Raw genomic sequence first — 117,750 nt, forward strand, 5'->3', positions numbered from 1 at the left:
TCAATCATATGACCCACTGAAGAGATGAGTCTTCAGTAAAGACTTAAAGGTTGAGACCGAGTCTGCGTCTCTCACATGGGTAGGCAGACTATTCCATAAAAATGGAGCTCTATAAGAGAAAGACCTGCCTCCAGCTGTTTGCTTAGAAATTCTAGGGACAATTAGGCGGCCTGCATCTTGTGACCATAGCGTATGTGTAGGTACAGTGCCTTGCGAAAGTATTCGGCCCCCTTGAACTTTGCGACCTTTTGCCACATTTCAGGCTTCAAACATAAAGATATAAAACTGTATTTTTTTGTGAAGAATCAACAACAAGTGGCACACAATCATGAAGTGGAACGACATTTATTGGATATTTCAAACTTTTTTAACAAATCAAAAACTGAAAAATTGGGCGTGCAAAATTATTCAGCCCCCTTAAGTTAATACTTTGTAGCGCCACCTTTTGCTGCGATTACAGCTGTAAGTCGCTTGGGGTATGTCTCTATCAGTTTTGCACATCGAGAGACTGAAATCTTTTCCCATTCCTCCTTGCAAAACAGCTCGAGCTCAGTGAGGTTGGATGGAGAGCATTTGTGAACAGCAGTTTTCAGTTCTTCCCACAGATTCTCGATTGGATTCAGGTCTGGACTTTGACTTGGCCATTCTAACACCTGGATATGTTTATTTTTGAACCATTCCATTGTAGATTTTGCTTTATGTTTTGGATCATTGTCTTGTTGGAAGACAAATCTCCGTCCCAGTCTCAGGTCTTTTGCAGACTCCGGTTTTTTCAGATCAGGTTTTCTTCCAGAATGGTCCTGTATTTGGCTCCATCCATCTTCCCATCAATTTTAACCATCTTCCCTGTCCCTGCTGAAGAAAAGCAGGCCCAAACCATGATGCTGCCACCACCATGTTTGACAGTGGGTATGGTGTGTTCAGGGTGATGAGCTGTGTTGCTTTTACGCCAATCCTCGCCTGAAATGTGGCAAAAGGTCGCAAAGTTCAAGGGGGCCGAATACTTTCGCAAGGCACTGTATGTACGGCAGGACCAAATCAGAGTTAGGAGCAAGCCCATGTAATGCTTTGTAGGTTAGTAGTAAAACCTTCAAATCAGCCCTTGCCATAAAGCTATCCCAACAGCAGAGCTTTCTTTTCAGCACCATGGAGTGAATCCTTACCACTGCTACACCACTGCTACACCAGCTTCACTTAATTCCCTTCAAAAAACATATCTGATATGGCTGACTTGCTTAAACAAATATGGTTTCTACTGACAATTGAGATGTACAAACTATGGCATAAGGGGACGACGAGGGGATAAGAGGCCATCCGTGATTTCAATTAAGACATTAATGAGCGAGCTAAAATGGACGTAGTCAATATAACTATTTGTTCAGCACTTTTGAAATGTACAGTGACGGAATGCAGAACATGGGCTGTTCTTACAGTGTACTCCCTGTACACCAAATCAGAAACGTGGGATAAATAAATAGGGTATATAAGCAGACACTGAAAGCTCTTACAATATTCGATGATTCCATTTCTCTAAATCAGAACAGTAGGCTAAGTTCTGAGGGGGAAAGGGACCAAATTATTAGGGTGAGGCACATGGGCTACTACCAGTTTACTGCACAACATACACTTAGTATTGCTTTCTTAGCTACATTATACATAAATCCCTGGATGCAGCAGCATACAAGATGTTTTTGGACTCCCCGTTGTTGTGCTGTGCTCACATGAACAGGAAGGTTGCGTGGTGGTCCTTGTGGGCAAATTTTGTCATCAAACTTTGTCATCAAAGTCTGGCATTCTCTGGGTGTATTGTGCTTTCAAGACAACTGGGATCTCTAGAAAGAGGCCCGAGTTACGACTTGGAATTCCGAGTTGGATGGCTAATCAAATGTATTTTCACAGCTCCCAGTTGTCTTGAAGTCACTGAAATCGGAGATTTCCCAGTTCCAAGTGTCCAGCTGTATTGAACACGGCAGAACTCATGCTGGATTGACAGCACAGCCAATGTATTCGACCTTCTCTGACCCATGGTGTTGAATATTTATCCTTTTAAGCTTGGAAAAGAGACCCTTAAACCCAGACTTGGACCACACACCCTCTCCACTGAATGGCAGGCTAGTGGTTGCTTTGCAACGCTTGCATTTAGCCACTGATTCCTTCCAAACCATTCATTGTTGAATTTGCGATTTCCAACTGGTTGTGTAATGTTTATGTCCAATGGCCGATGAGCACTGATACGTTCTACCTATTATTTCTTCATATGACAATTATTGAAAAGGATTTGCCAGTAGATTGTCGACGTGATTCAGGACGATGACTGCTTGTCTAGCTTGCTAGCTAAGATTGGAAAGTATGATGTTGACATGATCAGTCCAATCAAAGCTACAGTAGATATAACCTGATTTGATGTCATTTTATCTGTGGCCAACTGTATGGCAGCACCCAAGGGGCTTGAATTATTTTATTTTTTTGCTGAACAGGTGGGGCTCTGAATGACGGGTCGCCACTGCTGCTGTCTCTGTACTACAGTAACCCAGAGCTGAACATTTCACTAGATGGATTAATCCTCACAAATCTAACTAGAGACTTAGCCGTCTGACTAAACCATCAATATCATTAGTATTGGCTATTTTCAGAGCGTCGATAGAGGCTATCAACAATAACTGTAGAATGTGTTAATTCTAACAGCACTCATGACATTATGATTACAATGTTCTGTTGAGTGACTCAGTTGAGCGTGCGGATGGAACACAAGGTTAAGTTCAACAATCCAGTTTGGATTCATGTAATTAGAATGAAAGCATTTGGCAAACTCTCAGAGAGACTCTAAACAACATTATTGAAGAGAGAACACTGAGACACATTTTCAGTACTCAAAACAACCCTCCAACAAAGGCTCTTAATATTCTTGATTTACACTTGTAGATAAAATGTGGATAAGTTTACTGTACACTTTACAAGGAGTATGCATGCTCTCTTGTTGCCTGCAGGTCACACCAGACCATCACTTTGTTCTAGATCGTCACCCTCACCACAACAACATCATCATTGGAGCAGGATTCTCAGGTATTTTACAGGAGTCCCTGTGTATTCACCTCTCACAGTACTGTGTTCTCAAATCTCTCTACAATATCTATCTGCACATTCCAGCATTGAGGAACCATATCCCTAAAACCTACAGCCAAATGGCAACTTGTGTAAGTTTCTGCCAGCCCCTCAGTTGAAAGCCAGGTTTGTAGCCTTTTGATATTGACAGAGTGTTCTATTCTAGACTGGAAGACCATTCACTCAGACCAGGAGAGACTTCCCAGAATGATTTCTGTCTGTTCAGCGGCTTCTGCTAAAGGATTCTGCAAACTTGTAATTCATTTCTGCTCTTTAACAGTTTATAGCCATGACCCGTACAACTTGGGGGGTTAGGAACTCCACCAAGCTCTGCCACAGCCCTGGCATGGTGCCAAAGCTATTCATCTTGCGGTGCATTGTCTTGCATGTAACGACACAACTGGAAAAACAGTCTGCTACTCTTAGCGTGCTCTATTGTTCTTCCAGCCTCCTCATATTCCTGGGGTTTATGGTTTATTACAAGCGTTCTATTGCTTTAATAAGGCATTAAGAGCAATGGACGGGGTCACCATGTATCACTATTAATTTGTTTGATGCTCTTATACCACCCACATATTGTTTACTGCGTTCACAGTGTAATACTCTCATATTGCACTTAAACCACTTATATTGTGCTCATCTAAATGGCTTACATGCTAGGTTCAGGTCTAATTAATCTGATTTGAATCTTTCTACCACTCTGTCATTTGAAAATATGAAATATATTATACTGGAATGCAATGGTAAATCATAAAGATATAGTAGCGCCAAATTTCAGGAAGGAATTTTCTGAACCTCGACTCATAATTATTGGGTAGTGCTACCTTTTGTCTACCCAAATAGTAATCAAGCAGACAGAATCAGACAAAAGAGATTCTGCTGGCCCTATTGTGTCTCCTCTCTCATTCTCTCTCCTTCCCCTCCATCCCTCCCTCCCCATCTCTTTGTGACACTGTATGCCTGTCGCGGCCAGGACCTGCTCCCCCAGGTCTACCATTGACCTCCTCTCACCTCAATAAGATTAATGTATTTTGGGCAGGCAGCACAATCACCCTTTGAGTGATCCGCTCATCCCTCACCTTCGAAAAGCCTCCTTCCTCTCATCTGCTTGAACAGCTATTCTTAGAGAAAAGTGTGAGATGGAAAAAAGTGAGAAGTGCTATTACCTGATTATAGTAATTCAAGGTCTACCACATAATGCTCTCATTCTGTAGACCCTTTTGTTCGTAAATTACATACTCTACGTTTTACCCAGATTTATCTTTAGACATTGTATTATATGCACATATTTTAGACTGACATAAGGTCACTGAGCACTTTCTTTTCCCAGGTCATGGTTTCAAGTTTGGTCCAGTCATTGAGAAGGTGCTGTGTGAGCTGAGCCTTGGACAGATGCCCTCCTATGACGTCTCCCCATTCAAAATCCAGCAGTTCCAGTCCAACCCCAAATCCTCTTTATAGACCTAGTCACAAAGTAAACAACTGGAATCAGAAGCAAGTAATTGATCCACTTTGGTTCATCTCAGTACAGACTGATTGACAAGGTCCAATGTGAACATTGTTATGAATGTGAAGTATCCAAGTGCGTATGATGCCAATACCACCTCTCTTTGTGAATGTTGCACATACCATAGACTTCTGTATGATTTACAAACAAGGCAGCTACTCATTGACTTCATCAGAGCTGGATTATAAATCAAGATAATAATTCATGTAGATGATGAAGACTGAAACCTGTGTTGTTTATCTATAGGTTTTCGATCCCTGCCTGGGCACTCACTTTGATTTTCACCCCAGTGTTTCTCTCTGTAATGACAATCCCCCTCATAAAGCAAACACATTGTTAAAACGCCATCAGCTGTGGAGACATTAGTCTTTCTGCCGTGGAAGCTAACAGCTAACCCAGTAATGTTCCACAGTACCTGTTCCCTCTGTAAACATTTTCATCACTAATCAGCAAGTCACACAATGACCACAGTTCATCAGCTTCAATGGGGAAATTATACAGTGATCACCAGGATATTTATTCACAGTGCTGGAAATGAATGTATTGATTGAGCTAGACAATGGCCACATTAAAAGGCCATTACATCAGCAGCACAGGGCTAAATCCATGCCTCTCCCTAAGCAGCAGCAGAGGCTGCATGAGCTGGGGCTGGGCCAGAGGCGGAGTGGTGCTTCATGCTGAGTAACCAGGGGAATAGAGCACGTCAGAGGAGAGAAGAAGGCTAGAATTACATTACATTACACCACATGAGACATTCTCCAGACAAATTAATTTGTCAGGGGTGACTTCATCACTTGGGCCATTTTTACACCTCCTATATTCTGCTGTGTTACATTTTTACAGTTAGATTTTTTATTTTGGAACAGTTGGATCTCTGCAATGTGCCTTGTATTAAAATAGCATTTTGAAATTGAGGTTAGTATATAGGGTCATTTTTGTGTGTCAGTTGAAACAGGCAACACATTCAGAATAGCACCTGCAACACATTTCAAACGGTGGTCTAAGGTTCAGCATGAAATGAAAAGCATTTTCATGCTCATTTTTCTAATTCCACCATTGTTTATCTAGCTGCACTCCTGTCCTCCATTCAAACCGAATTTGACAAAGTGAGATTCATGGCTGCTTTTAGGGAAACAGAAATGAAACGTTTATTGGTTTCTTTCCAGCTTTTCAACGCCGTATTCCATGGTGGCCTAGATTACTTTTGATTTATACAGCAGAAAAGTTGGAAATTAAAACACAGGCATAGTAAATGCACTGTGTCAACAGGTAACTATGACAACACATTATTTTAAGGTAGAGAGGGCTGGTGGCTTACGCTAATGGAGGGGAAGTATTGAGAGAGAAAGAACAGTGTGTATATCATTTTGAAGGGGGTGGGGGCTCACATTGGTGCCAAAATTCTACTCTATTGACATTCACTTCTTTAGCTTCTGATTCATTTTTTTTTTAGATGGAGTTGAAGATCACAGACCTGGTCAGTGGGGGACAAAATGCATGAGCTAAATTAATAAGTCTAAAGGCAAACAATATTTCCCTTCAGCATCAGTTAAATGAAAAAGCTATGAAAATACTGTATCACAGAACGTGTTACTGCATCTGAAAGTTTGTGCATCATAGCTTTTAAAAGGAAAGTCTATGATGCACCAATGCCCTTGAATGTACTTAGTCAGATACAGCGCATTCGGAGAGCATTTTGTTACATTACAGCCTTATTCTAAAATGGATTAAATAAAACATCTTCAATCTAGACAAAATACCACATAATGACAGAGAAAACAGGTTTTTGGACATTTTAGCACACTTATTTTAAAAAACTGATACCTTACTAACATAAGTATTTAGACCCTTTGTACTAGACTACAAATTGAGCTCAGGTGCATCCAGTTTCCACTGATCATCCTTGAGATGTTTCTACCACCTGTGGTCAATTCAATTGAATGGACATGATTTGGAAAGGCACACACCTGTCTATATAAGGACCCACAGTTGACAATGCATGTCAGAGCAAGAACCAAGTCATGAGGTCGAAGGAATTGTCCGTAGAGCTCCGAGAAAGGATTGTGTCGGGGCACAGATCTCGGGAAGGGTACCAAAACATTTTTGCAGAATTTAAGGTCCCCAAGAACACAGTGGGTGCCATCATTCTTAAATGGAAGAAGTTTGTAACCACCAAGACTCTTCCTAGAGCTGGCACCCAGCCAAAAGGAGCAATCGGGGGAAAAGGTCTTTGGTCAGGGAGGTGACAAAGAACCAAATGGTCACTCTGAGAGAGCTCCAGAGTTCCTCTGTGGAGATGGGAGAACCTTCCAGAAGGACAACCATCTCTGCAGCGCTCCACCAATCAGGCATTTATAGTAGAGGGGCCAGACAGAAACCACTCTTCAGTAAAAGGAAAATGACAGCCCGATTGGAATTTGCCAAAAGGCATCTAAAGGACTCTGAGACAATGAGAAATAAGATTCTCTGGTCTGATGAAACCAAGATTGAACTCTTTGGCCTGAATGCCAAGCGTCACGTCTGGAGGAAACATGGCACCATCCCTACGGTGAAGCATGGTGGTGGCAGCATGCTGTGGGGATGTTTTTCAGCGGCAGTGACTGGGAGACTAGTCAGGATCGAGGCAAACATGAATGGAGCAAAGTACAGAGAGATCATTGATGAAAACCTACTCCAGAGCACTCAGGACCTCAGACTGGGATGATGGTTCACCTTCCAACAGGACAACGACACTAAGCACACAGCCAAGACAACTCAGGAGTGGCTTCAGGACAAGTCTCTGAATTACCTTGAGTGGTCCAGCCAAAGCCCAGACTTGAACCTGATCGAACATCTCTGTAGAGACCTGAAAATAGCTGTGCAGTGACGCTCCCCATCCAACCTGACAGAGCTTGAGAGGATCTGCAGAGAAGAATGGGAGAAACTCCCCAAATACAGATGTGCCAAGCTTGTAGCGTTATACCCAAGAAGACTAGAGGCTGTAATTGCTTCCAAAGCTGCTTCAACAAAGTAAAGGGTCTGAATACTTATGTATGTAAATGTGATTTTTCAGTTTTTTATTTTTAATACATTTATTTGCAGAAATTTCTAAAAACCTGTTTTTGCTTTGTCATTATGGGGTATTGTGTGTAGATTGAGGGGGGGAAACTTTTATCCATTTCAGAATAAGGCTGTAACGTAACAATGTGGACAAAGTGAAGGGGTCTGAATATTTTCCGAATACACTGTAAATATGGATCTAACACCAAATCAAAGTTTAAAAAGAAAAGTATTCATCCTTATGAATGTTGCGAATAGGGAGACCAACAGGGCAGGCGAGCATAGAAACCAGCAGCAATATTTAGAATTGTAATGAGCTTGGTGCTTTTGGGAAGCTGTGAAAGTGTCAAACGATTTTTCTCCAGCTTCCCACTGTCAGAGGCCCATGTGGGAGGGTTCTCTCTCACTCTCTCCAATCCCTAAGACGGAGCAAGCTGCTCTGGGAAACATCCTGGGACCTCATCACAGAGGCACAGCACTTCCACTTTGGCAGGGACACAGAGCATGGCAGGAGTGTTTTGGCCACCTGCATGCTAGTAGTTGAAGATGGAAGAAGAGAACTCCAGTGCTGAATTTGGTTGGAGTCATAAAAGCTTTTGCTTTTTTCCACTCCAAAATGTTTCAGTAATTCTGTTTCTGGCTCACAGTCAGCTTTAATATGGCTGTGTGGTAAGAAAACATGAAATCAAATATTTCTCCTCCACGATATCATTGAATCCCTTTCATGCTAAGTTCCACACACAGAGGGAAAACGGTTGTATTGTTCCTCAGGCCCTGTAAAGACCTATGCAAAATGTAAATATTGTTTGAGCTTACCTCTGAGCCCTCTGACAAAGACCCACTACTGTGCAGTGTTCATTAGAGTGGAATTGACATGTGCAAACAAAGAAAAGCGCCCAAAGCAGCACCCTCCGCTGACTCTTTTCTTCTCAGAGTTGCAAATGAATGCAGCTTCCTCACCTGGTCCCTGCAGGCGGTATCCTAGCGCCTCCAATCATCCTGTTATTGACAGAAGGCTGCCTGTGGAAAACTGTACGCACTAACCACAGAGGATGAGGCCTGAGTTAAGAAACATCCCTTCCTCTGCCTGCCTGTACCCCGACAGGCCGTATTGCCTGAGAGAGGGGGCTCCATCCAAGGGCAAAATGTGGAAATGTCCCCTGATCAAATGGAATGCAACACGTCAACACCTGCTGGGTGAGAAACTAATCCCCTATCATTCAGTGGCATCACACTTTAGAATGAATGAACCCAATCTCCTGGGTGAACTTGGACAGCATAGTCTAGACAGCAGAGCCAACAGCAGTGTCAAATGCAAGGTCACTGAATACTTCAAGTGTGGCCCTAGTAACATGGTGTGGCAGCATATCGACTCATTGCAGTAGAGAGCTACGGGGGGCCACGACAGCGAGTGAAACTCGAATGACAGTTGTTGTAGAACTAAGGATTACTCACCCCGTACTGGAGGAATACTTTTTCTGTAACGAGACGGACGAGAAGGATTTACTTCAGACACCCGACAAGGCCCTCATCCCCATCATTCGCAGGAGAAAGAGATGGAGGTATGGAAGACGAAGGTCCGGGTGCCTTGTAAGGATCTGTTGCCGAGAGGGTAATCCACCTTTACCGTCGGTCCTATTAGCCAACGTACGATCAATCGATAATAAAATAGACTAACTATGATAATGTATATCCTACCAATGGGACATTAAAAACTGTAATATCTTGTGTTTCACATTTCGTGGCTGAACGACGACATTAATAACATACAGCTGGCATGTTTTAAGCTTTTTTGGCAGGATAGAACAGCGGCCTCTGGTAAGACAAGGAGTGGCATTCTATGTATTTTGTAAACAACAGCTGGTGCACGAAATATAAGGAAGTCTCAAGGTTTTGCTCACCTGAGGTAGATTATCTCAAGATAAGCTGTAGACCACACTATTTACCAAGAGAGTTTTCATCTGTATTTTTCGTAGCCGTCTATTTACCACCACAAACCGATGCTGTCACTAAGACCGCAGTCAACCAGCTGTATAAGGCCATAAGAAAACAGGAAAATGCTCATCCAGCAGCGCTCCTAGTGGCTGGGGACTTTAATGCAGGGAAACTTAAATCCATTTTACTTCATTTTTACCAGCATGTTAAATGTGCAAAAAAAACTCTAAACCACCTTTACTCCACACACAGAGATGCAGACAAAGCTCTCCCTCGCCCTCCATTTGGCAAATCTGACCATAACTCTATCCTCCTGATTCCTGCTTACAAGCAAAATCTAAAGGAGGAAGCACAGGGGACCCGGTCAATAAGAAAGTGGTCAGATGAAGCAGATGCTAAACTATAGGACTGTTTTGCTAGCACAGATTGGAATATGTTCTGGGATTCTTCCAAAGGCATTGAGGAGTACACCACATCACTGGCTTCATCAATAAGTGCCTCAACGACGTCGTCCCCACAGTGAACTTTACATACATACCCCAACCAGAAGCCATGGATTACAGGCAACTTATCTCACTGAGCTAAAGGGTAGAGCTTCTGCCTTCAAGGAGCGGGACTCTAACCCAGAATCTTATAAGAAATCACACTTTGCCCTCCGACGATCCATCAAACAGGCAAAGCATCAATACAGGCCTAAGATTGAATCGTACTACACTGGCTCAGACGCTCGTTGGATGTGGCAGGGCTTGCAACCTATTACAGACTACAAAGGGAAGCACAGCTGCGAGCTGCCCAGTGACACGAGCCTACCAGACGAGCTAAATTACTTCTATGCTCACTTCAAGGTAAGTAACACTGAAGCATGCATGAGAGCATCAGCAGTTCCGGATGACTGTGTGGTCCCGCTCTCCGTAGCCGATGTAAGACCTTTAAACAGGTCAACATTCACAAGGCCGCAGGGCCAGACAGATTACCAGGACGTGTACTCCGAGCATGCACTGACCATCTGGCAAGTGTCACCACTGACACTTCAACAACACATCTGCCACGCTGATCCTCAACACGGAGGCCCCTCAGGAGTGTTTGATCAGTCCCTCCTGTACTCCCTGTTCACTCATGACTGCATAGCCAGGCACGACTCCAACACCATCATCAAGTTTGCCAATGACACAAGAGTGGTAGGCCTGATCACCAACAATGATGAGACAGCCTATAGGGAGGTCAGAGACCTGAACAGCTAATCAGAGTTACCCAGAACCTTCTTTTACGCTGCTGCTACTCTCTGTTCATTATCTATGCATAGTCACTTTAACTCTACCTATGTGTACATATTGCACATTGACTCTGCACCAGTACCCCCTGTATATAGCCTCGCTATTGTTATTTTACTGCTGCTGTTTAATTATTTACTTTTATTTTCTATTTTTTACTTAACACTTTTTTTCTTAACTTCTTAAAGCATTGTTGGTTAAGGGCTTGTAAGCATTTCTACACCTGTTGTATTTGGCGAATGTGACAAATAAAATATGATTTGGTAAACAACTAAAGAGCTCAGCTAAAAGCGCTGCCTGCCTTTGTTAGGCTGACCCCCCACCCCCCTCCACCGGGTTGTGTAACAACGTTACTGCCGAAGAGGTGAAACCAGGAGAATTTAATCTGCCACTCAGTGGAAAGGATTTAAGTAAAGACAGACACACATCCACTCAGACTCACACTAGTCAGATTATGGGGACATCTCCCCTTCATAGGGTGCAGCACAGAACGGTTCGAGGAATAGAGGATTCCAGATTGGGTTGATGGGGGAATTCTAGATACTAAACAGGGGATTCGTTTGAACATCGAAGTTAGTCTGAATGTCAACAAATGTACTGCGCTATACTCATTAGTTACTTAGCATCTATGTAAGCCTCACTTCTCTAGCACAATGCCTGATTGTCAAGTTTGTCTCTTATTGATTGCTTTTGTTGATGGAAATGTACCACGTTTAGGCCTAGATTCAATCAGATCGTTAACCGGCGAAAGCCGACACCCACATAGCTAATGTTTTGGTGGCGTCGGAGGTTTAACTGCTTTGGAGCTGTCAAATGGGTGAGCAGCCACACCCGTCCCACTAACATTAGAAGTTCAGAACGTGTGTAGGCTTTCTAGAAATAATGACACTGACGCGGTTCTGATTTAATAGAGCCCTTATAGCTTAATGTAAGATGATCTAGTTGCATAGTAGTGAGTGTGAGCAGTGTTCATACATTTGTCTGGTGTCTGGTTGTAATTATTAATTTCAATTGTGTTTGTTTTCCCTCTCCTCTACAGGGGGAAGACGGATGGTGTGATCAAGTGATGCACTTGAGGAGATGAGGAAAAACACTTCAGTCAAGCACATCAGTAAAATGTTCCTGCCGTTTTCAATAAATAACTCTCCTTATTTCCATCCAAACATTTCCGTATGATGACTAATTCAGCTCCAAACTATAACCGTATTACCATTCCACCACGCAATAAGACACAATGTTACTGTAAACAAACCCCTGCATTTATTTACATTAAAATGAATGCCAACAAAAAAGCATTCCTATCACAAGTGGTCAATTGTTCAATATCATGAAAATAAACAAACCTGTTTGAAAAGCTATGATGAATATACAATCCATTTCAAATGTGTTATATATTAATATTTTGGAAAGCCAACAATGTCTATTCAGATGCAAAAACAAACATTTGACATACATCTTTTTATTTGACAAACCCCAACTCAGAAGCATTGACAAAGTGTCCAGTGTTCCGTATTATATTCGTACCTAATGCATTAAAAAAAACTAGAAGTGTGAAAACAAGAAAATATCTGCAAATAGTCTGTCCCACACACATGAACAGACAGAAGCAACGGAAACATGGACACACACACAGATATACACTTGTGTACATACGCAAACACCCTTCACCACACTATTCTACATAGAGATACAACATTTGCATATTTATTCATAAATTAATAAGGTCACGTTAATCTAAAGGATATCATTGTCACTCAGTAAGGCCAAATACAGATACAGTGTATCCTACATGAGCAAATTCTTCCAGGGATCTCAGAGGATTTTATACTGAACAAAAATATAAAATGCAACATGCAACAATTTCAAAGATTTTACTGAGTTACAGTTCATATAAGGAAATCAGTCAATTGAAATAAGTTGTCCCTCACATGACTGGCAGGGGCGCAGCCGTGGGTGGGCCTATGAGAGATTGGCCCACCCACTGGGGAGCAAGGCACTGCCAATTAGAATGATTTTTTCTACACAAAAGTTTTTTTTTTACAGACAGGAATACTCCTCAGCTGTCCGGGTGGCTGGTCTCAGACGATCCAGCAGGTGAAGAAGCCAGATGTGGAGGTCCTGGGCTGGCGTGGCTACATGTGGTCTGTTGGACATACTGCCAAATTCTCTAAAACAACATTGGAGGCATCTTATGGTAGAGAAATTAAGTTCTCTGACAACAGCTTTGGTGGATATTCCTGCAGTCAGCATGCCAATTGCACACTCCCTCAGAACTTTGTGTTGTGCACATTTTAGAGCCTTTTATATTGCGCAGCACAAGGTGCACCTGTGTAATGATCATGCTGTTTAATCAGCCTCTTGATATGCCACATCTGTCAGGTGGATGGATTCTCTTGGCAGAGGAGAAATGCTCACTAACAGGGATGTGAGAAAATTTTTTTGGGAGAAATCTCAAGATTTGAGAGAAATAAGCTTTCTGTGGATTTGGTAAAATTCTGGGATATTTTATTTCAGTTCATGAAATCATGATACCAACACTTCACATGTTGCGTTTATATTTTCGTTCATTATAACTTTTGTCACATACATGTTTTTCCCCATAAGGGAGGTGGGCTTATAGCACTTAGGCCATTTGACAAAAAAATAAAAAAAATAATAAGAATTCTTATTATTTTTTATATCCAGCGCATGTGTATCTTGAAAGATGAAGATCCCTAGAAAGCCCCCCGTCACAACAGATAGTAAATATATTCCCTTTGAAAACCGACAGGCATGACACGAGGAGACAAAAGCATGGCAGAGCTTTAAACGAGCAAGACCAAAAACCATTCCAGCATGAACTACTGTATGCAAATGTAGCAGATCCAATCCTTTTCCCTCAAAGCAGCTCCCCCTCCCATTCAATAAGAACCATACTTTCCAACATTGATAGAAAAACAAAACAGTCTTGAAACAAGATAAGTCTTTCTTCTAGTTACTGATATTGGCTAAATATTGTTTGAAACGCATGACCAGAGACAGTCCAAACACATGTAGAGGAGACATTGGCATTTCTAAGTGCTAAGGAGGATAAGCTGGACTGTCAGGCATATGGGCCTGCAGTGAGAGGTCACATTGTAAGGGAGACTTAAACCGATCCTGCTACAGTCATTTGAATAAACCACAAGCTCTCCAGTCCTCAAACAACAGATGACAGCAGGAGCATAAGTTAGCCTATGAAAAGCAGTTCTCTTAAATAAGCCAGTGGTAATAAGCTCTACAGATATATCTTAAAATATGCCATTGGTGCTAAGCTCTATACTTATATTGATTCAAAGCTGCAGAGCTGAGGTGGCCACTATGCTGTAAGATTCTATGATGGAATTTGACTTTTCCAAATCACCCTGTAAAGAATTCTTCAAAGCTCTTAGTAGCAACAGAAAATGGCTATATGCCACATTCCATTTAGATGGAACCACGGTGAGTTCCACAGTATGTGCACTCTGACCTTCCCCTGTTCTTGCATCTGGTTCTAGCTAGCATTGCTCACCGATGTTCAAATGAGGATGGTATGGGGAGGTGTATTTTGATTAAATAAAGCATTATCTCTGTCTCTGGTGTGTTCGTGTAGGATGGTGGTGGTAGTGAGAGATGTGACAGTCTCTGTTACGCTGTGGACTCTGCCAGCTTGCTATTCACTGTCACTTTCCTTCAGGGAGTGTCTGCTCGAACGCCTCTCCTCTTTGTCCTCTTCACTGAGGTGTCTCCGGTACAGAGGAGGGCTGTGGGAGGAGAGAGGAGAAGAGAGAGTATTTTATATAGGAGAAACGCTGCTGAATTGAACCCTGCCTGAAAACAATGGGTGCTTGAGATTTGCAGAGGTCACAGGTCACATATCAAGCCTACTGACTCCATCTTCCTCCGCGGGTCAGGGACATGGTCAGCAGTATAAGCTGCTTGAATAGAAACGCAGCACATTACCCCTTTCAAAGTAACAATCAATGCTGGAGCAAAGATCATGCATGGCTGCCAATAGCCAAACAAACCAAAACACTGATACAATACTAGATCCACAACACTAGTTTCATGCACAAAAAAACAGTAAAGGTTTTCAAAGTCAGAATGTGGACCTGTGTTTTTTCTAACTCAGTTTTGTCCAGTGTTATATTCATTTCTCTTGAAGCTTTCATAATCGCCATATGGTGAGATGGAAGGACAGGCTGAAAATAGAAAAGGTCCAAGGTAGGACAGTTTAGCATTCTGGTTTACGCTTTCATTACCCTTCGGGGGCTAACACAGAGCTTCGAAGTTGATGAAACAAGGACAAAGCAGTGGTACAGTGACTATACACTACATGACCAAAAGTATGTGGACACCTGCTCATCAAACATCTCATTCCAAAATCATGGCCATTAATATGGAGTTGGTCCCCCTCTACTCTTTTGGGAAGCCTTTCCACTAGATGTTGGAACATTGCTGCAGGGACTTGCTTCAATTCAGCCACAATGGCATTAGGTGTTCAATGGGGTTCAGGTTAGAGCTCTGTGCAGGCCACAATGATCTCGACAAACCATTTCTGTGTGGACCTTGCTTTGCACACGGGGGCATTGTGATGCTAGACAATTTCGCTTCACAATAACAGCACTTACAGTTGACCGGGGCAGCTCTAGCAGGGGCAGACATTTCAGGAACTGACTTGTTGGAAAGGTGGCATGCTATGACGGTGCCATGTTGAAAGTCACTGAACTCTTCTGTACGGGCCATTCTACTGCCAATGTTTGTCTATATAGATTGGATGGCTGTGTGCTCGATTTTATACACCAGTAGCCAAATCCACTCGTTTGAAGGGGTGTCCATCTACTTTTGGCCATGTAGTGTGGCACGCAGACTCTGCAGGAAAGCTGAGTAACACCACCTCTTCAGACCAAGTGACTCTGCCCACTTGTTCCTATTATTATTGTCATGCTGTTGAAGTAACGGACCTACCGTATGTAAACGGTTCCCCTCAATCCAGCATATTAAATACATGGTGGATATATGCTAATGCAGTAATCAGTGTTCATGTTCAATCAGGTCTACAGTTATGTCTTGTTGAGGCCCGGAGGGAGCACATTTAAAGTGGCCATGCTTCCTCACCATGCTTCCTCACCATCACCAAGCACCATGTTCAGGGAAGAAATCTCTATTGTCCCTTTGCACTCGTAAAATTGAAGAGTTAGGCACAGATAAACGCCTAAATTGGAACGCAGTGGCCATACAGTGACATGCTATACTGTACCTGACGTCAAAGCTCTGGCTCTTCGCATGACAGCCATTTGAAACTTGAGCACCTCGCGCAAAAAGATGTTGTCCCCATCCCTCCTGCCAATTTGGCGACATTTTGGGGGGGCACATGTTTTGTTGTCGGGAGTGCGGGAAATGCTATAAATTAAGATGGCTATGTGTTTTGAAAGTTGAGAAGTTGTGGATTATAATAAATACCGCTTTGATGTCATAAAAGCAAGCGCAACACCGGTGAAGCAACATCCGAAAGCTCAAGTCATACGCAGTGTCAACGTTTATGATCACTATGTTTGATGTACAGTTACAAGATGACATGGCATCCTAACCCTGGGTTGTTCTGAACAGAAAGAGCCCGTTTGTCTATTGTGAAGAACATTTGCAGCAGCACACGCACTATCATCGTTTTGCCTGAATTGCACTGTGAAAGCCTAACTCTGTAATCTCATATTTTATAACTTACCTAGTCATTTTTGGCAATAGAACAGACTTTCAAAAACTGCCCACCTGACCTAGATTGTGATTTTTGGTTTGCATAAACAACAGTAACTGTGTAATTGCGGGATGCAGGGCTGTGTTCCAAACAAAACAACTACAAGTGTCCTTGCCCTAGTTCCTCAACGGCACAGCTAGGAGAGCTCAAAAAACACCTTATAGTTGAAGACTCTTTTTTTGAGTCATAAAAGTGCATTGAAATTGCTTAGGAACTGTGCACACTTTGGAGACCAGATAGTCCTCTCAAACCCTTGTCTTTGTTTTTTGTCTTCTGTCGCATCTACCTCACATTTTCCAGGAATATTCTTATCATGTTCATAATGTATCTAGACCATCTTCAGATTTCTTTACCAACAAATGCAGCAAAAAAGTACAGTCAATGTAAAACATAAAATCAACAGTGTAATATTTGGATTCAGTCTTGTGTCAGATGAACTGTTGTTTCCTCGCCTTTGGTCTAATCATTTCCCCTTTCAACTGTTCCTTTCAAATGTTACCCTTTTCATGCATATGCTGGCGCCACAACGCATGTTTCATCTAGCAAAGGTCATGAGTCATCACTACAATTGAGAAAGAAAGGCATTGTGGTTTTTCACATCAACCCGGATACACATCGATTGGAGGAACACTGATGGCATAAACTTGTGTTTATGTCAAATGAATAAGTAGGTAAAGAAATCAGATACACGTGTTGATGGTAATAATGCTACAAAATAAGTTTGTGGTCATACGCACATCCTTAAAAAAAACCATAGGTGCTGGGCTAATAAAGAATAATAGTATAGAACACCACTTGATTGACAAGGTTCCATCCGAAATGGATCTTCGTCAGGTCAAACACACTGAGTGCTCATAATAAATATTTACAAAATGACGAAGTGGGTAACCTGGAAGGCAAGACAAATCAAAGTTAAGTGACATACTCAGGCAAGAAATGGTCTGACATCAAACTCTTGATTCAGACCTCTAGGAGACATGGTACACAAACAGTGAATCCAATTACAATTCTCTTCTCGATAATAGATTATCAGTATCTCCGCTCCACCTGGGAGTCATGACATGTTCGATGCCGATGTATCTCAGAGCGAATGTTGTGACGATATTTATTTTGTTCTGGAACCATTCCATGCACCCATCTCATTGTTATTTAATTATTAGAGATATACAACCGTTTGTTGCACCCACCATGTGTCATGTCAGGTGAAATGTGGATGTTTTGGGATGTGAACACTCAGTGTGTTTGACCTGACGAAAATCCATTTCGGATGGAAACCTTGTCAATAAAGTGGTGAATTGGGAGCTTTAACAGTGTGCGGGCCTTCTTGTTCTATACTATAAAGTCAACATGCTTGGTTAGTCACACCGTGCTTTCACTCCATTCCCAGGCATCACCTACTGCTGGCCAGGGGCTTTAGTCACTATCAGGCTTGTAGAGATATTTCATCACCATGCTGTCCATCTTCTTCTTCTTTTTCTTCTCATCCTTCTTACTTGGGGGTCTCTGCTCAGCGGCATCTTCCTCATCTGAGGCAGGGCGGGCTGGACCTCTCTTCACACTGTTGGAGCTGCGGTAGGAGACGGTGGAGGCCGAGCTGGAGGAAGAGGAGGACTCCGAAGAGGAAGATTCAGACTCGCTCTCTTTCTTCCTGGAGCCCTTCCTGGACTTCTTTCCCTTCTTCTTGGAGCTCTTCCTGCTGTGGCGGTCATCGGAGTCTGAGGAGCTGTCTGAGGAGCTCTTCTTCTTGGCCTTGCCTCTGCGGGAGCTGGAGCTGCTGGTGCTGTGGGAGCTGAAGCTGCTGGAGGACCTGGTGCTGTAGTCCACTGCCGAGCCAGACGCTGAGCGACGCACGCTGGATGCACTACGGCCCAGACCCTCGTCATCCCCCTTCACACTGTTCCGGTCATCCTCATCTTTATTTACCTCATTCTCTTCCTCGTCGTCAGACTCGTCCAGTTTGCTGCGTTTGAACTTGATGGGCTTGAAGCTGAGGACCTCGTTGATCGCCTTCTCCAGGTCAGGGTCAAGGTAGTTGCGGTGGGTGACAGCCTTAATGTCAGAGGTGTCTGGGGGGTTGTCGTCAGAGGAGCGAGGCTGGGCCGGGGTGGAGAAGCTGCGGCCTAGGGAGTGGGGGCTGTAGGCAGAGGTTCCCTGACTGAAGGCCATGCTCAGAGCATCATCATCGTCGTCCATGCGCAGGCCGAACTCACTGAGCCGGCTGCTGCGGGCCACAGATATACGGGAGTCAGCCTTGCTCACGCTGCCTGGGCTGCGACCCCCAGTGCGCCTGCTCATGCTGGGGCTGACCGAGGTCCCGTATGAATCGCTACGTCCATCATCCTTCCAGGAGGTGCTACGTCGCAGGCCACGAGGGCTGGTACGACTAACACTGGTGATGCTGCTAATGGTGGACATATTGTCATCATCCATGTTTGGCATGGCTCTACGGCTGGACCTGCTAGGGGCCAGGGAGGACACCATGGAGTCCTTGTCAAAGTCAGGGCTGTGTGGGGCCCAGCGGCGCTCCAGACCCTTCCGGGCCCTGCTGGTGGCCTCAGAGTAGGCCTGGGAGATGACCGAACCACGGTCATCATCATCTTGTGACTTCTTCCTGTCATCCTGGTCTGTAGACTTAGACTTGGCCTTGCGTAGGGAGGAGCGGTCCGGGGTGTCGGACTGTTCCTTTAGCGTACTGAAGAGGGAGCTCTCGTCCCCCTGGCCTCCAATGGAGTCTTTCAGGTTGGAACGCTTCCTGTAGCTAAGGGAACTCATCACAGACACCGATCTGCTGTCTACTTCTTTGCCTTCCTTGCTACCTTCTGTAATCTCCTTAACCTCTTTGCCTTCCTTGGCATCTACATTCACTGCATATCTGAGATGCCGTGAAGAGGAGGGTGTAGGAACAAGAACACCATGGAAACACCATCAACAGAGACACAGAGAAACATAGAGAGAGAAAATATGAGAATTTACAGACAATGAAATTATGAAATTAAAAGTTCAGAAGGATGAAATACATATGATTGAATCCCTGAAGTGTAGAATGCTTGTCAACATTCCCCAAATATTCCAGCAGCATCTAACTGAAGTTCCTGATGACACTTTGTCCTCTGAAGTGAGTGTAATAAGGAAAGTTAAGTTGTGAGTCGATCTGCTAAAGCTCGTCAAAAAGAGCAGGTATATATTTGGGGCTATCCTGTGCTGTCTGCCAGGGGGGAGGAAATGCATTCATCTCAGGCAGAGCAGAGAGAGGGGCCATTTAGCAGGTTTGCCAGCTGGCCTTGGGCCACTTCAATAAATCTGACAGGCAGCACAGCGCCCGTATCCCTCTTCCCGCTGCTGTGCCGCCTGCTGTCATTAGAGGGATGACAGGAAGGCAGAGAGAAATGACACCTAATCTCATGAAATTCTCACCCTTCCATTCCACCCTGCCTCAGCTAATCCTGGGCTCTTTAGCTCTCAGCAGGGTAAACTCATATAGAAATGGGATGGGATTGAGGAAGCCATCACTGCTTTATCAGGGCCCAGCCAGAAGGAAGGGGGATGATAACATAATGAGGAGGCTGCCGACTGAGGAGGCTGATAGACAGACAGACAAGTCAAGACAAGACTGACCTGGAGTTCTTCAGACTGCCCTCGTCTGACAGAGTCTTGGTGGAGCCCTTATTCTTGGACAGCCAGGACTTGACCCCGTCCACACGGTCCTCCACCTCTGAGTCCGTGTCCGACTCGTCACCACTGTGAGGAAGACAGGAGAGCAAACAGTGTTGTTATGTTGCTGTTGGTGTTGGCAGGAGGCAGAGCTGTTTAAAAAGAGTCATCTGGGAGGGTTAGCGAGGATCCACCATAGAGGAAACCTGTTGGTTTGGACAGGAAGTACAACACAGACAAATCCTATGTTTTGAATGTCATAAAGATAACAGCTTTCTGATTTAGTTAGTCAGACAGCATCTGTATTCCATTCATTGTGACAGTAACCTGGGGTTGAGCAATGCAAAGGCAGACAGTCACAACAAGCTTTAGGGAGACAACAGCAGTCTGTTAACGTAGAGCGATGACAGACTTAGAATTTTGCACCCAGTCGCAAACTAGTTTACCAGTCAAAATCTAGTTTGGACTCTGCTACTTCCTGAATATTGATACAAAAAAATATCAGCCACAAAGCTAAAGTTGGCCAAAGTAAGTTTGATGAAAAACCAAGAAGCCTCGTTTGAAAGAAAAAAAATATTAGATATTGTTGCATCCATAAATATGAATGTGTATTGTCCTGAGTGCTTTCTCTTCCCCTGTTAAATGTATAATCGCTTATGATGGGGGCGGTCGAGTGAAACGAGTCATGGTGCCTCCGAGCACAGCGGAATGCAAATGAATGGAGCTCATGAAGGCGTAATTAACTCTGTGGCCATAGCGAGACTTTTAGGATGTCTGTGGCGAGTGGCTGAGCGCGGCCTGTTGATGTAGATTGTTATTGGGGCTGAGCCGATGAGATGGCCCTCTAGCCCTGGCCTTGACAATAACAAGCAGTAAACAGATACTGGAGGGAACCCGAGGAGAAATGATATTAGATCACGCTTGGGAAAGGTCGGCGGGAGCATTTCCATCCTGATTCATCTGTTCCTCAATCCTGCAGAGGTGATGCTTCTCTGACACTCTATTATGCATCTGTTGCTTGATGGACGGGGGAGGTAGGAGAGGGGGAGAGGGGGGGGGAGTGAGGGGAGCGGGGGACGGACAGGGGAGTAGGAGAGGTGAGGGGAGAGGGGAGTAGGGGAGTGGTGAGGGGGGGAGAGGGGGACGGACAGGGGAGTAGGAGAGGGGGATGAGGGAGAGAGGGGAGGGGAGTAGGAGTGGTGAGGGGGGAGAGGGGGACGGACAGGGGAGTAGGAGAGGTGAGGGGAGAGGGGGAGGTGAGGGGAGGGGAGAGGGGGGAACGGACAGGGGAGTAGGAGAGGGGGACGGACAGGGGAGTGAGGGGAGAGGGGGGGACGGACAGGGGAGTAGGAGTGGTGAGGGGAGAGGGGGAGGGACAGGGGGGAGTAGGAGAGGTGAGGGGAGAGGGGGAGGGACAGGGGAGTAGGGGAGTGGTGAGGGGAGAGGGGGGGGACGGACAGGGGAGTAGGAGAGGTGAGGGAGAGGGGGACGGACAGGGGAGTATGAGAGGTGAGGGGAGAGGGGGAGGGACAGGGGAGTAGGAGTGGTGAGGGGAGAGGGGGGGGGGACGGACAGGGGAGTAGGAGAGGTGAGGGGAGAGGGGGGGACGGACAGGGGAGTATGAGAGGTGAGGGTAGAGGGGGGTGAGGGACAGGGGAGTAGGAGTGGTGAGGGGAGAGGGGGACGGACAGGGGAGTAGGAGAGGTGAGAGGAGAGGGGGCCACCCACAGGGGCTAAAGTCTTAGGTAATGGACAAACGTGTCTGGGAACAATTAAGCCTAGCAGTGTTCATTCGTTTCTAGTACCAGAATGAACTATACATGAACATTGACAGAAAAGAGCAACAATTTGGATCATAACCAACAACATTCAGTCTCTGCATCAATCCAAACAACAATTCCAGCGTCTGTTGTGACGTGACATCAATTGAAATGGCACTATTTTGAGACGAGTGATAAACACCAAAAGCAAAGGACAGGTTTTCTTTCTTCTTTGACCAGCTTATCTGGCAAGGCTGTGGGACAGGATGCAAAGTGCTTATCATGAGCCAACATAGTGCATCTTATTCAAAGAGGTCTCAGATGATGGCTTTCTTTAATGGTATAGACCGCTGGGCTGCATCGCCCTGCTCACATTTACATGCCTGCTATTAAAGCCTCCCACTGCAGAGAGCAATACAGTGGTATATCATACATTCAAGTCTCCATGAACAAAGTGTTTGTGTTGCCTCCCCTCTCTGCATGTGCAGAACCACAGTTCCATTTACCTGCATAGAGACAGAGATGTGCTCTCAGAATGGATGGAGGCATACAGTACACAGCGGCAGGAAGTAGGGGTGCTGAGGGTGCTGCAACACCCCCTGATAAACCCCCAAAAAAGTGGCCGTCTGGACATGGACATTTGCTACCTTACTAGACCCAGTCATTTAGGGTCTCTCTCATTTTCAATGTATCAAACAAAGCTTTCTGGGGAAAGATAGTTTACGGACTGTCTCCCACATGCAAGGCAAAACTAATCTCTTTTTCCCACAGACCGAAACACACAAATACCTGCACTGGAGCAGCTGTGGGACAGAGGCGCCTTGTAATCGAGTGCTTTGCAAATCGTGTCACACACAATTTATGTCTTTGGCCTCACACCACTGGCTAAGCAGCGCTGAGGCTCCAGGGAGCAAACAAGCACAGAGAATTTAGAGCCCGACATTAATCGCTTATGACAATCGGCCTCCACTGGTTGTATATCTCTGTCCCACATACCTACAGTACATCCTCATGAAGCTCCATAGGGATGGTTCCTGTCTACAGTACATCCTCATGAAGCTCCATAGGGATGGTTCCTGTCTACAGTACATCCTCATGAAGCTCCATAGGGATGGTTCCTGTCTACAGTACATCCTCATGAAGCTCCATGGGGATGGTTCCTGTCTACAGTACATCCTCATGAAGCTCCATAGGGATGGTTCCTGTCTACAGTACATCCTCATGAAGCTCCATAGGGATGGTTCCTGTCTACAGTACATCCTCATGAAGCTCCATAGGGATGGTTCCTGTCTACAGTACATCCTCATGAAGCTCCATAGGGATGGTTCCTGTCTACAGTACATCCTCATGAAGCTCCATAGGGATGGTTCCTGTCTACAGTACCTCCTCATGAAGCTCCATAGGGATGGTTCCTGTCTACAGTACATCCTCATGAAGCTCTATAGGGATGGTTCCTGTCTACAGTAGATCCTCATGAAGCTCCATAGGGATGGTTCCTGTCTACAGTATTCTACACTTGCATCCTCTTGGTCCCAGCATTTCCTATCATGGTCAAACTGTTCACGGATTACGGCAGAGACAGGTCCATTAAATCCATGTTATTTGAGCAGTGTGCTGCAGTACACTGTGTACACACAGACTCACATACTCTACGGTCTTCAAAGGCCTGTACTGTTCAGGATATGTTTGTGTGATCTTCTTATGGCCATGAAAGGGTACACTGGATAAAGAACTGCCTGAAAATGAAGAGTGCACTGGAAAGGTTGACAACCTTCCTTCCCTCTTAATGTTTCAAAGTACATCTCAGATAACCTGGAAAGAGACGTCCAAAGGTTTCATACCGATTCATTATTCTTTATCCCCTTCACACGCACACATAAACATTCCTACCATTGTCACCTTTTATTGGTGCAATTAGTCAAATCCAGATCAAAAATAAGTCCTAATCCTGCAGAACATTCCCTTCACAATTCGATGGCAAATCAATTCTTCCATTAATGTTTAGCTCGCTGGTATTACATACAGATCAAAAGGGAGAACAAATTTGCTCCTAAGTAACCATGGTGATTCACTTTCTTTTCTCTTGAGCACAGCTAAGTGAGGAATCCACAAGCTTGATGCTGATGTACAGACAGACACCGTGCACTGTGCTGAATCACATGAGCTCGCCTGTCTGATGGCAAATGAATGAATAACAATGAGAGAAATTGACTCACAGGGCAGCGAAGCGTTCTCTCTTGGAACAAGCAATTAGAGGTTAATACTGACACAAATAAAACATGCTGCGAAAATGAACTGCAGACACTAACTACAAATCACATACAAAGCACCCTCTTTCATTCAAAATTGTGACGCACGTTTGCATTCTTCCATCAAGACATGACGAGCTACACTGGAATTGGAATGTTAACTTTAATTATGGGGCTTTAGAATAAAGGATTTTATGTCCGAGTCCAAAGTGATTAAGACAGCACGGTGACTTGAGTAGAGCAAGCTAGGCGCTGCGAAACAAGCAGCTCAGCCAACCACACTCTACAGAGAGCAAACCTACCTACCATCACAGACAGATGGAAACAAGTAAACAAAGACTCAACCTTTTGTTATTAATAGGTTATACTGTATAGAAATCTACCAATGCTCTTGAACACAGTGAAATGAGTTAGTGGGTCCTCAAAAGCATGAATGTAAAATAGCATGAAGGTCCATGGTTGTTGCCTAAAATGGGACAATGGTTCATGATATTTCATTGGAGAGTGATGCAGTATCGACAGGTGTTCCATGACCGTGTTTAATTAAAAAATAAAAGAAAATAGATAGCATTTTTTTTCTCACAGCGGTGAGCATCCCTCAAACAGTAGGTTTGTAGAGATGCTAATCTTAAAGTAGTTTGAACTAAGTTCCTTCTGCTCAAAATATCATCATTAAAACAGCAGAAGGGCAACGTCTCCCTAATACAGCATCATTCTCTCGTGGGACGAGGATTTTAAAACCTTGAAAGCAAACAATAATGGGAAGAGAAAGGATACATTGTCTGTTCTTACGTTTTGTTCTTTCGTCTCTGATACTTTGTCACCATGTCTTGTAAACTGGGCGATGAAGTGGGAGAGGAAACCAAAGAGAAAGAGAAAAAGAGAGGAACAGAAAAGGAGAAACACAGTTAACAGTTTGAGACCAACCCAACCGGGGATGTAGTGTGCCCCAGGATAGATAGAGCTTCATTGTGTGTGAAAAGAAGACAAGGCGGCTCAAAATAATTTGCTGCAGGAAATCTAATGAACATCTCTCCATACTGCCCGGTTTTGGGCAGTGATTCAGAATACCAGCTCACTCATCCTCTCTCGGACCTCATTGTTTAAAAGGGAGTCTAAACTCACTCTCAGAGGCCTTGTAATGGCAACAGTGGGCCTCAGAGGTAGTGTAACCCTGAACATGCCAATAAAAGAGACCTCAGCAGGCAGCTAAACAAGAGGACAAACCAACAAAGAATCAGGAAATGGGATTAAAGCAGGACAGACATTAAATAACAGGCAGTTGTTTTCTGTCAACTTTAGTACAACTTTATTACAAAGAGAATCTGTCCTCCGACTGAAGAAGAGAGGGGGGCACCTACTTGTTCACGAGGTCATCGTCGCCGTCACTGTCGACCATCTCATCCTCTATGGCGGCCTGCAAGTCTCCAATCCTCTTGAAGGCCAGCTTGAGGTCTGCCTGCAGACTCTGATTGGCTGCCTCCAGACTCTCTATGTCCATTTCCTGATGGATCATGATGCAGAGTAAGTGACTGTCACCCCAAACCCCTGTAAACCAAGACATCCCCACCCTAAATGAGGATATTAGCCCTGTATGACCTAACAAGGAGAGTCCAGTCCAAATGTCAGTACTCTGCTGACTGGGCCCTCTTCCTTACCAGCTCGTGCTTCTTGCGGCTGGCCTCGGCCTCCTTCTTGGACAGCTCAGCCATCTCCTCTTTGATGTCCCTCATCTGTCTCTGTATGCGTTTGTTCTGCTCCTTCTCCCTGTTCTCTCCATTACCGCGGTGGTCTCTCTCCTCCGTCATCTTCTCCAGGTTCTCCTTCAGACGACCTGTAAGGCTCTGGGGATGAGGAGATGGAACTGGGTCAGAACCGCATAGAACACAGCTGAGACATCCAGCATAGGTGCCTGAGCAGTGAGCACATTTCACTTTGAGGTTTTTGGTGTGGTTAATGTAGTTGGAGAAGGGTCAAATTGAGGTCACTAAGAATTTCCAATTGAGCTCAGGTGTGCAGAAATCACAGCTGGCCAGAGAAAGATAGTATGGCTGTCGTAAAATATATTTCCCTCACAGCATTTGTTCAATGACCCAAAATGTGGCCTCACAGCTTGCCCTCTACCTCCCACATACAAGCGCCTCTCTCTTGCTCTCACACACACACACTCCCTCCCCTCCCTCCCACTCTCTCCCCCTCCCTCCCCCTTCCTCCCCTCCCACTCTCTCCCCCTCCCACTCACTCACTCCCTCCTTTTTCCCCTCCCTCCTTCTCTCCCTCACACTTTCCCCCTCCCCTCCTTCTCTCCCTCACACTTTCCCCCTTTCTCCCCTCCCTCCCTCCCTCCCCCTCTCCTTCTTCCCCCTCCCCCTCCCTCCCTCCCTCCCACTCACTCACTCACTCACTCACTCACTCCCTCACTCACTCACTCCCTCCCACTATCTCCCCCTCTCACTCTTTCTCCCCTTCCCTCCCTCCCACTCTCTCCCCCTCCCACTCTCTCCCCCTCCCACTCACTCACTCCCTCCTTTTTCCCCTCCCTCCTTCTCTCCCTCACACTTTCCCCCTCTTTCTCCCTTTCTCCCCTCCCTCCCTCCTCCTCTCCTTCTTCCCCTCCCACCCACTCATTCACTCCCTCCTTCACTCACTCCCTCCTTCTCCCCCTCCCTCCCTCCCACTCACTCCCCCTCTTTCTCCCCTTCCCTCCCTCCCTCTCCCACCCTCTCCCTCCCTCTCCCTCCCTCCCTCTTCCCCTCCCTCCCTCTCCAGTCTCACCTCCAGGCGTTTGATCTGGGTCCTCTCGTACTCCAGCTTGGTCTCGAGCTCACGGATCTTGGCCTCCTGCCTGCTGACCAGGGACTTCTCCACCATGGACTGCTCCTGGAACTCCAGCTGGCTCTGCAGGGACTGCAACTGGAGGGGGGCAACACACACAGTGACATACTGAAGTAAAATATATCACTAGCCACTTTAAACAATGCTACCTAATATAATGTTTACATACCCTACATTATTCATCTCATATGTATACGTATATACTGTACTCTATATCATCTACTGCATCCTTATGTAATTACATGTATCACTAGCCACTTTAACTATGCCACTTTGTTTACATACTCATCGCATATGTATATACTGTACTCGATACCATCTACTGTATCTTGCCTATGCTGCTCTGTACCATCACTCATTCATATATCTCTATGTACATATTTTTATCCCCTTACACTGTGCATAAGACAGTAGTTTTGGAATTGTTAGTTAGATTACTTGTTGGTTATTACTGCATTGTCGGAACTAGAAGCACAAGCATTTCGCTACACTCGCATTAACATCTGCTAACCATGTGTATGTGACAAATACATTTGATTTGATTTGATTTGAAGTACTGATTACACAACACTGAACACCTCCACTCTGCCCTATGCAACCCTCCCTCTACTTCTTCTATAATCAATACTAGGCCTGCATTCAACAGATATGTGTTTATGCCCAAAATAAATACATTCACCCCTTCCCTTCATCTTCATTGTGAATAGCATCCCCCCTGGCTGAAATGTTGGGAATCTAGCCAGCATTTTTGTTGCCTCTAATGCTAGTATTATCTGATGTGAATAGCCAATAAGCCGAGGATAGGATAACCCCAGTAGCCTCTACAGACCTAAATAACGATCACAGATCCCACTGCACAGCTTTGTGGAGGGGAATAAGATCAATGCTTTGCAAACTTGTTTCGTCTTAAGACTTTTCTCATATCTGATAAGAGGATGAAAGACATACACTAACTAAAAGTACCCAAAATGCACCAGGGCTCCTAATGAGGAGCTTTGCATCTGAGAGAAGGAGGATTTAGAGCTGGCCTTTCATGTCATTAAAGAACACAGTGTTCCTCTCATTGTGGATCTGTTAATCACTGCAGGGCTACAGGATTTAGATAGATACAATAGATAGCCATCTATCGCTGCCTTTGGTGGCAGCTCTTAAAACTACCTTATAGCAAGCAGAGTGAGGGGTAAGATCAGGCTGTAAGCAGACAGACAGAGCTCTAATCCTCTCCAGGTGAAGGTGATGGTGTAGGTGTAGGACAACCTGTATGATTGTGCTGAGGGCATGATGTCCTCTGAGTGGCTGGTGAATGTGTGAGTAGATGGGGATGGGTGGGGGGCAGGCAGGGGGATTGGGGCTCCCATGGCAGGCAGCCATGGCAGTGTGTAGTTACCTTGTCCTGGATCTCCTGCTTCTCCTTCATGGCTTCCTCCAGCTGGGCCTGCAGGTCACTGATCTGGGCCAGGTCTCTGGCAGACTGTCACATCACAAACACACAGAGATAGTTACAGTAATTGAAGAGTTTACTTCCAAAACACTATATCCACAAATTTTTTACATTTGTGTTTTTTTCATCAGCAATTATTGGTTATGCGTACCTTCAGGTGTGTGTAAAATATTACTGTTGTCACATTTTTAATTCCTACATTTGAGATGTGTCTGAAATGTTCTATTTATTTTTTGCAAAATGCTATATATACAAACATACAGACACATCGTTTATCTCAAATGGAAATGTTCATATTTTTTACCATTGTATTTGTCATTTAGCAGACACTCTTATCCAGAGAGACTTACAGGGGGTTCATTGCTCAAGGGCACAAACAGATGTTTCACCTACTTGGCCCAGGGATTTGCCCAACGCTCTTAGTCGCGAGGCTACCTGCTGCTCGCATATTTTACTGTGATATGTGGTCGTTTCACCTAGCCATCTTCATTTTAAGATGAATACCCTTACTGTAAGTCACTCTGAATAAGAGCAAAAATGTCAAATGTAAATGTTTTACATACAGATTTCATATTACTGCATTGAGTTATTTAAAAAAAATAAAAAATATGGATGTCACGTATAATAATCAGCTGTGTAGCTGAGAGGGATGTACAGTATGTGTCATAGTTATAGTGCAGGTCTACAGACCAGAAGCTGTGTAGCTGAGAGGGATGTACAGTATGTGTCATAGTTATAGTGCAGGTCTACAGACCAGAAGCTGTGTAGCTGAGAGGGATGTACAGTATGTGTCATAGTTATAGTGCAGGTCTACAGACCAGAAGCTGTGTAGCTGAGAGGGATGTACAGTATGTGTCATAGTTATAGTGCAGGTCTACAAACCAGAAGCTGTGTAGCTGAGAGGGATGTACAGTATGTGTCATAGTTATAGTGCAGGTCTACAGACCAGAAGCTGTGTAGCTGAGAGGGATGTACAGCATGTGTCATAGTTATAGTGCAGGTCTACAGACCAGATGCTGTGTAGCCTAGAGGGATGTACAGTATGTGTCATAGTTATAGTGCAGGTCTACAGACCAGAAGCTGTGTAGCTGAGAGGGATGTACAGTATGTGTCATAGCTTTAGTGCAGGTCTATAGACCAGAAGCTGTTCAGGGGCAGGGTTTACCTGGGAGACGGCAGCCTTGTGTTTCTTCATCAGCTCGTTCATGTCCTCCTGGTCCTCCTCCATACGAGACTGCAGGTCGTTCTTCTCCCTTTGCAGGCGGGACACCTGCTCCTCAAGCTGAGAGAGAGGAAGAGGGGAAGAAAGAGAAAGACAAACTTTAACAGCTGAGCTGTTTTTCAACCAGAGCCAGTGAACGTAATCAATGGTCAACAGCTGGCCAGTCATCTAATGGATATCTACCTGAGGCCTGACCCTGGTAGTGGATTAGTGTGATTTACTATAATCACACCTGATTGGGTCATTTAGGCCTGCAGACAGACCTTTGTGGCCAATGCACCATGTATTAGCTTGGAACTAGTGTCCTAAGGCAGATCGATCATCAGATCTACTCTGGAGGGAAAGACACCCAGCCTCTTAGTATGCCATCCCAAACTGGAGACATTTAAAATACCTTTCATAGCCATAAACACACCAATTAGCAGCTCTACAGGGTCACTCTCTGTCCTCTCTCTGTCCCCAGAGGACCAGAAGTGTCACTCTCTTCCCGCAATTTCCTCTAAAACACAGAAAGCACTCTCATGGGAAGTCATTATGGAATGCATTAATGAGGACATAAAAAACATCAACAATGCTAATCAAACCATTAGCACATAATCGAGAAATGGGCCATTTCCAGAAAAAATTAAAATGTCAATGATGATGGGGGGGGATTTGTGCATATTCGTGACAGTGTTTTAACACACACTAAAATAGTCTACCCTGTGTGAAAGGGAGAGTAAAAGAAACGACAGGCTCTCCTACTGTTTTTAATAACACTGTTTGGTTTTGTTGTGTAAAAAATGTAGAAAAGCGCTGTAATTACACAAATACGGAATGATTTCCTTAACAAAAAAATGTGTCGATTGTGTATCACTACAATAAACAGGGTCATCAAGCATGCAATCTCATTAGAATATACCAATCTGCATTTCTGTTCAATTAAATTAAAATTGCATGGACAGAAATGGTTCCTGTCACATAAACACGGAGTATAAAAACATTAAGAACACCTGCTCTTTCCATGACAGACTGACCAGGTGAAATCTTCACTCTTGCGCAGACATTTAGAAACGAAACATGACATTTAGAAAAATATGCCACGGGAGTTTTTTGAGCGAGAATAAAGACGACTTCAAGTAGTAAGACATGTATAAAAGCAACAGATACCATTAAAAAGAAGGGGATAGAAGCGTCTTATATGGTGAGCTACCGAGTGGCTTGGACAGGCAAGCCCCATACTATTGTGGAGGACTTAATTCTCCCTGCTGCCGTGGACATGCCTGGGACAATGCTGGGGGAAAAGGCCCAAAAAACGTTAGCAAACAACACTGTTCACGACATGGCAGGAGATGTTTTGAAACAATTACTGCTTCGCATACAAGCCAGTGAATTATATGCGTTACAGCTGGATGTGTCAACAGACGTGGAGGGCCTGGCACAGCTCCTGGTATATGTCTGTTACAGCTGGATGAGTCAACAGACGTGGAGGGCCTGGCACAGCTCCTGGTATATGTCTGTTACAGCTGGATGAGTCAACAGGCCTGGCACAGCTCCTGGTATATGTGTGTTACAGCTGGATGAGTCAACAGACGTGGAGGGCCTGGCACAACTCCTGGTATATGTCTGTTACAGCTGGATGAGTCAACAGATGTGGTGGGCCTGGCACAGCTCCTGGTATATGTGTGTTACAGCTGGATGAGTCAACAGACGTGGAGGGCCTGGCACAACTCCTGGTATATGTCTGTTACAGCTGGATGAGTCAACAGACGTGGAGGGCCTGGCACAACTCCTGGTATATGTCTGTTACAGCTGGATGAGTCAACAGACGTGGAGGGCCTGGCACAGCTCCTGGTATATGTGTGTTACAGCTGGATGAGTCAACAGACGTGGAGGGCCTGGCACAACTCCTGGTATATGTCTGTTACAGCTGGATGAGTCAACAGACGTGGAGGGCCTGGCACAACTCCTGGTATATGTCTGTTACAGCTGGATGAGTCAACAGACGTGGAGGGCCTGGCACAACTCCTGGTATATGTCTGTTACAGCTGGATGAGTCAACAGACGTGGAGGGCCTGGCACAGCTCCTGGTATATGTCTGTTACAGCTGGATGAGTCAACAGACGTGGAGGGCCTGGCACAGCTCCTGGTATATGTCTGTTACAGCTGGATGAGTCAACAGACGTGGGGGGCCTCTGGGTGATGTTTTTCACTTGTCTGACCGCTGCATGATGACGAGTTTCTCACACCACTGGTCTATCTGGGTGATGTTTCTCACTTGTCTGACCGCTGCATGATGACGGGTTTCTCACACCACTGGTCTATCTGGGTGATGTTTCTCACTTGTCTGACCGCTGCATGATGACGGGTTTCTCACACCACTGGTCTATCTGGGTGATGTTTTTTCTCACCTGAATAATGTTCATCAAGTATTATAGGGACTCTCCACAACTATATTCAATGTGCAGGACAAAAATGAGGCCATGATTAAGAGGTTGGAGCTCTTTTCTGTCTGCATTAACAAGGACAACACACAGGACTTTCCATCATTGTATGATTTTTTGTGTGCAAATGAACTCAGGCTTAAGGACAATATAGCAAAGCACCCTAGTGAGCTGGGTGCGCAATTACACAGACACTTTCCCGAAAAACGGATGACACAAACAACTGGATTCGTTATCCATTTCATACCCTGCCTCCAGTCCATTTATCGATATCTGAACAAGAGAGTCTCATCGAAATTGCAACAAGCGGCTCTGTGAAAATTGAAATGAATCAGAAGCCACTGCCGGATTTCTGGATTGGGCTGCGCTCAGAGTATTATGCCTTGGCAAATCGTGCTGTTAAGACACTGATAACCTTTGCAACCACGTACCTATGTGAGAGTGGATTCTCGGCCCTCACTAACATGAAAACTAAATACAGGCACAGACTGTGTGTGGGAAATGATTTAAGACTGAGACTCTCTCCATTACAACCCTACATTGCAGAGTTATGTGCATCATTTCAAGCACACCCTTCTCATTAACCTGTGGTGAGTTATTCACCATTTGTGATGAACAAATAAAAGGTTTTATATGTAAGATGGCTAAATAAAGAACAAAATTATTAATTATTATTATATTATAATTTTTGTCCTGGTCCTGCTCTTTGTCACTTCCCACAAGCCGGATTGTGACAAAAACTAACTCATATTCTTATGTTTAATAAATGTATTGTATAGTGTGCATGTGGCAGGCTTACAATGATAGAAAAAAATAAACATTTGAGAGTGCGCTGACCCAGGTCTAGAGGGGGTATATGCAGCTGGAGGTTGAATGTTCGAAGGGGTACGGGACTAAAAAAGGTTTGGGAACCACTGGTATAGATGAAGGGGAGGAGACAGGTTAAAGAAGGATGTTTAAGCCTCGAGACAACTGAGACACACACAAAAGTACAGACACACATTGTGATATTGAACATTTTGTGTTGTGGATATGTGGTGGTCTAGGGATGTTATATGATGTGCTGTTATCGTTAGCTCATTCAGTACGAACATAGTTCCCTGTTTTAACTGTTGTTTTATATGCAATGTGGGTGCTTTGGTGTGTTTGGACCCCAGGAAGAGTAGCTGCTGCCTTGGCAGGAACTAATGGGTATCCATAATAAATACAAATACTTGGATTGTGTATGTGTGCCATTCAGAGGGTGAATGGGCAAGACAAAAGTGCCTTTGAACAGATTATAGTAGTAGATGCCAGGCAAACCGGTTTGTGTCAAACTGCAACGCTGCTGGGTTTTTCATGCTCAACAGTTTTCCGTGTGTATCAAGAATGATCAACCACTCCAAAAGACATCCAGACAACATGACACAACTGTAGGAAGCATTGGAGTCAACATAGGCCAGCATCCTTTGACACCTTGTAGAGTCCATGCCCCAACTAATTGAGGCTGTCCTGAGGGCAAAATGGGGGGGGTGCAACTCAATATTAGGAAAGTGTTCCTAATGTTTGGCATACTCAGTGTATGTTTTACCTAGATAAATGGCTATCTTGACTGATTTAACGAGGCTGTAAGCCCTTTTAAAATTATATTGAAATAGAGCACAGGATGTGGACGTACTCCGTACTCTGTGTGCAGTTCACACTAGGCAGCTATAATGGTAGGGAATCCTCTCATATTGAGACGGGACAGCTGAGGGAGCTCTCACTCACCGACATCTTGACTTTGACCACGTCCTCCATCTGGATGTGCAGGTCCTCGATCTCTATCTCCATGCCCTTACGAGACTTCACCGCCGCCGCACACGTGAACTCTGACTCCTCCAGCTGTGAATGGATATATAACAGGAGGAGGAAGCGGAGGTGGAGGAAGAGAGGGGAAGAGAGGATTAGAAGGTCAAGGTCCGGGAAAATAAGAAATCTTCAGAAATCACTAAATGTAACACCCTGTCCTTGATCGGAAGAGCAAGTGCAATACATTTTTGACAGGACCATTTGTAGTAGAAGAGCTGAGAATGTCACTGAAGCACCTGATTGACCTGATGTTAATAAGACGGGCCATGTCGTGTAATGCAGGGTGGTGTACCTGGTTTTTGAGCTGGGCGGTCTCTCTCTTGCTGGGGGCGTTGTTCTTCATGTGGTCCAGCATGATCTGGGCGTCAGCCAGCAGCACTTTGGTGCGTTTCAGGTCCTTCCTCAGCCTCTTCTCTGTCTCCACATCCCTGCAGCCCACCTAGAGATGAACATGCAAACAGTCTCTGGGTCATTCCACCAATTCGGTAGAACTGACTTCTATTTTACAGGCCGACTACACCGCTCGCGTCGCGTGTGTTGCAAAATACATTTTGAAATCTATGCACCCACACTGCTCTCGTGCACCAACGAGCGTCTGCATTGCCAAGGGCTAAATAGAATTCAGTTCTATTTGTGACGCAGATCGCGCTACAAGTCCTGCCTCTCCCATCTCCTCATTGGTTTATAGAAGAAGATACCCACATGCCATCTCCTCATTGGTTATACCCACGTGGGTGACTGAAAGACGAACGAGGTCGGTGGCGGTAATGCACCTAATTTATGAAAGCTGCCAATCGCAATATAAAGTCAAGAGAAGAAAAAGCCTGGAAGGAGAGATGGCTAGAAACGATTCGGTTGACTGTTTTATGTGTGGATTAATTGGCGGAGTAGAGGACCTTGTGCATTTCAGATAAAAAACTCAATGTTTATATCCCAGGAAAAAATAGCTAGCAACAGCAAGCTTATTAAATAGGACAAATTAGCTAGCAAGTGCAAGCTAACTAGCTAATTTGCCATACATGTTTAATGCTTTTCGACCTGTCCCCAAATTAATATAATTGGTTCAGAGTTTGTTTTGACATTTTAACCTGCGTGTCGTGATTGCGTTTGATGTGGGGGAACAAAATACATTTAAGCATGATGGCGCACGCGTGCAGCTGGTTTAGGTTCCGTGTTAGCCCTTGGCAATGCAGAAGCTCGTTGGCGTGTGCATGCAGTGTGGGTGCAATAATTGAACAATATAGATTTCTACATTTATTTTGCAAAGCGACGTGAGCAGTGTAGACAGCCTGTCAGAGTGATTTAAAAATGTACATTTAATTATTTTATTTATTTAACTAGGAAATTCAGTTAAGAACAAATTCTTATTTACAATGACGGGGTGATGAGCACACACACATCAGTAACAGTGTGATGGAGTACCTGGTCCTGGGCAGACAGCAGTTTGGTCTCCAGCTCTCTCCTCTCACGCAGGACTTTCTGCTTGTCATCATACTCCTCCTCCAGCTGTACCTCCATCTGCTTCAGCTGTAGAATGGACATACAGACAGAGACAGCCAGGAGGAAGATAAGTAGACTCCGTAAACTTGGTCTCTGTGGATGGTTTGTCCTCTGACAAATCAACTGTAAATTTCTGTGTTCCTCAAGGCTCCGTTTTAGGACTGCTATTTTTTTTCACTATATATTTTACCTCTTGGGGATGTCATTCGGAAACATAATGTTAACTTTCACTGCTATGCGGACGACACACAACTGTACATTTCAATGGAACATGGTGAAGCCCCAAAATTGCCCTCCCTGGAAGCCTGTGTTTCAGACATGAAAGTGCATGGCAGCAAATGTTCTACTTTTAAACTCAGACAAAACAGAGATGCTAGTTCTAAACACGGCTGCTAGAACCTTGACTAGAACCAAAAAATTTGATCATATTACTCCAGTGCTAGCCTCTCTACACTGGCTTCCTGTTAAGGCAAGGGCTGATTTCAAGGTTTTACGGCTAACCTACAAAGCATTACATGGGCTTGCTCCTACCTATCTCTCAGATTTGTTCCTACCGTACATACCTACACGTACGCTACGGTCACAAGACGCAGGCCTCCTTACTGTCCCTAGAATTTCTAAGCAAACAGCTGGAGGCAGGGCTTTCTCCTATAGAGCTCCATTTTTATGGAATAGTCTGCTTATCCATGTGAGAGACGCAGACTTGGTCTTTATTGAAGACTCATCTCTTCAGTAGGTCATATGATTGAGTGTAGTCTGGCCCAGGAGTGTGAAGGTGAACGGAAAGGCACTGGAGCAACGAACCGCCCTTGCTGTCTCTGGCTCGCCGGTTCCCCTCTCCCCAGTGGGATTCTCTGCCTCTAACCCTATTAGAGGGGCTGAGTCACTGGCTAACTGATGCTCTTCCATGCCATCTCTAGGATGGGTGCGTCACTTGAGTGGGTTGAGTCTCTGACGTGGTCTTCCTGTCCGGGTTTGCGCCATCCCCTTGGGTTGTGCCGTGGGGTTATCTTTGTGAGCTATACTCGGCCTTGTCTCAGGATGGTAAGTTGGTGGTTGAATATATCCCTCTAGTGGTGTGGGGGCTGTGCTTTGGCAAAGTGGGTGGGGTTATGTCCTGCCTGTTTGGCCCTGTCCGGGTGTATCGTCGGACAGGGCCACAGTGTCTCCCGACCCCTCCTGTCTAAGCCTCCAGTATTTATTCTGCAATAGTTTGTGTGTCGGGGGGCTAGGGTCAGTCTGTTATATCTGGAGTATTTATCCTGTCTATCCGGTGTCCTGTGTTAATTGAAGCATTTTCTCTCTCTCTCTCTCTCTCTTGCTGTCCCCAGTCCACCTGGTCGTGCTGCTGCTCCAGTTTCAACTGTTCTGCCTGTGGCTATGGAACCCTGACCAGTTCACCGGACGTGCTACCTGTTCCAGACCTGCTGTTTTCAACTCTCTAGAGACAGCAGGAGCAGTAGAGATACTCTGAATTATCGGCTATGAAAAGCCAACTGACATTTACTCCTGAGGTGCTGACCTGTTGCACCCTCGACAACCACTGTGATTATTATTATTTGACCCTGCTGTTCATCTATAAACATTTGAACATCTTGGCCATGTTCTGTTATAATTTCCACCCGGCACAGCCAGAATAGGACTGGCCACCCCTCAGAGGGATCAATGTCATACTCTATGCGGCACTAAATGCCTGACTGTCAATGTGAAATTACTGTGGGTAAAAATGAATAAAGAATTATACAAGTACGTAATCAAAACATTCCAAATGACGACAAATCACGTCAACAGTCATTTCCAGATATGGTTGCCATGACTTGTTGCTATTGGGGAAATTAAGGCAGTCAAGATAGGAATTCAGAGTGCAGCGTAATTTGACACTATTGCCTACACTTTATTGTATGTGTTAGTTTAAGTGCCTGTCAGAGCTGTTGTATACTTGACATGGGTCGGCATGTTGTTTTGCTAAAGTAGGGAGGTTATGCATAGCTGATAAAACACAAATAGGACTGCTGTGGAAAATACAGTCGTGTGCTGAGTGTGAGCAGGCCTCCATACCTTCTTACTGCAGGACTGCCTGATCTCCTCCACCTCCTCATCTTTGCTCTCAATGTCTTTGGAGTGGGTCTGCCGCAGACTCACCATCTCCATCTCCAGACGCAGCTTAGCCTGAAGGACACACACAAATAGAATGTTATAGACCGGCAACTCCTATAAGGGCTCTGTATTGTTCCCCTCTTCACCTCCTCTCTTCCTCCACTACCTGCTCCAGCATCTGGATGGTCCCGGCCTGCTCGTCCAGCTCCTCTTCCTGGTCTTTGACCTTGGCCTCCAGGTCGCGGAGGGTCTTCTTGGTCTTGGACAGCGACGCCTCGTCCTTGGACTCCTGGGAGGACAGGTCCTGTAGCTCCGCATCCAGCTGCTCCACCTTCAGCTGGACGGCACACAGCTCCATGTCTTTGTCCTGCAGACAGGCAAGCAGGTAGGCAGGGGGCAGTAAAAAGACAGAGATACTCAGAGGACTCCTGGACCAGGCCAGACATACAGAGGACATGGAGAACATGGTCTTCCCAGGGGCAACGATAACATTATGATCTATCATCCTTGTCCAGCTGGTACCTGCAGCTGCTGGCGCAGACTGAACAGCTCCCCAGTCATCATGTCTCTCTCCCGGCACAGCTTCTCTCTCAGGTTCTTCTCCCTCAGCACCTCGTCCTGGGCCTGGTTCTGCTCCAAGTCAAACCTACAACACACAACACTCATGTTACACTACTGGCAGGCCGTCATACAGCCTCAAGACCTCTCCTAAGATCAAATATTTAACCAGGGCCATTCGTTGAGTTAAATCATTTACAACTGAATTCATTGCAATAAAAAACTCTTTCACTTCCTCTCATCCCACTGAGGACTATAGCTAGCAGTATAGCTTCCATTTTAACCTCATTATCAGCACTCACCTTTAAATGTTATGAGTGGCCTGTTAATTTACAATAGCATAATGTTCTATTCAATAGTCTGGGCCAGCTATACTTAGGAGTGTTCAGCTGAATTGTGAAGTGTTCTGAACTGTCAGGTCTCTTAATTCTCTTTTTCTTCTCTAAGAGGAGCCGTCCTCGGCTTTGCACAGCTGAAAATGATTACTCCCACAGAGCATCTTCAATTAGCCCCAGGGGAGAGATCACATTCTGTCACAGCACAAACCTCTCAAGTTCTAAAAGTCTGACTCATTCCCTTGGCTAATGCAATTCCACAGATTACAGCCAGTCTCTATTCTCTGTTCAAATGAAGAAATGTGTAGTAGTATCCTAGGTAGGTCACCTGGTGAGAGTGAGGACATTTCAGTAGACAAAGAAACAGGTTCATCACTTCTCCCTCTTTGGATGGTGTGTCATCTAGTGCTATATGTGACCGTCTCTTATATCTATAGTCAGTGTTAAATAACCAGAGCTGGTGAATGAAGGCTTTACCATTGTGTATTAGTGTGCGTGCGTGTACATACTTCCTCTGTTTCTTCTCCAGGTCGTGGTTGCGGCTCTGCTGGCCCTCCAGGTGCAGCTTGGTGTCCTGCAGCTCAGCTGTCAATCTGCTACACTTCTTCTTCAGCTGCTGCACAGAGCGCTGCACCTCATCACTGTCCGCCTGCAAGTCAGTCAGCTACACACACACCCACACAGTATGAGTACTCTACTATCATACAGTATGAGATATCACTACAGTACACCAGGGAACAATATGGAATTAAGCATTAGTGTAAGACCAGGGCTGTACCCTTCTCTCCAGGTGTCTTTTATTCTGCTGCTCCGTCTCCAGCTTGTCTTCAAACTCCTGCTGAAGTCTCTTCTTGGTGAACTCAGTCTCCCGGATGGCTCGGTCGTACTTCAGCCGCCACTCTCCCCCTGTGAGACAGACCAAGGACAGTACATACGGTCAGGGAGTGACGGAAACAGACCATGGGACATTTGGAGTGACCAATCCTTTAATGCTAGATTGGCTGACTGAACGAGGATGGAGGCTCAATGTGACTGAGCAGGTGGATGCTGCTGAGGATCATTAGGTTAGAGACGATTTTCTGTGTCTCACATTCAAGCGTTGGCAACAACAGACACGGAAACATCTACTAAACATTTCATCACAACTTGATAATACAAAGAAAAACCTTCAAGAAACTCAAGGGAACAAGAGTTTCCCTCAAGATATCGTCTCTACTGAGGGAAGATGACACTGAAAGTTCATCAACTACAAGGAGATTAATGTAAAAATGGACTTGACACCATTGAAAACACAGAGTATGGAATCTGTAAGGGTTTATGGTGGAAGGTCAGAACCTAACAGCATAGCTACAGTTGTAAATGTGCATTTATTATTATTATTATTATTATTATTATTATTAATAATAATAATAATAATAATAATAATAATAATAATAATAATATTATAATATCATTCACTTCTCTTTTTTTGGCCTATACTGTTAGAGCTCGGAGAATACGAATTTCACTGTGATTACATCTGTGACCCTGTGCACGTGACTAATAAACTAATCTAATCGATCTAATCTAGAGCTTTAACTTGGCCCAGAGCTGTGGCTGTCAGAGACTATCTACACCAAAGCAGCAGAGACTAGAGGCGGGTCCAGGTTCATTTCTCAGACTTATCGTTTGAGAGGCTGTCCATTCCCCCTTCACACAGGAACACTGGGGCTTTCCATTACGAACAGACATTTGCATATATATAGTATAATGACAGCTTCCAGGGGCCACCGGCTCTGATCCACAAGATTATTTTCTCATTTATCTGAAACCTCCCCACTCTGGCTTTATGGAGGCCGGGTATTCGAGCTCCTTGACTCACGGGCACAGAGAGACTCAAGGACAATACACTCACAGCATGACACCTCAGTCATTGCAGAAGATCAGAGGAGAGAGAGGACTCAGACCTGACAATGGGCATCTTAATTCCACACCTGTAGGTCAATTCATGGGCCAGTTATATTATAATGCAACTATTGACCCAATTTCCTACTGTATGGAGTCTATTGTACTAAGGATGAGTCACACAATACCCTCATATTACCAGTTTGGAACTATTAAAGAAGCACTATGCAGAAATCGCACCAGGTTGCAAAAATTCTAATAGTTTGCCTAATTTCAGTTTATTTGACAAAACAAACAAGTATAGTGTAGAGATTCATTGAACCATCTAAACTGCTGTGAAATATAGTTTCCATAACCACAAATATTGTACGAAACTTAAGGAAAAGCATAGAAATAGTGCACATAGAACAGATCTACCGCTTCTTAGGCTTGCTTTCAAATGAGAATGATAGATCTATAATGAGCATTTCTAGTGAATTTGGTCGGGTCGCCCAAAAAGTTACATATTGCAGCTTTACATACCATTGGCCCCTTTCTAAGCTGTGTTTGTTAGCCTCTGAAAAACAAAGGTGATCATAATACAACTTACAACCCACTCTTCCGATGTCATTTATGAGTAACCTCTTATACCAGTAGTCTTATACCAGTAGACAGTGCTATGAGTGGGTTGAGAGCTTCAAGTTCTTTGGCGTCCACGTCACTAAGGACTTAAACATGGTCCACACACACCCACACAGTCGTGAAGAGGGCAAGACAGCGCCTCTTCCCCCTCAGGAGGCTGAAAAGATTTGGCATGGGTCCTCAAAAAGTTCTACAGCTGCACCATCAAGAGGATCTTGACTGGCTGCATCATCGCTTGGTATGATAATGCACTGCCCTCGACCACAAAGTGCTACAGAGGGTGGTGCAGACAGCCCAGTACATCACTGGGGCCGAACTCCCTGCCATCCAGGACCTCTATATCAGGCTGTGTCTGAGTTCACTCTGTTATTGTCCAGCTAACGGTACCGCAGCATCGGCTCTAAGACCAACAGGCTCTGAGACCACTTCTACCCCCAAGCCATAAGACTGCTAAATAGTTCATTAAATGGTTACACCTCTTATTATTATCTATCCTGATGCCTAGTCACTTTACCCTGCCTTCATGTACATATCTACCTTAAGTACCTCGTACCACTGCACATTGATCTGGTACTGGTATTCCCTGTATATACAGTAGCTCCATTCTCGTGCATTTTATCAAGTATCAAGCCCCCTTTTTTCCAATTTTCACCTAAAATGACATAGCCAAATCTAACTGCCTGTAGCTCAGGACCTGAAGCATTCATATGCATATTCTTGATACCATTTGAAAGGAAACACTTTGAAGTTTGTGGAAATGTGAAATTAATGTAGGATAATGTAACACATTAGATCTGGTATAAGATAGCACAAAGAAAAAAAACATGCATTTTTTGTATTTTCTTTGGACCATCATCTTTGAAATGCAAGAGAAAGGCCATCATGTATTAATCCAGCCCAGGTGCAATTGAGATTTTGGCCACTGGATGGCAGCAGTGTATGTGCAAAGCTTTAGACTGATCCAATGAACCATTGCATTTATGTTAAAAAATGTCAAGCGAGACTGCCCAAATGTGTCTACTTGGTTTATTAATAGATTTTCAAGTTCAGAACTGTGCACTCTCCTCAAACAATAACATGGTATTCTTTCACTGTAATAGCTACTGTAAATTGGACAGTGCAGTTAGATTAACAAGAACGTTTTCTGCCAATATCAGATATGTCTATGTCCTGGAAAATGTCCTTGTTACTTACTTATGTTACTTGTGCTAATCACATTAGCCTACGTTAGCTCAACCGTCCCACAGGGGACCCACCGATCCTGTAGAGGTTTTAAAGTCTACACCCGTTGTATTCGGCAAAGGACAAATACAATTTCATTCGATTTTTTATATTTATAATGGCGTTCATTCACTCAGCCATAATGACAACAGAATAGTCATTCAATGGGTTTTTGTGGATAAGAGACTTTTGGCAGCAGAATAACTCACCTGCATCATCATCGTCGTCGTCCATGTCCCCGTTGAGCTCTGCCGTTCTGATGAGACGAGCCTCCATCACCTCCATCTCCATACACTCCATCTGCTTCTTCATCAAGTCAAACTTAGCCTGAGGTAGACAGAGGTAGACAGAAAATGGAATATTCCCCCCTACTAAATGTTACGTTCGTGCTCCATCTTCTCTGTCCTGTTATTTAGGCTCACAACATTAGTGTAAGTACAGACACTCAAGAGTGAGTGAGTCTGTCTGTACCTGTAGGTCCTTCATGTCTTTCTCCAGTCTCAGTCTCTCAGACGTCTCTGTCTCCAGCAGCTGGGAGGCCGACTCTCCAGTGTTCCTCTCATCCGCAAGCTCCGCTGACAACTCTGTGATCTGGAGGAACACACACACAGTATTTAATGTCTATGCCCCATGGCCTGGCCTATCTTCGGTCACAGTGCACTAAAAACACACCCTCAAAAGGCTACCTATGAAGCCCGAGAGTCATATCCTCAGCCTACTTTTCTTATCACAGACAGAGTCAAACATTGAACAAAGGTGGACTGTTTGAGTTGATAACCTGACACAGCTTCTGGTGAATGAAGACAGTATGACTGAGTTATACTACTCCTGCAGCAAACGCTGTCTCCCAGAATGCAGTGCATAGAAGAAAGGCCCCAGGAGACTCACCCTGCTCTCCAGTCGATCACTGTTCAGTCTCAGTTCGTTCCTCTCTTTCTCAGTCTTCTCCAGCTTGCCCTTCAGATGCTGGATCTCCTCCTGGAAGAGAACATACAGTACAAGCACAAATATAAGAACAGGAAAGAGACAGTAGAAAATAGCTACAGCAGAGGTAGCCATGTTGGAATCCTGTGCAACACTATGGAGATATTCACCACTCCCACCTGACATCATATAGCAACTCTGGAGACTTGACTCATGGTCGTGGGTGTGCAATCACACATTTCCAAGTATGAAAACCCTTACTTTAGTCATGTGGAGCAGATTTGCAGTGGGTGAGGTTGGATGGCTAAACAGGCTTAGAGTTAGAAAGCGAGACAGAGATACTCACATCTTTTCCTCGAATCTGCTCCTCTGTGAGCTGCACCTCGATGAGCGGCCGTACGGTGGTGAACAGCTTCCACCAGGGCCAGCCCTTCACTCCCTTGTTCTTCTTGATGTTCTTCTGGATGCAGCGGATGGCCAGGTCGTGGGTCTGCTCAGCACACAGAGAAAGAGAGTGGGTGCGACGCTACTGGACTGTACTGTATGGGTCTGAGAGAGTGTGAATGCAGAGGAGAGAGTGGAGGCATAGTGCGGTACAGTGCAGAGGAGGTACAGTACAACAGAGCTAGCCCTACTACAGAAATAGAGTACGCAGAGCCACTCAACGCACTAACTATAGAGAATGAATATCTCATCAGATTAGTATTATCAGCCTAAACGTCACTGTGATTTACTCTTTGCTATTGAATAACGTGCCGTTTTTGATCTTGAGAAACCCTAGCCCTAGTCTCCATGTTATTGACATACAGGATGGCTGGACATGTACACATCCAATAGTGTTGCAGCATCGGCAAACCAGCCAGGCCTCATCAGTCAAGCCTTCTCTGGAGAGTTGCTGCAGGCCATTTTCCAATGCTGGAAGCTCTTTTGATGAATTAAATCAAACATCAATACATCTTGGAAGCCGATTCCAAGTGTTACACGATTTCCATGCAGCTTGTGCATGAGCATTTGTAGTGGCGGCAGATTATGGCAAAACCCAATTAGACAACACAATATTCCCAGCGTCAAGTAGATTCCGCCCCGAAGTCAGCCTCTATGGCCAATTAGGATTTGTTACGCCATGAAAGCCGTAACACAGTGCTACATTCAGCAAATCTCAGACAGACATATTCAACAGGACTCATTTGTGATGTTTAGACCTTAATGAATGAGGCAAACAGAAGAGAAATAAACAAAGGGCTATTCATATTGAGAGGGTGTCTGTCTGTCTACTGTATGTCAGTCTGTTGAGAGGATGTGAATCGTGGGCCAAGATTCTGACATAATCATCTACACTCTTAGAAAAAACGGTGTTATCTAGGGAACCGCCGAAGAACCCTTTTGGAACCCTTTTTTTAAGAGTGTAGGGCTAGGTAGGAGTGGATGTCATTGCCTGGGTAATAGCTTTGGTTCGGTGTGTCTCTCTCCTACCTGTGCGTGAATGTGTGTGTGGCCTGCATGCATGTGTGTGTGTGCGTGCGCTGTGTTTGTGAAGACTGAGCTCTACTTGACGGTGCAGGAGAAGCACCCGCCCACACCACCTGCTTCCACTCAGCAGCGCACTCCCTGACTTAAAACAAGCGCTTAATTAGGAAGCCCATCGGCTGCTCTGTTCAATTCCCCCCGGCTCCCAGAGGTATACATGAGGAAAGAAAACACACAGAGGAAGACTGGGCTGTGTTTCAAAAGAAAACATCCTGTCTTCCGTATGCCCTCCCTCCACTACTGTATGAGAGAGAGCGAGAGAGAGAGAGGAGATAGACACAGGCACACTTTCAAAAGGGAAATTGTTGCTTCTCGAAAGGGAGATATATATTCCTGATGAAGTCATGCTGGGACAACTTCAAAAAGCTCTGGAAACCATGATAAATCAATCAAAAGTTACAGGACATTCTATGACACAGCCAGCCGCTTATCAAGCACCATGGGCTTTTCGTATGTTTGTCGCTGCCATAGAACACATTCCTAACACTCTCAGAGTGTATTTCCATCTAACCACGGCACATCTGTTGAGAACGGATACATCATACAGTGACATTATGGAAGCCTAATCAAATTTCATGAACGGGGAAGACGGAGTGAGAGCCCTAGTGGGTTTCATTATACAATCATTATTATAAGACAGGCCTCTGGATAGAGACACACTCCGTTAATCTTCCTGCTAGAGAGGGAGGAAGGAAAGAGGGAGGAGGGAACTCGATTCGCACAGTAATATACCACTTCACCGCATTCCTCCAATTACAATTTTCTATTTCTTGGGCTGGTGCATTTGGAATAACTACTTTTTTACCAACTGCATATATTTGTTAAATGTTATATATTTTCAGAGCAGACAGAGAAACGCACATGGCCTGGTCTATCATCATTACTATACTGACTAAACCAGACAGACTCAAGAGGTTTGCAATGAAAAACTCATTGTTTTATAGTTAATCTAGGGCGGCTAAGGTTTTGTGGTTTTTATCTGGTTAGGAGTGGTTGTTTCATATCAGTGTATGGAAACGGTTGTTTCTGTTCCAGTAGAAAAAGTATAAAGAGTTATTTGAGTAATTCTTGGTTTGGTGGTTCAATGTTCGCTGGAAATAATATCCGGTTTTTGACCTGATTGAACATTATATTAACATCATATTCATCAAGTCATGACTTCATATGTTTATGACTTTATATGACATTACAAACACATGATCTAAAAAGTTCATATAATGTTAAATCAAGTCAAAAACCTGATATTATTTCCAGCGAACAATGAACCACCAAACCAAGAATTACACAGACTTAGACTTCTATTTTTCTACTGGAACAGAAACAACCGTTTCCATACACTGATATGAAACAACCACTCCTAACCAGATAAAAACCACAGAACCTTAGCTGTCACCCATAATTGAGTACTACATCTTACCTCACAAAAACCTGAACTTCAGTTCAGAGGCAAAGATTTTACAATAAAAAAATCAATTGAATCTTATCTTTCTATTAAAGATAAACGTACGGGAAGAAACAGAGGAGAAAGCATTCAGAAAAAAATAGGCGACCCGAATAATGGATTTAGTAATGGTACAGTTAGCCTTCACACTGCTCCTCAGTGGTGATTTCCTGCCCTTTCCAGTGGATTATAAAGTGCTCCTCACCCTCAGTCTCTGAACGATGGCCTTTGAACTTAATAAGAGAAAACCTTGGCCTTTCCCGGGTTCCTATTTCCACCACATGCCCATTACTCAAAAGCTGCTTATTTTGTCGTGAGGGCAAAACGAGAAGCACAAATCTTTAATAGAAGCAGAGATAACAAAAATGTATTAAGGCTAAAAACTTCAGCTTTTTGCTCAACTAGCTAAAAAATGATTCCCATAGGCCACCTTGGGAAGATACTGCAGCGTATGTCCATTTCTCAGAAAGCTTAAAGACACATGGATGCTTCCTGGAAACAAAGAGAGTACAAAGACATGGCTAAAATGTAGGTAGTGTACAGCATGTGTGGAGGTGAAGGAAAGTTCCAGCCAGTGAGTGTAGTGATGTCCTGTGGGTGGTGGTGAACCATCCAATGAGTGTAGTGATGTCCTGTGGGTGGTGGTGAACCAGCCAGTGAGTGTAGTGATGTCCTGTGGGTGGTGGTGAACCAGCCAGTGAGTGTAGTGATGTCCTGTGGGTGGTGGTGAACCAGCCAGTGAGTGTAGTGATGTCCTGTGGGTGGTGGTGAACCAGCCAGTGAGTGTAGTGATGTCCTGTGGGTGGTGGTGAACCAGCCAGTGAGTGTAGTGATGTCCTGTGGGTGGTGGTGAACCAGCCAGTGAGTGTTGTGATGTCCTGTGGGTGGTGGTGAACCAGCCAGTGAGTGTAGTGATGTCCTGTGGGTGGTGGTGAACCAGCCAGTGAGTGTAGTGATGTCCTGTGGGTGGTGGTGAACCATCCAATGAGTGTAGTGATGTCCTGTGGGTGGTGGTGAACCAGCCAGTGAGTGTTGTGATGTCCTGTGGGTGGTGGTGAACCAGCCAGTGAGTGTAGTGATGTCCTGTGGGTGGTGGTGAACCAGCCAGTGAGTGTAGTGATGTCCTGTGGGTGGTGGTGAACCAGCCAGTGAGTGTAGTGATGTCCTGTGGGTGGTGGTGAACCAGCCAGTGAGTGTAGTGATGTCCTGTGGGTGGTGGTGAACCAGCCAGTGAGTGTAGTGATGTCCTGTGGGTGGTGGTGAACCAGCCAGTGAGTGTAGTGATGTCCTGTGGGTGGTGGTGAACCAGCCAGTGAGTGTAGTGATGTCCTGTGGGTGGTGGTGAACCAGCCAGTGAGTGTAGTGATGTCCTGTGGGTGGTGGTGAACCAGCCAGTGAGTGTAGTGATGTCCTGTGGGTGGTGGTGAACCAGCCAGTGAGTGTAGTGATGTCCTGTGGGTGGTGGTGAACCAGCCAGTGAGTGTAGTGATGTCCTGTGGGTGGTGGTGAACCAGCCAGTGAGTGTAGTGATGTCCTGTGGGTGGTGGTGAACCAGCCAGTGAGTGTAGTGATGTCCTGTGGGTGGTGGTGAACCAGCCAGTGAGTGTAGTGATGTCCTGTGGGTGGTTGTGTACCAGCCAGTGAGTGTAGTGATGTCCTGTGGGTGGTGGTGAACCAGCCAGTGAGTGTAGTGATGTCCTGTGGGTGGTTGTGTACCAGCCAGTGAACTCAGTTCTAGCCAGGCCAGATGAAGGCAGCCTGCTCACTCAGAGCGTAATCACACAGGGAAGGAGAGGAGTGCTGGATTTCATACATCAACTGCAAAAATGCTATCAGCGCCAGAGAGATGGCCCCATATCATGTGGAGAGAGATTAATGGAGGGACAAGGAGATAGAGCTGAGGAGAAGGAGATGCTGGCATGTATAATAGGGCTGCTTTTAAAAAGAGCTGATCAATGAGAGTGTGATTAAGGGGGACATGTCACCCCCCTGTCCCTGGTGCAGATAGTGACAGGGTGATTCAGGTGGGATGGGGGTGGGGTTAGGCCAATAGATTTACAGCAGAGCTAGCTGTAGTCCTATGGAGGAGCAAACAACCTTTAAAATGGGACCAGGAAACAGGCTCCTTCACTCCAGACCCCGAGGCAACCACATCTCTCTATTTTAGATCACATGAAAGTTGTATTCTCTGTCTCTAAATCAATAGTAAAATATTGTTCTGTAGAGTTTACTGTAGAGCTTGCCGTAGTCTAAAAGAATACTTCAGGAACAGGGGGAATATCCAGTAGGAAGACTGAACTGTTCTCTACAACAAAAAACTATCAATGTAAATCATGGAAAATAAATCCTGGATTTCAAACTATAAAACAGATTCTGATCATATTGCACAGTCACAGTCATAGCCTTGACATCCAAAGTACATCTTTGTCTCCTTCCCTGCTTCCATCTTTAAATCCTGCCTTTCTTCTGATGAAGTGAAGCCGTGGTGGAGTCATGCCTACCTTCCTCTTCTTGAAGGCCTGTCTGGCCAGGTACCCACTGCAGGCTGCTTGGAACAGGGTGATGTTGCGTCTGGTCTGCTCATCCCTCTGCTCCTCCAGTTTAGCCAAGGTCCCCGCTCTGAAGAACAACTGGGGAGGAAAGTACACACCTTTTAGTTCATCATCAAGAAAAATAGATATAGTCACGTTTGTTCAAGTCTGGAGCTGATTTAAATAAAACAAAATGGTCACATAATTGACTTGAAATGGACTTTAAGAGAGTATGCCTTTTTAGCACCTATTACACAAATATATTACATTACCAAGAAAGAGGTAGATCCATCCACTGTAGTCTAAAGACAACGGCCCTTTAATCCAAGAAGATTGGGTAATAAAGTAATTGAGCGTGTTTGAGTGGTAAGGTGAAAGCAACCGACTGTAGACGTAGGTCGAGGAGGGAAGTTGGGGAGGTATATCTTTGACAGCCGAAAGTCTGAAACTAAAAGGTGTTTATGAAAGTTTTTATTTATAATGTTGAAATATACATGTCTCCAACTCCCATAACACACACTCACAAACTGAAATCATATGTGTGTAGGCTACATTGTACAATCAGTCAGTGAGAGAGCCTCAAATATCACATTCATTTGTATCACTCCACCATATAAATTAATCGCACAAAAGCTCCTGTTTCAGTCATTCTTCCCCATAATGCAACAGACTTTGAAAGGCGCTGAAAAACGATGGTCACCGACTTAACAAAAGTGATCCGCTGGAACGCGCCCGTTATCTCTGCCAGAGAGTGTCAGCATTGTGTCCTCATTGGCCGGGTCAAAGATGAAACAGAGTTAAAGGGCCAGTAGAAGTGCCGTCACATGACAATCTCCTATCATTCACATACGCTCTGAGAGATATCATCAGGCCAGGGTCAGGCACAGTGTGAAGACTGGTGGCAGTCAGTCAGCTTAAAGGCGAAGGATGGATGGGGATGGGAGAGTTGACAGGCTCCAGTGCTTTATAAAAGATCAAACCTCTCTGGCATACATGAAAGAACCAGTAGGTGGAACAGGCAAACACTTTTTTTTATTTTACCTTTATTACTTAAGCAGGATATACTGTATTACCAATACGAAGAGGAGGGGTTCAGAAAACACACTGTACAGCAATGTTTAGAGGTTTAATGTCATGAATTTGGCTTCAAAATAAAACAGTAAAGTCATGTTTGTCATATGCATTTTGTCCTTAATGTAACTCTACATCAGAAAACCACAAGTTAGGAGATCTCTGGGTGTCGGCGTCATATTATGATCAGAATGGGTCAATCAAAGCGGACATGAGACGTGACTTCCTGTTGTGGCAGTGTTTACCACAGTGAGAGTTGTGTGGTGGACCCAGTGTCAGGAGAAGATTTGGTGCTGCTGTTAATTGGCATTCTGCTGAGGCAACGGCTGTTGCTAGGACACAGTTGGAATGCTTTGTGAACCACCATCTTGGTGCTAATCTACTCCAAAGGCCATTTCAATCTCCAAACCCCGAAGGCAACAACAGCTGTCTCCCAAAAAATTACCATTTTTAATTACAATACTTTCTTGTTGACTATGGGCCACTTCTCAGCTGATGGGATTAAACAGAAGTGTGCCAAGCAGTGTTTACTGTGATTAGTCTACAAGTGCCAGGGCGAAAGACAACATCGAAGACCATCACCTGCCAGAAATTACTCTATAACGACATGCATACAAAGGAGACATGATTGTGCGTCTCACGGTGAGGCTGGAAGGCAGGCATGCCTCTCAGACCCATCCTCCCCAGCCAAGAGACTTTCAGGACAGGCAACACTTGTCAGACAGTTCACCCAGAGTCACAAACACATCCCCGCGAACAACAAACATTCCCACAACATTAGAGTCTCATTAGGTCATTAAATAACGTTTTCATAGGAATGTTCATGTGATGTTCAAGGAACGTTTCCAAGCGACCATTCCCTTAATGTCCAATAAAACTTGCCCAGAACTTAAGATAATGTTCTAGACAGGTTTCATGGGAATGTTGCAAGAACATTCATGTGTCCAGTTTTCTGAGAGTTAGGAAATTATTCCATAAACCTCATACCAAACATACACAGAACACGGTTGCCATGTTCTCAGAACAAAACATATTAATATTCTAAACATGTTTTTATGGGAACGTTGCAAGAACATTCATTTTTTCCGCACCTCCTGTCATTACAGGCTGCATCACATTCGGCAGTGAATGGGAGTCCCATAGGGCGGCGCCTAATTGGCCCAGCATCGTCCGGGTTTGGCTGTCTTTGTAAATAAGAATTTGTTCTTAACTGACTTGCCTAGTTAAATAAAAGTTCAATCAAATTATGCCATCCATGAGTGACGTGCGCAGGTAGCCTACATTAAGTAATAGTTTGACAATCAGTTAACATCATAACTAGTTGTGTTTATGCCACATTAAAAAGGGAGGCTAATACATTTTAAGTTAAAAGACATTTTTACTATTAGGTCCATAGAGATCCTATTAAATTAATATGGATACTGTATGTAATTACTGTATATGATCAAATAGATATGTGCATGCACATATGGGAGGTCTCATATACAGAAATCCCTTAATTTGCTGAAATAAGTCAATCAAATCAATGATGAGAGACTAGTCAGAATAACTGATACCTGACATGGACATGGTGGCAGTGCAGGAAGATCGGAGTACAACGTCCCATGCAATGTACCATGAACCAAGAGGTTGTGAGTTCAAATCCCAGGAGAGGACATGTTGAATAATAATTGCTCTATAAATGAACATGCACAAATATAATCGTGTCAAATATGTAAGTTGAAAGCACTCTGTTAAAAGCACTGTGTGTGTGAGTTTCCCTTACCTTGCCAAACAAAGAGATGAATGGATGAGTGGTTCACCAATCAGGGCTTTGATTGGCTTGGCAAAAGTAACAAGACGGGATGTAAAATGACTTTTTTTTTGTCTTTTTCTTTTTTACACAAAAAATGATTATTTCAGCAAATGAAGGGCTGTGTGTGCCTGTACTTATCTATTTGATCATATACAGTAATTACATACAGTATCCATATTAATTTAATAGGATCTCTGGACCTAATAGTAAAGATGTATTTTAACTTAAAATGTATTAGCTTCCCCTTTTTAATGTGGCATAAACACAACTAGTTATGATGTTAACTGATTGTCAAACTTACTTAATGTAGGCTACCTGCGCACGTTACTCATGGAAGGCAGAAAAAGAGCTGTGAATGGATCAGTGGTTCACCAATCAGGGCCTTGATGGGCTTGGCAACAGTTACAAGGTGTAATGTGTAATAAAAACACATTTTTCGAAGAACATGGCAACCATGTTCTGTGTATGTTTGGTAGAACGTTGATGTAATATTCTTCAAAGCCTCAGAAAACTGGACACGCGTGTTCTTGCAACGTCCCATAAAACACATCTAGAACATTAACATTGTAACCATGTTCTTAGTTAGATAAGTTCTGTTTGACATTAAGGGAATGTTCTCCTAACACAAACACATGCTAAAAACGTTCTCAGAACGTTTTTTGCTAACAAAGATAGAATGTTCCCATATAACTAATGGAAAACTAGACCCCCAAACATTAGGGGGAAATTACGGGTAAAATTATGAAAACGTTCTCTCTCAGAATTGTTACTGGGATTCCTCAAGGAAAAGCAAGTGGAAGGAGGAATCTTTAGCTACAAGTTGAAGAAACCTACTGTATGCATGGGACAACATCTGTTTTCTGGGTTTCTATAACCCATTTTCACTCAATATAATATGAACAGAGGTAGTTTAACCAGTGACTAATTCAAAGCGTGAAGTGTTTTAATGTTGTGGTAGTATTGGTACTCACCCTACTCAGTCCCATGTGATAGCTGCTCTTCTCCAGGTCCAGGGACTCCAGCAGCTCCTCTACCGCCTTGAAACGCACACAAACACACAGATCATTCCCTGCCCCTCTACCCCCGGATTATCCCTCGACAGCAGTCCCGCCAAGCTGCCAACTGACACAATCCCAGCATCCCAACAACCACTCCTCTAATCAGACAGATTGACAGAATCCTGATCTGTCGTCCTTTCACATTCTACCTCACACATCCGGCCCGATTCCCACCCTCTCCTCTTCTATTCTCAAGGACAAAGAGCATGTGCAGGGAGAGAGGCAAAAACTGACCAGACAGCTCGTCCTCCAGAATCCACCTTCTCCAAGCTTGTTCCTCCTGGCCCCGTGGTGGTCTCGGCCCCATAGCAGCCTTGAACACATACAGCCTCTGCAGAGGGGCACCACCTGCAGCTCTCCCTCTCTGTGTTACGGTCGGTCTCTGTGTGTCTCTCTACCGTCCCTTTCCCTGGGTGGTGTGGACAGGTCCACTTGAGCCCCCAGCCTGAAAGGCCCCATCTAGATTACACTGTGAGAGGAGCTGCAGTCCCGAGCACTGAGGGCCTTTTGTCTGACGCCGTTTCCACAGAAACCCCGCTACGAGACACTGACTGCTTTTCTCTCTCTGTACCACCTTCGCTCAGTCTCTCACACTCTTCTGTAAAGAGTAGCTTTTGTGTTCTTTTCCCCACCATTTCACTTCAGCCTGGCTCCTCTTTCAGGGGACCAATACACAATTGACCCTCATTGATAGTTAACCTCAGAGTGGAACCCTCATTAGCAATCCTCCCTTCACAGGTTGGGTCACACTAAAATACTTTTAGGCCCTCTCACCATTTACATTGCAGTGGAGAGTTCCTACCCTAAGAAAATCATTAGGGTAAAACCACCAGGCAGACAGCCTCCAGGGTAGACAATATATTTCACAAAGTTGATAAGTTCAGCCCTAAACCCCAGTGCAATTAGAAGGCCTTTCCTTCCTGTCTCTGCTTCTGCTATGTTGATTAGGTCATCACAATGGCTCTGATTAACGGAGGTTTATTCCTCTGTCAGTGGGCTACTGACAGCCAGGAAGGAGACGGCCTCTTCAGATTATTAATGTAACACTACAGACCTCAGCTATGCTCCACACACACACACACACACACACACACACACACACACACACACAGAAAAATAGACTGACCCTCTTCTCATCCTTCACTATGTAGTTGCGGCCAAGTTTCTTGGTCAGGTGGGGTGCCAGCACATCGAAGCGGCGGCGGAATTCTGAGAAGACCATGTGATCAGGGTATCCTGTAAAGACAACGACATGGGGGCAAGGTTACGGAGCTACACTTTTTACAGAACTATTTATTCTAACCACATAGTCCACGTGACATACAGTAGAGCAGTGTTGGTCGTTTGGTTTGTTTGTGAAGGAAACCAGACTCCAGTCTAGGCAGGTCAGACCCTTCAGGACCTTCCTCATCTAACAACCACAGCCTCTAGCTCCGTCAGCCTTCTCACCTTGTCTGTAGATTCTGAGGGCGTCCAGCAGCTTGGAGCCGCGGAGCTGGGACCGGAGCAGGGCCACATCCAGCTGCATCAGGCCAGAGTCTCCACTTTCCCCCTGGGCCTCCAACTCCCCTCTGCCTGCCCGCAGGGCATCAGCATTGGGCAGCAAGCAGTGGACAAAGTGAACCCTGGACCTCCTTACCGTGTCCAGCAGAGCGTCCTGAAGGAGAGAAGGGTTAGCTGGGACTCAAATGATAACAGTGATAGAGGGCTAGAGGATAGAGCTAGGCCTCACCGTGCACTGAGAGAGTAGCCCAATTTAATCACAGACCAAACCTCTTTAATCATATGCAAAGGCGCCACACAGTGGCTCTCACACATTTCATACATTAAGCAATCTTAGGAAATAATCAGCTTGAGTTGTAATAAATGGTATAGTTAAGAAATGTACTCTGGACCAGGAAATCTAATGCCTAGACCCTGCACTGGGACGGCTTCTAGCTCCTACCCTTTAAAGCTGTTATAACACAGCAAAAACATAGGAAGATAGATTATACATTTAGCAGACGCTCTTATCTAGAGTGACTTTCAGGAGCAATTAGGACTAAGTGACTTAATCAAGGGTACATAGGCAGATGTTTCACCTAGTTGCCTTGGGGATTCGAACCAACGTTATTAACCACTAGGCTACCTGCCGCCCCAAACACTGTGTGAACACCTCTCTCAGAGGGAGGGCATACATTAGGCGATGCTAATTAAAAGACTCCATTTACTAAATCAGCTCGTGTATAGGATTTAAATGAGGGGCTTGTGGCCCAACACCATGTGGATATACACATAATGAAACATGAACAGAAGTGAAAATCTAATAAGTTATTTGGGGCCCTCTCGATCTCTCTCCCTCTCACAGTCCCTCGACTAGACCTGGCCCCTGCAGATGGCCCCTGGCCTCTCACCACTTGTAGTTTGATCTGGATGCAGAGGGACTTCTTCTTGACGGCTGCCACCCCAGTGGTGAAGGTCTTCCTCATGCTGGTGGCACGCCGCAAGGTCAGCTGGGAAACGCCCTCGAGGCCAGCAATGGAGCCTGACAGGATGGTGGCCCCACCGCCTCGACTCATAAACAGACCGCTGATGTTCTTCCTAGAGAGGAGAGCGACAAATTCAACACGGTCAGAAATGTCTATTGCAAGTGTTGCTAATCAAGCTAAAACATTATGTGGGACGGGTGTTACTTTTGGGAGTCCTGTAGGAGACTCCCTGCGTTGGTCGAGACAGGGTTCTGTTTAGCATGGCTCAGCCAACCACGGGCATCATACTCCACCCAGTCTGTACCATGGCTGTGGCCCAGCAGGAAGTGATGTAGTCTCTCACTCTTCAACAGCAAGGTGTGACCTGACCAGTAGAGAGGATAAAGGAGTTGATAACAATTATGTATGCCAATGTTTGCGTGTCTGGATGTCTACAGTATGTGTGGTAATGAACATTATGTGAAAAAGAAGAAAAACAAATCATTGTCACCTTTGAGCAGACAATATATTTTCTATAAACCTGTATTTTTTGTGTTTTTTTAGAATATGGCAGTTTAGAAAACAGAGAATTCTTTGAACATAAACACTGTTTGCTGCTAGTTTTCTCCCCATCGTTTTACAGTGAAGAATAATAGAAACAGAGTGGCAAATTGCATACCACAACATATCTGGGTGATTAGTGCAGTTCTGTTAAAGTAATCTTTCAACTCTGCCACTGCATAGGTAGCTGGACTGCCAGTCTGTTAATGCTCTCTTCCCAACTCCTTATGGGATTGCCATGCAATTGTTTGGCTTGACAATCACAACGCAGGAGGCAAAAGCACAAACTGATCTGGGACCAGGCTAGTGTATTGGTGGGTTCAATGTAAAACTGACTTTACCTGATGATGCAATTCTGAATCATAAAAATCATCCAAAGGACAGTTGGTAGAATGCTTGAATGTAGATTGTCTGGTTGATAAGAGTGACAGTGTTGATTTGAAACCCATTTTATTGCTTTGCCATGGTGATTCTATTCATCAGAACGCAATTACATTTGAAAATGATGATATCAAAATGTTAACAATGATATCAACCAATGCTGATTTAGAAAATCCATTTTGGTGGCAACAACCTCAAAACTAGACGTGCAACTTGTTTCTGCTATCCAAGATTTTCAATTGTTAAATCGGTAGAGCATGACACTTGTAATGCCAGGGTAGTAGGTTCCATTTCCGGGACCAGCCATACATAAAATGTACTCACGCATGACTGTATGTCGCTTTGGATAAAAGCATTTGCTAAATGGCATATCATTTTACAAAATGAGCTCTACACCCAGCAATTTAACCAGTCTGTACCATGGATGGCACAGGAGCATCGATATCTTCCTATCAAATAGTTTTTTTCTTATCAGTATTTGGTTAATTGCTTATTTTTGTGTATTATCGACATTCTATACTGAACAAAAAAAAACAACATGCAACAATTTTACTGAGTTACAGTTCATAAGGAAATCAGTCAATTGAAATTAATAAATTAGGCCTATCTATGGATTTCATATGACTAAGCAGGGGCGCAGCCATGGGTGGGCCTGGGAGGACATGGGCCCACCCACTGGGGAGCCAGGCCCAGCCAATCAAAATTATTTTTTTGACACAAAAGGGCTTTATTACAGACAGAAATACTCAGTATTTCATCAGCTGTCCGGGTGGCTGGTCTCAGACGATCCTGCAGGTGAAGAAGCCGGATGTGGAGATCCTGGGCTGGCGGGGTTACACATGGTCTGCGATTGTGAGGCCAGTACTGCCAAATTCTCTAAAACGACTTTGGAGGCGGCTTATGGTAGAGAAATTAACATTTAATTATCTGGCAACAGCTCTGGTGGACATTCCTGCAGTCAGCATGCCAATTGCACAGTCCCTCAAAACTTGAGATCTGTGGCATTGTGGTGTGTGACTAAACTGCACATTTTAGAGTGGCCTTCTATTGTCCCCAGCACAAGATGCACCTGTGTAATGATCATGCTGTTTAATCAGCTCCTTGATATGCCACACCTGTCAGGTGGATGGATTATCTTGGCAGAGGAGAAATGCTCACTAACAGGGATGTAAACAAATTTAGAGAAATACGCTTTTTGTGAATTTGGAACAGTTCTGGGATCTTTTATTTCAGCTCATGAAACTAACACTTTATATGCTGCGTTTACATTTTTGTTCAGTGTATGTTTAGAATGCACTTAGGTACATATAGAACTGGTTTTATGAGTGAATTTCTCAGATATCTGGCATTGTGAGTGCGACTGGAAGTCCCAGTCCCTAAATATGACCAGCTTCCGCTTCCTCAACCAGCACTGGCCTGAACAGGAGAAACGCAGGCTGTTCCACAAGCACATGGCGGTGAGGTGCAAGGTTGAATTTTACAGTAAAGCGAGGAGGGAGTTCTATGATCAGCGTGTGACCTCAGGCAACAAGTTGCTGTTTTCTGATGAAGAGAGAAACTGGAAGCCATTCCAGGGGTGCTAGTTGGCCGCAGAGATGGGCTTCCTGTGAATCTCTGCCCCTCTGTTGAATTACTATTGATTTATTTTGGAGAAGTAGTATTAAGACAAGATTGGATAATATAAAACGAGATTGGTAGGCATAGAAGGTGTGATAAGTGTAGGTTAGTGTCTATTTTAATCTAAATAAATATTCAGTCAAAATAAATCATATTTGAAGTATAACAATAGTGCTGGATTTTTTTGTGAGGCGTGTGTGTCTCTGTACCTTTGCTCTCGCCCTCGGCAGGGCCGTAGTAGCTGAAGAGACGTCCCAGTAGAGTATCCTCAGAACCCCCAGGCTGCAGAGCCTCCTCCTCCATCAGCCACAACAGGCCCCGCGCCTCATCAGTCCTCAGCGTCCGCACCTGGCACACCCACAGGTCAGACTCGCTTCCAACCCCTCACCTCACTGAATAGATAACATCTACTGTACTCTGACACATTTTCAGTCCTTCAGATGGTTGTAGAATCAACAGTCTCACCAAAATACACACAAACAGACTAACTGGGCATCCGTTTGCTTTTCAGCCTACACATACTGACTCACTTTAGCAAACACACCCAGCCAGCCAACCAGCCCACTCCTACTCAAACTCCAAGGCCTGAAGCGAAGTCAGCTCTGATCATCTAACCATCTACTTTGTGGGAATCATTCCGTAAGCCTGAGGAAATTTCATCAACATTTGTGGTAAGGCTTTCACCTGGAATACCACAACATCTCCCAACTCTCCAGACTATGTTCACAACAAACACTGACACAAAATAGTGTAAAGGAGTCAGCTGATCATATTTAGCACCAAAATACCCCGCTGACAATACAGTGAAACACTGCTTTCAGATTAAATGCTTTTTATTAAATAACAACCACAAAAAAATACAACCGTTTTTTTTCAATAAGCAATTGCAGTCGGGTTTTTTTTAAGATCCAGACGGCAGAGAGGGACAGGCCATTAGCCATGGCTCTCGTTAGGCCTAATATCAGAGTAATAGCTCAGAGAGCACTGGAGCATTCAGGAAGCCTGCTCTAAACAGGCCACTTCAGAAATTACCACAAGAATGCAGGCCGCAATTGAGCTTTTTGGTATAATTGAACTCTAACCCCTTTTTCTCTTCAAATGGCTCTTTCTGAATTCAAGAATATACAGTATATACCCACCTACTGGTATAATCTGAAGAAAATGCTTTTTATCAGTGTTAGCACATTGTTATTATCAATAGAGAAGGATAACTACTGTAGTAGTGTTGAGTGCAATGACCTTTTAGACCTAGAAAAAGCTCAGCAAAGCCATATAAAAGCTCTCTGTTAGACATACAAGTACACAGTAAAACCTGTTCCTGGGCCTCGCTAAAAGCCTTCACAGCAAGCAAACAGACCCCAGTGAACCCATGGGTACTGAGTCTTTTATGTCAGGGGACAACATTTGAAGTGTCAGTGTAAATCCAACTGTCAGCTTTCATCCTAGTGTCTCGACATCAACAGAGAGTGATCTCTAAGAGCGTGGGCTGTGCTGTCCCATTCTTTTGTTTTTGTCAGCCTTCAAAGGCTTTGGCCTTCTGCAGCCATCTGCTATACCCTGGTTCAGTGCTTTTGATGACAGCTCCAGCAGGGCCAGGACCCCTTAAAAGGTAGAGCACTCAAACCAACTTATTACACCGCCGACCATGACACTCTCAACACCTTGTCATTTTGGTTTCCATGGCACACACACTGGAGGAGAAGCAAAACACAGATTTTGTTTTCTTCCACCTGAGTGGGTTTTCTAGTCTTTGTTTACTGGATGAAATGTCTGCCTTTTCCTTCAACCCTCTCCCTGTTGATTCCTCTACAGAAGCATTCGTATATTATGCTCACTGAAAATGTTTACAATAAACAGAAAACTCTCAAATCTGCAAAAATGCATACAACTGACTCATTGTGAGTCACAAAGGACTCATGAATGTAATTATATGTGCATAGCAGTGCACGGTACAAACGGTGTGGGCAGCGAGAGAGGCAGGGTGTCAGGACTACAAAACAAAGTGGCAAGAGCTTCAGAAGGGAGTTTAGATAATGATGCTCTGGAATGTGCCATTACTAAAAGAGAAAATCGCACAGAAAGGTGGAGACAGAGAGTACTGCTGTACAGCGTGACACTGCCATGGCCGTAAACTCTGTAACCAGGTAAACTCATGTGAATATAGGTATTAAAAGGAGTGTCCTTACCAGTGCTTGACTTGACGCTTGGTCTACTGCAGCTACAGACAGAGAGGTGTTAGGTTCCATGTCATCTAATGGAAGCTCTATGTTCTCCTAGAGGGGTGATGGGGGGGGGGATTAGTAACCAATGACAACGATATAAGTTATAAGTCTGAAGACAGGGCGCCAAGTTTGAAGTTTTCTACTATAGGGATTAGTTCATCATCACCTACAGTATAGACATAATAACATAATAAATAGTAATACAATGTTGGAAACTGCTTATAAACTGCTGTTAAATGGCTACAGGCTATGAAAGTGAAAGCATTGTGTTTTTTACAATGGGAGTGATTAGACATACATTGGTTAGGACAGAGTGTTGGCAGGGATATTTCCACCCTATTATGATGGGTGTATAGTCTAGTATTCTGCAATGAGAAGAGAGGGAGTTAGAGAGTGGGGAGTTATTCATCCTCGTCGAGCGAGCAGCTCCACTGCTGTGCAGCTCAGCCCAGTTCACACAGCCAGTGATGAGTGACCTCGCTTTGGGCTCGGCAGGGGAGGAGAAATGGCAATCATATGGCCATTATATAGGCTCACTGTGTGACACTATTAATGAGAGGGAGGAAACCATGAGCTCTATGTAGCTCTAACTTGCCATGGCTTACAGGCAGGAATAGTGCAGATTTTCTGTCCTGAGGTATGGATTCTATGAGAGTATGTATATTTGAATCCTTAAAGCAGGGTTCCACAACTGGCGGCCCGCGGTTCGGATTTGCCCCCCAAGTTCTCTGAGAAAAAAAAAACTCTCATATTTGTTTTATTGCTGGACATAAAGGACTGGAAAAACACTAGCAAATCAACTACAAATAATGAACTTATTTGTAAAATATATGTTCCAAAGTATTCCCACGCATAATAGAGAGATATACAGTACAAACATAAGCAAGGTTTGAAATGATTACGTTTTAATCAAACACTAAATCTGTTTGGGCTACTTGTAGTCAATTTGCAGTATACACATGTTTTGTAATTATGCTCCGCCCCCTGACCATCCACATCTTAATCTAGTTGATGATCCCTGCCTTAAAGTTTGAATCAGCAGCTGCTACATCAGGGTTTCCTAAACTCGGTCCTGGAGACCCCAAGGGAAACACGTCTTGTTTTTTCACCTAACACTACACAGCTGATTCCTATAAATCAACTAATCGTCAAGCTTTCATTATTTGAATCAGTTGTGTCAGGCTAGGCCAATAACCAAAACGTGCACCCCTTAGGGTCCCCAGGAGTTCAATTTTCTTACTTATTTATTTATGATATGCACCCAATGATTTATGTAGCACATAACTTATAAATACCTCATGAGCTTAGTTCAACTGTTGTACCCCATCAGAACCCAAAATATAAGCTTGTTATACTCCAAGGTTTGTAAATGTAAACAAACACTATATAGCCTCAAAACATGGTTAAAACATCATGAATGGTCTGTCCTTGCATACATAGCTCTGTCTATGAATTTGAGAGTGGTTACATTTCTCCAGTCCCATCCCTCAGCTTTTTACCGAAACAGGGGCGGGGACAATGCTTTGTTATTGTTTTGACTGCTGATTGACGCTTTAAAGTGTGTGTGTGTTAGTGTATGTGTTTTAGTGTGTGTGTATGTATGTTAGTGCATGTGTTTTACTGTGTGTGTGTGTTAGTGTATGTGTTTTAGTCTGTGTGTATGTTAGTGTCTGTATGTTAGGGTGTGCGTCAGTGTATGTGTTTTAGTGTGTGTGTATGTATGTTAGTGCATGTGTTTTAGTGTGTGTGTGTATGTTAGTGTGTGTGTATGTTAGTGTGTGTATATGTGTGTGTTAGTGTGTGTGTGTGTTAGTGTGTGTGAGTGTGTGTGTTAGTGTTTTTGTGCATTAGTGTGTGTGCACGCATGTTAGTGGATGTGTGATGATGTGTGTATGTGCGATGTGCATATTAATATACCTCTTTGTATCTCTCTAGCTCCTGTACAAAGGTGCGCTGATAGAACAGTGTCTGCAGGCGCTCCTGGGTGTAGTTATGGCAGAGCTCTTCAAAGGTGGCTCCGCGCTCCCGCTTGGCCAGGCGAGGGTTCTGAAAGCCCGGGGTGTCCACGATGAGCAGGGAGCACAGAGAGTGCTGGCTGGACTTTAGAGCCCTGACACACACACACACACACACACACACACACACACACACACACACACGAAGACAACCAACAACAACAAAAAATCAGCAAGACAACCAGTACAAGGCAGCAGACTCTAAACAGAGAGGCCAGCTGTAGTGGTGTCTGTGCGTCATCTCCCTCAATCTCTGGAAAAGTAGTGACTAACCTGTTGATGAGGGAGACGAGGAGGGTGAAGAGCTCCGAGTACAGCCCAGATGCCATGGCTTCTAAACACTCCATGGCTGTGGTCTTGGAACCTGGTGGTAGAACAGGTGAGAAGAGAAACAAATTTACAGCAATATGCCTGTCATCAGATCAGACCGCATACATCACAGCAGAGGCACGGAATACTCTGCTCAATCCAGTAAGTGTTTGATTTGAAAATGGGAGAACTGCAGGGAACCAGCTAAGCCTAGTGCTATTGCCCTTCAATCTCAGAGATGGTGTGAGAGGAAGACAGGTGAATCACAACCATGTCTTATATGTGACAGCGTGGGAGGGAGGGCAAGGTGGGAAGGAGGGCAAGGTAAAATAAAGGCTAACTGTCAATTTTTACTGTGATACGGTTCTGCCTATATGTCCTTCGAACTGTGCACGTCAACCTCTGATAAAACTCCCAGAGGTACTGTACATGTTGAAAAAAAATCAATGGAATGCAATTATCATTTCAAGGGCAATGCATGGAGGACTTCTAAAATTGTCCTGATATATTTTTGTTATACCTACCTATCAATAACCACTCTGTTTCTGTGGTAGTCATTACTAAGATAAGCTTTAACGTTCAGAGACGTGTGTCATCTCCTCTAGGTGATGAGCTGGTGTGCGTGCATAGTCCCAGGTGTACCTGAGGCTTCTCCTGCTGCATCGTCTGTCCCCTGGCGTATAGAGCTGGCTCTGGGCAGGGTACCTTTGGCCTGGTGCTTGAAGATGGAGGAGGAGAGCTCTTCCAGGGTGCAGCCCAGCAGGTAGGCAGCCTTCTGCGCCCACTCGTGACGTGCAAACTGCTTCCTACCGGCTGAGACGCACAAAAATAGCACCATTATCCCCTCTGCCAACAACCATACAGCTTCTATCCACAACAGGAGACTACAGTTACTGGAATAGGAGGTGTATGTATGGGGTTGATCGACCGTGCCCCAGGCTAACACCGCTGCGATGGTATAAAAGCTAATAATAATCCCCTCATCAGGACAGTGAAATGTAGCCTACAAAGGACATGCACGGTACTGGGCATCCAAATGGTACAAACCCAACATTTTCTCATTTGTCCAAAGTCCCATTAGCTAAAAGCCTTTTTGCTGCTACTTTTTCCAAAAATGTTATTTCTCTCACAGCTACAAGTCCTTCATCCACAGTACATGATTACAGGGACTATCATTCCAAAGTACAATGACTTTTGTATTAACACGAGCCTCGGTCTGCAAACCAAGATTGACTTTAATCTGGTGGATGGGTGATGTGAGTGGATAGGAGTGGCTTTTCATTTCAGTGTGTTATTGGAGAGGAACCCTCCTCAGACACTTAAGAGGGTGACTGACTAGGGAACATAGAACAGTTGGGCTTCTGACTGAGGCATGCTGTAATCTCCCTGTCTCATCGGCCTATGAGAGCGGCACATGCCGCTGCGCTGTGACAAACAAGAGAGTTGTGAAGACGATCAAAGTGAAACACTGAGAACTTCATTAAAATGCTAATGACACCATGTCTGCTCACAGTGATAAAAGCACAGAGGCAGGACATAACAATATGGAGAGGGGTGTGTTTACCTTTCTCTTCGTCTGCGATGCAAGGGGAGCGGCATGCAACATGCAAGTAAGAACAGGTAGTTAAAACAGTTAGTACAGAAGTCCTGTATACAGTGGATGAGCAGACAAACTGTGATCTGATAAGTTGATCTGATAAGCCTTCTCTCACACAAACACAACCATACACGCACGGCACTGACACACAACCGAGGTGCGGGGGGGGAGAACGAGCATGCAGGTTCTGACTAACACGCGGCATTCAGGAGCTTTATCGAAAAACCTCTCCTGAGAGTTGAGGAATGAAACAGCCCGCACTTGTCAGCACACCCAATCAACCTCCCATTCATTGTCAGATCTACTGGAAGGAGGTGCATAAAGTCATGCAATTCTTTAGTGTATCGACACTGCAACTCACGAATAAAGGCCTAGAGTGCCCTCTGGTGTTACCTAGTCAAACTGCACTGCTTATCATTCGGATGTGTTTCTGCAAACCTGCAAGGAACTCACCCGTTTCTAAACTCTCTATAATACTACTAAGATGGTTTAATATTACAAGAGGGCAACAAGTGGTAACTGATTTCCACCAAGTGGCAAACAACTAATTTTTGTGTCAATTATCTGACAGATTGTAACCCAACAAAATGTGTATATTTAGATTGTAGTTGATCAATTAACCCTTCAGAGGAAGAGAGGAAAAGGAGATCAACACAGTAGAAGACACAGAAACACACAAAAGGGTGTTTGTTCGGGTTCATTACCAATTTCCTCGATGACTGACACTGCAGAGAAGGCAACGATAGACAATGTGAATAAACATTCCAACTGCACTCACACCCGTTTTCATTACTACAGTGTAAACAATCTGTCTTGTTCTGGGCTGTCAGGTAAATAGCAATCAAACATACTGGGTTGTTCCCTGCTGAGGTACAGCAGCAAGCAGACACTGGGAACAAGGCAAGGCATTTAGACAGCTTAAGGCTGATGTTGGGCTGGGACTTTGTCGCCTCGTAAGCTGGAATACTTAAAACTCGTCAGTTGTTGCACGACTGTCTCAAACTGACATCAACCAGTTTGGTTCTGTGTTGCGCACGGCTGAACGGTAAAGGAATGCAATTAACATCTCCCCTGCAGACAGTAAGATTTGGCATTATTGACAGGGCCTCTAGACTTCACAACTGTCTTTGTCACAAATGTTCTCTGCCCGAGAAGCTCCTTGAAACAAACAAATAAAGGCCCTGGATAGATGGCAGCTGTAGCATCATGAATTATGTTATTTTGGAATAGACCCAATATCTCTTTGCTTGACATTACTCTTGCAACTACACTATGTACATTCATAATATTTAGTTGAATCTGTCATTGTTAGTAGTAAAGTATCTGTAATTTAAATACAGAACGCAGCTGCATTAACACTATAAGCCTCTGAATTAACATCTGACATAGTGACTGAGTGGGCTCCTGGTGTGTACTGTACTGTAATTCTTACCCTTGGTGGCCCCTGCAGCTCCTAGATGATAGATGGCCCCCAGGACCAGCCAGAAGGCCCTCTGCTCCTCCCCACTGATCCCCAGGACCTTCATAGCTGCCTGCAGCTTGGTGAACTGCTGGGAGGCCCGCTGCTTGTCTTCAGACTGGGCAAGCACAGGGGGATGGGGGGAGAAACAACAGGAATCTATATGGACCGTCTTTATTATAAAAACCATAGTGTGAATCTATTCACTCAAAACCAAATAAAACATCGCTGACAAAGGTATTTGGGGCCCTGGCAAGAGTTACCTTGGGTTGAGGTATGATTCCGAAGGCGCTGTTTTCAGCAAAGTGGTTAAAGTGCAGCTCAGTCCTGGAATGGCAATCAAACAAGCTGTCAGTCAGTCAGTCACCATGACAAGACTAGACCTGACAGAGTATATATCTACTCAGAGTTTCTGACCAATGGACACTCACCAGTAAATAAAGGACAGAGAGAGAGGAGAGAGAAAGAGAGAGAGAAAGAGAGAAAGGAGAGAGAAAGAGAGAGAGAAAGAGAGAGAGGAGAGAGAAAGAGAGAGAGGAGAGAGAAAGAGAGAGAGGAGAGAGAAAGAGAGAGAGGAGAGAGAAAGAGAGAGAAAGAGAGAGAGGAGAGAGAAAGAGAGAGAAAGAGAGAATAGGTAAAGGTTCACTCTACACAGAGGTCTGAGGAAGATGACAGCTTACTTTAGAGAACTGTCGGCTCCAGCCATCATGTAGTAGAAGACATTGAAGGTGGACTCTCCCTCTGGCCGCCTGGTCACCCTTAGCTTCTCCAGCAGCATGGTCTGAATGGAGGCCGAGGCCACCTGTCCAGCCTGGTCAAAGTCCAGGGAGACGATGTGGGAAAAGCGACTGGCATTCCCGTTCATGGAGGTGGAGCTGTTCCCAAAGGCCTCCAGGATGGTATAGACCGCCTGCCACTTCTCCGCTGGGAGACACACAGAAACAAGCCAAATAGTACATACATACATGCGACATGTTGCAAGTAAATATCAGACATACAGTGAACTGTGAAAAGAAGAAGAAAAACAAGTTGTTCCCTAAACTGTGTTCTAACTTACTGCATGTTCTTTCCCCTCGAAACCTACCAGAGAAGGTCTTGCCAGTGCTGCCGGCGATGGTGACCAGGTACTGGACCAGGTGTTGACAGTTGATAGTCTTGCCGCTGCCGCTCTTGCCCAGCAGCACAATGGACTGATCCTGACGCGTGGTCAACAGGTTCCTATAGGCTGACTGGGCAACACCATAGATGTGAGGTGCCGTGTCCTCCCTCCTGCACCCCTTAAACATGTGCATCACCTGGGGGGGAGGGGGAGAGATGTCATTCTCACCATATAAAGCCCCACAAATTAAACAAATCCAGTCCTACTTGCCCTTCCTGGTTTACTTGCTACTCTAATAGAAGATACCCCTCCCCTATCCTGCTAACCCCAGGCTCCACCCAGGACTGTACCTTCTCAGAGTACATGGAGGGGGCGCTGATGGGGTTGATGACCACCATGTTGGGCCCAGCGTGGGTATGGATGAGGTTACCCCCGTAGCGCTGGCGCAGAGAGTGCATCACACTGGACTCATTGAGGTACTGCAGCGAGGACAGGTCCTCCACCCGGTCAAACAATGGAGGGTTGGCCTACACACAGGGGTCAGAGGTGAAAGAGATCATACATCCCAGACTTCAGATAATGAGACACAAATTCAATAGGTGAAAATGTTTGGTGCCCTGCTGGGGCTAAACAGCATGTAGATTTTGGTGAGTTTAGGCCAACCTTCTCCACATCATCTTCATCCACATCCAGCAACGAGCCGTCGCTCTCCAGTCGGATCTTGACTTTCCCCTCTGGCAGACTGCCTGGCTCCGTCTTCAACAGGGTCGCTGTGGTGACAGAACAGGGTCAATAGGATCTACAGCCACATATTTAGTCATCTAAAAACGGTGTGTTTGTCTAGGCTGGATGTGTTATATTCAATACAAGTGTGAAATAGTGCACAATCAATACAAATTTGGTTTACTATTTCTGTCAGATAAATCAACAAATGGAATCTGTGATGTACATTTAATATGTTTTAATGTGGCCCCTATTGTGGTGAATGGCCTAGTGATTCAGGTCTACTAACCCAAGGAGAATCCATCCTTGTGAACCAGCCATACTTTCTCTGTGCCGTACCAGGCCTTCTCAGCAGCTATTTGCTCCTCGGTCTTCACCTAGGAGAGAGAGAGGACAGACAGACAGACAGACAGGGTTAGTTCACTGCTATAAAGCTCAGAGGCAGGAGCAAAGGTGAATACCCAGAGAGAATAATTAGCTAGATGAATGAATAACTCCACTGGAGGGGGTATTGTCACCGCAGTAACCTGACAAAGTGGAACAGGAGGACAGGAACAGGTGTGGATTGAGGTCTGGTTTCTTCATCTCCTTAAGGGAGGAGTTTTGGGTTTCAGTTCTAGTTCTCCCCCACGCAACATTTGACCCAACCGCCCAGTAGTCCACCCACCCCAAACCCACACCTAGCATCCACTCATGACCCACTAGGCAGGCCCCTGGTCCCCACTCTGTGTTTAACATCAGATCCCGCTCTGCAACCAAACTACTGAGAACCCACTCTCACTCACGATAACAGGACAGATGGTACATAACCCAATACAACAACACATGACTTGACTGGCTGCACATCAGTACCACATACTTCACCACAATGTTTATGAAGACTGTGGTAGCCTGCAGTATAATATGAGCAAACTAAAGACACATATCCTATGACAATTTATATGTGGACACATCATGCAATTTGAGTAACTCGGTTTTCCTCAAACACAACCTGAAAATCATAGTGAAAAGCAAGACTGGTCAAGCATAGACACTCAGTGCAAACCTACTACAGAATACTGAGGAACTCACTTCACCGGCAGTCAAAAAAGGTTTAATAAGTCATGTATTTCATGAGTTTCTCACTATTCTACTGGTTTATCATCACAGATACAACATCCCTGATGAGGATGTTGGTTCTGTGATTTACACACAACAGCACACTCCAGGGAAGGGACTGAGGGAGATGCATGGGGTATTGCAATCAGGCAATAGCAGTGGCCAGACCTTGGGTTGAGAGGCGGCCGTGTGGGCCGCCTGCAGGAGGGCCACGGGGTCCTGATCCAACTGTGTCTGGAAGAGGGCAGGAAGAGTTGGATTTAATCAAGGTCAGAGGTCAACTTCGAAGTTCATACTGCTCAAACATGCCAACAGCCATGTAACAAGTATATTCCGTGAGAAACAACTGACACACTTTTGCTGTGAGGAAAAAGAAAATGGGGGGAAAATTATAATCCTTCTAGCTTTACCAGTCTAAGTTACTAAGTCCAGCAGAGCCTGTCTGTGGGGGAGTGCTTAGGTCATATTACTGGGACTTCCAGCACTGCAGCACAGACATAGGGAAAGAATTCAGTCCGTAACAACATGGTGGGGGAATGAGTAAGGGGCGCAGGCAGAACCCCAGGTGGGTGAGACAGAGGTAGGGGGACGGCGGGGGCAGTTAAGGAGAGCAGGCTTACACCCCAACACGAGACACAAGCACACAGTCCAGCCAGGCCGTATGTGAGGGCGGTGGGTGAGTGGCCAGCCTGGGGAGCGGTGTGACAGGGGACAGACAGTACCTATGAGGAGACCACCGGATAGCCACGGCCACGAGGACAGCAGCAAACAGCGGAGCAACACACAGAGAGGAGGGGGGAAGAGACAGCAGAAGATGGGAAGGAGGAGCCAGGAGATGAGAGGAAAGGGCGATATTAAAAACAGATCACAGAGGGGTTTTTAGAGTGGATGTGACAGCTGTGATCTGGGATCAATGGTTCAGTCTCAATCCAACATCAAAGAACACAATATCCTCACCAAGTGGATAAAAACAGACTTGGACTTCAAGGGAAATGAACACCCCTTTGTCAGAAAGTGAATGTCAAAAGGACAGAATACAAATGTAGGGACATAGATGTGTGAATCCGGCAAATGAGGACATGACTGAGTAATGATATTGCCTGTTAAAACAGAAGGGACAAAGAAGGGGAGAGAGAGGAGAGGAATAGTCTCTGCACATACATATGTGAAACAGGGTCCAAAAGTGTGTGCCATGTCATATCAAAAGAATTAACATTTTCTCACTTGACTAAAATCTATATTGTGACTGTACACACATGTTGTAATTAGTTAGTTATAGCACTACATTATATTAAGTTTGAAAACCCAGCTGTGAAGTCACACCAAAGCCTCCTCTCAGAGAGAGAGACAGTGCCCACCATGAACCCACACAACCTCCATTCATATGAACCCTTATCCATATGACTTAGCCATGATGATAGGAGACCATATGACTAAGACTGACAGACTCTGATCTCTAAGCTGATGAGACATAAAATGGACGCTGCTAATCGGGGTTCACATTACAGCACCACAGGGCACCTCATAATTCAAACCCTGCTGCTAGTGGTCAACACCAGATTGGGGCCACATGCGACAGTGCACCTGTCCCCATGCGGGAGCACAGCAGGGTGGCACGGACCCATGGCAGAGGAAGATGTGGTAATAGTACAGCAGGGTGGCATGGACCCATGGCAGGGGAAGATTTGGTAATAGTACAGCAGGGTGGCATGGACCCATGGCAGGGGAAGATTTGGTAATAGTACAGCAGGGTGGCATGGACCCATGGCAGGGGAAGATTTGGTAATAGCACAACAGAGCAGGCAGACACACAGGCTGAAAGAGAGAGGTGAAGTTACAGTAGAGCCAGCTCCGGTGAGGATCTTTCTCAGACGCCTGTGGTTCTCGTCTGTAGGGACCAGCTCTGGAACCTACAGGAGGTCACACCACCAACACCGGTGAGTCCTCACCCAGCCACTCCAGAGTCTATTGTTGCCATGGTGCTAAAGGTTTTTTATGCATGTTGGGGGCCCCTTGTATATGTAATTTCCTTTGGCCAATCCCAGGTCATTTACTCTTACTGTGATCCATCTAATGTCAATTCTGAATCATAATGTAGGCTAAGTCAACCTAGCCTACATTAACAATATTTAAAAATACTGTAATTTACCATTGTACAGCATATTCTAAAATCTACAACACCCAGACAATCAGAAGCATACCAGCTGCAGGACACACACCTGTTCTTTGGAGCCAGGGGTGCCCTGAGGCTGGGACTGAGAACTCCCAGAGGAGGGCTTCCCAGCAGGAGAGGAACCAGAAGCTGCCTTCACCTTGATATATCAATACACACACACACACACACACACACACACACACACACACACACACACACACACACACACACACACACACACACACACACACATATATATATCAATACACACACACACACACAGGAGAGTCAGTGACCTCTAACAAAGTCTTCCACACACCATGCTCCTGATAAGACAACACACTCAATCCCGTCATGCTCAAATCCTATAAAACACACAGCGTTCCTCAAGCCCATTCCAGTTTAAACTAAATCCTCATATTTTGGACAAGGATCTTCCCAACATTTTGGTACATTATTCTCTACAATGTTCAATGGTTATTCTTCATTAATAAGGCAGCCATTAGTTGTCCCCCGTGGTCTAGTGTTAGGCAAGTCTAGATAGTGTTCCCAGGGAGTTCCCCAGAGCCTGGTGAAAATGAGTAATGGCTCAGTGCCTCAGGCCAGCCTGGCTCTCTGTGGACCAGCCATGACCAGACCCTTATACCTACTGATGAGGCTGAGGTGGGAAATACTACCTTTTATTTAATTTTGTACCTTTTCTCACTGCAGGAAGACTACGGTTTGAAGTAAATGAGCCAGTTAGTAGCCAGTTAGCACTTTGCTGATGCAAATGAATGAAGCAGTAGTTTCTACCATTGCAGCAAGACAAGAGAGATCCTGTGGAGAGACATACACTACATTACCAAAAGTTTGTGGACAGCTGCTCGTCGAACATCTCATTCCAAAATCGTGGGCATTAATATGGAGTTGTTCCCCCTTTGCTGCTATAACAGCTTCCGCTGTTCTGGGAAGGCTTTCCACTAGATGTTGGAACATTGCTGCGGGGGCCATCTTCCATTCAGTCACAAGAGCATTAGTGAGGTCGGGCACTGGTGTTGGGCGATTAGGCCTGGCTCGCAGTCGGTGCTCCAATTCATCCCATAGGTGTTCGATGGGGTTGAGGTCAGGGCTCTGTGCAGGCCAGTTAAGTTCTTCCACACCGATCTCAGCACACCATTTCTGTATGGACCTCGTTTTGTGCACAGGGGCATTGTCATGCTGAAACAGGAAAGGGTCTTCACCAAACTGTTGCCACAAAGTTGGAAGCACAGAATTGTCTTGAATGTCGTTGTATGCTGTAGCATTAAGATTTCCATTCACTCGGATTAAAGGGCCTAACCCGAACCATGAAAAACAGCCCCGGACCATTAATCTTCCTCCACCAAACTTTACAGTTGGCACTATGCATTGGAGCAGGTAGCATTCTCCTGGCATCCACCAAACCCAGACTCGTCCGTCTGGCTGCCAAATGGTAAAGTGTGATTCATCACTCCAGAGGATGCGTTTCCACTGCTCCAGAGTCCAATGGTGGCGAGTTTTACACCACTCCAGCCAACGCTTGGCATTGCGCATGGTGATCGAAGGCTTGTGTGCTGCTGCTCAGCCATGGAACCGCATTTCATGATGCTCCAGACGAACAATTATTGTACTGAAGTTACTCTCAGAGACAGTTTGGAACTCGGTAGTGAGAATTGCAATTGAAGACAGGTGGTTTTTACGCGCTACACACTTCAGCATTCGGCGGCCCCGTTCTGTGAGCTTGTGTGGCCTACCAATTCGCGGCTGAGCCATTGTTGCTCCCAGACGTTTCCACTTCACAGTTGACAGGGGCAGCCAATGTTTGTCTATGGAGATTGCATGGCGGTGTGCTCGATTTTATACTCCTGTCAGCAAACAGGTGTGGCTGAAATAGCCGAATCCATTCATTTGAAGGGGTTTCCACATACTTTTCTATATATAGTGTATGATCCCTATCCACTCAGCATATTGTGAAAAGTCAAATCCATAGGCATAATTATTAATTGTGTTCATTTCACACACAGAATGGGTTAATAGGTGTTCAGTGCACACATCAGAACCGCATGCACCATTGAATTATGTAATACTCTATTTAGGCAGGCATTTTGAGGGCACACACTCTGTACCTCTGGTTTCTTCACAGCCCATGAGCGAGGGGCAGGGACGAACCCTGGAGGAGGGGCAAGAGGGTCGGATTTCGGGGCAGGGATAAAACCTGGGGGCCGGGCAAGGGGATTTTGTCTTGGGGCAGGAATGAAGCCAGGGGGAGGGGCAAAAAGGTTGTTTTTTGGCACAGGGGCAGGGATGAAACCTGGAGGGGGGGCAAGGGGGTTGGCTTTGGTTTTGGGTGCAGGGATGAAGCCTGGAGGAGGGGCGAGGGGGTTGGCTTTCGGTGCGGGTGTGGGTATGAACCCTGTTGGAGGGATGGTGGGGTTTGATTTGGGGGGAGTAAGAGTGGACACGGAGGTGGACGGCGCCTCATCTTCTTTTACTGCTGGAGGCTCCTGGCTCTCTACCTCCTTCTCTTCCTCCTGATCCTTCTCCTCCTCTTTATCCTCCTTGCGGTCTTGAGTACGCGTGCGAGGCCGGTGATCCTTGGTCCTCCCTCGGCCCATCAGGCTGGCCAGACCCATGGAGATGTCATCCTTCTCATCCTTTTTGACGGAGAGGGGAGCAGTCTTGGGTACAGATGTGGCTATAGGGGCAGCTTTAGGAAGCTCTGTGTTGGGGGCCTGAGGCTGCTCCTCCACCCCAGGCACTACCCTCCTCACCACCCTCCTAATAACCTTCACCACCTTCTTCTGAGTGGGACCCTGGTCCTCTGTGCTCTCCTGCCTGGAGGAGGAGGCAGTTGGTGGGTCAGGGCCTCCCATGACACTGTCACTCCTGGTTGTGCCGCTGGTTGATGATGTCAACGGCTGTGGGTCACCACTTGTTTCTGTTTCAGCTTCCACACCATCAGACTAGACACACACACAGGTATAGGTAAGGAGGAGCCAATATCAGAGATACTGTATAGAAGACCCAAAGCTGTAGAGTTGCGTTTCATAAACTAAACACCATCATTTTTCACTGGCCAAAGCCCATGCCATTGTTATGTTATTTAGAGTGGCTGTTTGCCATCCCGTAGTCTTCTTTACCAAGCATCTGTCTAGTCTACAGGAAGGAAAGCTGTGTCAAACATCCACTAGCACACAAACTACATGTCCAACTTGTTGGATGTGAGTAATTTATACACATGAATGTTTCTACTTTTTCATATTTCCTTTCGCTACACAGAGCTATAATACCTCAGATCATAAACCATGACTGGAGGAATTTCTCTCTCGCAGATTGTCAACATCAGATTAAATGTGGTTTATGTTGGCTTATACAGGTCCCCCATTGCAAAGACCTCTTTCAGATAGAATCTGTGGAGCACTGTCTCACTGATTGCCCAGGATTAGTGTTCCTGTACTGTTCATTACTCTGTGACTACATCAAGGCCTACAGGTGACACCTCTTCTGCATGGCAATATGGTGCTATATTGAATAACCAACTAACGGCTAACCAACTAACACCCTGAAAACCCTGAGAGTCAATGACACGGGTGAAGAGAGACTGCCACTTGGCTGAGAGAAGAAATCTTCAAAAGGTCCTACTCCTAGATTGTTAGATGCTACTACTAAAAAGCACACGGCGACGTTACACTTACATCTGAGGCTGGCTTGGTTTCAACTTCAACCTACAAGAGAGGATGGTCAAGAGAGGACGATCAAACCCGGAACTAAAGCTCACTCATGCAAGAACAACATGCACATCTCTACCACGAACATCCTTCCTCTGTCCACAGAGAAGACAATCCTCCTCTTCAGCCTAAAGCTCAGCTGACAACAGTACATGTGCAGGAATCTACTAAAGGTGCAAACACAAAGGTAAAACAAGACTTCCCTTTTGCCGCCAGAATGAAAAGCGTGAACTGTAAGCCATGGTAGTAGCCCAGAAGTCATGGGCTGAACCGGGAGAGTGGAGGTGAGGGGGAGGAGGGAGGGAGGGAGAGGAAGAGTGTAAGGTCGAGATAGACAGTACAGAGAGAGTAGAAAGAGAGGATATGAGGATGGACTGATGAGAGTGCGTGCGTTTCGGGGTGGACGGTAGGTAGGGGGACGAGGACTGGCGTCTTTCTTCACACTAGCTACTACCAACAGGGCAGTAGGACCATGCAGGCTGAGGCAGCACTGAGGACAGAAGACATGAAGAACAGGATGAAATGGATACATACAGTACAGGCAGACAGGTGAGACAATTTACCTCATGGAGACAGGACATCAGTTCACAATCACACTATGGAAATAGATCAATCTTTTACAAATGTTCTTATTTCTTCTAAAAAAGTATTTCAATATCAATAGAATCACAACTACATTTCATCATTATATATTCAAATATTCTCCTCCGCTTTTATTTGACTACAGTATGTCATATATTTGACATACGGGAGTAGTGCAATGTTGTGAATGCTGCATTAGGTCTGCCTGTTATTAGAGTGTAAATGTCGGACATACCGGTGGTTTAATCTGCAGGCTAAGAGTGTCACTGACTCTATCACTGCCCTATCAGACTCAGCTTGTCAGGTGAAACCCTGTGGTTTCTCTATGTTGTGAGGAGAGTTAAGAGTTAACATGTCAGTGAAAGGTGATCACAGGAGAATCAATTGTCACCAGACCTCAGATTTCTGCGTCAGTAGTAACTGCCCCTAATGTAAAGAATTGAGGATTTGCACGCATTAAAAAGCTCGGTTCCATATTGGAGAAAAAAGGGTACAGGCCAAAATAGAACCAAGCAAACAGTCATACACACACAAACAACAGTTGTGGCTAGAATTTATATAGCTACGGATGGAAGTGCGGCATAAAATCGCAGGTTCGTAAGTTCTCCTAACCTGCTACAAAAAGTTAATTCTGTCAGTCGCTGTAAAACCACAAACATATGGATTTGTCTCATGTTGATGACATCACAAGAAGCAAACAAATGACAACATAGAAGTGTAACTGACATGGACACCGCACCTAGGAGGCACTACACAGATCTGTGATTCTGGCTATCCTTCGTAAACAAGCTACCAGGTCAACCTCTAAAGGCTAAATACATTAAGAGTATTACATAGTCTCCAATATTGTGTCTCCATCTCCAATATGGTTCCATTCAGATTTACCTTTCAGTTATAGCCAAGAACACTGCCAACTGTCATCTCAGCCCAAAACAAGTTCAAAACTGTGGTACATGACAGCCACGGGCTGTGCAGTACAGAAAGTAGGCACGCTGGGCATTCTCTATAAGCAGCAGGGCTTGAAATGAGTGGCTCAGCAACGTGTTTCACCATTCTGCCCTAGCTTTCATCAGACAGCTTCCACTCCTATTAATAGTTACCAGCAGCAGAGGAGGCCATTCTGAGACGCAACTAGAGCCCTATTGCTCATGGTACAGCAGACAGACACACTCCGAAAGGAACACACTACCAGGCCCATACAGAGTCTGGACCACTTTTCTGTTACCTTGTGTCGTCTGGAGGCCCGATCAGTTTTGTCTCCCTCACCGGATCAGGGGAGAATTGGATGTGGGTTTGAGGAGAACGCGGTTGCTAGCCCTGGTAGAGGAGGAGGTTGAGTAGAACCACAGGAGTTGAAATCGTCACAGCTAACACTGCAGGCAGAGCTGGGTTAGGGATCTGTCGTAACGCGATAGGACCCTGGGTGGAACGCTGGGAGGGGGACAGACGGAAGGAGGACAGCTGCTGGGATACAGAGGAGGCTATAAATAGCAGCACACAACAAGCACCATGACACTACCATGCCAATTACCCCCGACCCCCTCTCTTATCTCCTGTAGTGTGTGCCCCACCCAGCAGAATGACAGGGAGAGAGAGTGTAGGTCTTCTCTGTCCCTCTCAGGCCCAAATCACTGGCCCTCCCTACCTTTCCTTGTCCAGTCTTAGCTAGGCCTGTGTAGGCATGCCAGAGTAAGGGAGGGGCAACAGGAAAGTCGAATCCCTCCGTCTTTTAGAGCCACACACAGAAGTAGGTTAAAGACTTCAACACAGGACCTTCATGTGTTAAGGCCATAAACACAGGTAAACACAGGTAAACACAGGTAAACACAGGTAAACACAGGTAAACACAGGTACAAGCACAAATCATTCATGCCAATGACTGAAATAATGTAAAGCGCATCTTGATTTAGAATCACAGGTTTTTTTTTCTCCAAATGATGTTTACAGCATATAAAGGCATCAGAAAAGTAGGCATACTGATCAGTATCATTTGGGCTCAGAGAGCGCACAGACTACCACTAGAGGGACATTACTTTTCTCACCGAGTTTCACTTTGCGTCCTACACCACAAGAGGGAGCTATAAGCCTTTACAACATTTACTTCTGCTTTTCAATTCTAGGAAGGTATCAGTTTATCATTCTACTGCCCTATATTCAACATTCATATGAATTGTCATTTTACCAGAATTGGAGTTGAAAAAATACAACAAGACACATTGATAACAGTACGTATTCAGCCTGTAGCTGAGAAAAGAATATTACTCCAAAAACATCCATTGTGGGAAAACCGGTGTGACATAACATGTGGTCTGGGCCTGGAGGGAGAGAAGAGCATTCAGCCGCTGATTGGGTGAGGTGAGCAGGGGGAGTGGCTGCAGGAGGACAACACGGAACTGCAGGCGGTGAAGCCGGGCTCTGCTAGACCAGGCTGGTGGAATCCAATTTATCTGTTCCATCTAACACAGCCCAGCCGGTTAATCCTTCCTTCCCCACAGTGTGTGTGTGTGTGTGTGTGTATGGCTGAGTGTCTGTCTATATATGTTAAACACTGATCAACGATTACTGACCTCCAACTCCACACACAGCTCTGATTCTGACCCAGTTCTAACTGAGGCTGGACCTATAGGATTTATGAGATTCTGTCATGAACATGACCTAGATTATCCAGAGTCACAGTAAATACACTAAATACAGACCTGATTACAGCACACGTATAGAAAGCCAAGAGTTAGCATCAGAAAACACACAGATGGAGAGTAGCTTATAAACATCCTGCTACAGCTCTGTTAGAAAGAGGTGTGAACACACACAAGGCTGACAAATGATTTAAGAGGAAGTGATTATCAAGCTCAATTAGCGAGGTGAAAATGAGCTTTTAGAGGAAGGCAAGACAACCACATGGCAAATTGCTATTGTATTCAGCTGGTGAAAATAGAGTAATTTAACAGGTGAATTACACTTCAACACGAGAGCAAAGTGTGTGTGGAAGCTGAAGGGAAATGGCAGCGGACAGAGAGCAGGTCTATGTAGGTTGACACAGACTGTGAGAAGAGTGAAGAACACTGCCAACAGGCTATCAGGCTATGGTCTGAGACATGTGAGGATACAAGAGGCACACCACCACACTGCCCTCACTGTCACTAATGACCCCATTGTGTCCCCTTCAGCCTGCCTCTCAGGGCACTGCACAACACCCATCACAAAATACACACACATACTAACACAAACACACACACCAACTCTGAAAACTCACAGGCAGGCAGAGGGGCAAGGCCGGGCTTATTATTTCCGCCACACTGTGGGCACCATTCAGCCCCCAGACACAGAGAGACTGACAGCATGGGCACAAATAGCAGCATGGAGCCATTCACTGGGTTGAATAGAGGGGTGAGCATGGAGTAGAGAACAGAAGGAGAGGGGGGCAGAGAGACCCACACACAGGGAGTCAGGAAACAGAACAGATTCGTTCCAATGTGAACTCCACTAGGGGTGTGACTGGGTGATCAAGCCAATCAAAACACCACATATCACTCTACACCGATAAAAGGGTTTCGGGGCAATAACAATAGGTTAAGACCATTCCAGACATAAAACACACAGTGATGATTAAGCGCAATGGCAGCTGCTATTAGAAACCTGAAAGGCTGAGGGTGTGTCTGTTTGAGTGCTGATGTCCAAACACAGCAGGAGGACGAAGACTATGTCAATGAAATTCCTCAACACACCCACTTTGCAGGCGCAACCACATTCAGAATGTTCATTCAGAATGATTTCCTATCAGAGATAATAAACTGCAAAAAAAGCATTCCCTTCCTGGTCTAAACTAGCCTATGTGAGAGCTTGGCTGGCTACAGGGGTAGGAGTCATGATTCTATATATTTTTTAACAACTTTTATTTATTCCGGGGAGCCCAATTGAGACCATGGTCACATTCTCAATGGCGCCCTGAGAACAAACAATTCGCCTCCCCCCCCTGTAAACCTGACAGCTTTATTAGTAGCCACAGTAGCCCAGCCCATCTAATCCCAGTGTCTGTAGTGGACTAATGCTGAGTGTTTACTGTGAGAGCATTGCCTCACTGCCTCATTGGGACTGGGGAGGATGTCATTGAACTGGGCTGCTGCTTGGGCGGGAGATTAAGACGATTTACTCATTTCCTAATGACAAAAGCTTGTCTGCAGCTAGGCAGGACATATGCCTGAGATAAAGTTAAGTCCACTCATTTTCCGCTATTTATAAGTGGGGCTGGGGTAACTGTACTAACTGGGGCTAAAAAGCTTTTGGGAGTCATTCCACCTCAAACAAAAAGCACAAGAGGATTTTGACACTAACCAATCTCCGATTGATGTAGGAACAGATCCAATTTGCATTACTGAAGCATTATTTTGTTGAAATAGTATTTGATCTCTGAGAAATTAAGCTAATTGATTGCACCCAAATTGGCCATTTTAATTTATATGATTAATATAATATTCAGTAAATATAGTACTTAACATCCCATTTGGACCTAAATTCTTCCTAACAATGAGTAAGGCATGAGGAATACAATAAAATGATCAAAAGCCAGCCCCGGACCCCACACACACACAATGTATTTTCATCATGAGCAAAAGCTAAAGGTTTTCTACCCAAAGTTGCAAAGAAAATGTAGTGATTAATTTAATAAACCAGCAAAATTGACAAAAGGGTGTGGTGAAAGTAGAAGGAACCGCATCTAGTGGGCAAAACCTGGTACTTTCACACTAATTTATAATAAATAATGCAAGCAACTTCAAATGGGTAATTTCTCGAAACAGGTGGGGGGGGCATCACCAGAATCACAGGGAACACATTACAAAATGGTGAACAAGTAATACTCGAAGCCAAGGCTCCATACTACTTGTAAAACAGAGAACTGATACTTTATACTGGTTGTGGAGGTGGGATTGGCATGTGATGTGGGGGGTCCATGGTTGGCTTCTGACCATATTATTGGATCCCTCATGTGTTACTCAGTGGTAGGGAGAAGTTTGGTCCGAATCAGGATGTTGGGTACAATAATTTGTGGAATATAATGTGAATGCTGTAAATGAAAAGGGCCAATTTGAAGCAAATCAATTAGCTTTAATTCTCAGAGATCAAATAACATTTAAACAAAATAATGTTTCAGGAATCCTAATCTTATCTGTCTTTAACTACAGAACATATTTCAGAACAATCTGAGATGGTGGGTGTCAAGGCTTGCTGAGATGACATGGAATGACCCTGGGAGCTGGTCTGAGAGGAGAGGAGTGGGGTAGCCAGGCGGTGATGTCCGAGCTGCTGCATATGTCCATGGTGGACCAGTGTAATGGATCACTGGCTAAACTAATCAACCCCTGTTGAAACAACGGACTCTCTGCAGTGAGAACATCATGGGATCATTTGAGGACCTGTGGCACTTGAAAAGAACCAGACTGTTTCTGTGTGCTGCTCATAGCCACATACAGCTGCCGCAGCAGCCTTTCAAATATCATTTTTAGTCTGCAGTACATTTTGTTGGCAGGTTAGACGGGGGGGCTCCACTACTACACTAAGCATCTCAAATCAAATCACAGTTTATTTGTCACGTGTGCCGAATACAACAGTGAAATGCTTACTTACAGGCTCTAAAAAAAATAGTGCAAAAAGGTATTAGGTGAACAACAGGTAAGTAAAAACAACAGGTAAGTAAAGACACAATGCAGATAGCCCGGTTAGCCAATGTGCGGGAGCACTGGTTGGTCGGCCCCATTGAGGTAGTATGTACATGAATGTATAGCTAAAGTGACTATGCATATATATCTCAGGAGCCAAGTTGAAGTACAGGAAGTTAAAACTGGTTCCCTTTTCAGTCAATTACCTCACAAGAAAACTCTTGAGCAAACTGGAATTTGACCTCTGCACACAGAAATAGGGGTTGACAGTAAAACAGAATCATTTCATCTCTCTGTGTGGCTGAGTCAGTAAACAGCGAATCGGAGAGTCAGAATGAGTGAGTTGTCCAGAGTTACAAACATACGTACACAATAACCAGGTGTGTCTTGCTGTGCCACAGAGTGAGATAGGAATGTCAGTCTGAAGAGAACATTGGTCCTAGTGGTATAGACAGGCAGACCACTCTCCACGAGGGGGCTAATGGGGCTTAGCCCCTCAGTTCAAACTTGAAACAAATGAGTGACAGGTTGGCATGAAAAACAATCTGTATCTCTGCTGTGCTGAGTCAGCATAATGGTCAGAGCACACCGTGGTGTGTGTCGGGGGGCTATGGAAAACCACTGGGCAGGTTAGGTATGACTTCTTCGGGTTTCCATTAAGAAAAACGGGGAGAAAGAAAACACTTCTCATCTCTGTCGTAGGTCAAGTAAATAACGTGATACGCCTCCGCCTGTAATACTTGATTAATAAGACCGGGGTTAAATTTACCAGTCGGGCCCTGGTGAGGACACTGTGTTGGAGGCCAAACTGTCTCACTTGTGCAGGAGTGTCTGCCCTGTGATGGGGTGTGTGAGGATTTCATACCGACACTGACTGACAGTGAATTAATGATGAGCTCTCTCCGGAGCCTGAAGAAGAGAGGGTGTTCTCCAACCCTTTCCCCAAAATGACTGCACCGCAAAATGTTTCTGGGTGTGGCAAGGAAGTTGTGTCACTGCTGGGGAGGTCTAGAGACAACCCCCATGTCCACTGTGCATCGTTCGGGAGAGAATACTCCATTAATCTGCATCAGCTAAGGCCCATGCAGGGAAGTTTGTGCCCCCGCATCGCCAAACGGTTAGTGGATAGTGTTATGGGCAAAGTGTTCATCTTTTTATTATTTTACCTTTATTTAACCAGGCAAGTCAGTTAAGAACACATTCTTATTTTCAATGACGGCCTGGGAACAGTGGGTTAACTGCCTGTTCAGGGGCAGAACGACAGCTCGGGGGTTTGAACTCGCAACCTTCCGGTTACTAGTCCAACGCTCTAACCACTAGGCTACGCTACCTTGAGGCAACTGCTATGATCCTTTATTTTTGCTCCACCAATCTACATGGACATATAATGTTTGTCAATATGTACCGTGTACTCGTTTGGAATGTGCCCTTCTGTCTTGCGGTCACATGCCTATTAGTTTGGGTAGTGTGTGCGTTTAAGGGGGGTGGTCAAAAATACTGAACCGTAACGACTTCAGTTGAAGGGAAAATGTCCACTGCTACATCTTGACAATGTTTATGAGGTTATTCCTTATGTGTGAGGTACGTGCCTCGGGCATCATTTCAAATGTCGAGGCCAGAATAAGGGGAGGGATGTGTGGCAAACTGGAATTTGACCTGTGCACACAGAAATGGGTGTTGACAGCAAAAAGAGTGTAATTTAATGTCTCCGTTTGAATGAGTCAGTAATCAGCGAATCAGTGAGTCAGAATGAGTGAGTTGTCCGGAATTAAACACACAAAATAACCAGGTGTGTCTTGTTGTGCCACAGAGTGAGATAGGAATATCAGTCTGAAGAGCATGTTGGTCCTAGTGGTATAGACAGGCATACCAGTCTCCACGAGGGGGATAAAGGGGCTTAGCCCCTCAGTTCAAACTTGTGCCCCCTCAGTTTTAGTTTTATGTCATTATATAAATATAGCAAAAAAGTTCAAATGATTGGATGACAGATTGGTGAGAGAAAAATCTATCTCCGCTGCACTGTGACAGCATAATGGACAGAGCACGCCACGGTGTGTCGGGGGCTATGGAAAGCCACTGGGCAGTTAGGTATGACTCCTTTGGGTTTCCATTAAGAAAACAGGGAAAAACACTTTTTATCTCTATAGTAGGTCAAGTAAATAACGTGATACGCCTCCGCTTGTTAAATTTGATTTTAATTTATAAAAATGGGCCAGTCGGACCCTGATAAGAACACCGTGTTGGAGGCCGAACTGTCTCATTTCTGAGGTGACTAGTAGACTCAAAGGGAGAGAAAATAAAGTGGGAAGTTGAATCAAAGAGAGAGAAAGACAATAGTTAACAGTTTTGAACAAATTAATTTCTTTAAAAATGGATAAGCAAGAGAGAGAGAAAGGGAGAGCTAGCTATATTTTGTTGTATTTTTTTCACTTTCACTTAGCTAGCGAATGCAGCTAGCCATTTTAGACTGCATAAACACCCAGGTCAAACAGAAAGGGATGCTATGTTAGCTAGCTGGCTATGGCTATCCAACACTGGAACTCTTCCAAGTCAAAGTAAGCTTTTGGTTGTATTAATTGATTGCAACCAGGGCCTGTGGGTGTAACTGCTAAACTGCTTGCTGACTGTACACTGTACTGCATGATTGCAGCAGATTTTCTAATGCGTTAGTTCTAGCAGCTATGTTGACTATGACGTTAGATAATATGGTGACAATGATGTAGGCCATGTGTAGCAGTTAGCGGTTATAATATGAAGGCTTGGCTTGGAAAGGTTTTTTCACCAGGTCACAGACAGTTGATGTGCTGTGCACTGAAGTCCACAAGCCAAGGGAGAAATTATCATGCTGTTTGTATGTGGCTGCAATGAAAGTGAACTGTATTTGCGTGTGATCAGAGGTGGATTTATTCAGCTAATTCTGTTGAAAAAAATAATCTTAAAACGGAAGCAAAGGCAACAAAACAGGCATAAACATACCAGAATTGCAGCTGTTGGACAAATGATTACACTCTAGATCAGCTAGATGCAGGCAAGAGTGTGCAAGATGGTATAGAATGTGTCAATGTCTGTCACCTTGATTACTCAAATTTCTCGACCTGCGCACCTAGCGTGTATTGTAAACGTTCACTCATAGCCTAGTTTGTAGCAACCTCATTATAGGGAACTGTTGAGTATCATGTAGTAGCCTAAACCTATCGATGTTACATTGAGCTCGGTGAATGGAATATGAATGGCAGTCAACCAATATGTTGTAATAGAAATAAGGCCATGCTCGTAAAAAAAAAAATATCATCCTCCCTCATCCTAAACATCACCGACCGCCACTGCTACTGAGTAACTATCTGAAGGATCAGGGGCCTCATTTGTAAGTGTTGCATAAATGTAACAGTAAATATCTGCGTACGCCATTTCTGAAAAGAATGGACATTTATCAACTTGACGCACGACATAAATACACGTTTCCTGGTGTAAATCAGACCTGTCGTAAAAAAAACTGTGTGAACAATCATTTACTCTGCCTGAAAAAACCCATCATTCACCTTATATGGTGACAATAACACCCTTATTTGCTGTATAGTTTGGAAGTATTGGAATTAGACTAAGACAGTATCTAAAGGAAATAGCAATGGTGAACTTGATCAAATGTCTTTGGAGGTGTTGGCAGAATGTTGTTTTCTTTTGCAGTGACATTTGTGGTATCTGACCATTTCTGGAAAAAAAACAATTGCAAATGGTTGTGGACCTGTAAACAGATCGTTTGAATGCAATAATGTTTTGCGTTGACTTTTTCCCTAAACTGAATATGCTGCCCTGCCCGCGAATTCTGAAACATTGTCTACTCGGAAAAAAACTTTACAATTAAATGAGAGATGTGCATGGCCATTTTTTATGGCTACTACGGGAATCTAAACTCACGGCCAGAAAAGGTGCGGAATTGATTCTGCAATGGTTATGATATATGTATTATGGTTTATAAATTAAATATTGTCTACAACGTTAAACTACGCTTCGGATCGCATAGAGAAAAATAGACAACTTGAAATAGCTTATCTACTTACTATTGTGAATTCAATTAAATGAGAGATCGGACAAATGGTAGTCTATCCTAACTTCTTGTATCACTATAGGCTATTTCGCAAGTAGCCTATGAAACCATAACAGGAATTTATTTTGCAATGATCATTGAAATATGCCTATTTCTATTTCAGAATGCAAACAGAAATAGATTTTCGTTTTTCTCACTAACGCCAAATTATTGCATCTTGTTATTATATTTAGCTAGGCTTCCAGTGTTTCTGATATGAGTACGAGTGTCATCATATATTCCCCAAGTAGCACAAGGCTACTTCTGCTTTCTTGCAATGCAATACTTCAACCACTAGAAACTGTGCGTACGCATGGTCTAAAGTTTGCAGGAGGATAAGCACATTCTCACATCAAATTCAGTTTTATAAATGCCAACTCCTGCATGAAAATACTAAAGCTGATCTACCCCCTAAAATAGATATTTTTTAACATTTACGTGAGAATCGTTTACAAAACGAGGTCACAGGTAGCCAGCCATCACAACTAATCAGAGATGAATTGACACCATCGTCGGACATCTGCCAACTTGGTCAAATCTAGCTAATTTATGCTAACCAACGTATAATAAGAAAAACAGAAGCCATTTACTGTGAGGTGTGGGTAAAATGCTGCATGATTATTTGCATCAAAGACTGGCCATTTGTTTTGGAGCTGGCCAAACTGCCTGGCTGGTGCGCACCTGAATTCAAATGGTTCCCAGACCTAAACAAATGGTCCCCTAACGTGGTTTAAGCTTGGTTGTGGAGCTAGAAAAACAACAGCATTGGATGTTCTATTTCTTTTTTTAATATTGAGGCTGTTCTGAGGGCAAAAGATGAAACTCAATATTAGGAAGGTGTTCCTAATGTTTTGTACACTCAGTATATTACAATATGATTGATATAGGCCTATACCCTACTATATTTATACTTTAATGCAGTCATCTCAGTTTCCGTTTGAAAAATATTTTTATACAGTGCGTTCGGAAAGTATTCAGACCCCTTGACTTTTTCCACATTTTGTTATGTTACAGTCTTATTCTACAATGGATTCAATTGTTACTTCCCCCTCATTATTCTACACACAATTCCCCATAATGACGAAGCAAAAACAGGTTATGACATTTTTGCAAATATCACATTTACATAAGTATTCAGACCCTTTAATCAGTACTTTGTTGAAGCACCTTTGCCAGCGATTACAGCCTCGAGTCTTCTTGGGTGTGACGCAACAAGCTTGGCACATCTGTATTTGGTGAGTTTCTTCCAATCTTCTCTGCAGATCCTATCAAGCTATGTCAGGTTGGATGGCGAGTGTTGCTGCACAGCTATTTTCAGGTCTCTCCAGAGATGTTCAATTCCGGGCTCTGGCTGGGCCATTCAATGACATTGAAACTTGTTCCGAAGCCACTCCTGCGTTGTCTTGGCTGTGTGCTTAGGGTTGTTGTCCTGTTGATAGGTGAACCTTTGCCCTAGTCTGAGGTCCTGAGCACTCTGGAGCAGGTTTCCATCAAGGATCTCTCTGTACTTTGCTCTGTTCATTTTTCCCTCGATCCTGACTAGTCTCTGAAAAACATCCCCACAGCATTTATATATGAATGTTTCTGCTCAGTGTTTGTGATCAATTGACACCCTTTACTAAGGAGCATTGAGATGTATTCTAAACTGCAAAACCCTTATGCAAAACTGCACTTTACATACCAGGGTTGGCTGGCCTTCTCTAGTCACTAGTAGACTCAGTCACTGGTTTATTTTTTATCTACAAAGCCAATTTGGGTTTCATTCAGCCCTTTTTATTGTTCAGAAATGTGGTGGAGGCTGATTCCCTGACCTGTCAATGTTTGTAATTTCCTGTTTTATGATTGTTATACTCTTATGAATTCTGTTTTTTTACCAGATTACCTGTAGTTTTTCATGTTCTCTGTCTGTAATTGTGTAATGACTTGGTGCTGCCTATCTTGGCCAGCACACTCTTGAAAAAGAGATTTCAAATCTCAATAAGCCGTTCCAAGTTAAATAAAAGGTTAAATAAAAAAATTTAAATGCTGCCTCCACCATGTTTCACCATTGGGATGGTGCCAGGTTTCCTCTAATTGTGACACTTGGCATTCAGGCTAAAGATTCCAATCTGGGTTTCATCAGACCAGAGAATCTTGTTTCTCATGTCAGAGTCCTTTAAGTGCCTTTTGGCAAACTATTAGCGGGCTGTCATGTGCCTTTTACCAAGGAGTGGCTTTTGTCTGGCCACTCTACCATAAAGGCCTGATTGTTGGAGTGCTGCAGAGATGGTTGTCCTTCTGGAAGGTTCTCCCATGTCCACAGAGGAACTCTGGAAGAGTGACCATCGGGTTCTTGGTCAACTTCCTGACCTAGGCCCTTCTCCCCTGAATGCTCAGTTTGGCCAGGCAGCCAGCTCTAGGAAGAGTCTTGGTGGTTCTAAACTTCTTCCATTTAAAAATGATGGAGGCCGCTATATTCTTGGGGACCTTCAATTCTGCAGAAATGTTTTGTTAACCTTCCCCAGACCTGAGCTCAATTTCGAGTCTCATAGCAAACGGTCTGAATACTTATGTAAATAAGTCATCTGTTTTATATTTTTTATAAAATTGCAAACATTTCTCAAAACCTGTTTTCGCATTGTCATTATGGGGTATTGTGTGTAGATTTATGGGGAACCTTTCTTATTGAATCAATTTTAGAATAAGGCTGGAACGTAACAAAATGAAGAAAAGTCAAGGGGTCAGGAATACTTTCCGAAGGTATGTTGTTTGTTTGTATCAACTGCAAAGACATTGTCAACTTTGTATTTGTAGTCAACTTTGTTTTGAAGTTATTGGCGGAGATCTATGTTTAGTGGAGATCTTCTGTGTAGAAAGTGACGCAGGAGGGCAAAAAAGCATCTAACAACTCACTTAGCTGTTCTACAAGTGGTCTGAAGCAGGTGTTTGATTATGAGTGTTTTCAAGTGCAAAGTTAATAACAACGGTTTGGGGAAACACTCAGAAATGTAACAATGCTCCTATGAATGATGAACTTAGGCTTAAGATGCTTTTGGGGAAACTGGGCCCAGATCATTATCAATTATACATTTAAGTGATAATGCCCAAGAAGCCGGTGTTTGGAGGATATATTTGCACGGGTGTTGTCAGGCCCGAGACGAAGTGGAGGGCCGGCAAACCGTGCCAATATGTCCTACAAGCACCGGCTTCAAGGGCATTATCACTTTTATTCAACTGGTTACCAACATACAAATAATGATTGACATATTCTCATTAAAAACTTTATTTTGTTGAATTTATTCATACTATTTGATCTTTCCACAAGATATCGTCCCGACACAACTCTAGGGTTGCTATCCAAGCCGGCTGGTCGTTCTATCGGTTCGTTTGCCAGAGACGCGACCCAGTCGTTCAGTCGTTTTGTTCTGTTAGTGGTGTAACCGACCAGAGTTGATCCATGAGCCATACGGATCACCCCCCCACGGTTTGGCACGCATGTGAACTGCGGATCTATTGCAAATTTACTGCAAATTTACTGCCGCTGTTGCTTTTTAAAGTAATAATTCCCTAAATCTCGATGCAGAGTTGCAGTGAAAAGATAAAGACAAGACAGATGCTGTATTTTACTCTGAAGCCTGAAGGTGGATTTGATCATTTAAAAGAAACAGTTGTGTGTTCTGTTCACGTGAACGGGGCATGTTGAATCACAATGCATCAATCCTGGATGCTCGCGTTGCAGAAAGCAAAGAAGAAAAAAGAGCAGTGACAGACATGGAGCTGGCGGAGGAGCCATGGAGCTGACAGACATGGAGCTGGCGGAGGAGCCATGGAGCTGACAGCCATGGAGCTGGCGGAGGAGCCATGGAGCTGACAGCCATGGAGCTGGCGGAGGAGCCATGGAGCTGACAGCCATGGAGCTGGCGGAGGAGCCATGGAGCTGACAGCCATGGAGCTGGCGGAGGAGCCATGGAGCTGACAGACATGGAGCTGGCGGAGGAGCCATGGAGCTGACAGACATGGAGCTGGCGGAGGAGCCATGGAGCTGACAGCCATGGAGCTGGCGGAGAAGCTGAAGAAGAACTGGAAAAGCCTCCTGCTTCATTTAAGTCTCATGTACGGGAGCATTTTGGCTTCCCTGTCAAATATGATGACGGAAGAAGGGTGATGGACAACACCATTACGTTGTGTAGGCATTGTGCTACAAGAAAGCCCTATGATCATGGAAATACATCGAGCATGGCCACACATTTAAAGCGTCGTCACCCTGGTGTGTCAGTGATGGAAGCCAACTCAGCCAAGAGACAACTTCTCACCGCGGCATTTAAGCAGCCCTTTGCTGCAGAATCAGCAAGGGCTAAAGCCATCACCAAATCTATTGGGATGTTTATCGCTGCAGACATGAGGCCATACTCTGTTGTGGAAAACAAAGGGTTTAAACATATGGTGAAAGTGCTTGAGCCATGCTAGAAAATCCCCTGGCGCACCCACTTCAGTATGAAGATAATGCCAGATCTTTATGAACAGGAAAATATCTAAATTTTCCACAAATTATCCAAGGCATCCTCTGTTGCCCTCACCACAGACGGGTGGACCTCCAGGGCAACGGAAAGCTACGTGACTGTGACTGCTCACTACACCACAGAGGAGTGGGAGATGTGAAGTCCGGTGCTACAGACACGCCCCCTCTATGAGAGTCACACAGGCACAAATCTCGCGCAGGTACTGCTAGGAGCAGTAGCAGAGTGGAAGCTAGAGAGGCTTCAAGAAATATCCCAATTACCACAGATAATGCCAAGAGCCAAGTAAATGCAGTGATAGAGGCTGGACTGGGGCCACAGATATCTTGCTTTGCACATGTGATCAATTTAGCATCCCAAAGGGGAATCTCTGTGAACCAGATGGACCGCCTCCTTGGGAGGATCAGGAAGGTGATTTCCTTTTTCCACCGAAGCACAACAGCCGCTCATGTGCTTAAATCAAGCAAGAAATGTTACAGCTACCGACCAACAAGCTCATACACAATGTCACAACAAGATGGAACTCCACTTATGACATGCTATCTTGAGCAGCAGGCAGCTGTATACTCTGCACTGACAGACAAGACCCTGAAAAAAATAAAAGACATCGTCACCTTGTCTGATGATGACATGAAAGTGGCAGGAGGTCCTCCAGGTGTTCAAACCCCTCAAAATGGTTACAACCCTCTTGAGCACTGAAACTGCACCGTCTGTGTCCATGATCCTATTTCTGAAAACAAGGGTTCTACAATCCATGGCCCCAGGTGAGGAAGACAGCACTATCACTAGAGAGGACCTGAACCCCAGATACCCCCCTAATGTACGGGACTACCTTCAGGTTCACGTCCCTGTCTCCCATAGACCCTGTCCTACACCGGAGGACATACAGTCATCTCACCACTTAGATTGTAGCCACTGAATAGGTCCAAAAAAAAGTGAATTACTTTATTTATATAGTGCAGTCTAATCTAGTCTAGTCTTTTATCAAATGTTATTGCCACAATTATAGTTCTATGAAATATGAAAATAAATATGTAGTTGAATAGATCAAGTCATTTTTTCTGCAGGGTCAAGCCACAGAGCCAACAGGAGCAGACTCAGAGGCATCTCCTCCACAAAATAATTTGGTCATGAAGTAGCTTTTTGGGGAGACCTTTGCGAGCAAGAACACAGGCAACACCATCAAAGAGGAGGTGGTGGCATCCTACAAGGCAGCAAGTGGCATTCCGGTGGATCGGGATCTGCTTTGCTTTTTCTTTTTTTGTACTTTTCTTTGATGACGTGGACACAGGCTATTTTTTCATTCACTATTGTTCAAAGGAAAAAGGTATCATGCCTCATATTGCACTTTAATTTAACAATCGAGTATTGAATGTTTTAGTTAAAGATTTTATTTCAACACTGAAAAGTTCCTTGCTTCAAGTGTTCTTTAAGCAATAAATGGAAAGTTATATTTGTCTCCCCCTTTTTTTTTTTTTGCTGATCCTAAAAAACGATCCGATCCGTGACTCAGAACCGCGATCCGATCCGTGAGTTTTGTGATCAGTTGCACCACTAGTATCTATAGACGCGACCCATTAATTTGCTCTAAAATGTTCCATTGCCATATTGGCAATGTTCTTATCCCTTGCTTGCTAGCTAGCCAACTACGGCTAACTTACAGTCACGTCAAACAGTGCAGCCAGAATAAACTACAGTAGCTGCATTTGCATTTGTTGAAGCTGTTTTCTAGTCACATTTATTTGGAAACATCCATAACAATGAGCTAATGAGGCACAATTTCACCTGGAATAGAAAATGTGCTCTCTTGTCAGGACACTGTTGTTCACAGGAGCGAGCCAACATCACAGCGAACACAATCACTTCAAACTGAAGAAAAAGACTGCAAACTAGCTGCATTTGACCTTTTTCCAATTGACATTTCTTTATATATAGATATATATATATATATATATATATATACATACAAAATGATGCCAACTGATTCATGATTTAGACTGGCTGAGAAACGTTGCATGCCTGTCTGTCTCGTCCCGACACCCGACATGTTCATTACTATGGGACAGCTGGAGATGGAATTTGAATATTGAAACAATGTTGCAAATGTCAGAGAAACAGACTGCAATGTTTATACAAATCTCCCCTGCTGAAAACGAAATGTTATTCTAAAAGAAATGTGAGATGTTTTTATAGTGGAGACCAAGTTGAAATTGCCTGGCTGGGCTGATGAGACAGTGGATTGTGCAGTCAGATGGAACAGAGTAAATAGGCATTTTAACGTCAGATTTAGCCGGTTATAACTTGCGGAATAGACACCGGCTGGAATGCGCTTTTAACCAATCAGCATTCAGGAATCGACCAACCCGATGTATAATTTTGTATAAAACAAATTATTGCGACCAAATCATGTGCTGGTGCCACCAACTGAAAAAGTTTGTAGCACAATTGCCACCAGTGGGAAAAGTTAGTGTAGAACCCTGGCCCAGTTAAGCCCGTTGAATGATATACTGTTGTTTAGTACTCATATTAACATGAACATGCATACATTCCTTATTTTCATACAGTCAATGATACGTTTACATTCTCCTTTTTGACTGTTCAATTAACGTTTCAACACCACAATTGAAACCAGTCGGGTCACTGTTGTGCAGCTCATTCTACAGCTGACTGACTCTGGAATGATGAGGATGTTTTCCTATGATTAATAGAAAACTGATGTGTGTATCCTAATAGATAGGGAGTAAACCATACTGTCAGTGACAGAACACCAGCAGAATGTACACTGTGAAGGAGGTACACCTAGCAGCAGCCCATTGCAAAGCCATACCCAGAATATACACAAATCTGTCTCACGCAAACTAGGTCCATCTTCCATAAAGAAACAAATGTCTATCATCTTCTTTTTTTAATCCTTCCACACTGAACACACTCATGAGCTCTGATTCTTACATAAGACCTTTAAGAGCATTCTTCCAGCTCTTCCACCAACATCTCCTTCAATTTAAATCAAACTAGAAGGTTGCACAGCATAAGCGCTAGCACTCAACTGTAATTTGATGCTTCAGTTGACTCTCGGTCAGTAGCGTTACAGTAGTCTGATGTGAACAGCTGATCCATCTTGCTCAAGCCGCTGAAGAAGAGGCTGTACGCTAACTTGAACTGCATTCACTCTTACATAAATACAAATGCTTAACTAGGCGCCAAGTACATGGGGAGTTAGGCCATGACAGACATTCAGCACATTTTTTATTCAGTGACAGCCCCAAGTGAACAATGTACACTAGTCTCTATTTTAGCACATCATCGACTTCCAGAGTCTGTCGAGAGGACATCTTGACCCATCATCTTTACACAAAGAACTTAATGGAGGACTCCTGGCAGTGACCAGAGTGCAGCATAGCAGGCCGGTAGCCCGGGACAGAGTGTCTTCCTGCACACCACGGAGAGAGGAGAGGCCAGCGCTCAACAGCCACAGCTAGGGACACAGCTATGGATACACAGCTCCAAAACAGGCCAGGAAGCACACTGACAGCTCTGAGGAAGATAGGAAAACAGAAAGGCCTGTGCAGAAGAATACATCTTTAGCACCCTGTAGTGTAGACAGTGGCTGAGGTCCAACAGACAGACCCTTGTTTCCATTGATTCAGCAGCTGGTCCCGGGCCCCTGATTATCCATTACATAATCTCATTTGGTCCAAACATTCATTGTTGATCCATTTAGAAACAGTTTGTGCTACACAACACGCTGTGAGCACTGGACATCAGTGGGCATTAAACATCTCAATATCTTAAACCCAGCAGTGACAACTGTGTTGGAGGAATTGTGTAGTATTTGCTAACAGCTTCCAGCCTGTGAGGAAGGTTTTGGTATGCAAGCTAAATGCAAACCTTCAGAGAGTGGTAAGGCGTGACCACGCACGCAAACACACACACACACACACACACACACACACACACACACGTGACCTTCTGAAACCTGTCTGGCTGGTTTTCACAAAACAGGCTCACTTGTTGAGTCCTCAATCACTGACTGTACAGTATATGGCGCTGCATATTGGCTTCCATGTCCCAAGCAGACGTCACATAAAATGTCATGTGTTGATAGTGAGCGAGAGCCATAAGCAGGTTTACTGTCCAAAGATCATTGCAGGTGTATAATGTGGAAGTACATGGAGTAGCTACCCACTGGGCACAAACTGATTGAATTAACATTGTTTCAACATAATTTGTAAATGTATTGTGACTTGGAATCTAAGTGGAAAATACTTTTGATTTGAAAAAAGTCACGGTTGTTTTGAGGGTGGAATTTCAACCACAGGATTATGTTATTGTAACCCATTTTTAACAGACACAAACCGTGTATAAAATAAATTGAATTTGTACCTTTGATCTTAAAAGTTACAACCACTAACAGAAAAAAACAATAGGCTCAGCAGCACCTCCTACTGGAGAGTCAATTTACAGCTATTCATTTGCTCTCCCAACCAGGGTTTTAACCAAGCCCAGCTTTGATATGTCACTAACTACTACAAATGCGCAATCGTGAGAATGATTAGAGAGATCTCTTAATAACTAAATATATATACCTAGTATACCTAGTGAATGACCTGCAGAGAGCTGGGACCAAAGTAACAAAGCCTACCATCAGTAACACATTACGCCGCCAGGGACTCAAATCCTGCAGTGCCAGACGTGTCCCCCTGCTTAAGCCAGTACATGTCCAGGCCCGTCTGAAGTTTGCTAGAGAGCATTTGGATGATCCAGAAGAAGATTGGGAGAATGTCATATGGTCAGATGAAACCAAAATATAACTTTTTGGTAAAAACTCAACTTGTCGTGTTTGGAGGACAAAGATTGCTGAGTTGCATCCAAAGAACACCATACCTACTGTGAAGCATGGGAGTGGAAACATCATGCTTTGGGGCTGTTTTTCTGCAAAGGGACCTGGACGACTGATCCGTGTAAAGGAAAGAATGAATGGGGCCATGTATTGTGAGATTTTGAGAGAAAACCTCCTTCCATCAGCAAGGGCATTGAAGATGAAACGTGGCTGGGCCTTTCAGCATGACAATGATCCCAAACACACCGCCCGGGCAACGAAGGACTGGCTTCGTAAGAAGCATTTCAAGGTCCTGAATAATTTTGCACGCCCAATTTTTCAGTTTTTGATTTGTTAAAAAAGTTTGAAATATCCAATAAATGTCGTTCCACTTCATGATTGTGTCCCACTGGTTGTTGATTCTTCACAAAAAAATACAGTTTTATATCTTTATGTTTGAAGCCTGAAATGTGGCAAAAGGTCGCAAAGTTCAAGGGGGCCGAATACTTTCGCAAGGCACTGTACATACTACCTCAATCAGCCTGACTAACTGGTGTCTGTATGTAGCCTCGCTACTTTTATAGCCTCGCTACTGTATGTAGCCTGTCTTTTTACTGTTGTTTTATTTCTTTACTTACCTGTTGTTCACCTAATACCTTTTTGCACTATTGGTTAGAGCCTGTAAGTAAGCATCTCACTGTAAGGTCTACTTACACCTGTTCTATTCGGCACACATGACAATTAAACTTTAATTTGACACTAAGTCAGTGACACAAAAGATACATCTCCTTCAATGTTGATATTGGCTGCGTTGTCAACCAAACACAATATTACTTTTGTAATATAGTAAATAGCCTAAAGTTAAGGCTATCTTACAAACAAATGTAACAGCTTTTATTGAACTTTAAAATGAGTAACACATCCATGGTCACATTGAGGTTAGCCAACTGTAACTATAAATGTCAACTTATGTACTCATAGAAAGCGTGCCTGTTCAAGATAGCATGCAAATGTCGCAGGTCTGTAGATATATTCACAATTGCGATAATAATCCGTGCAGAATCTCAAACGACATTGATCACTTGCACCATGTACTTTACATGTAATCTCAACTACAATCCAGGTCTTTTGGTTGTGCACAGTGATAACACATTACGTTGTTATATAAATAAACTAAATATCTGACATTGTATTCCCATTTGAACTTTGATGTGCTTTTAAAATGGTTGAAAGCGCAGTTATAACACATTTAGGTGACAACTAAACCAAAAATCAGACATTGTTTTTCCTTTGAAATTTGGTTGTGCTTTTTGCATTGTGATAACACAAATTCACCAAATGTCTGTCTGTCTTTTTGAGTGGGTGAATAAATGTTGAAATTTCATTGATCGATGTCTGAACCAAATGTTACCCACATTTCCACTTTGAAAGGATGTGGTGTGCCCAGTGGGTACTAGATAGTGTTCTGGAACCAATTTCCTCTTCAAACAAATCCTATCCATTGTATCCATGCCAATAGATACATTTTTAAAGTGGCAATTATAGCCTGATCATCCTTGCACAAATAGAAGTTGCCAGCCCATATTCAACAAAACAGAGTTCTACTTCCACAGCACTGACTTGATCTAGATCTTATTATAACATCCTATTAATAGAGCTGCTGGTTGGTTCTAGGTCACACTCTCATGCTATCATTTCTTACTGTTTCAAATGGCCTGTCTCTGACGATCATGGTCATGACCAGTGGTATCTGGGACATAGTGGCAGGGACGGGGGTCCCTCAGCTGGTTATAACCAACACACTCCATAGACCAATTAGACCCCGGCATCAATAGGCTCCTAAAGTTCTCTGGTTGCGATGTTGTGTGGTGGGATGGGCAGTTTGAACACTCAGAACAAATAGACTGCACCATGTTGAGTATACACACCTGTTTCATGGTGCATTCCACACAACTGTTCCTGACAGTCTTGTTCCTGTGACAAAGGGAGTTCCACACTCCAGGAGTCATACACTTTTACACTTGATCCCTATGGGTTGAAATCACAAAGAGCCAATGTGATGCAGAGTTACAGATCCTGAAGGAGGAGCTCTGATGTGATGTGTTGGTTCAGACCAAAGTCTTCTATGGAGGAGATAAGAGGTTTAGAATGGAGAAACATGGTTTGTATGGTCAAAGTAGAGCTATCTACCCCCTCTTGGAGTTGACTGGAATTGGTGAAACCTGAAAGGCAGCCAGTAGAACTCAGTCAAGTTAACAACTCCATTGTCAGGTTAAAACAGATCTAAAACAGGAGCCATTTGGAGCCATTTTCACAAGTATATGGTGGCTTTTCAAATGTCTTACTAGAAAACTCAACCGGCAACACTTGTAAAAGTTTTACATCGATTCCCACTGCGGTCACATACCAAAATGTGTGGACTGCTGTCACTTTGGATGAAAGGGTCTGCTACATAAATTGCGAAATGTTTATGTTTTTGTGTAGTTACCTTTTCAATTTAACTGCACATGCACATTTAAAAATCGTTTTTTGGGAAAGCCTTTCCATCTTCCAGAATACAGTTTAGGCCTATTGTTAGCTTCGCAACATGTTTTACTGTTCCTTCATTGTTTGAAACCTGGACCTTTTACATCACATTATGAGGCATGTTTTACCTTGCTTCAAAGTAGCCTACACCCAAAATTCCACCATTAAAACATGGAGGCAATCATCATATGCACTCTCCTGTTCTATTGGTTTTCAAAATCAACTTTCTTTCATTGTCTAGCAACCAAAGGCATTATCCTAGTCAAATTAGCATCTTATGATAATTGTGGCATCCTTAGATCTCCCCTATTTTCCTCTCTGTCCATGAAACTGCTTGCATGTGCAGTGCGCATTTGCTTGCATGTGCAGTGGAACATTTGCGAGCAATGGGACCTGCCGCGCAGAAATCTCAGCCAACATAGAAGCACGGGATTAAACTTCATTCAACTTTCTAGAGCTGTGGTCACCAACCGGTCGATTGCAAACTCTACCTTCCCAGCGGGTCCAGAGAGCAAATCAAGTGCACTATAAGCCTACGCTGGCTAATTGGATGGCTCAGATGACCGTGTCTGCAGTAACGTAGCAGACATAAAAGCAAGCTACAGAAAAGTTGATACTGTGAGATTTCAAAACATTTAAAACCATGACTAGAGCGCCTCTCGAGATGGGCAGCGGTGTAAGGCGGTGCACAATTGGCCCAGTGTCGTCTGGGTTAGGGGAGGGTTGCCCGGCTGGGATGTCCTTGTCCCATCGCGCTCTAGTGACTCTTTCTTTGTGCATCCTTGTGCATGCACGCTGACTTCGGTCGCCAGGTGTACGGTGTTTCCTCTGACACATTGGTGCGGCTGGCTTCCGGGTTAATGCGAGCAGTGTATTAAGAATCAGCGTGATTTGGCACTCGACCTTCGCCTCTCCCTAGTCCATTGCAGCAATGGGAGTTGCAGCAATGGAACAAGACTAACTACCAATTGGATATCACGAAGTTGGGGAGAAGGGGTAAAAAGAGAGACTGTCAACAAATACAGCAAAGAGATGCTGTTTTTACAAGTGAGTTCATGTTTAAGTTCTTACTTAGCACTGTCAGCACTTTGTATTCAACACTTTTATGGCAACTGCTTGGCCTCTGACCGCAAGGCACCACAGAGGGTATTGTGTACGTCCCAGTACATCACTGGGGCCAAGCTTCCTGCCATCCAGGACCTCCATACCAGGGGGTGTCAGAGGAAGGCCCTAAAAAATTGCCAAAGTCTTCACCTGGCAAGTGGTACCAGACCTCCAAGTCTAGATCCAAAAGTCCTGATCAGGTCGGGTTACACGAGACCACAACCCTACAGATTATCTCTCAACCCCAACAGAGGAGGAGAGATCTAGGGGTCTGAAGATGTGTTGGTTTTATGACCCCTCACACCCCTAGTAAATCTCAGGCCACAGACAAATTCCTTTGTCCCGTTACTATGGAGAACCAGCCTCAGAACATTAAACATGAAATAAAAAGGGACTTTGGAACAATGGTTTTCGTCAGCGGTGGTCACATGACGATAGATGGAATATGAAAATGTATGTCATTTTTGTTTTGTTATTAAAAGGTTAATTAGATGACGTTATTACGTGAAGAGTTTTCCTGGTATATGTTTGATGTTTATACATTGTACGTTGTGTGGAAAATGTCCAAATCAAAGGGAATGTTTTGGAAAAGATGAAATGTTAAGTTAGTTGTCTAAAATTGGATTTGAATCAAATCTAGACCTTGCCTCATTAACTTGGTACGCCCAGAGAATTGCCCTAAAGGCGGTTACGCCCACTTCTGACCCAAGGGTATAAAACCTGTGAGTATAGAATTTACAGACAAGACTACGTGACCCATGCTGCAGCCAAGGTCTAAAAAGTCAACGAACCCAGAACGCAACACAAGTTCTAATCATTAGCCTATAATGTGTTTTGTCTATGTGTATCTTTTATCTTCATTTTAGCTTTTTAGTAAATAAATATTCAACTAAGATTGATGTGGTACGAACTCATTGGTGAGACCCGGGTCCGTGCAGATTCACGGGCTATATGATGTTCAGAACGAGATTGGTAGAGGTAACTGGTTAATTAGCGGCTGTTGTGAAATCAATATTCTGATATTCTTTGAGCTAATTTGGGAAATAGAAACTCAAAAACTAGTTTCCCCATGGTGCCCCAGGTTAATGAGTTAATAATTGCTTGATTCAGTTAATCACGCAATTAGAAACTTTAACCATTCGATGAACAACAGTCGTCACATTAACTAATACAACGTCACGACATAACCATGCAAGAGATTTTGTTGAAGACAGAAAGCATCGGAGTAGGATTCTATTCCATTGACACACACACACACTACTCAGTCCGTACTCTAAATAGACCGGTGCGGCATAAACAATCAGAGCTGTAGTAGGCCTATATGCAAATAGACCATTGCCATATATGGACCTGTGCCATTTACTTTGAACTGGACTGTGTTTACAGCATGAGCCCCTTACTTTTTTCAATTTTTACTAAAGACATGCTACTGGCTTTGAGTAAAGCCAATGTGTCTATGTATGCGGATGACTCAACACTATACACGTCAGCTACTACAATAACTGAAATGACTGCAACACTTAAAGGACTGCAGTTCGTTTCAGAATGGGTGGCAAAGAATAAGTTAGTCCATTTTATTTGTTACAAATCATTCAATACACCATGAACTTCAACTAAAGCGGCAGGGTAGCCTAGTGGTTAGAGCGTTGGACTGGTAACCGAAAGGTTGCAAGTTCAAATCCTCGAGCTGACAAGGTACAAATCTGTCGTTCTGCCCCTGAACAGGCAGTTAACCCACTGTTCCTAGGCAGTCAACCCACTGTTCCTAGGCAGTCATTGAAAATAAGAATTTGTTCTTAACTGACTTGCCTAGTAAAATAAAAGTAAATAAATGTAAAAAATGAATAATGTGGAAACTGGGCAAGTTGAGGTGACTAAACTGCTTGGAGTAAGCCTGGATTGTAAACTACCATGGTCAAAACATGTCGATACGACAGTAGTCAAGATGGGGAGAAGTTTGTCCATAATAAAGCGCTGCTCTGCCTTCTTGAAAACACTCAAAAAGGCAGGCCCTAGTTTTGTTGCACCTGGTCATGTGGTCAGGTGCCACAAAGAGGGACTTAGGAAATTTGCAATTGGCTCAGAACAGGATAGCACAGCTGGCCCTTAAATGTACATGGAGAGCAAACAATGATATGCATGTCAATCTCTCCTGGCTCAAATCAGATTTATTTTAAAACAGCAGCTAATGGGGATTCCTAATAAAATACAAATGAGCGTGTGCACTGAGAGCTGCATGTAGCCACGTGTGCACATTTTGTTCATATCCTTTGCTAGTTAGTGAGTAATTAGCCCAGTAATAGATCATTTGTAGTCAGCAGTAGGGGAGTGATAGCTTCCTACAATAGAACAAAAACGTATACATTGAGACATCTTTGAAAACCAAGTCAGGTAAGGAGCATTTTTTTGTCTTAAAAGGGGCTGTCACGCCCTGGTCTTAGTATTTTGTGTTTTCTTTATTATTTTGGTCAGGCCAGGGTGTGACATGGGTTTATTATGTGGCGTGTTTTGTCTTGGGGTTTTTGTAGGTATTGGGATTGTGGTATAGTGGGGTTGTCTAGTATAGTCTATGGCTGTCTGGAGTGGTTCTCAATCAGAGGCAGGTGTTTATTGTTGTCTCTGATTGGGAACCATATTTAGGCAGCCATATTCTTTGAGTGTTTTGTGGGTGATTGTTCCTGTCTCAGTGTTTGTTTGCACCAGATAAGAGCGTGTTTGTTTTCATGTTATGGTTTTAGTTGTACTGTTCGTGTTTATCTTTTTATTAAACATGAATCGAAATAACCACGCTGCATTTTGGTCCTCCTCTCCTTCACCGGAAGAAAGCCTTAACAGGGGCCCTGTATTTTGAGACAGGCTTGAATAATCTAAGTAGCCAATAGGCAGAGGGTAGCATAACTTGTCTGATTCTCTGTAATAATGGTATGTGAATAATAATGCATTTTATTTTGTAAAGTGGTTTCTTGCATCAAAGAACACAACAACATTTTCAGTCACCTCCTTGTTTGAAGGACACATGGATAAACAGGTTCATGTCAAGCCCTGTTGGCCTCATGGAATGTAGGCCTACATTGAACACCACACATTGGCTGCTACTTTAGGCTGAATGTTAGAACAGCTAATTCTAAGTGAAAATGTTATGGGATTAATTTTCTCCATTGTTTTTTAATGGTAGGCAACCGGTAGGCTTTCTCCTTGACTAAACTAGGCTCGTAAAATAAAATTGTATTCATATTTCCAGATCACATTCCAGTTTGTTATTAAAGCAAATGAAACCTCACATGTTCATGAAGGGATTTCTGCAACAATAAATGAATAAATACTGTGAAGTAGGTACCAGCGTCAAACGCCCACCTTCCTGAAACTAGTTACATTTCTCCTTTTCTGAAATATCCTCTTTGATATTGTTTGAGAAATGTCTGCAATTTCAATCTGCCGTTTATTCTATCCCACTCTCTTTTTTTGTGGGGAGGAAATGTCAAGTATTTCCTGAAGCTGGTGTGTGCGGTTGTCAAGGAGAGGTACCTTGAATTCTCTTGATTTTCTGCCATTCTGAGTAATTTCTTCTTTACAGTTTTTTAAATAGCTTTTGTTCAATTTTCAAATACACTATATAATAAACTCAGCAAAAAAAACAAAAAAAATCCTCTTATTGTCAACTGTGTTATTTCCAGCAAATTTAACGTGTGTAAATATTTGTATGAACATAAGATTCAACAGCTGAGACAAACTGAACATGTTCCACAGACATGTGACTAACATAAATGGAATAGTGTGTCCCTGAACAAAGGGGGGGGGGGTCAAAATCAAAAGTAACCGCCAGTATCTGGTGTGGCCACCAGATGCATTAAGTACTGCAGTGCATCTCCTCCTCATGGACCGCACCAGGATTTGCCAGTTCTTGCTGTGAGATGTTACCCCACTCTTCCACCAAGGTATCGGACATTTCTGGAGGGAATGGCCCTGGCCCTCACCCTCCGATCCAACAGGTCCCAAACGTGCTCAATGGGATTGCGATCCTGGCTCTTCGCTGGCCATGGCAGGACACTGACATTCCTGTCTTGCAGGAAATCACGCAGAGAACGAGCAGTATGGCTGGTGGCATTGTCATGTTGGAGGGTCATGTCAGGATGAGCCTGCAGGAAGGGTACCACATGAGGGAGAAGGATGTCTTCCCTGTAACGCACAGATTGCCTGCAATGACAACAAGCTCAGTCCGATGATGCTGTGACACACCGCCCCAGACCATGACGGAACCTCCACCTCAATCCCGCTCCAGAATACAGGCCTCGGTGTAAAACTCATTCCTTCGACGATTAACGTGAATCCGACCATCACCAGTGGTGAGACAGTCCTGTCTGGTCCAGCGACGGTGGGTTTGTTCCCATAGGCGATGTTGTTGCCCTCAGTCCAGCCTCTCTCAGCCTATTGTGGACAGTCTGAGCACTGATGGAGGGATTGTGCGTTCCTGGTGTAACTCGGGCAGTTGTTGCCAACCTGTACCTGTCCCGCAGGTGTGATGTTCAAATGTACTGATCCTGTGCAGGTGTTACACATGGTCTGCCACCGCGAGGATGATCAACTGTCTGTCCTGTAGCGCTATCTTAGGCATCTCACAGTACAGACAATGCAATTTATTGCCCTGGCCACATCTGCAGTCCTCATGCCTCCTTGCAGCATGCCTAGGCACGTTCACGCAGATGAGCGTGTATTTCAGAGTCAGTAGAAAGGCCTCTTTAGTGTCCTAACTTTTCATAACTGTGACCTTAATTGTCTACCGTCTGTAAGCTGTTAGTGTCTTAACGACCGTTCCACAGGTGCATGTTCATTAATTGTTTATGGTTCATTGAACAAGCATGGGAAACAGTGTTTAAACCTTTTACAGTGAAGATCTGTTTAGTTATTTGGATTTTCCCGAATTATCTTTGAACGACAGGGCCCTGAAAAAAGAAGTTTATTTTTTTTGCTGAGTTCACACACAAAAGTGGTTATTTCAGCAACACCTGTTGCTGAGTTGTATGAAATCGAGCACGCAGCCTTGCAATCTCCATAGACAAATATTGGCAGTAGAATGGCCTTCCTGAAGAGCTCAGAGACTTTCAACGTGGCACTGTCATAGGATGCCCTATAACAGGGGCTGAGTCACTGTCTTACTGGTGCTCTTCCATGCCGTCAATGGGAGGGGTTCAGGATGGTAAGTTGGTGGTTGAAGGTATCCCTCTAGTGGTGTGGGGGCTGTGCTTTGGCAAAGTGGGTGGGGTTATATCCTGCCTGTTTGGCCCTGTCCGAGGGTATCGTTGGATGGGGCCACAGTGTCTCCTAACCACTCCTGTCTCAGCCTCCAGTATTTATGCTGCAGTAGTTGATGTGTCGGGGTGCTATGGCCAGTCTGTTATATTTATTATTCTCTCTCTCTCTCTCTCTCTCTCTCTAGGACCAGGCCTACCTGGCCTGATGACTCCTTGCTGTCCCCAGTTTCAACTGTTCTGGCTATGGAATCCTGACCTGTTCACCGGACGTGCTACCTGTCCCAGACCTGCTGTTTTCAACTCTCTAGAGACAGCAGGAACGGTAGAGATACTCTGAATGATCGGCTATGAAAAGCCAACTGACATTTACTCCTGAGGTGCTGACTTGTTGCACCCTCTACAACCACTGTGATTATTATTATTTGACCCTGCTGGTCATCTATGAACATCTTGGCCATGTTCTGTTATAATCTCCACCAGGCACAGCCAAAAGAGGACGGGCCACCCCTCATAGCCTGGTTCCTCTCTAGGTTTCTTCCTAGGTTTTGGCCTTTCTAGGGAGTTTTTCCTAGCCACCGTGCTTCTACACCTGCATTGCTTGCTGTTTGGGGGTTTAGGCTGGGTTTCTGTACAGCACTTTGAGATATCAGCTTTGAGATATCAAATATACATTTGATTCTGATTTGATGCCACCTTTCCAACAAGTCAGTTAGTCGAATTACTGCCCTGCTAGAGCTGCCCGAGACATCTGCAAGTGCTGTTATTGTGAAGTGGAAACGTCTAGGAGCAACAACGACTCAGCCGCGAAGTGGTAGACCATAAAAGCTTACTGAATTGGACCACCGAGTGCTGAAGCGTGTAAAATTGGTCTGTACTCTGTTGCAACACTCACTACCGAGTGCCTCTGGAAGCAACGTCAGCACAAGAACTGTTCGTCCGGAGCTTCATGAAATGGTTTCCATGCACAATGCCAAGCGTCGGCTGGAGTGGTGTAAAGCTCACCGCCATTGGACTCTGGAGCATTGGAAACATATTCTCTAGACTGAAGCTTCACCATCTGGCGGTCCGACAGACGAATCTGGGTTTGGGAGCTGCCCAAATGCATAGTGCCAACTGTAAAGTTTGGTGGAGGAGGAATAATGGTCTGGGGCTGTTTTTCCTAGTTCAGGCTAGGCCTCTTCGTTCCAGTGAATGGAACTCTTAATGCTACAGCATACAATGACATTCTAGAAGATTATGTGCTTGACTGACTTCTGAACGAAGCCCTGACCTCAACCCCATCGAACACCTTTGGGATGAATTGGAATGCCGACTGCAAGCCAGGCCTAATCGCGCGACCTCACTAATGCTTGTGGCTGAAGAGAAGCAAGTTCCCACAGCAATGTTCCAACATCTAGTGGCAATCCTTCCCGGAAGAGTGGAGGCTGTTATAGTAGCAAAAGGAGGACTAACTTCATATTGATGCCTATGATTCTGGAATGAGATGTTCGATAAACGGGTGTCCACTTTCCTTTGGTCATGTAGTGAATGTGGTACATTTTCACTACAAAACTCAAAACGGATCATCCAAAAGGCCGTTTCAAAACCCTAAGCTCATTTTCAATTGACTAAGTACAACACAAAAATCGTCACTTTTTTACCGAACTTAAATCAGTGTTCGATCTACAAATACATGTTTCTCATTGCAATATATGTATAAAGTCATAATGCAGTGCTCACAATCTTTTCAATAAGATTCTCTTTTCTTTTGTTAACATACATCTGACTGCCTCCTGAGTGGCACTGCAGTGTATGGCACTGCATAACAGTGTTGCAGCATCACTACAGCCTGGGGTTCAATCATGTATCACAACAGGCCGTGACCGGGGAGTCCAATAGGGCGGCGCACAATTGGCCCAGCGTCTTCCGGGTTAGGGGAGGGTTTGGCCGGGCTCATCGTGCTCTAGCAACTCCTTGTGGCAGGCCGGGCGCCTACAGGCTGACTACAGTCATCAGTTGAATGGTGTTTCCTCCGACACATTGGTGCAACATTTAAAAACAATGTGGCCTTCCCTGGTCAGTATTGATAATATTTGCTGCCATAGATTTGTATAGACACAGCTATGGACAAGTGCTAAAGTGATGCTACAGCGTTAAACAACATTGCTGCCCAGAATTTAGCTGGAGCTAAACAAAGGAGACGCTGCAACACTGTGATTCACAAAAATAAATGTGAAATCTTAAAGAGATTGGCAGGGCTAAGGCTTAAGAGGGTGTGAACAATGCTGAATGGGCGTACACAAAGAAGAGCTCTCTAGCTAGTGTGAAATTCTCTACAAAATCTTTCAGCTGCTTTTTCTCAAAAGTTGGGTTACAAGTTGATCAACTTTTAAAGTAGCATAACTTCACCCAACTACAGTGTTTGATATATCAGTTTGAAACTAAGTCTGTACTTTTTTTTTAAATGCTTTTAAAAAGTTTGGGAAGAAAAGGAAAGCCCAGATAGACTGTTGGTAGTTCGGTGAGCTTTGTCATGAAACAACTGTAGTTACAGTCACACTCAGTAAAAAAATATATATATGTTTTTAATGTTTACATATAACAATAGAAAAGGGGCCAAGAATAAAAACAAATATGATGCTAAGTATATTACAATGTTCACAGTGCCTTTATGTGTAAGCCTCTGAGCATCTGGTTGCCAGGTGTGTGGATCCTGCCTGTCAAGCCTGCGTACTGGTGGTGGCTATGGGAGAGTAACGAGAAACACAACACCTTCACACTACTTGTTTATGTGCAGTCCAGAGGCACAAAAGTACATTCCCACCCAACCCCATCCATTTAACCAGCGGTGGTGACCTGGTCACACTGGCAATATGGACACATGTATGAACACATACATTTGAGGAATTGTGAAATCAAATGGACAGTGCCGTATTCTGTGCAGTTCTATTTTAAAAATGTAGACTCTAGGTAGACAGCAGTACAGAGCAATGTCCACATTCCTGGGCAATGCAGGAAGAAAGCCAACATTCCACACACCTTGCCAAAAGAGAAGGAAATGGACTTTGATACTATAAATATTCTCAAAATGACATCTAGTGGTACAGCAACCAGAGAAAAGATCCTTTCTTTAGCACTCAGCTAGAAATCCATCTACCCAATCCATTCTAAACTCTCTGATTAACACAATGTGATTGTAAATTCCCCCTCCAGCTCCTTTAACCATCTGCAGAAAGTCACACATTCCCAGCACAACTCAATACCAACCCACAGCTTGCTGTACAGGACCAAGAGGACAATGGCCACAATACAAGGGTATGAAAAGAGGATATGATCAAGTACAGCACATTATGTAAATCAGAAGACCAGTCCAGACCTGTCTGATGCTGCTCTGCTAAGTCTACTAAATCTGACAACAATACCCCAGTCAGTGGTTTATCTGGAGCCTGAGTCAGTGGGGCATCTGTCTGTAGAGGGCATGGGCCTGCTGGGTGGTTGGTACTAAGCTTCTAAGCTAACATACCCACTGCCCTGACCCAGCAGGGGGTGTGAAAGATGGGGCACACATCTGGGTAGAACCTCAGAATTGCCTTAGTAGTGAACCAGGATAAAGACTAATACATACTCTGTCCAGGGAGTGGCAAAGGCTCGGACTGGACACCCTTCTCACATTTAGTCAGTAGATTTGAGTGATTTTCCCCAGGCTTTTATACGGACTCTTGCTGAAGCCCTGTGTGCAGCAGGCATTGGGCACCAGAATAACAAACCCTCTGGTGACTGACATGGATATGTACCACCAGTCTAATAAACAATACAAAGAAGCTGTGATCTTCACTTCCTCTTCACACGAGGAAGCAAAAAAAACTCCCATTCAATTTCAGTTCCATTTTAGACCATGTATTATGAGTCAGCAGGATCCTTGAATTAGTGATGATGTCCCTGTATCTCTACACAACAAATGGACCTGATTAGGACCTAATCACCAGTAATATAAAGTGGATAGTAAAATGTTGGGGAATCTTGTCATATACAGTAACTGCTGGAGAGGAGGAAAAGAGTAGGAATGACAGGAGTCCTACTCTGGCAGCCTACCAGAGAGACAGTAGAAAGACCTGCTACACGGGAACATGGGACAAGTGTGTCGGGTTTAAAAGGTTATATATATATATATATATATGAACAGAGCATAGAGTATTGACCAAAAGTCCATCAAATCCTTATAAAAACCATGACAATATGCTTCTCTTGTAACTACTGCAGTGCAACTTGAACCAAAAATGAATGTCATGAGATAGTAGACAACTGCAAACCGGGCCTTCACTTGTTATTGCAACAACATATGGCCATGGGGCTGTTGTAATCTTTGTGACATTGACCTTCAACCCCACCCCCCCAGCTCGCCTTTGTTTGGAGTCAAAGGGGAGGTGGGTATGGGATTACATACACCAAACACACACAGGACAGCGTCATCAAGCCTCTCCACTGAAGATAGCTCCTCACAGTTTTATTTCACCTTTATTTAACCAGGTAGGCCAGTTGAGAACAAGTTCTCATTTACAACTGACCTGGCCAAGATAAAGCAAAGCAGTGCGGCACAAACACAGAGTTACACATGGGATAAACAAACGTACAGTCAATAACACAATAGAAAAATATGTATACAGTGTGTGCAAATGAAGTAAGAGGTAATGCAATAAATAGGCCATAGTGGCCAAGTAATGACAATTTAGCAATTAACACTGGAGTGATAGATGTGCAGATGAGGATGTGCAAGTAGAAATAGTGGTGTGCAAAAGAGAAGAAAAAGAAAAACGGGATGAGGTAGGAAGTTGGTTGGATGGACTATTTACAGATGGGCTATGTACAGCTGCAGCGATCAGTAAGTTGCCTGACAGCTGATGCTTAAAGTTAGTGAGGGAGATAAGTCTCCAACGTCAGTGATTTTTGCAATGCGTTCCAGTCATTGGCAGCAGAGAACTGGAAGGAAAGGCAGCCAAATGAGGTGTTGGCTTTTGGGATGACCAGTAAAATATACCTGCTGGAGCGCGTGCTACGAGTGGGTGTTGCTATGGTGAGCAGTGAGCTGAGATAAGGCGGAGCTTTACCTAGCAGAGAGTTATAGATGACCTGGAGGCAGTGGATTTGGCGACGAATATGTAGCGAGGGCCAGCCAACGAGCACATACAGGTCGCAGTGGTGGGTAGTATATGGGGCTTTGGTATAAAAATGTAAAAAACAGATGGCACTGTGATAGACACCCGGCATACAGAGAGAAATGTGTCACCTTCTCTGTGAGGTGACTGTGGAACAATGTAGTGACTTCAGAAATTATTCACACCACTTTACTTTTTCCACATTTTGTTGTGTTACAGCCTGAATTAAAAATGTATCACATTGACACTGATCTACAGACAATACCTCATAATGTCAATGTGGAATTTTGCTTGTAGATTTTTTATTTTATTTATAAAAAATGTAAAGCTGAAAATGTCTTGAGTCAATAAGTATTCAACCCCTTTGTTATGGCATGCCTAAATAAGTTGAGGAGTAAAAATGTGCTTAACAAATCGCATAATTCAACCACAAAAAACAGGGAGGTTTTTCAATGCCTTGCAAAGAAGGGCACCGATTAGTAGATGTGTGAACAGACGCTGAATATCCCTTTGAGCATGGCAAAATTATTCATTACACTTTGGATGGTGTATCAAAACACCCAGTTACTACAAAGATACAGCTGTCCTTCATAACTCAGTTGCTGGAGAGGAAGGAAACTGCACAGAGATTAAAACAGTTACAGAGTTTAATGGTTGTGATATGAGAAAACGGAGGATGGATCAACAACATTGTAATTACTTGACAATACTAACCCAAATGACAGAGTCAATAGAAGGAAGCCTGTACAGAATAAAAATATTCCAAAACATGCATCCTGTTTGCAACAAGGCACTTAAGTAATACTGCAAATATTGTACAATCCAGATGTGCAAAGCTCTTAGAGACTTACCCAAAAAGACTAATCGCCACCAAAGGTGCTTCTACAAAGTAGGACTCAGGGGTGTGAATACTTATGTAAATGACACGTGCATTTCATTTCAATACATTTGCAAAATGTCTAAAAGCATGTTTTCACTTTGTCCATATGGGGTAGTGTGTGTAAATGGATGAGAACAAAAACCTATTGAATTGATTTTGAATTCAGGTAGTAGCCCAACAAAAATGTGGAATAAGTCAAGGGGATTAATAATTTCTGAAGGCACTGCAGTACTGTGCTTACTGGTTTCCTAACTGAGAGGCAGGCATCCCTGCTGACAAATGCCAAACATGAGAAAACCCACTCAGTATGGGGCTGTACAGCCATGCTTCACATTCCCAGGTGAGACAAGTGTGGAAGGTAAACACTACTTCTCTTAATGACAACTAAATACTTAAACAGTATTTAGTCATCAACTGGATATACAGGTCCAGAAACAGAGTCAACTCTTCCTGACACACACAGTTCAGTTCAATGGAAGGGTAGTGATAGTTTGATAGATTGCTGAAAAATTGTGTTTATAAACTTATGATAAAAGCAGCAGAGCATGTGCAGTTTTCAACCTGTAAGAAAATAAGATACCCACACTTCCTCATTAGGAACTGGCCTTTTCCAACAGGCCATTCACAAATTCTCTCATATACAGACTCACAGTCATCAGCATTCAGCAGAGTCCAATGATATGTGGAATCTATTACTGGCAGCACCTTGGTTGAAAAGGTTAAAAAGGCAAGATAAATTAAGTACTTACATCGTAGGCCTCCCTGCGCAGCCCCTCACTGCTCCTCAGCCAGCAGCGGCTCAGCTCACTCAGCTCCATGATGGGCTGAACCTTTAACCTCACAGAGTCCCCAGACTGACGGATCTTCTCCACGATCTCGTCCCGGCTCTTATTCTCCACGTTGTGCCCATTGATCTCCACTAACCTGTCTCCAGGCACCAGACCCAGTGCCAGGTCCTTGGTCCCGGCTCCAGGCTCAGCAAAGTGGACCACCCTCCGGTAGACCCCACCGTCAGATCTCCGGTCCAACATGGTGGTGCGGCGCAAGGAGAAACCAAAGTCTCCTGTGTTGCGGCGCTGTAGCTCCAGTTCCCTGGGCTCAGGCATAGCTGGAGCCATGACGCCAGGCAGTCGCAGATCTGCAGGGAAGGTCTTCTCCACCACTTCTGGGATGTGAACCCTCTTCCCAGCCCTGCTGCGGACCTGGGGATGCTGCTGTGAACCCTGTCTGTGGTAGGTGTCAAACACCTTGTCCTCTAACTGGGGAGATGGTTGAGTTGAGCTTGGTGTGGAAGCCTCAGAGGCACTCTCCTCTTTGCTCCTCTGGGAGAAGGAGAAGGGCTTCATGATCTGGTCCACCTGGGAGTTCTGCTTCGCCAGACCACCGAACTTGGCCGCCCGCTCCTTCACAGAGATGCGATGGGGGTCCTGTCCCCCCTCCCCCTTGATGTCGTCGCTGGAGCTGGCTGCACTCACCTGACCCAGGTCCAGGACCATGCTGCCACGGTTACTGAAGCGATCAGCATCTAGATCAGTAAGGCTGAGCTCTGTGTTGCTAGCCACCTTGATAGGGATGGGGCTGGAGATCTCCAGCTTGACCTTGGAGTCCCTCTTAGAGCCTCCTCGGTGGAGGTTGAAGAAGCCCCGCCTCTGGCTCATCTCGTCCAGGCTCGTCAGCTCTGCCTGGGACATCCTCTCCTTTTTGTCCTTCCTGTCTTTTTTCTCCTTCTTCCTCTCATCCTTGTCTTTCTTAATTAGATGGAACATATTTGGCTCCAGATAGCAACCCCCTCAAGGTTGGTTTGTGTCAATTTACACCAGGGGAGGTTCCATACACAAGTGAAGTATCAGTTCACGCTTTTGACCCAGGTCATGGAAACATCTGGGTGACACTTTGAAATGTAATCAGAGGGGCCATGAGGAGAGAAGAGACAATCAAGTAAGTATTTGGCCAGGCCATTATAATCCAACAATCATCCAATACAATGGCAATGAGATATCCTTACAGATCATGCCCATGGCTAGAGACGATGACTCATCACAGAGAGAGTGTTTGTTACCTGGGAATGTCTAGGCTCATTTAAAGTAGCTGTCCAGATTTCTATGAAATATGACCTATAATTACAATACGAGTGAAATAGTTATTTCCAATTTCTTTATTAAGTACGTTAACGGCCTAGTGCAGGCAAAAATCATGATTGTCCTGTGTTTTATATACAGTATATCCACACTATGAGGTTGGAATGATACAGTGAACATGTGAAAATTATGATGATGCCCTTTTAGTGTAAGAGCTGTTTGAAATGACTACATTAAATTTCTGCCAGTTTTTGTGGGATGCAATTTTGGTCTACCAGGTGACATCATGTAATCTAAATTGTAATCTAAGTAATCCCCATAAGTAATATTTTAGCATAACAGGGCCATAAACAACTAGTAATGCTGCATACACCAAAGGAAACATCTTTCTTGTAAAAATGTGTTAAATTGCTGAGGTGTAGTCACTTTTGAGGACATAAGCTACACAGTACAAATATGATACAAATATTTTATATGTATTTCCTATTGAACAAAACTGTATGAATAAGGATTGAAGTGACTGACTAAAGCTTTCTAAATATAATCAAATCATAAAATGGCCAAGTGTAAGAGTTCACCTTCCTTATAAATGTAAAATGCATATTTGCATATTTTCTAAAGGTCTCTCTTGATCAAAATGTCTGCCCCAACTGTTTTAAACGTCACACCGAGCTCTGGCTTGGCTTCCTGAACTTGTTAAAAAACAATTTATGTTTGCCATAGAGAGACAATATAAAAGGAGAGTTCCTTTTATCTCATATTAATATTGTCTATGACAAACAGAAATTGTTTTTGGTTTAAAATCTATTAATTATTTTAGATGACTGTGATCAAGTTGGCTATAAAAATGGACCTGCTAGTGATGAAACCATGTAAGGATTGCAGACGTGTGCTTTGTCAGTCGCTGGGAAGTAGGGTTCAGCCAGGGGTCAACATCTTTAATGTAATGGCAAAATGTAGCATTCCACCTAACTAGACATACCCAAAAATAACAGCTATTCATGTGTAATTACATGGTTCTGACATGCAAAAACTTGGAAAGACATCTGGGAGATGAGGAAATGACCAGAAGACAGGAGTTACATAGTTCAGAATACACAAGATCAAGTATACATTAAAAAATATATATATATATATATCAAAGTTATCAAACAAACTTGGTTACACAATTGTTCTTTATTAAAGAAGGTGCAAAAATATAAATAAGCTGAACTATTTACAAAATGGCATTTGTTTTACATCACAGGTGTAAATGATTAGATTTCACTTTCACCATTCTTGTGCATGTTGTGATAGTCTCTGCCAGGAAACAAAAAGCAAACTGGCATTTCGAACAGAAGATCTGGCATTTCCCCATCTTTCCCTCCTGTGTTTGGTTCAATGCTTGCAGTTCTTCCTTTTGGCATGTGTGTTGGATAGTGGCGCTCACCTTGAGTGGGGGATCTTGTGATGCTTGTGAGGTTGCTTTGGGCCTCCAATTCAGCCATTTCCAACACCAGCTGCTCTCAGAAGGCCAACCAGGAGACAGGTTTGACCTATTGCTTTGGCCATCTGCTTGTAGAGAATGAAAACATTTACTGTAGCAATGTCCACAAAGTGGTCAAAAAAAGTCTTACCACTTCCTGGTCTTGTGGAGGACCTGGTAGTAGCCTATCAGAGCATCAGATAGGTTGACACCCCCCCATGATGGCATTGTAGGCCTTCATAGAAATAGGGACATTCTTCCTCAACCATGCCCCATTGGCATTTTCCCCCCTCCTTGAGACATGGTTGTTATTGAATACCTTATGCTGTGTGGTGAGCATGGTTACTCTTCTAGTGTCCTTCCATTTCACAAAACGCAGCTTGTTAGTCCTGATCCGACATTGGGTCCCCCTCTCCACTGTCTTTGTCATGTCGTTTACCTTGGTCTTGGGGGAAAAGATTCTGTTCGGATGAATGGTGCCACAGGCTCTTATTTTCTTGTTCAGGAGGTCTATGAAAAGTATGGAACTAGTATACAAATGATCCACAAAGAGCTTGTACCCACTGCCAAGTAAGGGGAAGTCCATCAGCTGCATGACAGAGTCATAATTAAGGCCCTTAGTTATGTGGGTGTTATCGCCTTGCCTTCATAAATGAAAAAGTTCCATGTGTAGTCGGAGATTGAATCGTCTGGTTGACTTATTTGTCATATATTGCTTCAAGCCAATTGGAGCCTTTGAGGCAACCATGCGCTCATCTATAGATAGATTTTGAGCAGGCTGGAAGTAAGTTTTGCATGCCTCCACCATGTCATGATAAAGGGGCTTGACTCTTGCAAGACGATTGCAGCCCCCTTCTTCTGGACATTCCCTGATCCTTTTGTGGGTCACTCATGTGAAGAGTACAGTTGATGGTCAAGAATCGGTTTTCACTCATGATGGAGGTGGGGAACTTGAACCGATAGAGTGGGGACTCTAGTTGTCAACTAGTCTTGATACATTTACCAGTCCCATGTAAATCACCAAGGAAATGTAGTTGATCATGTCACCCATGGTGACATGTTTCCAGGACATCTTCCTTCCCCCTGCAGCTTCATGTCCCCATACTTGCTATTACTAATTAGCATCCCCGGTACAGAGGTGGTAAAGTAGAGCTGAAACATCTGTAAGGGGGTGTATGTTTCATCACTAAACTTTATCTGTACAGTGACTCACAAAGAAGGTCTGAAGAACACACACAATGCAAAGAGTAACACTTTGGAGACAAATGCAGAGGTGAGAACCATGACAGTTTAGTGGCCTCTCCAAAGTTACCAGGATGAAACTTAGAACATCAAACAGTGAACTAATATGAAACATAGACAATAACTACTTTGGAATTATATAACATTGAAATGACTTGTTACATAGGCCTATGTAAACTAAATCCAAAGCACAAAAAGTAGACAACTTGTAAAAAAATGAAATACATATAGTAAATTAGCTATACAAAGTCATGAAAATAATTTGCTTACAGATCTAAAAGTGGATCCTTCTCGAAAGCAATCTTCGTCGGCCAAGTCCAAATCCTCATTGTTGTCCAAATCGCTCCCCTGATCCGAGTCCAACTCCAGTATTTTATTCAAAGCTTCTATGTCTGTGTACTCATTCATAGCTGCCTTCTTTTTAGCTTCCTGTTCAATATTCTTAGTTTTTACCTTTTTATTCCCCCGTGAGAAGCCATCTTTTATGCTGAAGCGATGAAATCTGTTTACAATGTAATGTAGTGTGCTCGGTGCGTCTCATCTCTGAGCCAGGTAGCAATAGTTTGCATTAAGCATAAAGGTTCTAAGCCTTGCTTTGTTCCACCCAGGTCAACTGTATATCCCTGGAAAGCTTTTCTCATTGGCTACAATACTGTCAAGGTGCCATAGTAGCCAATCCCCTGTGTAATGGATGCCTACAGATGTGCAAAGAGTCATTCGGTGGACACTCGATGTTGCCATTAAGCCATACATCATCAGATAACATTGGCAATATGCTAGATTTGTTTCTACCAACCTAATGATTAGCCCCATGTAGCTTTAGCTCAAACACAGACCAAATTGAAGCTTACCTTGTAAGATGTTTACTGTTTGGTGAAAACCTTGTGTAAAATAAACATTTTGACCCTCGGGGCTGGTGATCAATAACAGTAGGTCACAGACAGACAAATAAGATATCCTCATGATCTGTGGAGTCCCGGCTTTCAGTGTGTATGACTGTATTCTGTGTTTATTTTGTTTATGCTCACAACACTAACCGGAATGTAGGTCTCAGCCCACTTTAAATGAGGTCATCGGCTCGGCCTCCCCTTATAAATTAGTATGTCCATACATGGTAGTAAGTCACAAAGATTTGAAGGTACAGATCAATAGCCAAGATACTTATCTGCAAAAGCAGGGTGTCTGCGGAAAGCTAGGGGCTACCGTTCTCATACTAGACTATATTGAATAGGGTCCCCAATTATGGGGACTTTACATTTAAGAGGTTAATGGACAGTCGGAAGAGAGAATGAAATTGTAGGAGAGACACCCATCTTCAAGTGGTGTCAGAGTTCACGTCATACTTCAGAAGACATTATACCCACAGACAGACAATGAGCAGAGAGGAAGAGGCTAAGCGAAAGAAACAACCAAAAGGTTCATGGCTAGAATGAATCCAGCTTTTGTGAATTTATCATCAGATTTCACTTTAATTAACCAAGCAGGTTAGAATAATTAGGTTAATATTAGGGAAAAGGCCAAAACACAAACAATAAAATAAACTTTTGACGTTATTTTGATTTTGCCATACCACCCCCCATGCAGCGGTTTTAATTTTAATATCAATTCATTTCCCAGTAACAATTTAGTGCCTAACTAATATATTTCCATTAAAATTGGCTAAAGAATGTAGCAAAAAACTCTTTCTCAAGTGAAAATTTTGCTAGGACTGTCTGGGAGTGGTCTGCGTGGGGAGGAGAAAACTGAAAACAAACTTTTATTGGCAGAGGGGGTTTGAACTCTTTCTTTTTGATCTACTAACCAATTTACCGCATGGTGATGTCACCATGGAAAGCCGAAACTCCCGCCCATGCAAACCCGCAGTTTAGAAGGTCCTGTGTAGATTCTATTTTCAACCAGCAACTATCAGGAAATAACACTAATCAATGTTTTTCCATCGGCTGTTGTACAACATGATACAAAACATAGGAAAACAGAATTTTGACTGCACTTGGCCTTTAAACTGTCAGGGCCTGGGAGTGGGTCAGCTTTACACAGCAATGCATTTCAATGTGTCAATTAACTTAGTCACCAAGGGCTAGGTAGAAGCAACCAGACACCATTGTTGTAGTGAAGGTATCAAATGTGTTGGAGGCTGCCTTTCATTAAATAACAATGTTGCTTCTTTTCTGTCAGTAAACTGTTCAAAACCACTACACTTACAAGTGATGTTCCACAATTTCAGGCAGATTACTGTGGGGTTTCCAAAACAAGTTGGTATGCTGATATGACTTTTGTAAGTTTCCATTGACGTGACACAAGTAATGTTCTTTCCAAGTTGTAAGTGGGAGGGGAAAGAGAGTGTGTCCCTGTTGACCCTTCATTGAAACCTAATGTGCCCAAAGAAAAATGGACCAGGGTTTCCGAAGTAGAATCCTTTCACACCCGTACGTACAGTCCCAGTCCTGAGGGGCCAAAGAGTGTGCTGGCTTTTATCTAATCTTAATCAATTATAATCGCAAAACAACTGGGAACTCGGATATCTCCGACTTCCGACTGGGAAAAATCATTTTGAACTGTCATCCAACTCGGCATCTTTCTTAGAGCTCTGACTTTCCAACCTGAAAATCACAGACGTCATGATTTGACCTTCCTTTATACCGAGTTCCCATTTGTCTTGAAAGCATCATATATTGGATCATGTATGGAACTTCATCTTCCAATCAGGTTGCTGAATCAGAAGCCATTCCCTTCCTGACCACCTCACTCCAACCACACCCTGCAGCTGAAAGCTGTCAGTAAATTAGTGGGGATAGCGTTCTCTTTACTATTGCAACACATTGATAAACCACACTTGACAAAAATAAATAAGACACTGCCATTTTCCAATTTACATGGGCATATCAATAAAGTTACACAAACTAGGCTACTGACCCTCCTGCCCATGTGTCTCGTGCAGCACAGCAGTGCTATGAGAAGCAGTCATGCATGGACAAATTTGACCACAATCTAAAAACAAAAAGATAGCCTATAAACTCAATATGAACAGTAGCATATATTATCTGCGATATGATTGCCTATGCGAGCCATATATCTAGTGGGAATTATAAACAAATTAACATAAATGTAACCACCCAGGGTAAAAACTAGTTGAATCAATATTATTTCCACGTAATTTCAACCCCCCCCAAAAAATCTGTGAATGATGTTGAATCAACGCGAAAAACTGATTGGATTTGCAAAAAGTCAGCGAAAGGGCATTTCGTTTTGTTTTTTTTACCTAACTTTTAACCTAAATCCAATGACATGGTGACACATTTTGTTGATATCACGTTGAATTCATGTTAAATTGACAACTCAACCAATTGTAAATCAAAACTAGACGTTGAAAGGACATCTGTGTCATTGGGCTGTTCGGTTATATCTGCAACAACATATTCCTGACAGAATGTATACATTGTTGCTGAATTATTGCCTACTCGTATCCAACACGGTGGAGAGTTTATTGTCGCTGTAGTCACAGCTTGGTCATAATGCGCTCCCTTTAAGCTGCTTTGCCCTCATTCTTTATCACACTGGTGGCTTCACATGACCAACAGTTTAATCGAGAGCAGAAAGATGTAGCATACACACCGTGGTCTAATTACAAAATAAAAACGAATATTAAGTTACTCACCGCTCAGTGATATGCTGGTTTAGTGTTGGTGAGCAGTCCGATGAAGGGTTGAGTAAGATTATAAGTAGCTTCAGCAGTTTTATTGCTGTGTCGGCCGTTGTTGGGCAGTCCAGTCGATTAAGGCATGACTTAGAGTCAGCTGGTTTGCAGTGACCCCTACTGGCTTGTTTGGGGACATTAGACTATAGGGACAGAGGGATCATAAGGAAGACCAAACCTGCCATAATTAGAATTTAATTAATTAATAAATAGATGCACACATAAATAGATACATATATGGTTAAATAAATAAATGCACAAATAAATAGATAAATAAATGAATGAATGATTGCACATATAAAAGGATTAATTAAATAATTAATTAATGGTTGCACATATAAATAGATAAATGAATGAATGAATGATTGCACACATAAATAAATCATTATTTAAATAATTCATCCCATTTTCTTTCATTTTATTCATTTATATTATTTAATTTATTTATGTATTTCTTCCTCCAATATGACAACTAGGGGGTGTCAAGCAAACATATGTGGTTGGTATCTGAAACAACTCAATGCTTAGGCACATTGATCAATTGCATTTGCCTCCCTGCCTGCACCAGGTGCCTGTGTTACGAGTGGGTTGCTTTTGACAATAAGGCACCGGACTACAGCCATATAGTTTTGAACCTAGAAGAAGACCAAGAGACAAGATGGAGTCGACCGGGATGGGCGAGAGGAATGTCCAGAAAAGCATGATAAGGTCACGTTACTGAGTATCAAGCTAGCTAGCTTGGCTACAACTGATA

General features: G+C 44.1%; 1 protein-coding gene across 13 annotated transcripts; it reads right to left on the reverse strand.

The window, feature by feature from the left end:
* Positions 1–13,400: 13,400 nt before the first annotated feature.
* On the reverse strand, positions 13,401–117,105 carry LOC112250278 (unconventional myosin-XVIIIa-like). Of its 13 annotated transcripts, XM_042309233.1 has the most exons (48): positions 75,799–75,995; positions 74,195–74,481; positions 73,959–73,988; positions 72,390–73,226; positions 70,328–70,420; positions 69,947–70,018; positions 68,277–68,342; positions 67,300–67,387; positions 66,951–67,057; positions 66,638–66,814; positions 66,273–66,483; positions 65,869–66,112; positions 65,452–65,515; positions 65,162–65,306; positions 64,434–64,454; positions 63,697–63,708; positions 62,775–62,945; positions 62,097–62,187; positions 61,726–61,918; positions 59,773–59,859; positions 57,796–57,934; positions 55,253–55,412; positions 54,974–55,160; positions 54,030–54,237; positions 53,707–53,816; positions 52,494–52,559; positions 48,627–48,755; positions 43,504–43,647; positions 43,122–43,211; positions 42,705–42,824; positions 42,443–42,560; positions 39,286–39,413; positions 39,017–39,171; positions 38,137–38,260; positions 37,781–37,981; positions 37,576–37,686; positions 35,440–35,544; positions 34,310–34,456; positions 33,937–34,050; positions 29,708–29,824; positions 28,489–28,572; positions 27,042–27,179; positions 25,925–26,110; positions 25,628–25,770; positions 25,059–25,103; positions 20,222–20,344; positions 18,005–19,478; positions 13,401–14,615 (listed from the first exon to the last, which is right to left on the reverse strand). In XM_042309233.1, the coding sequence occupies exons 2-47, from the start codon at positions 74,231–74,233 to the stop codon at positions 18,020–18,022; spliced, it is 7,599 nt and encodes a 2,532-aa protein (XP_042165167.1). In that variant the 5' UTR covers positions 74,234–74,481; positions 75,799–75,995; the 3' UTR covers positions 13,401–14,615; positions 18,005–18,019. The 13 variants fall into 13 exon arrangements, with proteins under 13 accessions (XP_042165167.1, XP_042165175.1, XP_042165168.1 ...); XM_042309241.1 differs by lacking the exon at positions 69,947–70,018 and having other exon boundaries at positions 75,799–75,994; XM_042309234.1 differs by lacking the exon at positions 64,434–64,454 and having other exon boundaries at positions 75,799–75,994.
* Positions 117,106–117,750: the final 645 nt, after the last annotated feature.

Source organism: Oncorhynchus tshawytscha, linkage group LG30 (assembly GCF_018296145.1).
Source record: "Oncorhynchus tshawytscha isolate Ot180627B linkage group LG30, Otsh_v2.0, whole genome shotgun sequence".
Classification (NCBI taxonomy): domain Eukaryota; kingdom Metazoa; phylum Chordata; class Actinopteri; order Salmoniformes; family Salmonidae; genus Oncorhynchus; species Oncorhynchus tshawytscha.

Coding starts and splice junctions, on each gene's coding strand:
- LOC112250278 (XM_042309233.1), bottom strand. CDS start 74,233: ATGGCTTACAGTTCACGCTTTTCATTCTGGCGGCAAAAG. Junction 48,756..52,493: donor ATCACATGGGACTGAGTAGG/GTGAGTACCAAT, acceptor TTTCCTCCCCAG/TTGTTCTTCAGAGCGGGGAC. Junction 20,345..25,058: donor CAGAGACGAAAGAACAAAAC/GTAAGAACAGAC, acceptor TCTTCCTCACAG/TGGTGACGAGTCGGACACGG.